At 44.3% G+C, this 144,179-nt stretch overlaps 3 protein-coding genes across 5 annotated transcripts in view; 1 reads left to right on the top strand and 2 right to left on the bottom strand.

Moving 5' to 3' along the window:
* The window catches only part of UBTD1 (ubiquitin domain containing 1), a 53,144-nt gene extending 10,070 nt beyond the window's left edge, over nt 1-43,074 (bottom strand). The window contains exon 1 of one of the 2 annotated variants that reach the window (XM_075842357.1): nt 42,933-43,074. In XM_075842357.1, the coding sequence (XP_075698472.1) occupies nt 42,933-42,951 (19 nt within the window). In that variant the 5' untranslated portion in view covers nt 42,952-43,074. Of the gene's footprint in view, nt 1-34,423; nt 35,064-42,932 lie in introns of those variants that run through there. The other variant, XM_075842356.1, reaches the window with a different exon arrangement.
* Nucleotides 43,075-62,244: 19,170 nt separating this feature from the next.
* On the top strand, nt 62,245-111,846 carry MMS19 (MMS19 cytosolic iron-sulfur assembly component). Of its 2 annotated transcripts, none has more exons than XM_075843046.1 (31): nt 62,245-62,419; nt 71,675-71,723; nt 80,266-80,366; nt 82,163-82,248; nt 82,804-82,878; nt 83,018-83,087; nt 84,922-85,050; nt 87,563-87,624; nt 87,702-87,788; nt 89,131-89,205; nt 89,650-89,727; nt 90,863-91,001; nt 91,097-91,251; nt 91,885-91,960; nt 92,478-92,603; nt 93,379-93,460; nt 94,835-94,932; nt 95,452-95,598; nt 98,873-99,022; nt 101,727-101,826; nt 101,925-102,027; nt 102,226-102,300; nt 103,524-103,650; nt 106,061-106,161; nt 106,448-106,504; nt 107,424-107,610; nt 107,758-107,840; nt 108,618-108,782; nt 109,993-110,052; nt 110,173-110,273; nt 111,097-111,846. In XM_075843046.1, the coding sequence occupies exons 1-31, from the start codon at nt 62,332-62,334 to the stop codon at nt 111,122-111,124; spliced, it is 3,060 nt and encodes a 1,019-aa protein (XP_075699161.1). In that variant the 5' UTR covers nt 62,245-62,331; the 3' UTR covers nt 111,125-111,846. The 2 variants fall into 2 exon arrangements, with proteins under 2 accessions (XP_075699161.1, XP_075699162.1); XM_075843047.1 differs by lacking the exon at nt 62,245-62,419 and adding an exon at nt 71,201-71,267.
* Nucleotides 111,847-113,628: 1,782 nt separating this feature from the next.
* Nucleotides 113,629-139,830, bottom strand: ZDHHC16 (zDHHC palmitoyltransferase 16). The gene is made up of 11 exons (XM_075843045.1): nt 139,672-139,830; nt 135,576-135,872; nt 135,242-135,436; nt 133,293-133,381; nt 131,799-131,827; nt 130,636-130,769; nt 127,770-127,817; nt 126,823-126,908; nt 126,028-126,151; nt 119,843-119,913; nt 113,629-117,292 (listed from the first exon to the last, which is right to left on the bottom strand). The coding sequence occupies exons 2-11, from the start codon at nt 135,789-135,791 to the stop codon at nt 117,178-117,180; spliced, it is 1,107 nt and encodes a 368-aa protein (XP_075699160.1). The 5' UTR covers nt 135,792-135,872; nt 139,672-139,830; the 3' UTR covers nt 113,629-117,177.
* Between the last annotated feature and the right edge of the window lie 4,349 nt (nt 139,831-144,179).

The following is a 144,179-nucleotide window of genomic DNA, read 5'->3' as shown; positions in this document are numbered from 1 at the left end:
CGTGTCCCTCCACAGTCTGGTACGATCAGCACTGATTGAAGATGGTTAGTCTGTGTAGGCATCACCCAGTTGTCACTTTATTCATAGGATTGTTAGGCTGGATTCACACGAGCATGTTCGGTCCGTAAAGGACGGAACGTATTTCGGCCGCAAGTCGGGGACCAAACACAGTGCAGGGAGCCGGGCTCCTAGCATCATAGTTATCTACCACGCTAGGAGTCCCTGCCTCTCCGTGAAACTACTGTCCCGTACTGAAAACATGATTACAGTATGGGACAGTTGTCCCGCAGCGAGGCAGGGACTCCTAGCGTCGTACATAACTATGATGCTTGGAGCCCGGCTCCCTGCAGTGTGTTCGGTCCAAGACTTGCGGCCGAAATACGTTCCGTCCTTTACGGACCGAACATGCTCGTGTGAATCCAGCCATAGGAGGAATAATAGAGGAATAGCACAGAGTAGACTTCGTAGAAAAAGATTCTCCAGAATTGTTGTTATTTCATGGGGAAGTATTTATTAAAAAACTGGAGCAGTGTAGTAGCTGCTTCAATTATTCACTTGGAGTGGTGTTGCAGTTCCCTGAACAGTGGATAAGCGGCAGGGAGGGGCGCTATGCATGGAAAAGCCTAAAGGGATCTTGGTACCGTCATTCTCCGAATCAGGGGGGGAACCCAGGGGTCAGACCCTGATCAATCATTATGGCAAATCCTAGTGACGGAGCATGATTGATCCCAGATTGGGTTACAATGGGGTCTGTCATGGTGTCCTCTTATTTATTACAGCAAGAACAGTACCTCAAGTGACAGATTTTACTTTACTGCATACGTTTTTTTTTTTATAAATATGAAAGCAATCTGATTTCCGCACTCAATGTTTAGCCATAAATGAAAAAAAATTAAACACCACAATGTTTATTACCCTGGAACAGCCCACATCTAGCCAGTCGGTCACCTTTAGTGTCCTATGACCAGACACATCCGCCTGCCAATGCTCTGCACAGAAGCCACGAGGGTTTTTCCATACAGAGTTCATCAGACAGTGAATATTGTATGTACAAGGACTGAAAATGAATGCCAGGGAATTGCCAGTCTGAGTAAAGAAGGCCTCGGCGCCGGGATCCGTCTAGCTATAAAATTAATGGCTTTCAAAGTATTTAAAAATAACCTGATATATTTCGGATCTAGTCACACGACAGTAGCGACAATCTAGTCGCCTGTTCAGTGCCCCATGCTGGACGGTAACCATGTATCAAGACAAATGTCAGATCTAATTCACCACATATGTACTTCAAGTGTCTGGAACTTCATAGATACGGAAAGGACTAAGCAACGTGCAAATAAATAGCACACATTATAGAAGAACTAAATAAATAAAATTTTATATATATATATATATATATATATATATATATATATATATAATTTCCATATATTTAAAATAATAAAGTCGATATATTTATAAAATAAAATATACATATATCCCTGCAGGGCACATAATCTGTCGCTTTATTCTAGCGCAGAACGACAATAAAGACTGCAGAACTCAAAAGTCTGAAAGCAGAAGACCAATTAAGAAATAATTTCATTAACAAATAATCCAGAATACTGATAATGCAGCACCTATCGGGTCCCATTGATGCCGGCTTAAAGGAATTTAAGGGTATGTGCACACACACTAATTACGTCCGTAATTGACGGACGTATTTCGGCCGCAAGTACCGGACCGAACACGGTGCAGGGAGCCGGGCTCCTAGCATCATACTTATGTACGACGCTAGGAGTCCCTGCCTCGCTGCAGGACAACTGTCCCGTACTGTAATCATGTTTTCAGTACAGGACAGTAGTTCCACGGAGAGGCAGGGACTCCTAGCATTGTACATAAGTATGATGCTAGGAGCCCGGCTCCCTGCACTGTGTTCGGTCCGGTACTTGCGGCCGAAATACGTCCGTCAATTACGGACGTAATTAGTGTGTGTGTGCACATACCCTTACTGTGTGCATGCGTGTATTTCTAAACACAGAATAACAAAAGGGAAACTCCGCTACAAATCAGTATCCATTGTCATTATTCACCTGTAAAACCCTAGGGTTTGATGGTACCTAATCAGGGGTTACCCAAAACACATGTGAGCTTTCCCCTTTAAGTAGGGATGGAGTAGTTGTAGTGGTTTCAAAGTAGGGGAAAATTTCCCTCCGTGGTAAAAATGTTGAGAATTTCTGGACTAAGGAATTCTTCATCTGCGCCATATAATCTGTTATAGTAATCCCTACTGTAATACTAGAACTACTAGACTGATCAAGTTAGGGTTGTAGAAGATTAGAAAAAAACATGGCTACTTTCTTCATAGGTTTCTGGTATTGCAGCCCAGCCCTATTCAAGCGAATAAGGTTCAGTTGCAATACTAGACTTTGACAAAAGTGGCGCTGTTACTAGAAGAAAGCAGCCATGTTTTTCAATGCTACGCGTTTCGACGTCTTCATCAGGCATGTCATAGAGATAAATAACACATGTATATATACACACTAGCACAGCTCTCCTGTAGCATCCCCTGTATTTATTTATTAAACCGTTATTCTATACAAGCCGCGCCTTTTTTTCCCGTTTTTTGCCATTTTATTTCTATCACATTGGCATCTCCATGGGAGTTTGCGTTGGGATTGGCAGCAGCTCTTTTCATACAAATTACATGCTGGTAATTTGCAACCTTGCAGGTGAGCATTTATGTACCGTTTTTGCTCCCTTATCTATCTGCTCTCTCTTTTTTTAGTATGGGTGATATATGTAACTGTATGCCTTTAGATTGCATATGTCATAGCCTTCCATCAGAGGTATACGTTGGGAAATTCTCCCAAAGTATACCTCCGACGGAAGGCTCGAACGCTACGTAAACAGAGCTGGAGGCCTAACATACATTACAAGTCAATATATACAAGTCAGTGAATATAGATGAAAAAACACAAATATGGCAACGTGTACGGAGCAACGTTTGTTTCTAGAAAACAGAACAGTTTAGACAAGGAAGGGCAAAGCAAGAATATTCTTAAGGTTGTCACCTCTTAAAATAAATTTCTTTGATATACAACTCACTGACATCTCTGTCATCAGGAGTGACATGTGGGCAATGAGAACGGAGAACAAGCAATTAAAATGTGACAGTCTGGAAAACATCAATGACAACACCTTCAAATCAAGCGACCGCTCCACATGGTAGAAAGACGTCTGCAGATCGGAGGGAAAATAATTCTGGAAGAGGACATTTTGCTGCTCATTTTAGAAAAATTAAATTAGTAATTTATTTCACATTTGCCCTTTTGTTCGAGGCAGAAGGGAAAGTCCGCAGGCCATTATGGAAAAACGCTTATTCAGGAGATTGGATTTGGGGATATTCTGGAGGTCAGAGGAGAGAATGAATGTGGACAGAAGAGAATAAAAGGTTGCTCTGCATGAACAAATTTTTTAGATTTAAATGGGAACTCCACCCCATGGTTTTGAATATGGTGTATGGACCAGTTTTAAACACTTTGTCAATCTTGTAAAAACATAGTTGAGATATAAGTTTACTTCAGATTTTAAGCATGCATGAGATAGAAATAAATCCATCAAAGCATGAAGATAAAACCCCAAAAAATAAATAAAAAAAAAAAAAGTAAAAAAAATAAATAAATCATAACATACATATAATAGATATCTCCTCTTATAGTAATTTACCCAGGCATCTGTAATGGGTGCTATAAGTGGCCTTTCACCCTTAGGCCTCATGAACACAATCGTACGTCCTCTGTACGGATGCGTAAACTGCGCTCTTGAAATTCTGTATTGCACCGTATATTTCCGACACATTTTCTTCTTTACAACCAGTCCTCATTACCAGCAGTGTACAGGGGGGAAAAAAATAGCTACTGGTTCAGAGTTTTTACCCAGCTCTGTATGCAAGGATGAGATTTTACAGTTTCCATTGAATTTTATGGAGAAAAATGGTGCCCATACGGATCGCAGTGGAGCATGGCAAATTTTTATATGGTGGCGCATAAAGGGCGTACAAAAAGAACAACTGGACAAATTTACAGCGACACAAGCGGGACGGAAATCCCCATAGGATAAAATGAGAGCAAAAAGCAAATGAAATTTAGGGCTATATAGTGGTACATTTATTATGGTCTGACAATGTGCAGCAATTTGGGCAATAGGTGGTCACTGCCTGAAGGGGTCACTGTTGCCACAGAGTATCTGAAGGTTACCAATAACTTCTATCCATGCTAGCTGTTATTCTGGGTCATCTACTAGCGCACAACCCTAAAGCTGGATTCACACAGGACGGAAAGGAAGCATATTTTCCGTGCAGAAAATCGCAGCCAGTCCCAGCCATGTGGATGAGATTTAAAAACAAAATTAGTTGTTCACCCTTCTCAATGTAGAAGGGGTGAAATCTGCACCAAAATCCACGCATCACTCTTGCAGATTTTGCTGCAAAAACGTTGCAGAAAGTCTAAGGCATTTTCATCCCATGTGAATCCGGCCATAAAAGTGGGCCCTAGTCCTAAAATAAAAAGGTAGGCTAAATAGCTATCCTACCGGACAACCCAAGGAGCGCGCACGATTGGATTGACTAAAATGCAAGCATTTACAATAGTATGTTAATACTAAGGGTATGTTCACACGCTTAACAAAAAACTTCTGAAAATACGGAGCTGTTTTCAAGAGAAAACACCTCCTGATTTTCAGAAGTTTTGTGCCACTCGCGATTTTCGCTGCGTTTTTTACGGCCGTTTTTGGAGCTTTTTTCAATAGAGTCTATGGAAAACGGCTCCAAAAGCATCCCAAGTCGTCCCCCGGCAAATTAGATGGCATTGGGCCTAGCGGGGTCCCAGATAAATGACAGCAGTGCCGCACTCCTCAGTCCCCATGATGACACGGTATCCCCGGCCGGCCAATTATTAAGGCTCATCTCCCAACAAAGGCCATTTGTCCCTGGAATAGTCGTCACCACTTACACATACCACAGTAGGGGGGCATATAGTCCAGTTGCTGACAGACCCAACTGAAGCAGACCTAGCACTGGGCTATATAAAACTTTTTAAAGTTATTTAACTAATGGCTTAATGATAGCAGTACAAGAGAACATGCAACCAAAAGTGGACAAGAACCAGCTGTGTAAAGCGGGAGGGTGGGCCCTTAGAATAAATTCCAGAGACACCCATGCAGTGGGCCATCCAGACGACATGATTTTGGGGTCCACCCTTCAACTATACACACAACATGTACACGTCCACTTTTAATTGAATTATCTTTGTTTGATCATGTTACACGCAGGACATCGGTATTGTCGAATAGGTTATTTGTGAATCATCCCATAAGAAATAGACCTGAGTGGCAAGTCATTGGCTCCAAGACAAATGAAGGGGGTCTTCTGCCGGACCTTTGGTTTCCAGTCCAACACTGGATGCAAACAAAATATTTAAAAAGTATATAAAGAAAATCCACAACTACTGATATAAAGTCCATGCTTTAAAGGTTAATAAAAAATGTTTCCAACATTTAGAGTAACTTAGGGATTTTGCCGCCTGATCAATGGCATGTCATGTGTTGATGGGAACAGTCTAGAAAGTAGCATTGATGTCATTTTACAGAATTTGAATATAAAAACAAAAAAGTATTCTAAATATTACATTCCCAACTAAGATTCCCATGAGACAGGACTAGATTTAAGAAATGGTTTAATGACATACTACACAAAAATAAGCTTATTTAAAAGGGGTTGTCTGGTTAAAAAAAAAAATATCTATTTTCAAATACCTTATTAGGGAACTCGGAGTTAAAATATGGGGGCCAAAACCCCTATGAGGCAAAAGCAAATTTTTGTCACCTTAGGGAAAAAAAACCTTCCCGACTCCAATATGGCAAACAGAATAAATCCCTGGATCAACGGTCCATCTACAGTAATCTAGTAAACATAAAACTTATAATATTATTACACTTTAGAAAAGGCATCCAGGCCTCTTGATTTTTTTTTTTTCAGTAAATTCACAATAACTTTCTCTGGCAGAGAGTTCCATAGTGTCACTGCTCTTACAGTAAAGAATCCTCTTCTATGTAGGTGTAGAAACCTACTTTACTCTAATAAGGGGCATCCTCTATGTCTATAGTTACAATCATGGGTATAAATAGATAGAGTTATCTGTATTGACCTTTGATGTATTCAGACATAGTTATTAAATCACCCCTCAGCCATCTTTTTTTCCAAACTAAATAACCCCAATTTTGATCATCTTTCTGGATACTTTAGTCCACACCTTCCATTTATTACTTTAGTTGCCCGGTAGAAGAATTATAGTAGTTATATGCTTGTATATAGGGGCAGTATTATAGTAGTTATATTCTTGTATATAGGGGCAGTATTATAGTAGTTATATGCTTGTATATAGGGGCAGTATTATAGTAGTTATATGCTTGTATATAGGGGCAGTATTATAGTAGTTATATTCTTGTATATAGGGGCAGTATTATAGTAGTTATATTCTTGCATATAGGGGGCAGTATTATAGTAGTTATATTCTTGTATATAGGAGTAATATTATAGTAGTTATATTCTTGTATATAGGGGCAGTATTATAGTAGTTCTATTCTTGTATATGGAGCAGTATTATAGTAGTTCTATTCTTGTATATAGAGCAGTATTATAGTAGTTCTATTCTTGTATATGGAGCAGTATTATAGTAGTTCTATTCTTGTATATAGGAGCAGTATTATAGTAGTTTTATTCTTGTATATAGGGGCAATATTATAGTAGTTATATTCTTGTATATAGGGGGCAGTATTATAGCAGTTTTATTTTGTACATGTGCTTGCTTGCTTGCTTTGCAGCTCTGCTCCATGAGGGCAGAGCTGTGATCTGTGACTTCAGTTTAGCTATAGTGTTTACAGGGAATCTGAGGTGGTCCGAGACACACCTCCTGTCTCATCATTGGCTCAGGCTGCTCCCCACTTCAGCTCTGCCTCTTTATATTTTTTGTGTCTATACACAGCAGACAATCACAGGCTCACCGGGAAGTCAGTGCATGGAGAGACAATCTCTATAAGAGTAGATTCACACATTGTACTGTTTTGCGGAACTTCGGTGTGGATTCTGCAATGTTAGTGAATGGCATTTTAACAAAACTTCATTTAATAAAGTTTAGAAAAATCCGCCGCGGATGCCCTAGCGGATTTCTTTCATTGTAAGAAGTAAAATTCATGCTTAAATACCGCACCAAAAGCAACAACAAAATCCCCATTTATTGCACGTTTTGGCACAGATTTTTAGGCCGGTTCCATAGTGCAATTTCTACGTGGTGAGACAAGCCTAACAGCAAGGGCAGAATTATTATAAAGTACTTATTACTGAACTACCAGTGGGAAAAAGCAAGAACATCAGGTAAATGCCACACATACTTAAAGAGGCTCTGTCACCACATTATAAGTGCCCTGTCTTCTACATAAGGAGATGGGCGCTATAATGTAGGTGACAGTAATGCTTTTTATTTAAAAAAAACGATCTTTTTTCACAACGTTAGGAGCGATTTTGGTTTATGCTAATGAGTTTCTTAATGCCCAAGTGGGCGTATTTTTACTTTCGACAAAGTGGGCGTTGTACAGAGGAGTGTATGACGCTGACCAATCGGCATCATGCACTCCTCTCCATTCATTTAGACAGCAGAATCGCGTTCTTACTAGAACATGATCTGCAGCCACATACACAGCGATTCTGCTTGATTAACGTTACTGCAGTGTCCTGATAATGAATACACATGACCATCCAGCCTGGACGTCATGTGTACTCAGAATCCTGACACTTCTGAATCTTTTCTCTGAGATTTACAGCAACGGAAACGAAATCTCGTTTACCTCCGTAATCTCGCGAGATTTCGTTTCCGTTGCTGAAATCTCAGAGAAAAGAGTCAGAAGTGTCAGGATTCTGAATACACATGACGTCCAGGCTGGATGGTCATGTGTATTCATTATCAGGACACTGCAGTAACGTTAATCAAGCAGAATCGCTGTGTATGTGGCTGCAGATCATGTTCTAGTAAGAACGCGATTCTGCTGTCTAAATGAATGGAGAGGAGTGCATGATGCCGATTGGTCAGCGTCATACACTCCTCTGTACAACGCCCACTTGGCCGAAAGTAAAAATACGCCCACTTGGGCATTAAGAAACTCATTAGCATAAACCAAAATCGCTCCTAACGTTGTGAAAATAGATCGTTTTTTTAAATAAAAAGCATTAGGCTATGTTCACACGGAGTATTTTGGGGGAGGAATATCTGCCTCAAAATTCTGTTTGGAACTTTGAGGCAGATATTCCTCTCCCTGCACGCCGATTTTCGCGGCAATTATCGCGCCGTTTTTCGCCCGCGGCCATTGAGCGCCGCGGGCATAAAACAGCGAGATATACGCTTTCTCCTGCCTCCCATTGAAGTCAATGGGAGGTCAGAGGCGGAAGCGCCCGAAGATAGGGCATGTCGCTTCTTTTTCCCGCGAGGCAGTTTTACTGCTCGCGGGAAAAAGACGCAGACGCCTCCCATTGAAATCAATGGGAGGCGCTCGGGCCGTTTCTGCCGAGTTTTGCGACGCGGTTTCCGCGTCAAAAAACTCGGCAAAAGACCCCGTGTGAACATAGCCTTACTGTCACCTACATTACAGCGCCGATCTCCTTATGTAGGAGACAGGGCACTTATAATGTGGTGACAGAGTCTCTTTAAGGTTTTCTGAGCTCTAATGTTTTCCTTTCCCCGGTTGCTTTTTTTTTGCCCATAAATAATCCCCCCCCCCCGAATACATTTTTTTATTTTTCTTTGTATTTCCAGTCCCGCTCTTTTTCTTCAGCACCATCTTCCAGTCATATACCGCTCATGCAGAGTCTTTCATTAGCTTTAAAAGCCAATAGGAGGGCTGCGCAGGCGCAACGCATGATCATTGTACAGAGGATGTGTGGTTCAAAGAGGGATTCTTTGAACCGCGCATGTGCAAGCTTGATGCCTCTTCGACTGGGGCAATCCACTGAAGACGCACCGTCCGGGGAACTTTCAGAAGAGAGATAGATGGACGGGACGTAAATCGGGAATTCTGATGGGGGCAGCTTAACGTCACCCAACTTGCGATTAGAAGAAATAAAGATCTTTCAAAATATACATTACAAAGTAAGTTTAATAGAGGTTTATTATGTCTCAGTAAATCGTTTTTTAAAAGTGAAAAACCCCTTTAAGAAAACAAGCCCTTTTAGAGGGTGGAGCCTGGAGGGTCGCTTTAACATTAATGGAATTTTCCTTTTAAAAAAAAAAAAGTAGTGCAAATATTAGCACATAGATTTTATATCAGGGAGTTACCCCGGAAATGACCAACACAAGCCATATTTGACAATAAATCAGACATTTCTGCAGTGTAGACTAGTAAAAAAATAAATAAATAATAATAATAATAATAATAATAATAATAATAATAATAATAATAATAATAATAATAATAATAATAATAATGCTCAGCTATATAGGAACATAACCAGCAGCTGCGAGATTAGGTGCAGCGCTGTCCTGAGAGAAAGGCAGAAATATCTGATCAGGGTGATTCTTCTCAAACAGCGGAGATCACATTACTTTGCACTCACATGCATTATTTATATCACGGGGGGGGGGGGGGGCGGGGGGGGTGCGAATGACGCCAAGAATTGTATTATCACCCACTGCATTAGCAGCACCTGCAGTCTGGACCTTACAATCTATGAAAGATGCTGGTTTGTAATGAGGCACGCACGCACACGCCGGGGAGTGTAGATTGTGCAGTAGGATATACGATCACATCCTTGATGTGTAAGAATAAAACCCGTATAGCACAATAAAGTAGGTGCAATGGTTTATACTACATACGACTGACTTTGAGAAACCTGGGTTATATGGGCAGATCTGCAGGACCCAGTATCAAGGCTTTTTAAAGGTGTCCATAGGTACTAGAAAGAATTAACCGATCTAATGTGTATGGTGGCCACCCAACTGTCCCCTGACGGCAGGTGCCAGGGGAAATATTTGGATAGATTAGATTTCAACCTGCCCAATCTTTTGTTCGTGTCTGGCAGTGGATTACTCCCCCCTCCTCATTGGGTAGCATTTTGCCTATATATGTATGGTCACAGCAGAATTTCACGCCAGTTAGATCACTCCATGAGCCAATTTCCCTTCTTTTTAGTTACCCGGAAATAAAAAATAAAAAAAGTTACATCCTCAATGTAAAGCAACCAATAAAGTTTGGTGTCAGTAGCACATTGGTGGCCCGTAGGACACTAACATTTTGTACTACCATGGAAACTGGCACAATTTATATACAGTATCTTTACATCCTGAAAGAATACTAGACCAGTAGGTAATTGCACCATATGTGGAACAACAAAAGTCGGTACCCTTGAATTATGTTACACAAAAGTTCCTTCTATCATCACGTTCCCTATGTACATTCCCACATTCCCTATTAAACTGGCCATACATACGAAAAAGCCACCGGACGACATTCTGTCAACAACTATTTCACCCAACTACGTGCACAGCCGAGCAGAGGATTGCACATGTTGATATCCAATATGCCGGATCATTCTCCTCCTCCCCCTTAGGGTATGTTCACACGCCCTATTTACGGACGTAATTCAGGCGTTTTACGCCTCGAATTACGGCCAAAAAAACGTCTCCAAACATCTGCCCATTGAATTCAATGGGTCTTACGGTGTTCTGTGCAGACGAGCTTTTTTTTTTTACGCGTCGCTGTCAAAAGATAGAGCGTAAAAAGACGCCCGCCTCGAAGTGCATGTCACTTCTTGGGACGTAATTGGAGCAGTTTTTCATTGACCCCCAATGAAAACCAGCTCCAATTACGTCCGTAAAAGACACCGCGAAAAACATCTGAAATTCAGGAGCGGTTTTCGCCTGAAAACAGCTCCGTAGTTTGACATAATTGGCGTTGCAGTGCGAACATACCCTTAGAGTTTAGCTGCGCTTTTAATACAGTAGTGCCGTCTAATTTACTACATAATCTGATGGTTTATTTACCTTTGTCTACAATTGGTAGCCCACAACTAGTTAGGTCAAAAGTGATAAAGTAAAATGTAGGTATAGAAATCAAGGGTAGTGTTTGAGCCCTAGGCATTTTTCTACTGCGGATGGTAGTACAAGGTTTGACTACAATCTGATTTTAAAAAACATTCACATGACCGCGATGGGGCAAATTACAAATCGTGACGAGAGTGTATATCGTAATGAAATCACTAACTTATTAAAGTAGTTTCACTATTATTGCAAATATTGCTCAACGAGGAACGGATTACTAGATACTGTAAATTAGTGCCAATTTCTAGACTTGAAAATTTTGGTAAATTTAAGCTAGTCGTCTATATTACAGGTTGTATTATACCAGGAGCATCAGGGATTTATACTTTGTGTTTTGGCATGGACATGCTTGGAACCTTTTATCGGACGTTGTGCCAGCGGTCGCGGACTGCCGGCATTTTATACTCGCCGGCAGCCGCAACAGCAGGACACTTGGAGTTTGCCGGCGTCTCCCTCCCTGCACTGCTTCCCCTGTAAAATGGTCCCTACCCAAACCGCTCTGCTCTATAAAAAGGTCTTTGCTCTATTCCTCCTTGGTTGAGCGTTGTTGCGTCTTCCCATGTTAGTTTGCAAATGGTCCCTTAGTTGTATCCAGTATCCCGTAATTATGATTGTTCCAGTGTGAAGTCTAGTGTTGGAGTAGAGTTCACCATCCATGTCAAGTGTCTGCCAAATCTTCTATCCAAGTACTCGTCCTAAAGACCATCACTGACTATTGTTTGGCCAGCGGTTACTCCGCTACGGCGGAGCCGCCTAGTGGGACCACATACCCCATAGCCGTGACATGGGTAAGGTATAAAATCTGTGCTGATGTTTAGGATAACTATGGCGTGAAATTAATAAGTGCAGCGAGTTGCCAGAAATGTAGAAGACATTGTTGGCTGTCCCTTGCTGAATTCACCTAATCTATATGATCGGTGTATGTCGAGATAAAAGTATTATTGATGATCCTCATACCCTGGCTACAAATATATTGTGTCATGTTATCAGATAGACAAGCGTATATGTACCATAAAGGAGGACCATGCGGGTACTATAAAGAGCCTTTTACACGGGCCAATTATCGTCATTTGATCGCTGGCTCCTGATCATTGCTCTGTGTCAATAGGGCAATGATCAGCCGATAAACGAAAATTGTTTATTTCGGCCAATTAAATTGTCGCTAGTCGGCCGCAAATCTCCCTGCCGACATGACGGAAATGCATGGGGACGAACAATCGTAGGAATGATCGCTTGTCCCCATAGATAACCAATCACTGCTACTTAAGAACGTAGCAAGAGAGCGCAGATCAATGAGTTGTCTTGTTGATCGGTGATCCTTTTCACATTCCATATTGGGCCGTGTGAAAGGACCTTAAACCAGGGCGCCCACTCTTCATAGGCTCTGCAACACTAGCAAGAAAGGGAAAAGGAGGGGGGGCTTCATAAACACACTCTTACATAGATTGAGTAGTCGGGTGGGTGAACAAGCATTTGGCAGTCTTGACCCAAATGAGAGGTCTGGGGTTGTATGAGCCAACTCATGGTAGAGGCTGCATTGTGATTTGTGCCCAGTCTTCTCGAAGTACACTGCTGCAGGTAGAAGGTGATTAAAGAGTAACTAAACATTCAAAAAACGTTTAACATGTCAGTGAAGTTTTGATCGGTGGTCGTCCAAGCACTGAGACACCCACCGATCCCTAAAACAAAGAAAAAATCGGGGGAAGGGATCGGGTGAGCACTGGGCCTCATTGTTTCTGATCAGCTTTTCTCTGAACAGACTTATAGGCTTTCTATTGAGTCCATACACCACTCCGAGGAAAGCCGATGAGAAACAAAGCGGCACAGCGCTCATCCAAGCGTTTTTTAGCGATCAGTGGGGACCCCTACCAATCAAGACTTCTGACATGTCAAAAGTGTTTAGAAAGTTTAATTACATTTTGAATTTAGAACGGTGTCTGGTGGGAGGTTTGTATTACCATTTTCAATTTTAACAAGCAATTTTTTGGGGTATTTTATAAGTGACAATAAATTTATCTGCATCCATATCTCTAGATTTATAGTTTGTTTCCTTCTAAACATAAAAAAATATTTCTTCTCTTGGTATCCAATCCCATAATTGCTAGCAGACACTGAGCTGAACCCAGGGCAACAGTCTATTTTGAAAGCTGCATTTTAAACAAGATACTGTACCAGTATAATTTACAGCCGACATGTGAGCATTGTAGAAGTGCCCAGAACAAAACAATATAATTATAGGATCGCTAAATTAGTCACCTGGGTATCAACTTGGAAAATAGTGTAATGCTTTATTAAACATATTTTAATTTCGATGAGATGGCGTGTTTTATTTATAGAAAATATTACAATTTAAGCTTATATTGTTTTAGAATAGTTATATTTTTGTACATAGGGGCAGTATTAGGCTGGGTTCACACACCCTATTTTCGGATGTAATTCGGGCGTTTTAGCCCCGAATTACGTCCGAAAATACGGCTCCAAAGCGTTGTCAAACATCTGCCCATTCATTTGAATGGGTTTTACGATGTTCTGTGCCGTCGGTCATTTTTTTTACGCGCCGCTGTCAAAAGACGTAAAAAAGACGCCCGCGTAAAAGAAGTGCCTGTCACTTCTTAAGACGTAATGGGAGCAGTTTTCCATTGACTCCATGGAAAAACAGCTCCAATTACGTCCGTAATGGACGCAGCAAAAAGCGCCTGCACATGCCATTACGGCTGAAACGCTGGAGCAGTTTTCTCCTGAAACCAGCCCCGTAATTTCAGCCGTAACTGACGTGCACGTGTGAACATACCCTTATAGTAATTATATCATTGTGTATAGGGCAGTATTATAGTAGTTACTATAATACTGCCCCCTATATACAAGGATGTAATTATATTCTTGTATATAGGGGCAGTATTATAGTAGTTATATTCTTGTATATAGGAGCAATATTATAGTAGTTATATTCTTGTATATAGGAGCAGTATTATAGTAGTTATATTCTTGTATATAGGGGGCAGTATTATAGTAGTTATATTCTTGTATATAGGAGCAGTATTATAGTAGTTATATTCTTGTATATAGGAGGCAGTATTATAGTAGTTATATTCTTGTATATAGGTGGCAGTATTATAGTAGTTATATTCTTGTATATAGGAGGCAGTATTATAGTAGTTATATTCTTGTATATAGGAGCAATATTATAGTAGTTATATTCTTGTATATAGGAGCAGTATTATAGTAGTTATATTCTTGTATATAGGGGGCAGTATTATAGTAGTTATATTCTTGTATATAGGAGCAGTATTATAGTAGTTATATTCTTGTATATAGGAGGCAGTATTATAGTAGTTATATTCTTGTATATAGGAGCAATATTATAGTAGTTATATTCTTGTATATAGGAGCAGTATTATAGTAGTTATATTCTTGTATATAGGGGGCAGTATTATAGTAGTTATATTCTTGTATATAGGAGCAGTATTATAGTAGTTATATTCTTGTATATAGGGGGCAGTATTATAGTAGTTATATTCTTGTATATAGGAGCAGTATTATAGTAGTTATATTCTTGTATATAGGAGGCAGTATTATAGTAGTTATATTCTTGTATATAGGTGGCAGTATTATAGTAGTTATATTCTTGTATATAGGGGGCAGTATTATAGCAGTTATATTCTTGTATATAGGGGCAGTATTATAGTAGTTATATTCTTGTATATAAGGGGCAGTATTATAGTAGTTATATTCTTGTATATAGGGGCAGTATTATAGTAGTTATATTCTTGTATATAGGTGGCAGTATTATTCTTGTATATAGGGGGCAGTATTATAGTAGTTATATTCTTGTATATAGGGGCAGTATTATAGTAGTTATATTCTTGTATATAAGGGGCAGTATTATAGTAGTTATATTCTTGTATATAGGGGCAGTATTATAGTAGTTATATTCTTGTATATAGGGGCAGTATTATAGTAGTTATATTCTTGTATATAGGGGGCAGTATTATAGTAGTTATATTCTTGTATATAAGGGGCAGTATTATAGTAGTTATATTCTTGTATATAGGGGGCAGTATTATAGTAGTTATATTCTTGTATATAGGGGCAGTATTATAGTAGTTATATTCTTGTATATAGGGGCAGTATTATAGTAGTTATATTCTTGTATATAGGGGCAGTATTATAGTAGCTATATTCTTGTATATAGGGGCAGTATTATAGTAGTTATATTCTTGTATATAGGGGGCAGTATTATAGTAGTTATATTCTTGTATATAAAGGGGCAGTATTATAGTAGTTATATTCTTGTAGGGCAGTATTATAGTAGTTCTATTCTTGTACATCTCCCAAATGATAAAATATACTTTTGATGCAAAAATAAATAAACAAATCCTTTCCTACCAGTTCTTGGTTGCGTTAGGACATTCAATTTCTTCAAACGTTATGTAGGATTTACAGTAGCTCCGGCAGAAAAATTACCCTTACATTGCGCACGGTTTAAACCACGAGGCTTAATTCACACGAGCGTGGCGCATCTCAGACGTGAAAAACAGAAGTTTTACACGTCCGAGGTGCAACCGTGCTCAGCGCTGCGGGACGTGATGTCTCGCATCCCCCATAGATGAGAGTCTATGGAGGGATGCATGATGCCTGAAAAGATCGGACAAGTACTATTTTCCTACGGACCCATCACACGGTCCGTTGAAACAATCCCATGGTCGTTTAACACGTTCGTGTGAATTAGGCCTTATGAACACATACCCTGTATGATGCGCTGTCAGATGCTGTATGTTGGTATTCTCACTTCGAAACAATGCCTCTTGGGGAGGACACCCCTGTAATATGGCATGCGATATCCAGGACATACTTAAATCCTTGTTTCAAAAAAATAATCCTCTGTATTCGTCCATATGAAATTGGAGGCAAACTAAAAAGGTATATTAAGGCCCCATGCACCTCTGAGGAGAACCTATTGTAGCTCTGTACAACAAAGCCATAATATGATCGGGTGCATAAGGCCTTAAAAAGGAAAAATAAACTATATAAAAATAAAAAACACGCACTTTTATTACCTTGCGTGGACCACTATATTACTTGGCTTTATTTCAACATGAAAGAAATGTAAAATAAGAACCATCGAAAGATATGAAGATGTGCAGTACATGAGATAACCGTATCTGGACTCTGTTCTTACACACGTTTCATGTACTGCAGAAGGTAAGAGCAGTGCGTACCTGTGCATACCTGTCTGCTGAAGGCCACAAGATCAAGGTTATCACAAAACAATAAGAAAAAAACACCCATGACAATGACAGAACTTCCATTGCTCATTTTAGCCTGAACTGAACACTGATAATAACATATTCTTTACATGTAAAAGTTCAGACGTATAAAATAAAAAAGGGCAATTTGCAAAAACTTTAATGTCTTTAAAAACATAAATAAAAAGGATTTTTTAATAAAACATGAGGAGTTGAGACTTGAACTATAAAATACCTGTTCTTCTAATATGGTGGATCTACAGAATAAAAAAAAAATAAAAAAATACCACACTCAAAAAGTGGCACTTTGCTGGGACTGCTGATGTTTCCCCCTCATTCCCATCGGTCACAACAGCCCTGTTCTCCCACAGCGGATTCCTAATCCACACCACCGTCCCGGATTTCTCTTGTAGCAAAGTATTGGGACAGGTCGTGTCAATCGCAGACAGCGTGAGCTGGAACTCAAGATTTCTCGCTGTCTGTAAGCAGACATTAGATGTTTTATGACAGCCTGTGGCTAACGCCCTATTCACAGACTGTAGGTTGTTATAAACAAAGGTAACCCCAAGCTCTCTTAAAAGAACATTTAGCTGGTTTTATTAACATGTATTAGGACAGGGCAGAGAAAATCCTTGAACGTAAATCCACCTTCAAATTTCCATACATAGAATTATTCTACATTTGTATACATTTAACTTTGTAAACATTACATTATTTACCATGTATTGATTCCGAGTGAGGCCTCATGCACACGACTGTAAAAAAAAAATCTCCGTAATTACAGACCCATTCAGTTCTATTGGCCGTGGACACTATTCCGTACCGCTATGGATAGGTGTCCGTGCCGTAGAACCGTACCGCAATAGATAGAACATGTTCTAGCTTTTGCCTTTTACGGGCCATGCTCCCATACATTGTATGGAGAACAGGCCGAAAATACGGGCTGCGACAGTCGGCCGGGCCTGCAATCGCGGGCCGCGACAGTCGGCCGGGCCTGCAATCGCGGGCCGTGATTACGGGCACGGCCGTGTGCATGAGGCCTTACATATAATTTCATAGTCCAGATCTACATTCAAATTCTCCGTGGTTGCTGTTGGAAACAGTCAACAAGCTTTGTAGTCAGACACACCCCTAACAACTTAGCTAAGCTGCCAGAAGGCTGTATTCACACATGTAATTTTGATGGTGTTGAGGCTAACTCAGAAGGAGAATCAGTCTTTCCTCTACACACTTTTTCCTTCTTTTGTATCCAGTCTTGGCTTTGGTTAACAAAAACGACACCAAAAATTGCATGTGTGAATACAGCCTAATGCAGTGGAACAGCGAGGTTTTTTTTCTACATGAGATTATTGTACTCGGGTACCATACACTTCCCAGAACGCACAACACCCAAGTAAACTCTATGCAGACATTGAGCAAGTAGTGCATGATCGGACATTTCAGCTCTGAAGCCTGTAGAATTGTGAAAGCAGCTCTGCACTATAATACAGGCTGTAACTTAGGAACTGCACATGATAAATAATGCAATGTATTTACAAACGTACTCAATACCTACACGAAAACTGATGTTTAAAAGGTTGGCTTATGCCATTATACATTATTGTTAGTGGTCCAGCAATGGAACATAACCCATAAAGTAAAGGTCCCAATATGGGTCATGAAAACGAGCGCCAAACAACGAGACCGCTTTCACAAAGAGCAATGGTTGGTTATGTATGGGGAAGAGCGATCGTTACTCTGATCGCTCGTCCCCACACATTTCCACCATGTTTACACAGGGAGATGTGCTCCCGACAATGATGAGATTTTGTGCTCCATAAACGATACGATAATGAGCGTTTGATCGTTCATCAGCTAATCGCTTCCCTGTTAACACAGGGCAATGAACGTTTGCCCGATGATTGGGCCGGGCCGTGTAAAAAGGCTTTGAGACCATCAGTAAAACCTAGTCAAAAAATTAGAAGAGAAGAAAAGAGCAAAACATGCCATTATATTTATCCCGTCATCTATGTAATGAAGGCGGACGGGGCTGTAGGGCGCTTAGCCCCTATCCAGAGGCGTCTGCTCATGAACAATTGAAACTGAGAAGTGCTTATTACTGCAGCTACTGTAACAAGCGAATCCACCGCGCTCCAAGAGAAAGAGGACACCGCTAATAGCAGGATTTCCATGAATTAAACACAAGACTCCACTTCATGGCATTGCAGTCTGGCTTTACCTCATGTATCTGCAGGGGAGGCCCCATTCACATCGCGTTTGTGCTGTCCGCCGAGCGTATACTTTTTTAAATAAAAACGTGGACCATTGAAAACTATACCATTTTCCGTCTGTGTTTTCATAGTGTGAACGTTTAGCGTATACTCATATGCCGGTATACACTTTTTATTTTTTGGGTGGTAAAAAAAACGGACAGAAGTAGATAGATTTACTGTACGTAAAAATACAAATGTACAGCATTACGTTTGCATACGTCGTCCATTGAGATCAATGCTTAAAAAAAAATGTTACGTCGCGTAAACCCTTTTTTTGAAGCGCAGACTCCGCTTTTCAGTACTTTAAAAAAAACAGTATCTCAACGTAAACCATGACAAACATGGACCAAACGGATGCAATTGTGGTCTACGTTTCACCCATTATAGTCTATGTATACGCCGAGCTATAGGTTTCAATACTTTTTTTTTTAGTGTTTATAAACATATACGCCCGGCGGATAGCAGAAACTCAATGTGAATGGGGCCCAACAGTTTAATTTCAAACTTTCACAAAGTTAAATATAAATCCTTGAGTCGTCCTCTCCAATGCCTTTCCTTGATACACAGCAATATATTCCCGACTCCAATACTGCTGAACTACTAGTTCAATTTGCTTTATAGTAGCCCAGGAAAGCTGGGTGACTATTCTTGTGGGATCTATACTGGCAGACAAAATGACTGTCACCTGGCATTTGTAAGAACACAAGTAACTCTCCTGGGAAAACGGATACGGTGTTATGCCTAGTGCAGTGGCCTCAGGGGGTGGAGCATGACACCGATTCCGGTATGCAAAATCTTTCTCATCCAGAAGGAAGAAAACGGTCTCTCTGGTGCCACCTATAGGTGACTACCCTGTAAGTCAATGTCCCACCCTTCATAGAGCCTTGAGATATGACTCGGGTTAATAGCCAAACCAGACACCCATCTGTAGACAGCAGTGTTTCAGAGTTGTTGCTCCTCATCAGTTGACTTCCAGGATTGTCAGCGATAGGTGGCACTAGACAGACCGTTTCCTTCCTTCTGGAGCAGAGCTATTTTGCATGCTTTTTTCGCAAAAAGCATTGCCTTTATAACTCCCTACCACCTGAAAGTCCGCAAGCAGAAACCGTGTCATGCACTGCCCTCAGGAATAATACGAAGTATCACTAAACCTAAAAATAAAGGAGGGAAAAAACAAAAACAAAAAACACAACGCTAGTTTATATGGTGGCCAAATCTTTCCGTCTATTACCAGCTAGCTGTATGCACGTTTCCCAAACCTATGGTTTGCATACTATAAGCCAGTGATACTCAAGCTCTAGGCCAGCACTATTTACATTTCTTTGCCTAAGAAGGGATTGTTAAGAAAAGGGGTTGTCTTCATAGAAGACATCCACCCCGCCGATCACTGCAGGTCCAACTCGCATCAATAAACTTATCCCAGGGAGAAGCTCCGGCTGGCCATACATTTTGTATGTAGTATTACAACAAATAAATGGCATACCACAAAAGACCTGGATGGACAAGGGCCGTCATCTGTATCTGGTCAGGTAATGTCCTGAAGAGGTGGCTGGAGTTCAGCGTTGACCCCTAGACTGGTACCAACTGAAAATACAGCAGATGCCATGTTCGAAAAAGATTTTACATATTAGCAGGGCCGGTGTCAGCACCCAGCAAACCATGGGCCTGCTGCCCTTGGGGGGGGGCCCACTCGGCCACCTGGCGCTTTACGCTGCCGCTTTATATAGCGGCCTGCACGGTGGGTCTGGTGGGTTAAGCCGCCGAACTGCATCAGTAAGCTTTGATTACTAAAGCAGAGCAGACACTCTGCCCCGCTGCTCACGCAAGGCTCATCAGCGCCCTGGCGCAGGTGACGTAATCATGTCAGCGTGGGGTGATTGTGTCACTGCGGCCGGTCACAGAAGACCGGAGTGGCAGGACCCATCAGATTGTCGTGGGAATGGGTAAGGGGAGTTTTTTGTTTTTTTATTTGTGCAAAAGGGGCTTAGCTTCTATATGGGGGCATAAACAAGGCCTAATTTCTATATAGGGGAACAAACTGACATTATCTGCCGCTGTGAGTTCCCCACAAAGAAGCCCACTAAGTCTGTCACCCAAGGGCCCATATAAACCTGGAGCTGGCCCTGCATATTTGGCTCCATCGGAGATCATGTTGAACAGAGGCTTTACATTTTTTCAGGAGGGAACGTTCTGTACATCGTGGGAGCAGCTGCAGTACTCCGTACAGATGTAGAGGAGACGGGTAATTATTGCCTGTCATGTGGAATGTAACAAGACAGCTGCAGAAGTACTTGTCTAGCCCAATTCTTGTCACTTTTCAGACTTCTTATTTATGAATTTTTACATACAGAAGACATACAAAATATCAGATTTCCAAAATATTGTTTTGCTCAAGATTGTGTGAACAAAGGTGATTATTCTTGGAAGTCATTTACGGCAGCTTAGGAAAAGTCACTTATTTTATAAGGTTTGAGACTGCTAAACAGCCACTTTAACTGCACATTGAAAAGGTTTTTTTCAGCAAGGGAAACAAAATCTCGTTTACCTCGTAATCTCGCAAGATTACGCGTGGCTTGCTGGAATCTCACAGAAAAGATTCAGAAGGGTCAGGATTCTGAATACACATGACGTCCAGGCTGGAGCTCATGTGTATTCATTATCAGGACACTTGTGTATGTGGCTGCACATAGTGTTCTAGTAAGAACGTGATGCTGCTGTGTAAATGAAATGGAGAGGTGTGCATGATGCTGACTGGCCACTGATTGGTCAGCATCATACACTTCTATTCAGAACGCCCAGTTAGTAAAACAAGTAAACACGCCCAGTTAAAAACACAATACACGCCCAGTTGGACATACGAAAAAAAAACATGCCCAATTGTCCATTTCAAAGCTCATTTGCATATATATATATATATATATATATATATATATATATATATAAAATAGCTCATAATTTGGCCAAAAATGTTTTTAAAAAAAAAACAAAAAAAACTTTACTGTTATCTACATTGCAGCCCCGATCACATGCAATAGGAGATAGGGATTTGAAAATCTGGTGAGAGACTCTTTAAAGAGGCTCGGGCACCACATTATAAGTGGCCTATATTGTACATAATGTGATTGGCGCTGTAATGTAGATTACAGCAGTGTTTTTTATTTAGAACAAAAAAATCATTTTTCACCAAGTAATGACCTATTTTAGATTTATGCTAATGACTTTCTTAATGGACAACTGGGCGTGTTTTACTTTTTGACCAAGTGGGCGTTTGAGAGAAGTGTCATACACTTCTCTCCATTCATATACTCAACACATAGTGATCTTACTAGATCACTATGTGCAGTCACATACACCCACTAACGTTACTGAAGTGTCGGGAGTGGAAATAGACATCGCGTCCTATCTGGAAGTGATGTCTATTGACTCAAGACACTTCAGTAACATTAGTGTGTGTGTGTATGTGACTGCACATAGTGATCTAGTAAGATCACTATGTGCTGAGTATATGAATGGAGAGAAGTGTATGACGCTGATTGGTCAGCGTCATACACTTCTCTCCACAACGCCCACTTGGTCAAAAAGTAAAACACGCCCAGTTGTCTATTAAGAAACTCATTAGCATAAATCTAAACTAGGTCAAAACTCCGTCAAAAATAATCGTTTTTCTAAATAAAAATCACTGCTGTAATCTACATTACAGCGGCGATCACATTATGTAGAGGATAGGCCACTTATGTGGTGACATAGCCGCTAAGGTGGCTAAATCTGTGAGACCCTGTGGGAGAAATGGAAGAGGGAATAATATGCTCTTGAAGCACCACACCATGCATTAGGTGGATCCATTGTGAGGGAGACCGAAGACTAACTTGGGCCAATGAAATTAACGGCCACATGTTTGCATGTTATTGCCTATGAATGGGACCGGTTCATTTAATATAAGTGTAACTATATCCCACGCAACGACTGGCTACAGTACCACCTGTACTGCCCTGATGGTGGGCCTGGTCAAACACCTACTTACAACACTTTACCCACAAAATATGTGTGGGGAGTCCCGTATTCAGCTTTCTAGGATTTACAAAGTAAGTTTATACTGCTGGTGGTTATTTGTGATTCACTGTTTGCACCCCAAAACTACAGATTGGTCATAGACATTTACTTTGGAAGCACAAAGGTAGTTTGACCATTATGAATCATATTTTTATTGTAAAAAAATTGGAATAGGAGGCTAGCTTTATGATTCATTGACAGCTACATACATACATACATACACAAACTTCTAATACCAGCACTAAGTTTCTGTAACTGCTATAGTTTGTATGGAAGGCTAGTGAGCATGCTAAACTCCCCCCTGTGGTCACACGGGGGATTTTGAACCCCTGTTCTAATGATCGATGGGGTTCCATTGATTAAACATTATCCACAGGATATGTGGTATGACGATAAATGGTTCTAGTGGTAAACCCTGTTGACAATATTAAAATCGGTTACGTCATTCGCTAAACTAATTGGAGATATTTGGAGGTCCCTGCAGATGGTTTTAGTTAAACCAAGTGATGGCTAAAATAACGTAGACTTCATGATACAGTTAGCCAACTCCCGGAGCCAATTGCACTTTTTTGTGGCCCAAAAGTCCCACAACCCCATGTACATCAGTAGTAAACATCTTAAACAGTTTTTTCTGAACCAGGGTTCCGTTGTACCCAGTCAGGGCTTTCCTGGCAAAAAAGAGCGAAGTCAAAAACATCTGAAAATACAGAGCTGTTTTCAAGGGAAAATAGCTCCTGATTTTCAGACGTTTTTTTAAGCCACTCGATTTTCGCAGCGTTTTTTTACGGCCGTTTTTGGAGCTTTTTTTAATAGAGTCTATGAAAAACAGCTCCAAAAAGTCCCAAGAAATGTCCTGATCTTTTTCGCTGCCATTTTTTTATGAGGCTGTTTTTCAAAACTGCCGCGTAAAGAAACGGCCCATCGGAACAGAATGCCGTTTTTCCCATGGATTTCAATAGGCAGATGTTTGGAGGCGTTCTGCTTCTGATTTTTAAGCCGTTTTTTGGGCGTTTACGGCCTGAAAAATGGACGAAAATAGGCCGTGTGAACATACCCTTAAAGATGGTGCACATTGCGGTATATTGGGCCCACAATAAGATAGGACATAAAACAGGAGGATGTATAATTACGTAATGAAGTCATGTTGATAGGAGTGACCGATCCATATTATTTGGAGTTCCGGAAAAGGTTTTCCAAGGTTTCCATAATGGTAAGAAGGTTTGGGAATCCCTGGCCTAAGTAAATATCTCAGAAAAATGTGTCTTACTGGGTATTTGCGCTACCAATAATCTGAAGAGAGGTCTGGTCTTGAATCATTATTGATAAACTAACAACCCTACCACTATTTTCCACATAAAAAGACTTTCCTACTGCCATTTTACCCTACTGCATCAAAGGATAACCATTGATTTTGGTAGGCACCTTTTAGGTTAAAACCTTCATTCGAAACGAGCAAACGCTGGATCATCTTCTGGTCGTATCGTTTTAAAGAATTAAAAGATTATCTTTGTCGGTAGCGCATCTCCCTGTGTCCGCGTGTCGGACGATGTAAAAGGGCCTTTAGAGTGGCAATATCGTCAACGTTGGCTAATGATGCTTGGCCATATTGGATAGGCGATCGAATAAAGCTTCTAGATCGGCGCTCGCTTGCTCCTGTCACACGGAGTTATGGATGGGGACGAGCGGTCGTTACTCCAATCGCTCGTCCCCATCCATCATTATCAGGTCGGCAGTGCGTCTCCTTGTTTACGCAGGGTGATGTGCTGCCAACGATAATCTTTCACTTTTTTTTTTTTTTTAAACGATTCGACCAGCAGATGATCGAGCAGTTGCCAGTTCATCTGCTGATTGCGGTCCTTTTTACACAGGGCAATTATTGGCAACGAGCGTTATATGGACACTCGTCTGCCCGATAATCGTCCCGTGTAAGATTCCCTTAATCTGTACTCTGCGGGAAACGAAGGGTCAGCCTCGTGAGGGTAGCATGTACGGATTCAACAAAGCCGAGCTGGTTTAAACGGTCAACAATGGACCATACAGCTACAAACCAAGAGTACAGTCATGTCGTAGAAGGTGCCAATATTCCATTTGTGTTGCATTAATAACTTGGGATATCCTTGATGCCAATATCGTTAACCACTGCAGGATTTATATTGCTGGTTGCGCAAGGATTTCTGGGGTACAACATTCCGGGGCACTCTCTACTAGCGGCATAGTACAAGAGTAAAACGGCATGTGCGGTACAAGTACAATCTCCATTAAACTTCTACATTGTGACAAATCTTTCAAGGCTACACATTACGTATGCCTTGCTATGAATAACTCAATTTATGATCTTTCTGCTCTCTGGATTACTGATTGAGAACACATTTATGTTGCTTGTGCCCCATAAACTATTGATGACTGTGTACATTGTACTTATAATCTATATATGATGATGACGGAGTGCACGGATGCATGATCTTACTGCTTTGCTGATCCATCAAACGTTAAAGGATCAGCAGGGCAGAAAGACCATGATCTTTGTCATTTATAATAAATTGCAAATACAACAGAACATGCGAGCAGAGATTAATTTACCTAGGTTAGAAGGGAGAGCAGCTGCTGCTATGGGGCTCAGTAGGGAAGGGGGCACATCTACCTTGTAAAAGGTGTACTGAAGGTGAGGGGTAGTGACCCGTTGCTTGATGATATGAACCATTGAATGTGCAGGAGAAGGGAAAGGTACGTACAGCACTGATAGACTACGGGGAAGAAGCAAAAAAGTGTGAGGAAATGAGATGGTACAAAGGAGCCACAGAAGAAAAAAATAAAATAAAATTATGACGACATGCATGTTAAAATATCAGTCTGAAACCCCCGACTATGGTGGGTGCCCATAACCAAGTCGGGTACTATTGCAAAGGTTTGTTTTGCTGGGGGTTTTAAGATTTACTCCCCTCTAACGCACTGCTATATCTGCCATTACGTCTACCTGGGCACCGCTATACCTGCCATTACGTCCACCTGGGCACCGCTATATCTGCCACTACCTCCACCTGGGCACTGCTATACCTGCCATTACCTCCACCTGGGCACTGCTATACCTGCCACTACCTCCACCTGGGCACTGCTATACCAGTCACTGTTGTATGCAGGCACTGCCAAGGCTTTATAATGTCGTATGGAAATGCTATGGCTGATACAGCTACGTCGATTTTTCGGTGTCATTGATGTTAATTGCAGTTGTGACATTTACATTAAAAAACGTTTTCCCGACAGACCTGTCATAATTCAGATAAATTGGTATCGGACAGCTCGCTCACTCCCATTAATTTTAAGGGTATGTTCACACGCAGTGTTTTATGGAGTTTTTCGGGGCATAAAAGCCTCGAAGAACACCTGGAAAAAACGGAAGCTGAACTCCTCCAAACATCTGCCCATTGATTTCAATGGGAAAAAAAAAAAAAAAAAAAAAAAAAAAAAAAAAAAGGTGTTTCATTCAGACTGGGGTGTTTTGTATTTTTACGCGGTAGTTTGAAAAAGCGGCCCGTAAAAAGAAGTGCATGTCACTTCTTGAGCCCTTTTTCATTTTGTCAATAAAAAAACAGCTCCAAAAAAACGCATCAAGAAACGTTTGAGGCTTTAAAAACGGCCGAAAATCAGAGGCTTTTCCCTTGAAAACAGCTCCGTATTTTACAGCAATTTTTTACTTTAGCGTGTGAACATACCCGAAGGCCTGATTTACACGAGCGTGTGCGTTTTGCGCGCGCAAAAAACGCTGCGTTTTGCACGCGCAAAAGGCATTTGACAGCTCCGTGTGTCATCCGTGTATGATGCGCGGCTGTGTGATTTTCGCGCAGCCGCCATCATAGAGATGAGGCTAGTCGACGCCCGTCACTGTCCAAGGTGCTGAAAGAGCTAACTGATCGGCAGTAACTCTTTCAGCACCCTCGACAGTGAATGCCGATCACAATATACACCAACCTGTGAATAAAAAAAGACGTTCAAACTTACCATGAACTTCCTGCTTCCTTCAGTCCGGTCTCCCGGCCGTTGCCTTGGTGACGCGTCCCTCTCTTGTCATCCGGCCCCACCTCCCAGGATGACGCGGCAGGCCATGAGACCGCTGCAGCCTGTGATTGGCTGCAGCCTGTGCTTGGCCTGTGATTGGCTGCAGCTGTCACTTGGCCTGAATTGTCATCCCGGGAGGTCGGACTGGAGGAAGGAGCCGGGACTTATCGGTAAGTCCGAACTTCTGTTTTTTTTTTACACGTATATGTATATTGTGATCGAAAGTCACTGTCCATGGTGCTGAAACAGTTTAAGTCTTTCAGCACCGTGGGCAGTGACTGTCTCCTGACGTCGCGTACCCGAACATTTTTTGCCGGGTTCGGTCAAAACGAGTTCGGCCGAACCCGGTGAAGTTCGGTGCACTCATCTCTAATTTGACACTCAGTTTGGATGTTTGTAAACAGAAAAGCACGTGGTGCTTTTCTGTTTACATTCATCCTTTTGACAGCTCTTGCGTGATTTTCGCGCATGCAACGCAGTAGCGTCCGTGTGGCATGCGTTGTTTTCACGCACCCATTTGACTTCAATGGGTGCGTGTTGCGTGAAAAACGCACGATTATAGAACATGTCGTGAGTTTTACGCAACGCACTCACGCTGCGCAAAATTCACGCATCGTCTAAACTGCCCCATAGAGTAATATAGGTGCGTACGACACGCGTGAAAAGCACGCGCGTATATTACGCTCGTGTAAATGAGGCCTAAGGCTTTATTCAGACGAACGTAAAATACGCGCGTGCAACGCGCGTGATTTTTCACGCGCGTTGCCCGGACCTATATTAGTCTATGGGGCCGTGCAGACATGTGCGTGGTTTTTGCGCAGCGTTGCTCCGTTGCCAAAAAGGCACGACATGTCCGTTGATTCAGCGTTTTCAACGCATCACGCACCCATTGAAGTCAACGCAGGGCACACGGAAGCACCTCCGTACGCACAGCGTTTTTCATGCAACACTTGTTAAGTCTATGCAAAGGAGTTGAGCAGACTAGACAAAACAACTACAAACCAGGAAGTGGCTTTTCACTTTCTGAGCACATGCGCACAGTTTAAACTGACATCTGCAGCAATAGTAGTTTTTTAACCTGTAAAACCACCCAAAAACATCAAACACGGGCCAAAGTGTGAGGTAACGTGAAATCTTGATGCGAACATGTGCTCACAGCAAGCAGGTGTTGGAGAAGGTGTCTTTTTGTAGGCTGCCCTCTCCATTGCTCCATCCTCCGTTGTTTTGACGCGCGTAAAAAACGCATGCCATACGCGCGTTAAATACGCTATCACGCTGCCCAAACGGATACCACACGCAACTCCAACGCAACGGCGCGTTTTTCACGCGTGCAAAAACGCAACGTTTGTCTGAATAAAGCCTAATGCTGAGTGACCGAGCATGCCAAGTACAAGTTAGGGAACCACTCTGATATGCTTTGTTCCAGGCTGGGATGAAGCTTGCTGCCGCAGAAACTGTCCCCCCTACTGCTCAGACTGCAATTAAGGCCACGCAAGACTCCATTAAGCCGAAATGGATGGGGCCAAGGACCCTTGTTGGACTTGTGGTTTGTCAAGTCTTACAGAAAAAAAAAAAAAATTACCTATTTTTTAAAGCCTGCCTTATTTTTAATCAGTTATTTTAAAATTTACTGGCTAATTAATAAAGTTTTGGGTGGTTATCGATAGATATCTATGATTTGTATTGCCGGTCTTAAAAAAAAAAAAAAAAAAAAAGATTAAAATCCTCTTTAGGAGCCAGCCAGTTTGATCATCCCATAGGCCGACAGTCTACGGTAAGCTGCCCCTTTGATGTCTTTGGTTATGTTCACACGGGAAACGCTAATGTATATGATGACTTTAACCATAGACCGGATATATGCCAAAAGATTGTCCTTTGGTGTTGTCTGACGGATAGGTTTTTTTTTTTTACAATGGGAATCAATGGCAGATGTACTAAATTATATGGCATACAGTCACATATGTCCAGTTCATATGTTCAGCGTATACATCGGGAGGTTGTCCTGGCAGTGCGAACAGAGCCCTAGGCCTGATGCACACAGCCGGATTCAGGTTCCATAATCACACGGATCCCAAATAGGATACCTATAGAACGCTATGGGCACATAGTATATATTTCATAGAGCGCGAGAATAAAAATTGTGGTATGTTCCAGCATATGCCATATTACATGGGGGAGAATGCCAGCAACAAGTAGACGGCCCACAAATACGAGAACCAAGTACAACAAACCAGCCGTTCTATTGAAAACTATAGTTTAATACAGTTGGACAAAAAAATAAAAAATGCATGCCAGTGGCTCACATGCAGCATTTCAATATTCAAAAAACCCCCAAATCTATGAAAGGTCCAAGTTCACAATAAGGGTATGTTCACACGCAGTGTTTTCAGACGTAATTCGGGCGTTTTACGCCCCTAATACGCCTACAAACATCTGCCCATTGCTTTCAATGGGAATTACGATGTTCTGTTCCCAAGAGCCTTTATTTTACGCGTCGCTTTCAAAATACGGCGCGTAAAATGACGGCTCGTCAAAAGAAGTGCATGTCACTTCTTGGGATGTTTTTGGAGGCGTTTTTCATTGACTCCATTGAAAAACTGCTCCAAAAATGGCCGTAAAATACGCCGTGAAAAACGCGTGTTGCTACAAAAAAAGTCTGAAAATCAGGAGCTGTTTTCGCCTGAATACAGCTCTGTATTTTCAGACGTTTTTAGTCACTATGTGTGAACATACCCTTCGGGTTAATGGGCCGGCAAAAATCAGTGCTACAAAAAGTGGTTTAGTTGAGTTTTGCAGCGGCTGTAGGTTCCAATAAATAAAAAATAGTAAATCTAGAATAGCCAAAACAGGAAACGGTCATTGTAATTTTTACTTGCCGTTTTCCACCAATTGACGTCAACGAGGAAAATACAGCCACAAACCCCAGGGATAGGGTATGCCATGGTTAGAAAACCCCCATAGGAGTGCTTATGGTGGTGCTATATGTGGTCAGCCAGCTTCCCCTAAACCAACATGGCACCAGCTAACATTTTAGGGATACACTTTTTTGGGAACGATGTTACCAGAAGTTTTGGATTGGTCGGTTAACTACAGGATTGACAGCACTATGTACTTCTACTAAACTCAACACGGCTGCCAACAGGTTGCTAAGTGACGGCGCACAACATTAGATATGACATACTATTAACCATTGTATCACCAGAAGTAAAGGGCGAAACCACACGACCTGAACAAGTAATGCTCCCGAGCCAAAGTCTACCCATCAATCGTTCATTGGCTGGATAGCAATGGAGGTTATATAATAATAATCTTCATCATCTAGAAACCTATTGTCACCTTGAAGCCGCTATCTACAGTCACATATCAAGTTCCGGGAATGATATGTAAACAATCTCGCACACGTACACAAAATCATAGACGTTAGATACAAATCCAGACCTCAGCTAATTCAACTTCAGTTCTCTTCTAGAACACGAGGACAGCACACATACTCAAGAGCGGTCATACAAGTGATCCCTTGTGGGGCTGTGAGGGCATGCAGAATATATGGGCCTAGCTATAGAGAAAAAAGGGTCTCCTGCAATGTGCAAAACTCAATGCCCCAGTTCTAAGGAAAGACCGCAATCTTAGGCTGGGTACACACCTGCATTGGTGTGTTCCGTTGTTCTGCTCCGACAGAGGAGCAGAACAAGGGAATGACAACCAACGATTCCGTTGCACACCGGTTGCCGACAGAACCCATTGGACTTTAATGGGTTCCGTCGGGGTGTCTGTGATTTCACCGGACACAATAGCGCAGCATGCTGCGCTATGGTCTCCCCTAAACTCCCGCAAAACCTGCTGGATCCGCCACCGAGGCACCTAACTGAGCCCCCGACCCAGCTGTGAACATAGCCTTAAAGGGTAACTAAACTTTCAAAAACACTGAGTGACATGTCATACGTTTTGATCGGTGGGGGTCCGAGCACTGAGACCCCCCCACTGATTGCTAAAACGAGCAGCAGAAGCGCTCAGGTCAGCACCGTGCTGTGCTGTTTTTTTTCTCTGATCAGCTTTTCCTCGGAAAGCCAAGCAAGCGGTGTACAGGCTCAAAGACTTTCTATTCAACCCATACACTGCCCCGAGGAAAACTCATCAGAAACTAAGTGGCACAGCCCTCACTCGAGCGCTCCTGCCGTTTCATTTTAGCAATTGGTGGGGGTCTCAGTGCCCAGACCACCACCGATCAAGACTTCTGACATGTCAAAACTTTTTGGGAAAGTTTAAGTACACAATTTAAGGCTTTTACACACATGTATTATGGGAACAATAACGCACCTGTATTACGCTCGTGTGAAACCGGCCTGAGGCTCTACTCACATCACATTCCTGGTCTATAGTAAAAGTTTATATTTTTGCCTACAATGTACGGCTACATTCACATACGCCAGTGTCTCTTGGCATACTTTGGAGGACCCAGCTAGGTTTGCCCTTTGCTCTAGTTAATACAATCCAGTTAGGCCCCATGAACACGACCATAGATTTTGTCCGTAATTACGGACCCATTCATTTCTATTGCCCACGGACACCTTCCCATATATTTAGAAAGGCTCCGCAAAAGATAGAACATATCCTATTTTTCGCTTTTTACAGACCGTGCTCCCATACTTTGTGGGCCGTGCTCTCATATAAATGCGGGTGGCTGTCCGCAGCCATCAGAGTGCCAGTAATCACGGGCCTTGATTAAGGGAACGGTCGTGTGCAGGGGGCCTTAGCCGGGACTCTCTATTAGCCAGAGCAGAAGACATGGTTAGTCATTGAAGGCAGCCCACTAATTTCGATAGCGCTAGCGCTGTGTTAAGGTATGTTCACACGCGCTATTTTCGGACGTTTTTAAAGCCGAAAAAAAAATTGGAAGCAGAACGCCTCCAAACATCTGCCCATTGATTGCAATGGGAAAAACTGCGTTCTTTTTTCCGACGGGCCGTTTTGTAAAACGCAGCGTAAAAAAACGGCCACGAAAAAGTGCAGGTCACTTCTTAGGACGTTTTTGGAGCCTTGTTTCATTAGCTATTGAAAACAGCTCTAAAAACGGCCATAAAAAACGCAGCGCAAATCCCTGAAACAGCTCTGTATTTTCTGACGTTTTTGGTTAAGCGTGTGAACATACCCTAAGGGTATGTTCACTCGCCCTATTTACGGACGTAATTCAGGCGTTTTTCGCTTGGAATTACGGCCTTAAAAACGGCTCCAAACATCTGCCCATTGAAATCAATGGGTCTTACGATGTTCTGTGCAGACGGGCCTTTTTTTTTTTTTTTTTACGTGCCGCTGTCAAAAGACGGCGCGTAAAAAGACGGCCACCTCAAAGAAGTGCATGTCACTTCTTGGGACGTAATTGGAGCAGTTTTTCATTGAAAAACAGCTCCAATTACGTCCGTAATGGACGCCGCGAAAAACTCGTGCACTTGTCAAAACGTCTGAAAATCAGGAGCCGTTTTTGCCTGAAAACAGCTCCGTAATTTCAGATGTATTTTACGTTTGCGTGTGAAGATACCCTAAGAGTTCATTTTTTCTCAGGGGGAAAGGAGGAGTTGCTAGTGGCTTCCATAGCCATAATTTTTTTACGTCAATCCATCCTTTATAACCTATGTTATCTCCGAACAGCCCTTGGGTGAAAGTCACTCAGTTAGGTAAGCGGTCATTAGATCCCACTAGCATATATTGAATGTCTACTAGGTGGCGAGAGACGTCATCAAATGGACATTTACTGGTTGAGAATTTCAGTTCTCAGACATACTTATCTTACACAACTCGCCTGGAGGCATACATGGGTCCTTGAGCAACACTCACTTTTGGCCGCCTGTCTATCCCACAAGCGTAGAGAAGGTTTATCTGTATTTTCCCCCGAGCTTAGCGGGCCCTGTCATTTGCCTGCTGCAGACACCGGCCCAGACCCAATCCCTTGCGGAGCATATCATGAAGCGTGTTTGACCACTTAAATGTATAAGCCGAATTTGCCTCCAAGGTTGTGTTACACCATCTTCGGCTTCGTTCACATATCCGTTCCGTCTGAAGAGAGCCCTGACTGAGGCTTCGTTCACATCTGCGCTAGGGTCCCGTTCCTTCTGAGCTTTGTCGGAACGACAGGAACCCTTGCACAACTGAGACAACCCGAAACCATTGGGACTGGATCAGTCACCATTGAAATCAATGGTGATGGAAACGGGAACCTATGGTTTCCATTTGGCTCAGGCAGGGCTCTATTCTAATGGAAACCTCCGACGGAACGTCAGAATAGAGCCCGAACGGATATGTGAACGAAGCCTTACCTGGGCAGAGAAAGAACAGTGGATTTTTTTTCAACAGGGTCCACAATCATTGATAGTACACAGACAGGTTTTGTATGGTTGGCTAAGTGGAAATCAATGGCTCCATGGGGGGCCCTGCTAAACTTCAGGATGGCTGTACCTTTAATGGGGTTTTCCCACAAATAACTTCTATGGCAAATCAGACATGTCAGTGGGAATCTCTCGCTTGTAGGTTTCGGAAGCTCCATTTTTATACATGGTGTGTACTGACCGTCTCCATGTAACTTATACAACTTAGGGCCTGTTCACATGGAGATTTTTGCAGGCCGATAATTCTGCATGGAAAAATCAGCTCCAGTTTTTTAAATGGTTTTGCACCACACCCATTTTTTGCCGCGATTTTTTTTCAATTTCTTTGAGACAAAATTGAATAACCGCGCGCGTTTTTTTAGCCAAAACGCGTGCATCTCCGTTTCCCATTAATTTCAATGGAGTTTGAGGCGGAAAACGCCTCAAGAGAGAAGAGACATGCCCTTTTTCCCCACGAGCGTTTTTTTTGCTCGCTGGAAAAAAATAAAAAAATAAAAACATCAATGGGAGTCAATTTCGGCGTTTTTTTGCAGCAAAAAAACTAAGTGTGAACAGGGCCAAAGTACGTTTCACGAAGCTACCGACACACATGGAGGTTCTCAGAACAATTGATACACGAGATAAAGTAGTAATCATGCGGGAAGAGGTTTTTCTAGACTGTCAAAAACCCCATTGAAGAACACTACGTCAGTCTTTCCCCAGCCAACGATGGCTGATAAGGAGTAGTAGCAGGCTTCAACTGCAGTTAAAATATACTTTAGATTTGGTGTTACTTTAACAGCAAAGAATTACGTCCAATGGAAAAACAGCAAAATGGTAAGGAGAGTTGTAATATAATAAATTCTCAGCTGCATTTTTAATTCTTATAAGGCCAGGATCACACAAAGTTTTGGTGCAGTTTTTTTGAGCCAAACACAGAAGTGGACACAAAAGAAATAAGATGTATCAGTCTTTTCTTTATACCTTTCCTTCCTTTTGGATCCACTTATGGATTTAGCTAAAGAAAACTGCCCCAAAAACGTGTGTGTGTGAGATCTTGGCCTTATTTTAGAAGACCAACTATTGATCGCTTTATTAATACACTTTGGAACAAAAATGATGACAGCTCCACAGAACTAAAACCATAGTACAGTATACACCGCTCATGTCCCTGAGAGTTATTACATAAAAACATGTTGCAATTCGTTTCATAAAACCTGAACTTCCTGATACAATGTAGCAAAAAAGCTTTCAGGAAAGGGGCAACTATAACCTCTCCCTAGCACATCGCCCCCCAGTGGACGCTGGTATGAATTGCAGGCACATGGTGAAATACTACATACCTGCTCTCTTGCGAGTGTTTGTAGAGGCCCTGGACTGGGATCTCTGGTTCTCAGCCCTCGGTCTCCCCATGCAGCCTCCCATGGCCGGACTGTGGTCAGTAAATCCCCATGCACAGGTCACTCCAGTCGTATTCCAATGCTTTCAGCACGATCAATCACAATTAACCTTGGGAGCAGCTCCAGACAGGCAGCTATTTACTTCCAGCACACAGAATCTCCCCAAACTTTTCCCTTCTCCATGTCACTTCTGCATGCAATTTCCTGCCTTACCCTCTGCCAGCATGCAGGAAGTGCAGCACCTTGGGCAGAGCCTGGCAGCAGCACTAGGCATTGAGGAGGGCACCACCAAGTCTTTATAATCTTGCAAACATGTCCTGAGAACCTTCAGCAAAGTGGCTTGCAGCTTCCTTGCTTCACTAGTCATAGGGGAGGGGTGGTCACCCAGTCCAGATCAGCACAGACCAGTCCCTTCCTGCATACCACAGCCTTCTGCTTGTTTGCAAATAAAGAGCTTGTGTTATTTGTTTGTTGGGAAATATTTTTTTTTTTTAAAAGAAGGATCCACCTCCCACTCCTCCCCATTCAGGTGAGCATGTGACACAGCCACTCAGCTTTTCCTGCCCTCTCCTCCACTTTGCATTCAGGTTAACCCCTGCAGCACTGGCCCCATGCTGCTGCCTGATAAGATCTCCTGCTGTGCTCTGAGAATTTTTATTTTATCTCCCTGCAGCAACCAACCCACCCACCCTCCCCCCCTCCCCTGTCCTCCTGCTGTGTTTACTCCTATTCATCTAATCCTCTGGCTAAGGAATCTTCTGCAGTAATCTAGGGTCAGCGATCCCCTGCCCCCTACACATAATACCAGGCCAAGGGGGCACAGGGTCCTGCTGGGGAAGTCTTGTGTTTTAATTAGATTAAAAGAAAGCTCATGTATTCTCCCTGGAACACAGGGCGACTTGTATTGTGGTTTCAGCAGATTGCAATCTCTGCTGGGCTGACTGTTAAATAAAAGTTATTTTCGGGATAAGCATCTGCAGAGGTAGCCTGGTGCTGACGCAGGAGGTTTCATTGGGTTGTTATCAGTACATGCCCATATAGTGTGAGGTCATTTTATATTGGTTTTTGTGGTGTAACTGGCCTCACCCTATGCAACCACCGCCTCGGCTGAGGAGGTATTTTTAGGTTGACGTGCCGCTTGCAGCCTTTTCCGTGTTCCAGATTTATAATCTCAAGTGAAACTTTGTATATCCGCCTTGTGACTGACGCTATAGGGGCACAGTATTGTAATAAAAAAAAAAATGCTATAATATTTGCTATTTTTGGGGTCCAAAAACAATAAAAATATATAAAAATAAAAAAATCACAAAAAAAACCTAGCTCATGCCACAGTGCAGGTTTAGAGGGGGAATCCCACTAATAATGATTTATTAGGCCTCATTCACACTTGCATATTTTGATCAGTATTTTGCAACAGTATTTGTAAGGCCCCATGCACACGACCGTGCCCGTAATCACAGGCTACGATTGCGGGCACGGCCGGTAAAATACGAAAAATAAAACATGCTCCATAATTCCCAGCACGGTTCTTCGGCACGGACACCCATCCGTAGCGCTACGGAAAGTGTACGCAATGAATAGAACCAAATGGGCCCATAAAACCGCGGACCGTGGTACGGTCTGCGGTTTTACAGTCGTGTGCATGGGGCCAGAAAGTGTAATGGAAATATTTGAACCTCTTTCATGTTTTGGACCCACTCCTGATTTCAGTTTACAAATTCTGATGCAAAATACTGACCAAAATACGCAAATGTAAATTAGGCCTAGGGACGGTTTCACGTGGCTGTAATTTATAAACTGTATTACGCCTGCAACACCCAGACCCTCTGCAGTTCTACTAAACCAAATTTAGCTCACCCGAGGGTCTAGGTGTTTGTCAGATTACAGACATGCTCTTAGTACTACTCTATACCATACACTGTCCAGCCATAACATTAAAATCACCTTCCTAATATTGTGTAGATTCTCCTCGTGTATACAGAACAAGTGTGTGGAATTGTAGTAAATGGGGCAGAGCTGCAATACCAGACACAGCCCATGGACAAGAGTGGCACTGTTTCTGGAGAAGAAAATCCCAGACAACTCCTTTTTTAAAGAGGACCTGTCACCTCTCCTGACACATCTATTTTAGTAAATAATTGTATTCCATGAAATAACTATTATGGATAATATTTTCTTAGAATTATGCGGTGTGCTATTCCTCTTCTATTCCTCCTAGAAATATATGAATAAATTGACAAGTGGGTGTTACCAGTTTGGGGGGGGGGTGTCTCTACACAGACTGACACTGTCGAATCAGTGCTGGTAGAGTGAGACAGTGTAGGGACACGCCCCTTTGACAAGGAGAAAGTGTTACACCAGTTGTCAATTTATTCATAAATTTCTAGGAGGAATAACAGGGGAATGGTACAATACAGAGTTGTAAGAAAATGTGTTCCAGAATTGTTATATTATATGAAATACAAGTATGTAATACACTAGACATGTCAGGAAAGGTGACTGGTCCTCTTTAAAGGGGTTGTCCTGGTTCAGAGCTGTTTTTATACTGATGACCTATCCACAGGATAGGTCATCAGTATATGATCGGTGGGGGTCTGACACCCAGGCCCCGCACCGATCAGCTTTTCCGGGTACCAGAAATTATGCAGTGGTCGGTGAATAGGAGCAGAGCTGCTGCAACCCAATACGGCCGCTATACAGTGGTTGGAGCCTTCTTCTTCCAGCACTGACCACTGCCTGGAGGCACCCGGAACAGCTTATCGGTGCGGGATCCAGGTGTCGGGCCCCCACCGATCATATACTGATGACCTGTCATGTGGATAGGTCATCAGTATGAAAAACAGCCCCCTGCCTGAACAACTGTTTTAAGTAATAAATCTTTAGATACACTAATTTCACTGTTTGATAAACATTAAAACAAAACAAGTTTATAGATAAATAACATAGTCTCCTATGGCATGTAATACACAGCGGGATCATGCAGGGTATTCTCCTGGCAGATCTCTCTCATGGGTCCAGCAAAACAACAAGACTTGAAAATCCAGAGATGTAAAATAAAGAAAAAGATCTCCCCAATCACAACCACATGAAATAACACGGGCTACAGAAATATATTATACTAATAAATGCAACCAGGATCTACCCACAATCTTATGTCTATGGGTCCATTCCAAGTGGTGGCATTGAAAGAAACAAGGATCCAACATGATGAATTTCTTCTGCCTAATCGTTTGGTCCCCCTGTGATAAGTAGTGCCAGAGGTGTCTGGCGGTCGCTTATCTTCCCCTGCCCTATTGAGATATCATTAACACAATGGCCCACATGAGCCGGGTTAACGCCATGGCGCACACTTAGTAAGTAGTATATGCCAGAGATTGCCGTACGCTGTGCCGCTAAAATGCCACAAGTGATGAGGTGCCACATTTTAGCAGTAAAATTTACGACTTTTCTAGTTGTTGGTCAAATTTGGCAGGTGACAAAAGATGGAGATGAAATTTAGGCCGTATTAATCGTGGTATAGGAGAAAATGTCGCAAATTTTGGCACAAAGATTTAATTTTCTCACTGTCGGAACGCTAAAAATGTGCCAAATATAGTACGATTGTTATAACCTTCAATGCTAAACTTCTAGCCCTGTTTTAAATGCTGACATAGTATCCGCTATTACTATCTCTTTGGGCATTCCATAGTTTGACTACTCTAACTGTAAAGAACCCTTAATTTTATTGATTGTTCAAACGTCTTTTTATGCTTTAGTATTAACATTACCCTTCACTGGAAATAAGCGGCCAATCTCTGAAAAACTGCCCCATTACCCTTCCTCCACCTAATGTTACAGTAGTCAAAAGAAGCAAGAGAGACTTTGATCCAGCGCTGATGGTATGTAAAAGGAATCGGAGTTCCAATTTTATTTTATTTAAAACTTTCACATTTTCAATATGCAAGAAAGGGGTGAATCGCATTGATCGTTTGCCTACGTGTTTCAGACACCTCCTGAGTCCTTAATCATGCCATGATTTCATTCCACACTTGGGCAGAAATATCAGATCACCTAATATTTTAAATGTGTCCTAATTTGTTAAGAAAAGAATCATAAATGTGTGACACTTGTGATTATAAGTAGTCCTGACGTTGAGCTGGCCATAGCAACCATTGCAATTAAAAAACCTATTAGGCCGTATTCACACAGTGCAGTTTTGATGCAGTTTTGCAGTCCTTTTTCCCCCAAAAAAAGAATAGGATTATGTATTTTGTATTTGTCTACTCTCCCAGATTGTCTAGGGGACAGCTCTCACACTACTAACTGGGGGGATCTTACTGATTTTGGATTTATATTGACTTAAATGGCGGTTGTATAAATGTGTACGTAGTGAGCTCCCCCTGATGGCGGCTGCGTTAGGCAGGATTTTAGCGTTTTATTTTGTGGTTGTGTTTATGGAAACAGTCTGCTGGTACTATTTATCCGTCAACACTTCTCGCACTGTTTATAGAGGGGCACTGGCGCTGAGGAAGACACTTGGGCTGCCATTTTTGGGCCTAGTCTGTACATGTGGGTGCGGTTACATAGAAAAAAATAATTCTGCATCTCGCATTGATAGTCTCCCCCAAAATAATTCTTCAAAGTATGCTCGGTTTAAGATCCACTTCAGTTTTCGATTAAATAAAAAACCCAAAAACTGCATTGTGTGAACCAGGACATATTAGGTGCAATGGGGACTATTTTACTCATAGAACGTTGTTCCATTGCAGAAAAATGGCAGCAACCTTTTAAGGCCTTATTCACACGAACGTGTATTATGTCCGTGCTACCCTCGTGGAAATCACGCACGTCGCACGGACTTATGTAAGTCAATGGGGCCGTTCAGACAGTCAGTGATTTTCACGCAGTGTATGTCCGCTGCGTAAAACTCACGACATGTCCTATACTTGCCCATGTTTCACGCAGCACACACCACTTGAAGTCAACGGGTACGTGCAAATAGCGCGCGGCACACGGAAGCACTTCCGGGTGACGCGCGTGATTCGCGCTACAGTTGTTAAAGAAGTGAAGGGAAACATAAAAGCCCCTCCTTCTTTACTATTTCGTAACATAAAAACAGAGTGTCATAATGATGCCGGCTGCGCGAAAATCACGCAGCCGCGCACCATAAACAGATGCCACACTGAACTTTTGCGAGCGCAAAACGCAGCGTTTTTTGCGCGCGCAAAACTGACACGTTAGTGTGAATAAGGCCTAATAATCACCTCAATCTGTGTCTCTCCAGCTGATGCAAAACTCCAACTCCCATCATGCCCCTCCCCGCAAGTTGTCAGTGCATGATGGAAGTTGGAGTTTTGCAACAGCTGGAGAGACACAGTCTGGGGGACGCTGTCCGACATGGTGAATGCAGCCACAATACCTTAAATAATGATGATTTTTATTACAGTTCATAATAGGATGAAGGTGTGAGGGGATAACATTTGTGTTAGGCCGAATTCAGACGAGCGTATATCTCGTCCGTGTGATGGCCGTTAAAACAACGGCCGCCACACAGACGCGTGTAATTCACTAGGGCCATTCACATGACCGTTGTTTCAATGGACCGTGTGAGGGGTTCGCGGAGAAATAGGACATATCCTATTTTCTTCCGTTTTCACGGATCTCGCGATAGACTCAAGTCTATGGGGATCTGTGAAAACGGGACCCGCACGGGTGCAATTCGAACGTGTGAATCTGGCCAGTCCTGGAGTTATTTAAAGGACGATTAGGCTGGGTTAACACAACCTATTTTCAGACGTAAACGAGGCGTATTATGCCTCGTTTTACGTCTGAAAATACGGCTACAATACGTCGGCAAACATCTGCCCATTCATTTGAATGGGTTTGCCGACGTACTGTGCCGACAACCTGTAATTTACGCGTCGTCGTTTGACAGCTGTCAAACGACGACGCGTAAAATGACTGCCTCGGCAAAGAAGTGCAGGACACTTATATACATTATATGCGGGACACTTATATACATTATATGCGGGACACTTATATACATTATATGCAGGACACTTATATACATTATATGCAGGACACTTATATACATTATATGCAGGACACTTATATACATTATATGCAGGACACTTATATACATTATATGCAGGACACTTCTATACATTATATGCGGGACACTTATATACATTCCATGCGGGACACTTATATACATTATATGCAGGACACTTCTTTGCAACGTAATTTGAGCCGTTCTTCATTGAAGTCAATGAAGAACAGCTCAAGATTACGAGCGTCACAGACGCCTCGCATAATACGAGGAGGAGCTTTTACGTCTGAAACGAGGCAGCTGTTTTCTCCTGAAAACAGTCTGTCTTTTCAGACGTAAAAGAAAGTTCTCGTGTGCACATACCCTTAAACAAAGGAGGTGAATGATCCACAAATGAAAGAGATGTCTCTGAGGCTTCAACGCATCATTTGCGAAGCCACACGTCCTCCCTGTTTCGCTTGTATGGCTTTCTGTGAGCAAAATGAATAACAAATGGTGAAATTAATCACTAGTTATCCACGTGAAGGGAATCAGTCACTTCCAGCTCCAAGGTTTGCATTTGCTATAGACTGCGATTTCTCATCCATTACCGGGATTAGTCGTCCATAATAAGTGCAATATAGTCTAATAAGGGGTTAATTAAAGTTGTTTATTTAAAGATTTGGGCGTATTTGTGGTGGGACAATACGTCGGAAATTTCTGAAACGGACCTCAAAGGGGTGCGTGGCTTATGCAAATATGTTCAAAAATGGGAGTTCTTGGGAGGTTTTGTGGGCAATCTTGAGTGGATCGGGGATGGGCTTAAAAATTTCTCAACAATATGGATTCATATATTAAGAAGTATGTGATAAATTGCCCCTATTCATCCCAGGTAGAGTGCGTATATTGATGTATATGGTAATTAGAATCCACACCAGGTCTCCATAATCTGCTCCAGGCAGTGGAGGCGTATCATGAATCTCCTGGGCCCCAAAGTAAAATCTATAACAGAGCGCCAACCTACCATGTGTCACGTATAATACTACTGAGTACTGTCATCTTATGTGGCAGAGGCACCACAGCCTAGATGCGACTGGCCCCCTTTAACTATGCCCCTGCCTGAGGAGCGTATATGTGTTGCCATCAGAATCTCTCAGAAATGCAGCCTCAGGCTTCGAGCCAATAAATTCTAGAAATTCTACCTCAGAATAGAAAAAAAAGTGTGTCTTAGTGACATGTCAGAAGTTTTGATCGGTGGGGGTCTGAGCACTGAGACCCCCACGGATTGCTAAAATGAAGCGGCAGCAGTGCTCGGGTGAGCGCTGAGCCGCTTCGTTTCTGAACAGCTGTTCTTGGAAAGCCAAGGTAACGGTGTACGGGTTTATAGACTTTCTATTGAGTCCATACACCGTTACATCGGCTTTCTGAGAGAAGTCGATCAGAAATCACCCGATCGCTTCTGCTGCTTCATTTTAGCGATCGGTCTGGGTTTCAGTGCTCGGACCCCCACCGATCAAAACTTCTGACATGTCACTATGACATGTCAGAAGTTTTTTGAAAGCTTAGTTACCCTTTAAAAATGTTTTTCACATTTACACTACAGGGGCTTTCTTCCATTTTCATCCGGTAGGTAAAGGGAAGCTCTGGTAAAAATTGATTATAAGTAATTTTTTTGAATATATTTATAGATACATTTATGTTTATACATTATTTTAATACAGTGTATATGGAAGAATTGCAGTGAGGAACAATGTCTGAGCGTCTTTTTAAGGCCAGGTTCGCAACACTTTTGGTAATTTGAAATGTCGGCCAGCAACTCCCATTTAGGAAATGTACACTTTCAGGTTTTTTTGCATCCAGTTGTATTAAAAAAAAAAAATGGTGGACTATGCTTTTTAATACAGTTGAAGTAAAGTGTAGCGTGCGAGCGAGCGGGTGACCGGAGGAGCGATGGGAAAGAGGAAAGGCGTTGGCCCACAATTTTATCAGCCGGCTCTCAGTGTGGATCACGATGGCCAACAGGCCTTCCCTTTCTCTCAGGGCCCGCTCACAGCTAGTGATGAGGGGGTTTGCACTGGTTACTGGCAGTCTCTTGATTATCCCCCGTGTTTGCTCCTGTCCTGATGGTGTTTTGGGGTATCCTAGGTGTTATGGGTGCAAAATAAGACCGGAGGCTGGAGTGTGGCAGTTTACAGGCTCAGCTCGCGGCACAATTTACTGAAGTTTTCAACATAACATGGCGGTTACTTTCTTCCATATGACATCGAGGCACATTTCTTACTATAGACTCGATCCTTATGATACGATGAAGCGCCAAATGCAGGAGCGAGGGGCCCCTCTCTCTCTGCTCTCCTTGGGGCTTCCTACCCCTGTCAATTCAGGGGGACGATAAGATATCTGTCGATGAATGCATGAATACATGTATAGGTGACGGATGGGACTCACCAACTTGATAAGGTGACATTGCTCACTGTCCACAGGGCTTGACTATGGCCTGATGATGTAGGCAGCCGGTCTCTGGATCCTAGATGGGGTACGACTCTCCCCCTCTACCAACCGACTAACTGCCACTGGACCCCCTCTATATCCTAAGCTCCTCCCACCTTCTGGAAACTTCCCAGTCTAAGCCCCTCCTGCATAGGTTGTAACTTCACATTTGTTATTTTAAAGTGACAGTACCTAAAAGTGCAAAAATGTCATAAAATACATTTACAACACATTATCTCACAAGTAATGTTTTGGGGGACATTACAAAAGGTATACCAATGTATACCGTTCAAATATATACCAAAAGAACACTGTTTTGGCATACGTCCGGCTAATTAAAGTTTATGGGCACGTTAAGCGTATATGTCGGGAATTTTTACACAAAACATTGACCCCAAATGTGGTGTAAACCTAGCCTAAAATGTTTTTTTACTGCCATAGAAAATCTGCGATCAGCCGACAAACGTGCGTTCTGTTCTCCCAATCATCGGTCCGTGTAAAAGGTCCTATAGGGCCAATGCACACAATGCGTATTAAGTGTGGATTTGCCGCGTGTATTTTCATGTGGCAAATCCGCAGCGTAATACAGTACCAGCAAAGTAAATGAGATTTCATGAAATCTCATCTACACGGTGCATATATTTTTCTGCACGTATTTTAAAATCCGCAGCGTCAATTTATCCTGCATTTCCGCTTGCGAATTGTATCTGACTAGTTGTAAAAAAAACCGCACCAAAATGCTGCAGCATAAAACCTGCACCTATTTCCGCTTCAAAATATAAAAACCGCACCTAAAAAGGCACCATTAGGGTTTACGCAACGTGTGAACTCAGCCTTAGGGCAGATACACACGAACGTTGCGTTTTTGCGCGCGCAAACAACGCTGCGTTTTGCGCGCGCAAAAACCATTTGACAGCTGCGTGTGTCATCCGTGTCTGATGCGCGGCTGCGTGATTTTCGCGCAGCCGCCATCATAGAGATGAGGCTAGTCGACGCCCGTCACTGTCCAAGGTGCTGAAAGAGCTAACTGATCGGCAGTAACTCTTTCAGCACCCTCGACAGTGAATGCCGAACACAATATCGCAAAACCTGTAGAAAAAAAAGAAAAAGTTCGTACTTACCGAGAACTTCCCGGCCGTTGCCTTGGTGACGCGTCCTTGGTGACGTGTCCTTGGTGACGCGCCTCTCTTGACATCGGGCCCCACCTCCCTGGATGACGCGCCAATCCATGTGACCGCTGCAGCCTGTGCTTGGCCTGTGATTGACTGGAGCTGTCACTTGGACTGAATTGTCATCCCGGGAGGTCAGACTGGAGGAAGAAGCCGGGAGTTAGCGGTAAGTCAGAACTTCGTTTTTTTTCCTACAGGTTCATGTATATTGGGATCGGAAGTCACTGTCCATGGTGCTGAAACAGTTTAACTCTTTCAGCACCATGGACAGTGACTATCTCCTGACGTCGCGTACCGATAATTTTTTTGCCGGGTTCGGCCAAAACGAGTTCGGCCGAACCCGGTGAAGTTCGGTTCGCTTGTCCGGCTTCGCTCATCGCAAAGACACTCCGTTTGGATGTTCGGAAACAGAAAAGCACTTGGTGCTTTTCTGTTTTTAGTCATCCTTTTCACTGCTGCTGCGCGAATCACGCTCGTCCCACGGAAGTGCTTCCGTGTGGTGCGCGTGATTTTCACGCACCCATTGACTTCAATGGGTGCGTGATGCGCGAAATACGCAGAGTTATTGAACCTGTCGCGCTTTTTGCGCAGCAAACGCTGCGCAAAAAGCACGGACTGTCTGTACTGCCCCATAGACTTGTATTGGTCCATGCGTGCCGCGTGAAAACCACGCGGCCCGCACGGACCGAATACACACGCTCGTGTGAATCCCCCCTTAGTCTCTTAGACATTATAAATATTGCAAAAAAAAAACACTAATGCAATTTTATTTGGTCCATTAATATAAGGAGGATAAAAAGGACAGCGTAGTAGGTTGGACACTCGGCGTATCTAAGCCATTAAGATTTTTTTATCTATCTATCTATCTATCTATCTATCTATCTATCTATCTATCTATCTATCTATCTATCTATCTATCTATCTATCTATCTATCTATCCAATCTAGACATTTTTGATACAGGTGTCTGTTTGTATCTATCGATCTATCTAAAAGTTTGAACACCACATTCCAACAAAATGAAACAAAACGTGTATACGGGTGCAAGAACGCCTGTGACTGCAAATTTATACAGCACACATGAAAATGGCGACAACACACTGCGAACACTAATGCCACCTAAGCCACTAAATATAAATAAATATGCATTACTGCTGAACCTAATTACAATAGGGAGGTCCTTAGTGCACATTTTAATCAAATTGTGTGAGCACACCTGCCAGGACAAGGCATCCTCTATGAGGTGGGAACCTACGCTGCACATACACCCAGAACTGGGACTAAACCTACATATTCTTGGGGATGGTAGGAACCAGCATTAAACTAATTAAAATCACCCAGGGCAGAATGGGAGGAGTGCAAGATCAAAAAATGGAGGCAGTCACTAACCCTACATATATGAATCACATAAACACAAAAGTTTAAACAGCACATTCCAAGAAAATGAAACAAAACATGTATGCAGGTGCAAGAACGTCTGTGACTGCAAATTTATACAGCACACAAGAAAATGGCGACAGCACACTGCGAACACGTGGCAGGTGGGCTCACACAATTTGATCAAAATGTGCACTAAGAACCTATTGTAAGTAGATTTAGCAGTAATGCATATTTATTTATCTTTAGTGGCTTAGGTGGCATTAGTGTTCACAGTGTGTGGTCACCATTTTCTTGTGTGTAGTATAAATCTATCTATCTATCTATCTATCTATCTATCTATCTATCTATCTATCTATCTATCTATCTATCTATCTATCTATCTATCTATCTATCTATCTATCTATCTATCTATCTATCTATCTTATCTATCTGTTAAGGATCTGCCAGGCACAGCTTCTGTGTCTACGCCCATAGGTAATCAGTCTGCACCTGCTTCTATGTCTGTGAGACTGACTCCATCTTCCACCACTCAGGATGGCAGGCTTAGGAGTGGGAGAGCCTATCACAGCCTGGCCAGACGGAGCTAGCTCCCGCCCTCTGTCTATTTATACCTGCCTTTCCTGTTCCTCCTTGCTTGTGATTCTTCTCGTTTGGTTTCCTGGCCCTGCTGCAGCTTCTGAACTATTTGACCCAGCTTCATATTGACCCTGGCTTACTGACTACTCTCCTGATCTGCGTTTGGTACCTCGTACACTCCTGGTTTGACTCGGCTTGTTCACTACTCTTCTGCTCTGCGTTTGGTACCTCCTACACTCCTGGTTTGACTCGGCTCGTTCACCACTCTTGTTGCTCACGGTGTTGCCGTGGGCAACTGCCCCTTTCCCTTGCTTCTGTGTACCCTTGTCTGTTTTTCTGTCGTGCACTTATTGAGCGTAGGGACCGTCGCCCAGTTGTACCCCGTCGCCTAGGGCGGGTCGTTGCAAGTAGGCAGGGACTGAGTGGCGGGTAGATTAGGGCTCACTTGTCTGTTTCCCTACCCCCATCATTACATAATCACAAGCCAATTTACCTAGTCTACCCTGGTCCCTCACACTACTATGGACCCCCTTGAGACCCTGGCTCAGCAAATGCAGGGTCTCTCCCTACAGGTCCAGGCCCTGGCTCAGAGGGTCAACCAGCCTGATGCTACCATGGTAGTGCCCCTCACCTCACCTCTTGAACCCCACCTCAAGTTGCCTGACCGGTTCTCAGGGGACCGGAAGACTTTTCTCTCCTTTCGGGAGAGTTGTAGGCTCTATTTTCGCTTAAAGCCCCACTCCTCAGGTTCTGAGAGCCAGCGGGTGGGTATAATTATGTCCCGGCTCCAGGAAGGGCCCCAAGAATGGGCCTTCTCCTTTGCTCCTGATGCCCCTGAACTTTCCTCCGTTGATCTTTTCTTTTCTGCTCTCGGACTCATTTATGACGAGACTGACAGGACTGCCTTTGCCGAGAGTCAGCTGGTGACCTTACGTCAGGGTAAGAGACCTGTTGAGGAGTATTGCTCTGACTTTAGGAAGTGGTGCGTAGCTTCTCGGTGGAATGACCCTGCCTTAAGGTGCCAGTTTAGGTTGGGTCTGTTGAACGGCCCTGAAAGACCTGCTAGTTAGCTATCCCTCTTCTGACTCCCTAGACCAGGTTATGGCTTTAGCGGTACAACTTGACCGACGCCTCAGGGAACGACAACTTGAACATTTTTGTGTTTTCTCCTCTGACTCCCCCATGATGCCTCCCGAGGTTCCGTTGCTTCGTTCTTCCACGGAAGACTCGGAGGTACCTATGCAACTCGGGGCCTCCGTGTCCCCCCAACAACGTAGAGAGTTCCGCAGGAAGAATGGTCTCTGCTTCTATTGTGGGGATGACAAGCATCAAGTGAACACCTGTTCTAGGCGTAACAATAAGCAGCCGGAAAACTTCCGCGCCTAAGTAATCATCGGGGAGGTCACTTGGGCGCACAGGTATTTCCCGTAAATATGAAACGTAATAAAATCTTGCTTCCCTTTCAGGTCTCTTTTGGTGCCTTTGTGGATTCAGTGTCTTCTGCTAATATCATGTCTGTGGAATTTGCTATGTCTCTAGCTATGCCTTTGATTGATTTGCCTAAACCTGTCCCGGTAGTGGGTATCGACTCCACTCCTCTTGCTAATGGTTATTTTACACAGCATACCCCTGTTTTTGAACTCCTTGTTGGCTCCATGCATTTGGAGCAGTGCTCTGTACTCTTGATGCAGGGATTATCGTCCGATTTGGTTTTAGGCCTTCCCTGGTTGCAGTTGCATAATTCCACGTTTGACTGGAATACTGGGGATCTTACCAAATGGGGTAATGAATGCTTGACGTCATGTTTTTCTGTTAATTCTATTTCTCCCCCTGAGGAGGTGAACACGCTACCTGAGTTTGTTCAGGACTTCGCTGATGTTTTCTCTAAGGAGGCCTCCGAAGTGTTACCTCCTCATAGAGAATACGATTGCGCTATCGATTTGGTACCATGAGCTAAGCTCCCTAAGGGTAGGATATTTAATCTCTCTTGTCCCGAACGTGAAGCCATGAGAGAGTATATCCAGGAATGCCTGGCCAAGGGTTACATTCGCCCCTCTACTTCTCCGGTAGGTGCTTGCTTCTTCTTCGTAGGGAAGAAGGATGGTGGTCTTAGGCCATGCATTGACTACCGTAACTTGAATAAGGTCACTGTAAGGAACCAGTATCCCCTTCCTTTGATTCCTGATCTCTTTAATCAGGTTCAGGGGGCCCAATGGTTCTCTAAGTTTGATCTACGTGGGGCATATAACCTTATCCGCATCAAAGAGGGGGATGAGTTGAAGACTGCGTTTAACACGCCCGAAGGGCATTTCGAATACCTCGTCATGCCCTTTGGGTTGTGTAATGCTCCTGCGGTCTTCCAGAATTTCATAAATGTGATTTTAAGAGATTACCTGGGGGTATTTCTTGTAGTGTACCTTGATGACATACTTGTGTTTACCAAGGACTGGTCCTCCCACATTGAGCATGTCAGGAAGGTGCTCCAGGTCCTTCGGGAAAATAAACTGTTTGCGAAGACCGAAAAATGTGTGTTTGGGGGGCAGGAGATACCATTTTTGGGTCAAATCCTCACTCCTCATGAATTCCACATGGACCCCGCCAAGGTCCAGGCTGTGGCGGAATGGGTCCAACCTGCCTCACTGAAGGCGTTACAGTGCTTCTTGGGGTTCGCTAATTATTACAGGAGATTTATTGCTAATTTCTCGGTCATCGCTAAGCCTCTTAGGGATCTCACTCGCAAGGGTGCTGATCTCCTCCGCTGGCCTCCTGAGGCTGTCCAGGCTTTTGAGGTCCTTAAGAAGTGCTTTATCTCGGCCCCGCTGCTGGTTCAGTGCAACCAAATGGAGCCATTTATCGTGGAGGTTGACGCGTCCGAGGTGGGAGTGGGGTCTGTCTTGTCCCAGGGTACCAGGTCCCTCACCCATCTCCGTCCCTGTGCCTACTTCTCCAGGAAGTTTTCGCCCACTGAGAGTAACTATGATATTGGCAACCGCGAACTCTTAGCCATTAAATGGGCATTTGAAGAGTGGCGCCACTTCCTGGAGGGGGCTAGGCACCAGGTAACGGTCCTTACCGACCACAAGAATCTGGTTTTCTTAGAATCTGCCCGGAGGCTAAACCCGAGACAAGCTCGATGGGCGTTATTTTTTACCAGATTCAACTTTTTGGTTACCTATAGGGCTGGGTCTAAAAATATTAAGGCTGATGCACTGTCGCGTAGCTTCATGGCCAGCCCTCCTTCGGAGGAAGATCCTGCTTGTATTTTGCCTCCAGGTATAATCATTTCCTCTATTGATTCTGATTTAGTCTCTGAAATTGCTGCTGATCAAGGTTCAGCTCCCGGGAACCTTCCTGAGAACAAGCTGTTTGTTCCCCTGCAATTCAAGCTAAGGGTACTCAGGGAAAATCATGACTCCGCACTATCTGGTCATCCAGGCATCCTGGGTACCAAGCACCTCATTGCCAGAAACTATTGGTGGCCTGGCTTGCCTAAAGACGTTAAGGCCTACGTCGCCGCTTGTGAGGTTTGTGCTAGGTCCAAGACTCCCAAGTCCCGACCAGCGGGCTTACTACGTTCTTTGCCCATTCCCCAGAGACCTTGGACCCATATCTCCATGGATTTTATCACCGATTTGCCTCCATCTCAAGGCAAGTCGGTGGTGTGGGTTGTAGTAGACCGCTTCAGTAAGATGTGCCCCTTTGTGCCCCTCAAGAAACTACCCAATGCTAAGACGTTAGCTACCTTGTTTGTCAAACACATCCTGCGTCTCCATGGGGTCCCTGTCAATATTGTTTCTGACAGAGGGGTACAATTTGTTTCTTTGTTTTGGAGAGCCTTCTGTAAAAAGTTGGAGATTGATCTGTCCTTCTCCTCTGCCTTCCATCCTGAAACTAATGGCCAAACTGAGAGGACTAATCAGTCTCTAGAACAATATTTAAGGTGTTTTATCTCTGACTGTAAATATGATTGGGTCTCATTCATTCCTCTCGCCGAATTTTCCCTTAATAACCGGGTCAGTAACCCGTCAGGGGTCTCCCCCTTTTTCTGTAATTTTGGGTTTAATCCACGGTTCACCTCCGTTTCACCTGGTAGTTCCAACAATCCCGAGGTAGAGGTCGTTCATCGGGAACTGTGCACAGTCTGGGCCCAGGTTCAGAAGAACCTAGAGGCGTCCCAGAGCATACAAAAAACTCAGGCAGATAGAAGACGTTCTGATAACCCCTTGTTTATGGTCGGGGATCTGGTGTGGCTATCGTCTAAGAACTTGCGCCTTAAAGTCCCGTCCAAGAAGTTTGCTCCCCGGTTTATAGGGCCGTACAAGGTCATTGAAGTCCTCAATCCTGTCTCCTTCCGACTGGAGTTGCCCCCATCTTTTCGAGTTCACGACGTCTTTCATGCCTCCCTCCTTAAACGCTGCTCCCCGTCCTTGGCTCCCTCGAGGAAACCTCCTGTCCCCGTTCTCACCCCTGAGGGGGTAGAATTCGAGGTGGCCAAGATTGTGGACAGCAAGATAGTCCAAGGCTCCCTCCAGTACCTGGTCCATTGGAGAGGATACGGGCCTGAGGAGAGGACTTGGGTACCCGCCCGGGATGTTCACGCTGGGGTATTGGTCAGCAGGTTCCACCTTCGTTTCCCCAATAAACCAGGTCCATCTAGAAAGGGTCCGGTGGCCCCTCATAAAAGGGGGGGTACTGTTAAGGATCTGCCAGGCACAGCTTCTGTGTCTACGCCCATAGGTAATCAGTCTGCACCTGCTTCTATGTCTGTGAGACTGACTCCATCTTCCACCACTCAGGATGGCAGGCTTAGGAGTGGGAGAGCCTATCACAGCCTGGCCAGACGGAGCTAGCTCCCGCCCTCTGTCTATTTATGCCTGCCTTTGCTGTTCCTCCTTGCTTGTGATTCTTCTCGTTTGGTTTCCTGGCCCTGCTGCAGCTTCTTGAACTATTTGACCCTGCTTCATATTGACCCTGGCTTACTGACTACTCTCCTGATCTGCGTTTGGTACCTCGTACACTCCTGGTTTGACTCGGCTTGTTCACTACTCTTCTGCTCTGCGTTTGGTACCTCGTACATTCCTGGTTTGACTCGGCTCGTTCACCACTCTTGTTGCTCACGGTGTTGCCGTGGGCAACTGCCCCTTTTCCCTTGCTTCTGTGTACCCTTGTCTGTTTGTCTGTCGTGCACTTATTGAGCGTAGGGACCGTCGCCCAGTTGTACCCCGTCGCCTAGGGCGGGTCGTTGCAAGTAGGCAGGGACTGAGTGGCGGGTAGATTAGGGCTCACTTGTCTGTTTCCCTACCCCCATCATTACACTATCTATCTATCTATCTATCTATCTATCTATCTATCTATCTATCTATCTATCTATCTATCTATCTATCTATCTATCTATCTCTATCTCATATCTAGTGCAGGGGCATTGGAGCTTCAAGGTTTCTCTTTGACATATAAAAGATAGAATATAAAATACATATAATAAAATGTCCTCACCTATTCACAAAACAAATACATATAATTTATAGAGCATTTCAAACAATGTTTGCCACCGAGCTGTACAAGACTCCTGAATAAAAAAATTTGGAACACGTGGCAGGTGGGCTCACACAATTTGATCAAAATGTGCACTAAGAACCTATTGTAAGTAGATTTAGCAGTAATGCATATTTATTTATATTTAGTGGCTTAGGTGGCATTAGTGTTCACAGTGTGTGGTCACCATTTTCTTGTGTGCTGTATAAATCTATCTCTCTAATATCTATCTATCTATCTATCTATCTATCTATCTATCTATCTATCTATCTATCTATCTATCTATCTATCTATCTATCTATCTATCTTTCTCATATCTAGTGCAGGGGCATTGGAGCTTCAAGGTTTCACTTTGACATATAAAAGATAGAATATAAAATACATATAATAAAATGTCCTCACCTATTCACAAAACAAATACATATAATTTATAGAGCATTTCAAACAATGTTTGCCACCGAGCTATACAAGACTCCTGAATAAAAAAAATTCCGTCTGGTTATAATCATCCATTCCTGGATGCTGAATAGTTTGGCTAAGTTCTTTTTCAGGAATCTGTAAAACTGGGGTGACAACCCTTGTGTAATTACCCAGGCTTCCCAGGTAACTACAGCTCCCACCAAGGTAGTCACCCAGCTTTTTAAGAATTCAGAGTGGCAAATCTGGGTATTTATTCAGCGTTGTATGCGTAGTCATGTAGTTGTCATTCAATTTTTCCAGAAACAGAAATAACTAAGGCAGTGTTCACACTGCGCATGCAGTATATGTTCGGCCCATGGATTGGGAAAGCTACCGGCGCATACTCTGAACATATCCATTTTTATTTAAAATTTTTTGGCTTTTTTTTGACGGGTGTCACTGCATGGCATAGAGATATGTCAGGGCTTTACGTTTGGCGTGTACGCGAGGAGACACTACTTAAAGCTTAAACGTGATGTGAACAGAGCCTTAAAAATGGCTGAATACATTCTTTCTAGAACAGAACTGGTAAGATGGATCTGAATAAATCTGGGGTCAGTCCAGCCATGTAAAGTGCTGATCTGCCAGCAAAGCAGACCTGTAAGCCTATCCAGTTACCATTAAGCTGAGTGCATTGTCTATTTTTATCAGCTCCTTAGTGCCTGGATCAGTGGCTTTTAATTATACACTACCTGCTCATGCCGTCAGCTTCTCGTAAAAGCAGTGAACAGTTTTATATAAATGTAAAATGTCATCGCTATAACTATCTGTACTATGTAAAGCAAACACAAGAATTACACTTTATGATGAAAATTCAGATTATGCGTCGGGTTTTAGGTCTTTATAACATCCCAACATTTAACTCTAAAGATTTCCCATCCAAACTACCCAGCCAGGCTACTGTTATAGGGGGCGCTACAGACTACACAACCAGATTACTAATATAGGGGGGCGGTCCAGACTACGCAGCTAGACTACTGTTACAGGGGGTGGTCCAGATTACACAGCCAGACTGCTGTTACAGGGGGAGGTCTACACTACACAACCAGACTCCTGTTATAGGGGGCGCTCCAGACTTTACAACCAGACTGCTGTTACAGGGGGAGGTCTACACTACACAACCAGACTCCTGTTATAGGGGGCGCTCCAGACTTTACAACCAGACTGCTGTTACAGGGGGATGTCCAGACTACACAACCGGTCTGCTGTTATAGGGAGAACTCCAGGTTACACAGCCAGATTGCTGATATAGGGGGCGGTCCAGACTACACAGCTAGACTACTGTTACAGGGGAGGTCTACACTACACAACTAGACTGCTGTTATTGGGAAAACTCTAGATTACACAGCCAGACTGCTGATATAGGGGTAGGCCTAGAATACACAACCAGACTGGTGTTATAGTGGACACTCCAGACTTTGCAGCCAGACCGGTGTTATTGGGGACGCTCCAGACTACACAGCCAGACTACTGTTTTAGGGGGTGCTCCAAACTACACAACCAGACTGCTGTTATAGGGGGTGCTGCAGACCACACAGCTAGACTGTTGTTATAGGGGGCGCTCTAGACTACAGAGCAGACTGCTGTTATAGGAGGAGGTCCAGACTACACAGCCAGACTACTGTTATAGGGGGCGCTCTAATCTACACAGCCAGACTGTTGTTATAGGGGGCGCTCTAGACTACTCATCCAGAATACTGTTATAGGAGGTGCTTCAGACTACACAACCAGACTGCTGTTATAGGAGTAGATCCAGACTACACAGCCAGACACCTGCTATAGGGGGAGCTCAAGACCACATTGCCAAACTGTTGTTATAGGGGGTGCTCCAGACTACACAGCCAGACTGCTGTTTATAGGGGGGAGGTCTAGACTACACAGTCAGACTGCTGTTATAGGGGGGAGGTCTAGACTACACAGCCAGACTGCTTCTAACACTGATGAAGATATATTTACATAGTTAGTACAGTTGAAAAAATACATATGTCCATCAAGTTTAACCAAGAAGTGGTGGAGGGTGTAGATAAAGAGAAGGGCAAGGGGTAAACTTTAGCACTTTGTTTACGTTTATTGATCCATAAGAAGGTAAAAAAAACAAAAACCCAACAACATAAGGTATTAACCAACCAGCCCTAAAAAGGTAAAATTTCCTTCCTGCCTGAAGTGTTGATCAGACTTGATCAATATTCAAACAATCATTCTATACATTGACATAGGCGCTTATATTTTTTTTGTTCTAAAAAATGATCTAAACCGTTTTTGGAGCCATGTACTGTTCCTGCTGTGACCTCCTGCGGTCGGCTATTCCATAGATTCACAGTTCTTATGGTAAAGCTGGAGATTGAACCCTTTTTTCTCCAGACGGAGGGCGTGCCCCCTTGCCTTTTGAGGGGATTTTACATGGAACAGGATTTCACCATATTTGTTGTACGGGCCATTTCTATATTTATGTAAGTTAATCATGTCCCCCCTTAGTCGTCTCTTTTCAAGACTAAATAAATGCAATTCTTTTAATCTTTCCTCATATCTCCATGCCCTTAATTATTTTCGTTGCTGTTCGTTGTATTTTTTTTAAATTTCAGGGCATCCTTTCTCTAAAATGGTGCCCAGAACTGAACTGCATATTCTAGATGAGGCTCCGCTAAGGCTTTATAAAGTGGTAATATTATTATATCCCTGTTCTGGGAGTCCATGCCTCTTTTAATACACGACAGTATTCTGCCGGCCTTAGAAGCAGCAGATTAACATTGTGCTGTTATTTAGTCTATTATCTACAAGTACACCCAGATCCTTCTCAAAAAGTGACTCTCCCAGTTTTACTCCCCCTCGGACATATGATGCATGCAGATCATTAGTACCCAGAAGCTTAAAGGGACAACTGATAACAGGATAGGTCATCAGTATATGATCGGTGGGAGTCCGACACACGCAGTGAACCCTGGGGTCACCACTACCAGGGACCCAGGGGCGTAGCCAGTGGCGTAACTACCGCGGTAGCAGCAGTAGCGGCTGCTACGGGGCCCGGGGCTTGAGGGGGCCCGGTGGCGCCGCTAGCAGCCGTTATGGCTACTACAGCGGTAGCGTCGCTACTGTGGGGCCCGCGACGCCGAGCCTTACACAGGCCCTCTCATGCCTGTAGGTGTCGCTAGCACAGGAGGGGGCCCCAGTGCTAGCGGCAGCCAAATACATGTATTCGCACTGAATGGCCGGGCATGTTCCGTGCCTGACCATCCAGTGCCTTACAATGACACTGATTGGCTAGCGGCGCGATGACATCATCGCGCCGCTTCCATGCTTAGAAGGTGCTGATTGGCGGGGCAAGTCATTCTGCCCCGCCAATCAGCGTCATTGGAGGACGCTCGTTTAGCTCCTGCAGACATGCTCAGAAGAGAGCATGTCTGCATCGCCAGTGAACAGCGTGGGAACCGGAGAATGTGAGTATGTCAAGTTTTTGTTTTTTTCCCCTCATAAAAATGTGAATGGCATTATCTATAGTGGGGGGGGGGGGGGTCATCTTTATGTGGGCTATTATATATAGGGTTCTATATGTGGGGCAGTAGCTACAGGGGGGTCTATATGTGGGGCAGTAGCTACAGGGGGGGTCTATATGTGGGGGTGTGGGCCACTATATACAGGGGGCTCTATATGTGGGCCATTATATACAGGGGGCTCTATATGTGGGCCACTATATACAGGGGGGGTCTATATGTGGGCCACTATATACAGGGGGGTCTATATGTGGGCCACTATATACAGGGGTGGGTTACCTGTGGGGCACTAGCAACAGGGTGGCTATATGTAGTGCACAGTCTACAGGGGTGGGCTATATGTGGGACACTATATACAGGGGGAGCTATATGTGAGACACTATGTACAGAGGTGGGCTATACGTGGAGCAAGAACTATAGGGGAAGCTATATGTAGGGCAGCACCGTGGCTCAGTGGTTAGCACTATTGCCTTGCAGCTCTGGAGTCCATATGTGGGCACTATCTATAGGGGCTTCTATGTAGGTCACTATCTACAGGGGCCACGTTGTGTGTTTGTGACAGTTATATTTAGATGTGTTGAGAATTTTAACTTTGTTTACAGGTGCAGAAATGTTTTAAAAGTGAGAAGCTGAAGACATCTGAACGGAAAACTGCAGAAATGGGTCATGCCCGGGAGAAATCCATCATAGATGTCTGAACCGGAGGGAGAAGAAAAGAACTAGAATCTGAGACGTCACCGGTGAGTCACTTAATGTAAATGTTTATTCTACCTCTAATCAGTAATGTAGTCACTGTATGATCTGCAGCGAGATGATGGTGATAGGATTTTTTTTGTGAAACCGCATCTCCCAGCATATCCTTATCATTGTTCAGGCCATGCTGGGAGCTGTAGTTTTACGCCGTACAAACCTATACGCAGTGGCGTAACTACCGCTATAGCAGCCGTAGCGACTTCTACAGGGCCTGCAGCATGAGGGGGCCCGTGCCACCCGCCGGCACGGCCCCCTCCCATGGCAGCAGGCTCCGCTAGCAGCCGCTATGGCTGCTACAGCACGACGCCACTGAAGGGGTTGTTCCTACATAAGACATGTATCCCCTAATCACAGGATAGGGGATACATGTGTGATCGCTGGCAGCGATGAGGAGAACGGGGGACCGAAAGTCCCCCCTAAGTTCTCCATGACAAACCTCGGACTTCCGGGGTCTGTGTCGGCAGCTCCGTAGAAATGAATGGAGCGCCGGTCGCGCTTGTGCGCATGCGTGACTAGCGCTCCTTTCATTTTTATTGAACTGCGCAGACGCCGGAAGTCCGAGGTTAGTCATGGAGAACTTCGGGGGACTTTCGGTCCCCCATTCTCCTTATCGCTGCCAGCGATCACACATGTATCCCCTATCCTGTGGATAGGGGATGCATGTCTTTTGTAGGACAAACTATAGGCCGTTTTTTTTTGGGGGGGGGGGGGGGGGGTACATTGCGTTATCTACAGAGGGGTTTTGTATGGCATTTTCTAAAGGGGGGGCTGTATGGCATTCTCTATAGGGGGGACTGTATGGCGTTATCTACAGGGGGGCTGTATGGCGTTATCTACAGAGGGGGTCTGTATGGCGTTATCTACAGGGGGGCTGTATGGCGTTATCTGCAGGGGGCTGTGTATGGTGCTATCTATAGGGGGGCGCTGTGTGGTGGAATCTATAGGGAGGCACTATCTACAAAGGGGGGGGGGTTGCGTGATACCCAGCAGAGGGGGGGCCCTAGTCAAAAGTTTGCTATGGGGCCCAGTCTTTCCTAGTTACGCCCCTGGGCGTAGCTAAAGGCTCATGGGCCCCGATGCAAAAATTCTTACTGGGCCCCCCACCCCCGCAAACTTCTCATGGCCGACGGTCCGCAGCTTTCAGCTGCATCGCTGGGTCTCCTAAGTGACCCAACAATGCAGCACTAGCAGCCGGGGGGCGTCACTAAGGCAGGGTTCACACACCCTATTTACGGACGTAATTCTGGCGTTTTAGCATTGAATTACGTCCGAAAATGCGGCTCAAAAGTGTTGGTAAACATCTGCCCATTCATTTGAATGGGTCTTACGATGTTCTGTGCCGACGGTCATTTTTTTTTACGCGCCGCTGTCAAAAGGCGGCGCGTAAAAAAGACGCCCACGTCAAAGAAGTGCCTGTCACTTCTTCAGACGTAAATGGAGCCGTTTTCCATGGACTCCATCGAAAAACAGCTCTGAATACGTCCGTAAACAGCACCGTAATTTCAGCCGTAACAGACGCTGCCGTGTGAACATACCCTCAGGGCTTAAAATGTCAGGGGAAATAGCCCCAATACATATGTGTCCGCCCCCAAAAAAATGTGTGTATAGGAGACAGCATAGCATATCTATAGCACTACAACCCTATAAACTATGGATGGGATTAGATACATTGGCTCAGCAGACAGTATCACACATAATAGGATTAGATACAGTGGCTCAGAAGGCAGTATCACACATGATAGGATTAGATACAGTGGCTGAGCAGACAGTATCACACATGATAGGATTAGATACAGTGGCCCAGCAGACAGTATCACACATGATAGGATTAGATACAGTGGCTCAGCAGACAGTACCATACATGATAGGATTAGATACAGTGGCTCAGAAGGCAGTATCACACATGATAGGATTAGATACAGTGGCTCAGCAGACAGTATCACACATGATCGGATTAGATATAGGGCCCAGCAGACAGTATCACACAAGATACGATTAGATACAGGGCCCAGCAGACAGTATTACACATGATTGGATTAGATACACAGCTCAGCAGACAGTATCACACATGATTGGATTAGATACAGGGCCCAGCAGACAGTATCACACATGATTGGATTAGATACACAGCTCAGCAGACAGTATCACACATGATTGGATTAGATACAGGGCCCAGCTCGCTGACATTGCGTCTCCAGCGCTGGACCCAGGATAGGTAAGAATAATAATTTAGCTTCTTTATGTGTTACTGATTATTTTTGTGTGTTTGTGTTTTTTTTACAGGTTCGGTTGTTGGACTTCGGATTCGAGGACTTCAATGACGGCGTTTTTTTTATTCTCAATAAAATGGTTAATGAGGGTTGTGTTTTTTTATTTCAATAAAATATTTTTTCTATGTGCTTGTATCTTTTTAAACTTTATTATCACCGCCTTAGTAATGGCTGCCGGCTGATTGACAACCTCCATTACTAAGGCGGGGCTTAATGTTAGCCGGTGCAGAGGCTACACTAACCCCCATTATTAGCACCGGTACCCACCGCCACCAGGGATCCTGGGAAGAGCAGGCTGGTAGTATTAGGCTGGGGAAGGCCAAAAACAGTGGCCCTTCCCACCCTTGTAATGCTGCCTGCTGCTGCTGTGTTGTATCTGGCTGGTTATGAAAATTGGGGGGGACCCAACATCGTTCTTTCCAATTATTTTTTATTTATTTTTTAAAGCAGCAGCAGCCTAGCATCACCAGGGTAGGAAGGGCCACTGTTTTTGGCCTTTCCCCTCCTGATAATACCAGCCTGCGGCCACCCCAGTGGCCGACCATCACTACAGATGGTCAGGTACTGGATGGTACCCGGCTCTTCCCAGCACCCAGTGGGTACCGGGGTAATAAAGGGGGTTAGTGTTAGCCCCTGCATCGGCTAACACTAAGCCCCGCCTTAGCAATGGATGCTGTCAATCAGCCGGCGGCCATTACTAAGGCGGTAGTAATATAGTTTAAAAAAAACCACAAAGAGATAGAAAAAATATTTTATTGAAATAAAAAAAAAAACACACAACCCTCATTAACCATTTTATTGATAATAAAAAAAAAAGCCGTCATCGAAGTAGTCCTGGAATCCGACGTAGTCCAACGACCGAACCTGTAAGAAAACACACAAAAAAATGATTAGTAACACGTGTGTTAGGCTTAGATACAGGGCCCATGTGTGATACTGTCTGTGGGACCCTGTATCTAAGCCTACCACAACGTAGGCTTAGATTCAGGATCCAGCAGACAGTAATCTTATACAGTATAAGATTACTGTGTGCTGGGGCCCTGTATCTAAACCTACAGTGTGGTAGGCTTATATACAGGGCCCATCAGACAGGATCACACATGGGCCATGTATCTAAGCCTACCATGTGATTGGCTTAAATACAGGGTCCAGCAGACAGGATCACGCATGGGCCATGTATCTAAGCCTACCATGTGATTGGCTTAGATACAGGGCCCAGCAGACAGGATCACGCATTGGCCATGTATCTAAGCCTACAATGTGATTGGCTTAGATACAGGGCTCAGTAGACAGGATCACACAATCTGTGATCCTGTCTCATGGGCCCCCTAAGCCTCCTACATCGTAGGCTTAGGGGTTGTGCAGTCCCTAAACATTGATGGCCTATCCTCAGGATAGGCCATCAATAGCTTATGTGTCTCTCGGGACCCGCAAATCAGCTGTTTTGAAGGGGCCGCAGCACTCCTACGAGAGCTGCTCCCCCTTCATTTCACTACTGGCTCACACTGTGAATCGCGACACGGATTCACAGTGTGACCGGAATGAAGGGGAGCAGCTCTCGTACGAGTGCTGCGGCCCCTTCAAAACAGCTGATTGGCGGGTCCCGGGAGTCGGACCCCGCCAGTCAGGGCTAACCTTACCTTCCTCTGCGGCCGGAGTTCTGTCATCTCGATGCTGTGCGCGGCGCATAGCGTGGTGACGTCATGCGCTGCGCACAGCGCTTGACGTCAGGACCTCCGCTGCCATCCGGAACCAGGAAGATAAGTAAAGTATGTTACTATAGTAACAGGGGCCCGCGGCCCGAGTTACTATAGTAACTTTTTATTGATGTGGTGAGGGGGGCTGTGGGCCCCCCTGGCTTCGGAGCCCGGTCGCAATTGCGACCGCTACGACCCCTATAGCTACGCCAGTGCAGGGATCATTCAGTGTAGGAATCATTGCCCACAACCATCTGGATACGATCATTGAGCCAATTTTCAACCCATTTACAAACTAAACTTTCAATACCTATAGATCTTATTTTACCCACTAAGTGTCTATAAGGGACAGTGGGAAACGTCTTTGCAATGTCCAAAAACACTATATCCACAGCCGCCCCTCTGTCCAGGCTTCTAGTCACCTCTTCATATGTAGTACATATTCATATATATTCAACACTATAACTACCGGCACAACTAGAGACTGACAGCTAGCGGAGCCAGAGGGACATTACATCATTATACTTTCCCTTCTCTGTAATTGTCCAGAACAGCAATAAAATACAGGATGAGTTTATGGTGCAAATGTAGCTCAGCGGGTTATTTTCTAAATTTCTAAATTCATGGCAACCTTTAGAGTAAATGTGCTGTTGTACAAAACAAGATAATGCATATGGAAATTGTGATCTTTGAATCTACATACCGCATGCAACCACTGATAACATAGATACATATACAGTATACAGATGTAGCAGAGCTGGATGTGTTATTCACTATATTATGAAAATGTAATACTATGAAATATTAAAACATTTTGAAGGTGGATTTCCCGGCGGATTTTGTGCGGCGGGTCCCGCCGCAAAGACAGCTGCGGAATTATTCCTGCCTTTGGCATTAAGATTCCACCTCCCATTGACTTCAGTGGGAGGTTCAGGCAGAATCCGCCCGAAGATTGGGCAGGGCGCTTCTTTTTCCCGCTAGCTGGTTTTACTCCCATTGAAATGAGTGGGAGGCAGAATTTTACGGCGGAACTCGCAGTGGGTTCCGCCGCACAAATCCTGTCAGGGCCTTAGGCATCTCCAGTGCCGTCTACCCTGCAAAGATCTATATGTTTGCAGAGTATAAATGTGTGTGTATATATATATATATATATATATATATATATATATATATATATATATATATATACACAGCAACTTGTGAACATGAATTCTTTTTTAAATTCGGACCTTTATAATTTATATCTGTTTCTGGGAGAGCTGGGTGACAGCATTATAGTTCCCATAGGAATTGCAGCCTTGCTTTTCCAGGGTCCTGAAGAAACAAATCAGCCTGTTTATGAAGTCATATTTGCAAGCGTCTGTATAGCTGGATAATTTGGCAGATTTTTCAGGAGCCTTGGAAAGCTGGATAAGACAGCAGTACGTCAATGATAGGTGCGTACTATAATTTCCATCTGCTTCCGACAACTCTGTCATTTTTTTTTTAAATGCGTTCCCAATTTGTCTGCAAAGACTACATGACCCAAAATAACTCCCAGTTACAAATTGACAACCACAAATTAGGACTTCTTGTAATATTAAAGAAAAACATTTTTTTTCAACATTGCTAGAATAAAAAAAATTACAAATATATATTAATGACCATACAAATTAACAAATGTAACCAGTAGCAAAAACTTTCTGGTCAATAGGGGGTTAATAAACGAACAATAAATAAAGTTTACCTTTTTGAACATTACATCACGTGAAAAAAACAACTTTATTTACAAGAACTTTCAATAGTACTTTATTATACGTCTGCAATTGCGTCTGATAAAATACTCATGGGCGGCCATATTTCTGTAGCCTGTCGTAGTACCATTGTGCTGGAGGCCGGAGTTGCTAGAATAGAGACAGAAAGCTGACGTTCCATTTCATTCTCTAGTAAAATATATCGCGGCGTATTCTATCACGTGATGCGTGGCGAAGTGTGGGTTTTGCGCAGGCGCAGTTTTGCGGCTGCCTTCTGCCCCCGGTATCTGGCAGCAGTGTGATGGCTGAGGCGCAGGACTCGCTATGGGGGCTGGTGGAAGAGTTCGTGTCAGGACAGCAGGACAGTAAGACAGCGGAGGTGGCGGCAGGTAGGATAGGAAGCACATTGTACAGTCCTCATGGGTGAGGTGGGAGGAGGGGAGGTGTGACATGAGCCTGCAGGTCTGTGCATGGATGAAGACATGTGACTGCCTCATTATTTACATGCACATTGTCCTGAGGAAACTCCATAGCCCTCGTATGCCCTCATTACAGCTGGTGAGCATGCCCGCTGCAAACTTTATGCTGTTTATTTACGACTTAAAGGGCATGTCCATTTTGAACATCGTTATACAGAGGTTTTATGTCAATAAAGTGTAACCTTTGGTGAAGCAAAAAGTTCTGCAACTTTCTAATATACTTTGTGTCAATTCTTAATCATGTTCAAGTTTTCTGCTTGCTGTCAGCGAATGGAAACATTGATTTCTGGGACCCCCCCCCCCTTTAAAGCAAATACAAAATTTATTTCCTGCGCTATAGACAGCTAGTTGACCATATTCCTATAAAAAAATAAATGTCTGGCGGGCGGGTGACGTGTTTGTTTACCTCGCTTCCTGCTCAGACTACGTTTCCCAGGATTCCTTGGACACTATGCATCATGCATTAGGCTCCTCCCTGTCATACCTGTGTATCTCCCCACAAGAGCAAGCGCTGCTGCATCAACTACGTACATAGAGAGAACAGCGTGGACCGCGCAACATCACTAGTGACGCGCCATATACTAGGCTAGGACTATCGGCTCCTAGCTGTTGCGACTGGTATACGGCACGTCCCTAGAAGCTAAAGGAAATTGTCAGGCGTCGCATGACGAGAAACGGGACATTTTGGAAAGAGTAAACCACTTATAAAGTTAGTGTGGGGGAGAAATAAAAGTTTAAAGGCTATGTAAACCTTTGTAGACTTTTTTTTTTTTTAACATAATGTATTATGGTGTTTAATGCAACCTTGGAACTGGTTTTTATTGAAAAAAAAAAAAAAGCTTTTACTTTTTGAGATACAGCTTCTATGTATCCTGGATACATAGAAGCTGTATATTTTGCTGAAACCAAAATCTGAGGTCAGAGGCACTGACGACTTCGGTGACAGCGGGTCAGACACGCAGGATCCAACTGTTATCGATCACATCTAAGTTATAAACTGTCAGAGACGCGCAGGACCCCCTGTCACCGAAGCCATCAGTCCCCCTGACCTCACAGATTTTGGTTTCAGCGCAAGATACGGCTTCTATATATCCAGGATACATAGAAACTGTGTCTCCAAAAAGGAAATTATTTTTAAAAAAAATAAAAACCAATTACAAAATTGCATTAAACATCATAATAAATTGTATTAGTAAAAAAAAATAAGGTGATGGGTATTCGGGTCCATGAACGTAAATGTGACCAGTATTGGTGTACATGAACTTGGATGTGATCGGTATAAGGCTATGTTCACACGCTTAACAAAAAACGTCTAACAATATGGAGCTGTTTTCTTTGGAGTCTATGAGAAAACGGCTCCAAAAACGTCCCAAGAAGTGTCCTGCACTTCTTGTGACGAGCCGTCGTTTCACGCGCCGTGTTTTGACAGCGACGCGTAAAATGGCAGCTCGTCTGCACAGAACATCGTAAGACCCATTGCAGGCAATGGGCAGATGTTTGCCGACGTATTGGAGCCGTCTTTTCAGGCGTAATTCAAGGCGTAAAACCCCTCCATTCCGCCTGAAAATAGTTTGTGTGCACATACACTTAGGGTTCATGTAACTGTAAATGAGGATTTTTTTTTTTCTTTCACTGATAGCAAGCAGAGATATTTAAAGCTGTGATTAGATAATGGGAAGGGGCATTATGCGCTTGGTCCCATTTTATGGCAGTCACGGTATACAGAAGTCCCTGAGATCAGATCAGTGATCGCTGCAGTGTATTTACTCTGTGTGGTGGTCTTGGGTTTCCTGCGTGACTACGCTGTGTAATTCACTTGCACAAGTGACAATCTACTTCCTGCACAACTGAAATAACAATAGTCTGTAATTAGGAACACAAAGCACTGACTTCTAGGTTCAGGCTTTGCTCCATTGGACGCCTATCACAGAGGTATTCCCTCTTCAGGGGGCTTTACAAGGGCAGATTTACAGCTGGTGACGAGTGCTGATCGATGATGATGATGACGTGTCAATCGGCGCTCGTTTGCTCCCTTTAGCCTGAGCAATGGTCGGTATGTAAGGAGACAAACGTTTGTTAATGATAGTAGAACACTCCTGTAATATGGTATTGTATGATGGCGCCATACACGGCACAGAGTTACTACCGTACAATCTGGGTCATTGGATCTCTCCAATTTCTTTGGGATCTGCCGACAATCTGTGTACAGGGACAGCCTGAATGTGTGATTCTAACTTGTCCGATACGGTTTCCTCCAGAGATAAGTGGCGCCTTCTATTGGACTAACGTGTGTTTAGCGGCTTTGCTTGCATTCTTATGGTTCAGTCTTTTGTGTGGCTGAATGAAAGTGTCCTGCTCGCCCTCCACTGTATAACAGCCTATGTGAAAATAAATGTGCTTTAGTTAGAGTTCTCCTTTAAGCTGAAGACATATGCCAAGTTTACAGTGCAAGCCCCAGCCCAGAGGCCTCTGATCGTTGGGGTTCAACCATTGGGACCACACTGATCCCGAGAACTATTGTCTGGTCCCCCATTATTAGATGTTTCCATAACCGTCAGATCCACTAAACATAATAGATTGACATGCCATACATAGTTATGGTGGGGAAGACTCCTTTAATTTTTCTTAGTATAAGGCGGAGTTCACACGGGGTGCACTGTGGTGCAGTTTTTCGCCCGGAATGTCTTCTGCAGAAAACTGCAGCATAACCGGCCTGAAGCCGGCCTTCTGGGATGACGTTCCATCTCATGTGACTGCTGCTACAGCCCGTGATTGGCTGCAGCGGCGGTCACATGGGATGAAACGTCATCCTAGAAGGCCGGCCTTCTGACGTCATCCAGGCCGGCCTCCTGGGATGATGTTTCATCTCATCTGACCGCCACTACAGCCTGAGATATAAGAATTTTTTTTTTCAGGGTTGCGTTTTTTGCGGAGAAATCGCTGCGAATCCGCCGCAAAAAAAATCAATAATAAAAAAATTAAAAAAGCAACAGCTGCTATTTGTTGCGGGTTTTACCTCCCCATTGAATTCAATGGAGAAAACCTGCCATAAACAGCGTATACTCAATTATAATTGACCTGCTGCGGATTAAAATTCTGCACCGCATGTCCATTTCTGAGCGTTTTTTTCCGTATATACGAAGCGTGTAGACGAGATTTGCTCTGCTGCTACTGTATTTGCTGGGGATTTTCCGCAACGAATTCCGTTGCGGAAAATCTGCAGTATTTACGCAACGTGTGAACTGTCCCTACGTAAAATTGCTGTGTACGTACTGGGCTGCATTGTCCCATTTACGGACTATATCTGAAGTCTTCCAGTCCAGTAATCGCAATCTGAGATGATTGCAGCGACGCGTGAACCAGTTACTTTGATAAAATGTGCGCAGGCCGGTTATGCCGTTTTTTAATACGGGTTTATCTACGGCTACAAAGTAAAGATACAAGTCACATCTGGCTCCGCGAGAAGTAATCCGCTGGTCATAGTGTCACGTGTCGGCTCCGTGCGTGTGGGAAGTCATACAATCTGCTATTTGAGGATCATATCACAAGTATGTAATTACCATATTTATAAGGCAGTTTGACTAGAAGGGGATTAATTTTTTATTTTATTCCAGCGTTTCAGAACATCGATAAAATATGTCCCTGCTAAATGATGTCATCGCAGAAGAGCTTTGTTTTGCAGATTGCAATGTTTGCTTAGGTTCTGGATTTAACCCCTTAGTGACCAGCCCATTTTAGGCCTTAATGACCAAGCTATTTTATTCGTTTTTCTATAGTCGCATTCAAAGAGCTATAACGTTTTTATTTTTTCGTCTACATAGCTGTATGAGGACTTGTTTTTTGCGGGATTAGTTGTGCTTTTTAATGGCACCATTTTTGGGTACATATAATTTTTATATTAACTTTTATTAACCTTTGTGGGGGGGATTATAACAAAAAAACTGAAATTCCACCATTGTTCTATGCGTTTTTAAATTGACGCCGTTCACTATGCGACGTAAATAACACGTTACCTTTATTCTATGGGTCGGTACGATCACGGCGATACCACATATGTGGAGGTTTTTTTATGTTTTACGACTTTTGCACAATAAAAACACTTTTGAACTAAAATTATTTGTTTTTGCATCGTCGCTTTCCAAGAGCCGTAATTTTTTTATTTTTCCATCAATGTAGTGATTTTTTGGGCTTGTTTTCTGAGGGACAAGACGTAGTTTTGAATTGTACTGTTTTGGGGTGCATGGGACTTATTGATTCATTTTTATTATGACTTTTTTGGGGGGCAATGGAAAAAAATTGCAATTTCGCCATGGTTTTTTGCGTTTTTTTTTTTACGGTGTTCACTTTGCGGTTTAAATTACATATTAACTTTATTAATGGAGTCATTACGGTCGCGGCGATACCACATATGTGTACTTTTTTTTTTTTTTTTACACTTTTACTAAATAAAACCACTTTTTATGGAAAAAAATGTTTTTTTTTTTTTTTTTACTGTACTTTTTATTCATAATCTTTCACTTTGATGACTTATTTTATTAGTCCCACTAGGGGACTTTACTGTGCGATGTTCCGATCGCTGCTATAATGCTCTGGTATACTTCGTATACCAGAGCATTATTGCCTGTCAGTGTAAATCTGACAGGCAATCTGTTAGGACGTGCCTCCGGCGCGTCCTAACAGGAATATGTTCAGGGCAGACCTGGGGGCTTTTATCAAGCCCCCGGCTGCCATGACACCCCATCGGAGACCCGCGATTTCATTCGCGGGCCGCCGATGGGTGACAGAGGGAGCGCACTCCCTCTGTAAACAAAGTTAAATGCCGCGGTCGCTATTGACGGCGGCATTTAACGGGTTAAACGGCCGCGATTGAAGTAAACTTCGATCCCGGGCGTTGGAGCAGGAGCTCAGCTGTCATCAGACGTGAAAAGGCGTCAGCCTAGCCTAAAGCCCATTAGTGACCGACGTAAAAAGGTGTATTAGTGGTCACTAAAGGGTTAAAGATTGTGGATCATGAGAATATTATGGAATTGCTAGTTGCGCAATTCCCTAACAAGGCCTACAACCTGTAACTCTCCAACAGTCTGGAAATTACAACTCCCAACATGCCCTGACAAACACATGTTGATTTGACATGGAACGAGGCCTTAATCCGCACAGGACGGAAATGCTGCTGATTTTTACGTGTGGATTTGCGCAGGTAAAATTTACAGCGGATTACAGTAGCAGAGACTTAACACATCTCATCCACATGCTACGAAAATTTTAGACACAAAATTTTTTAAGTCTGCGCAATGTCAATTCGATTGCGGCATGAGCATGAATTTGTTGCGGATTTTCCCCATTGCATCTAAACTGCAGGTAATTTAGTGTTGCGAATTTGCGCATCTCCCCGTGTAAACACAATGTGCTACTGACAACATGCACAGTGTATGAATGAACATATAAATGATCGCAACGGCAGTCGATATTTTCATTTTCACACCAGATGTAAAAAAACAAACCTGCGGCAAGAAAGTTCTCACATCACTTCTATCTTTACACTGCCTAATTTTGCACTATTCTTTATGAATCACACCGATTTGAGTTAATTTACCCCAATTTTGAACCACATTTATCATAAGTTTAACAGAAAAACTGTCCTTGTTCTCTAAAGCAACCATGACGAATCCGTCATAGATCCTGTAAAAACAAAAACCATGACGCCAGTGTGAACAGAACCAAAGAAATGAAAGTTGAGCTCTGATTGGTTGCTAAGAGCAACAGGGCCAGACAGGTTTAGTAAATAAGACCAACGATTCTTAGCAACGTGGCCCTGTTGCCCATAGCAACCAATCACTGCTCGGCTTTAATTATTAAACTACTCTGGAAAAAATGAAAGATGTGAGTGGTTGCTGTTGGCAACAATGTCCGTTTTTTTGGGGTTTTTCTTTTGTGTGTGTGGTTTTGACACCATTTGGAAAATCGGGGCAAAAAAGTGACAAAACCCCCCAAAAAATAAGTAAACGCTGAATAATATATATAATGTATATGACGAGTTTATCAAAATGTAAAAACTCATTCAAAAAACGCAATTTTAAGTGCGGATTTTATCTGCAGAATGACCTGGATTTTCTGCATCAAATTACGCAACGTGTGCGGGTAGCCTTATTGTCGTATCATTGAGAATGCAGCCTATGAAAATGGCGATCTCGCTGGTTCCTTATAAATTGTACTATTGTCAACGTGTATTGAATAAGGTCACAAAATGGCGCCTGTTTGTAATTGGCTCCTATAGACGTATTTATTGGCCTGTGTCTCACGCGTGACATCCCAGGTGGATGAGACATAATGGAGCCGGTATCCTCCATCTGTCTGGCTCCTTTGTGCAAACAGCTAATGTGCTAGTACAAAAGGTAACCCACACCGCGGCGGTCTATGAGCGGCGGCGCGCTGAGCGCAGGAACACAATCTGCTAATTGTTAATGAAAAGGCGGCTGCACGTTGCTCTCACGATTTGCATTTCCAGCCTAACCTACGTAATAGAGCTAATTACTGTACATTGCTTATAGGGGTACAAGATGTAATTTATAAAGTAAAAAAAAAAACAATGGGGGAGATATATCAAAACTGGTGCAAAGCAGTAGAGTAGTTACCCATGGCAACCAATCAGATTCCACCTTTTATTTTTCAGGAGCCTTCTGAAAAATGAAAACAAAAACCTGATTGGTTGATGAAAGCAGTAACCGGATTGGTTGCCATGGGCAACTACTCCACTTTTCCTTTGTACCTTTTTTGACAAATGTCCTCCGTTGTTGTTTTTTTTTTTTTTTAAGAAAATAAAGTTTTTGGTTTACTGTTTTATAATTGCGGTGAAGGGCCTGGATAGAGGTTGTCAACCAGAATGGAAAAGGCATCCTCCCTCCATGCCACCGACCGTAATGTATAGGACAATGGGCTCCATCCTGTAGGACTCCACAACTACAACTGCCAGCATGTCTTAAGGGCATGTTCACACGCAGTGACCAAGAACGTCTGAAAATACGGAGCTGTTTTCAGGCGAAAACCGCTCCTGATTTTCAGACGTTTTTGTAGCAACTCACGTATTTTACGGCCGTTATTGGAGTTGTTTTTCAATGGAGTCAATGAAAAACGGCTCCAAAAACGTCCCAAGAAGTGATATGTACTTCTTTTCGACAGGCGTCTTTTTACGCGCCGTATTTTGACAGTGATGCGTAAAATTACAACTCGTGGGAACAGAACACCGTAAAAGCCATTGCAAGCAATAGGCAGATGTTTGTAGGCGTAATGGAGCCGTTTTTTCAGGCGTAATTCCAGGCGTAAAACGCCCAAATTACGTCTGAAAACAGTGCGTGTGAACATACCCTAACAGACATGTCCGCTATCGGGGTATGTTAGGAGTTGTAGTTTTGCAATAATTGGTGCACCGCAGGTCTGAGACGGTGACTCCCCCCCCCCCCCCCCCTCTGACACCTATATGACCTAAAAGGACATATATGGACCGGGGTTGTCTTCATGAGACAAACCAGAAAGTCTGATAGTCCGGCATAAGTTTCCAGTATGTGGAAGGGGCAATGAGGAGGTTTCTCTGACTGAAATATAACATTATAGTTGCGGATTTTGTTGTGTGTGAGAATGAGATTGTCTTTGCTCTGACCATCTGATAATCCGGCACCTTTTAGGTCCTGGTAATGCCGGTTTAAAGGAATTTTACTGTAATATGATATTGATGTGTACAATATCTGTTCTATATATTGGAAAGGGGTTTGTATTTTCTTGAATAGACTTTCAGGCACTGTTGCCTTTGAGACGAGCAGCTGTAGTGTATTGCGTTTGACATCTACACGTTAAGGGTATGTTCACATGGCTTATTTTCGGCCGTTTTTCGGGCCGAAAACGGGCGAAAAATTGGAAGCAGAACGCCCCCAAAACATCTGCCCATTGATTTCAATGGGAAAAACGACGTTTTGTTCCCACACAAACGGCCGCGTAAAAAAAACGTCCGCGAAAAAGAAGTGCAGGTCCCTTCTTGGGACGTTTTTGGAGCCGTTTTTCGTAGACTCTATATTGAAAACAGCCGTAAAAAAGCCGCGAAAATCGCAAGTGGCTTAAAAAACATCTGAAAATCAGGAGCGGTTTATCTTTGAAAACCGCTCCATATTTTCAGACGCTTTTGGTTAAGCGTGTGAACATAGCCTAAGACTGGCCCTAGACATTGGATGTATGTCAGCCGAACCCGCCGATTTAAGTGAGACCAGACGACCATCTAACTTGTATGGCGGCCTCCCGACACTCACCTGACGGCAGATGTCTGACGAGAGGAGGGTCGGTAATGTTGAATTTCAACATGCCGATCCTTTTGTCTGTTATTAGTTAAGCTGGTAGGATCTTGCGAGTTGAGCGTGCGTACGTATGGGGCTGTCGTGAGGAATAGCTGTCAGCCGAACGAGCGTTACGTCGACCGCTATCTAAAATGTCTGGCCAGCTTAAGATTGCAATCGTGGCTGCATTTTTAGTCCGTTTTTTGGCAAAAACAGGAGCGTAAAACCTTCTATAGGCCTCGTGCACATGGCGAGGTTTGAACGGCAGCCCTCGGAGAGCCATATGTGCCTACGTATAACTTTGTAATAGTGCATGTGGTGGAACGTCCCACAATTTTGGCATCTGGAAGTCCAGGACTGGCCCATACATTGCTACAGGTGACATATTATGGATCTGTATTCATGCACCGCTACTCTGATTGGGTCCACTTCTGTATTTGGTGAGTAACCTATGGCTGGCCATTAAAGGGTAAATTTACCCAGATCCCATCTGCATGCTGATCTTCATTTAGGGGATACTGGTTGTTAAAGGAACACTCCAGGCAATGCTATAATGCTGTGTCTGGTGCGGAGACTGAGGGGGCGGAGCATGACACAGAGGTTTATACAACACCTGGTCAAATCACTAAAGGCGTTATTAAAACGAGTGTCTTGCAGATTTTTTAGCAAACTAGATCTTGAAAAGGTAACGGAATATATCAGAAAAATGCAGAACTTTCCGTTATATAATGTATTACAACCTCTATATGTTACTTGTATCACACTGGGAGTAGTAGTCCAGGGCTTAGTTATATGATTGTTTCTTTACGCGCTGGAGTCCTGACTTTGCTGTCTGTTTTTCTTGCAGGTGTGAAGGATGGGGTGTTCACGGTCTTGCAGGTGGTGGAAGCTCTGGGGTAAGGCATGCTATGGGTATGATTTTATATCTTTTGTGATAATGGTTTATGGGGGCAGATATGAAGTATTGGTCATTAAATCTGTAAATTCCGCTTAAAATCCCTGTGTTGTCTTTTATTTTTCTGCCTCCGTGTTACATTGGTGTAATAGATGCTGTATAGTGGTGTCAACCTATAATGACCGCCATTACAGAGCCCATATAGGTCAATACCAATCTTTTCACAGACTGAACTAGGGCTGGGCAATTCATCGAAAAATAACCAAAACGGAAATTCAGTGCAATTAATCGATGTCACTTTGTGCATTTAGTTTTTTTCAATTATGTTTATTTATTTTAAATTTCTTTGGGCATTATACTGTGGGGAGGGAAGCTATAGGGGGCATTATACTGTGTGGAGGGCAGATATAGGGGGCATTATACTGTGCAGAGGCAGCTATCAGGGGCATTATACTATGGGAAGGGAAGCTATAGGGTGCATTATACTGTGCAGAGGCAGCTATTAGGGGCATTATACTGTGGGGAGGGCAGATATAGGGGGCATTATACTGTGTGGAGGGCAGATATAGGGGGCATTCTACTATGGGAAGGGAAGCTATAGGGTGCATTATACTGTGCAGAGGCAGCTATTAGGGGCATTATACTGTGGGGAGGGCAGCCATAGGGGGCATTATACTGTGTGGAGGGCAGATATAGGGGGCATTATACTGTGCAGAGGCAGCTATCAGGGGCATTATACTATGGGAAGGGAAGCTATAGGGGGCATTATACGGTGTGGAGAGCAGATATAGGGGGCATTATACTGTGTGGAGGGCAGATATAGGGGGCATTATACTGTGCAGAGGCAGCTATCAGGGGCATTATACTATGGGAAGGGAAGCTATAGGGGGCATTATACTGTGGGGAGGGCAGATATAGGGGGCATTATACTGTGCAGAGGCAGCTATCAGGGGCATTATACTATGGGAAGGGAAGCTATAGGGGGCATTATACTGTGCAGAGGCAGCTATTAGGGGCATTATACTGTGGGGAGGGCAGCTATAGGGGGCATTATACTGTGTGGAGGGCAGATATAGGGGGCATTATACTGTGCAGAGGCAGCTATCAGGGGCATTATACTATTGGAAGGGAAGCTATAGGGGGCATTATACGGTGTGGAGAGCAGATATAGGGGGCATTATACTGTGTGGAGGGCAGATATAGGGGGCATTATACTGTGCAGAGGCAGCTATCAGGGGCATTATACTATGGGAAGGGAAGCTATAGGGGGCATTATACTGTGCAGAGGCAGCTATCAGGGGCATTATACTATGGGAAGGGAAGCTATAGGGGGCATTATACTGTGCAGAGGCAGCTATTAGGGGCATTATACTGTGGGGAGGGCAGCTATAGGGGGCATTATACTGTGTGGAGGGCAGATATAGGGGGCATTATACTGTGCAGAGGCAGCTATCAGGGGCATTATACTGTGGGGAGGGCAGCTATAGGGGGCATTATACTGTGGGGAGGGCAGCTATAGGGGGCATTATACTGTGTGGAGGGCAGATATAGGGGGCATTATACTGTGCAGAGGCAGCTATCAGGGGCATTATACTATGGGAAGGGAAGCTATAGGGTGCATTATACTGTGCAGAGGCAGCTATTAGGGGCATTATACTGTGGGGAGGGCAGCTATAGGGGGCATTATACTGTGTGGAGGGCAGATATAGGGGGCATTATACTGTGCAGAGGCAGCTATCAGGGGCATTATACTATGGGAAGGGAAGCTATAGGGTGCATTATACTGTGCAGAGGCAGCTATTAGGGGCATTATACTGTGGGGAGGGCAGCTATAGGGGGCATTATACTGTGTGGAGGGCAGATATAGGGGGCATTATACTGTGCAGAGGCAGCTATCAGGGGCATTATACTATTGGAAGGGAAGCTATAGGGGGCATTATACGGTGTGGAGAGCAGATATAGGGGGCATTATACTGTGTGGAGGGCAGATATAGGGGGCATTATACTGTGCAGAGGCAGCTATCAGGGGCATTATACTATGGGAAGGGAAGCTATAGGGTGCATTATACTGTGCAGAGGCAGCTATTAGGGGCATTATACTGTGGGGAGGGCAGATATAGGGGGCATTATACTGTGTGGAGGGCAGATATAGGGGGCATTCTACTATGGGAAGGGAAGCTATAGGGTGCATTATACTGTGCAGAGGCAGCTATTAGGGGCATTATACTGTGGGGAGGGCAGCCATAGGGGGCATTATACTGTGTGGAGGGCAGATATAGGGGGCATTATACTGTGCAGAGGCAGCTATCAGGGGCATTATACTATGGGAAGGGAAGCTATAGGGGGCATTATACGGTGTGGAGAGCAGATATAGGGGGCATTATACTGTGTGGAGGGCAGATATAGGGGGCATTATACTGTGCAGAGGCAGCTATCAGGGGCATTATACTATGGGAAGGGAAGCTATAGGGGGCATTATACTGTGCAGAGGCAGCTATTAGGGGCATTATACTGTGGGGAGGGCAGCTATAGGGGGCATTATACTGTGTGGAGGGCAGATATAGGGGGCATTATACTGTGCAGAGGCAGCTATCAGGGGCATTATACTATTGGAAGGGAAGCTATAGGGGGCATTATACGGTGTGGAGAGCAGATATAGGGGGCATTATACTGTGTGGAGGGCAGATATAGGGGGCATTATACTGTGCAGAGGCAGCTATCAGGGGCATTATACTATGGGAAGGGAAGCTATAGGGGGCATTATACTGTGCAGAGGCAGCTATCAGGGGCATTATACTATGGGAAGGGAAGCTATAGGGGGCATTATACTGTGCAGAGGCAGCTATTAGGGGCATTATACTGTGGGGAGGGCAGCTATAGGGGGCATTATACTGTGTGGAGGGCAGATATAGGGGGCATTATACTGTGCAGAGGCAGCTATCAGGGGCATTATACTGTGGGGAGGGCAGCTATAGGGGGCATTATACTGTGGGGAGGGCAGCTATAGGGGGCATTATACTGTGTGGAGGGCAGATATAGGGGGCATTATACTGTGCAGAGGCAGCTATCAGGGGCATTATACTATGGGAAGGGAAGCTATAGGGTGCATTATACTGTGCAGAGGCAGCTATTAGGGGCATTATACTGTGGGGAGGGCAGCTATAGGGGGCATTATACTGTGTGGAGGGCAGATATAGGGGGCATTATACTGTGCAGAGGCAGCTATCAGGGGCATTATACTATGGGAAGGGAAGCTATAGGGTGCATTATACTGTGCAGAGGCAGCTATTAGTTGCATTATACTGTGGGGAGGGCAGCTATAGGGGGCATTATACTGTGTGGAGGGCAGATATAGGGGGCATTATACTGTGCAGAGGCAGCTATCAGGGGCATTATACTATTGGAAGGGAAGCTATAGGGGGCATTATACGGTGTGGAGAGCAGATATAGGGGGCATTATACTGTGTGGAGGGCAGATATAGGGGGCATTATACTGTGCAGAGGCAGCTATCAGGGGCATTATACTATGGGAAGGGAAGCTATAGGGGGCATTATACTGTGCAGAGGCAGCTATCAGGGGCATTATACTATGGGAAGGGAAGCTATAGGGGGCATTATACTGTGCAGAGGCAGCTATTAGGGGCATTATACTGTGGGGAGGGCAGCTATAGGGGGCATTATACTGTGTGGAGGGCAGATATAGGGGGCATTATACTGTGCAGAGGCAGCTATCAGGGGCATTATACTGTGGGGAGGGCAGCTATAGGGGGCATTATACTGTGGGGAGGGCAGCTATAGGGGGCATTATACTGTGTGGAGGGCAGATATAGGGGGCATTATACTGTGCAGAGGCAGCTATCAGGGGCATTATACTATGGGAAGGGAAGCTATAGGGTGCATTATACTGTGCAGAGGCAGCTATTAGGGGCATTATACTGTGGGGAGGGCAGCTATAGGGGGCATTATACTGTGTGGAGGGCAGATATAGGGGGCATTATACTGTGCAGAGGCAGCTATCAGGGGCATTATACTATGGGAAGGGAAGCTATAGGGTGCATTATACTGTGCAGAGGCAGCTATTAGGGGCATTATACTGTGGGGAGGGCAGCTATAGGGGGCATTATACTGTGTGGAGGGCAGATATAGGGGGCATTATACTGTGCAGAGGCAGCTATCAGGGGCATTATACTATTGGAAGGGAAGCTATAGGGGGCATTATACGGTGTGGAGAGCAGATATAGGGGGCATTATACTGTGTGGAGGGCAGATATAGGGGGCATTATACTGTGCAGAGGCAGCTATCAGGGGCATTATACTATGGGAAGGGAAGCTATAGGGGGCATTATACTGTGCAGAGGCAGCTATCAGGGGCATTATACTATGGGAAGGGAAGCTATAGGGGGCATTATACTGTGCAGAGGCAGCTATTAGGGGCATTATACTGTGGGGAGGGCAGCTATAGGGGGCATTATACTGTGTGGAGGGCAGATATAGGGGGCATTATACTGTGCAGAGGCAGCTATCAGGGGCATTATACTGTGGGGAGGGCAGCTATAGGGGGCATTATACTGTGGGGAGGGCAGCTATAGGGGGCATTATACTGTGTGGAGGGCAGATATAGGGGGCATTATACTGTGCAGAGGCAGCTATCAGGGGCATTATACTATGGGAAGGGAAGCTATAGGGTGCATTATACTGTGCAGAGGCAGCTATTAGGGGCATTATACTGTGGGGAGGGCAGCTATAGGGGGCATTATACTGTGTGGAGGGCAGATATAGGGGGCATTATACTGTGCAGAGGCAGCTATCAGGGGCATTATACTATGGGAAGGGAAGCTATAGGGTGCATTATACTGTGCAGAGGCAGCTATCAGGGGCATTATACTGTGGGGAGGGCAGCTATAGGGGGCATTATACTGTGTGGAGGGCAGATATAGGGGGCATTATACTGTGCAGAGGCAGCTATCAGGGGCATTATACTATTGGAAGGGAAGCTATAGGGGGCATTATACGGTGTGGAGAGCAGATATAGGGGGCATTATACTGTGTGGAGGGCAGATATAGGGGGCATTATACTGTGCAGAGGCAGCTATTAGGGGCATTATACTGTGGGGAGGGCAGCTATAGGGGGCATTATACTGTGTGGAGGGCAGATATAGGGGGCATTATACTGTGCAGAGGCAGCTATCAGGGGCATTATACTATTGGAAGGGAAGCTATAGGGGGCATTATACGGTGTGGAGAGCAGATATAGGGGGCATTATACTGTGTGGAGGGCAGATATAGGGGGCATTATACTGTGCAGAGGCAGCTATTAGGGGCATTATACTGTGGGGAGGGCAGCTATAGGGGGCATTATACTGTGTGGAGGGCAGATATAGGGGGCATTATACTGTGCAGAGGCAGCTATCAGGGGCATTATACTATTGGAAGGGAAGCTATAGGGGGCATTATACGGTGTGGAGAGCAGATATAGGGGGCATTATACTGTGTGGAGGGCAGATATAGGGGGCATTATACTGTGCAGAGGCAGCTATCAGGGGCATTATACTATGGGAAGGGAAGCTATAGGGGGCATTATACTGTGCAGAGGCAGCTATCAGGGGCATTATACTATGGGAAGGGAAGCTATAGGGGGCATTATACTGTGCAGAGGCAGCTATTAGGGGCATTATACTGTGGGGAGGGCAGCTATAGGGGGCATTATACTGTGTGGAGGGCAGATATAGGGAGCATTATACTGTGCAGAGGCAGCTATCAGGGGCATTATACTGTGGGGAGGGCAGCTATAGGGGGCATTATACTGTGGGGAGGGCAGCTATAGGGGGCATTATACTGTGTGGAGGGCAGATATAGGGGGCATTATACTGTGCAGAGGCAGCTATCAGGGGCATTATACTATGGGAAGGGAAGCTATAGGGGGCATTATACTGTGTGGAGAGCAGATATAGGGGGCATTATACTGTGTGGAGGGCAGATATAGGGGGCATTATACTGTGCAGAGGCAGCTATCGGGCATTATACTGTGTGGAGGGCAGATATAGGGGGCATTATACTGTGTGGAGGGAAGATATAGGGGGCATTATACTGTGTAGAGGGCAGATATAGGGGGAATTATACTGTGTGGAGGGAAGATATAGGGGGCATTATACTGTGTGGAGGGCAGATATAGGGGGCGTTATACTGTGTGGAGGGCAGCTATAGGGGGCATTATACTGTGCAGAGGTAGCTATCATGGGCATTATACTGTGTGGAGGGCAGATATAGGAGGCATTATACTATATGGGGGCATTATACTGTGTGGAGGGCAGATATAGGGGGCATTATACTGTGTGGAGGGCAGATATAGGGGGCATTATACTATATTGGGGCAGTATACTGTGGGGGCGTTATACTGTGTGGAGGGAAGCTATATGGGGCATTATACTGTGGAGGGCAGATATAGGGGGCATTATACTGTGTGGAGGGCAGCTATAGGGGGCATTATACTGTGTGGAGGGCAGCTATAGGGGGCATTATACTGTGTGGAGGGCAGCTATAGGGGGCATTATACTGTGGAGGGCAGCTATAGGGGGCATTATACTGTGGGGGGAAGCTATAGGGGGCATTATACTGTGTGGAGGGCAGATATAGGAGGCATTATACTGTTCAGAGGCAGCTATAGGGGGCATTATACGGTGTGGAGGGCAGATATAGGGGGCATTATACTGTGCAGAGGCAGCTATAGGGGGCATTATACTGTGTGGAGGGCAGATATAGGGGGCATTATACTGTGCAGAGGCAGCTATCAGGGGCATTATACTGTGGGGAGGGAAGCTATAGGGGGCATTATACTGTGTGGATGGCAGCTATTAGGGGCATTATACTGTGGGGAGGGCAGATATAGGGGGCATTATACTATATTGGGGCAGTATACTGTGGGGGCATTATACTGTGTGGAGGGAAGCTATATGGGGCATTATACTGTGAGGAGGGAATATATAGGGGGCATTATACTGTGTGGAGGGCAGATATAGGGGGCATTATACTGTGTGGAGAGCAGCTATAGGGGGCATTATACTGTGTGGAGGGAAGCTATAGGGGGCATTATACTGTGCAGAGGTAGCTATCATGGGCATTATACTGTGTGGAGGGCAGATATAGGGGCATTATACTATATTGGGGCAGTATACTGTGGGGGCATTATACTGTGGGGAGGGAAGATATAGGGGGCATTATACTGTGTGGAGGGCAGCTATAGGAGCATTATTATGTGTAGAGGGCAGTTATGGGAGGCATTTTACTATGGAGGGCAGTTATGGGCGCATTATACTGTGTGGAGGCATCTATGGACGCAGTGTCAGGGAGTATATTGTATACAGCAGGCTCAGGAGATAAATATTAATTCAATGGCATAGCATGCAAATAAGGGGTGTGGTATGCAAATTTGGGGTGTGGCCTAAATAATCATTTATTAATCGTAATCGAGGTGATTTTGATTTAGGTGATCGCCCAGCCCTACCGTGAGCGGCATATAAAACTGCATTGTTTTGCAGCGTGATCTCGTCCTGCTCCCTCTCCTACTGTTCTGTGTACGCGTCACAGTATTTCTCGCATTATATTTATGAACCGGGTCGCTCATGACGCACTGAACTATCGTTTTTTTGCGGTACTGCGGTCCAGTAAATGTTGACTTTTAAAAGGAATTCTCCAATTAGTACTATTTCAAAGGAAAACCTTTAGTACATTTTAGCATTGCAGCTCCGCTCTGTGAGCAGGGCGTGCTCTGACTCCTCCGATGGTCAGGTAGAGGGGTTGTCGTGCGCCTGGAGTGACATGTAGGCGGCTGGATGTGATCTTGATGTGACAAACAGGCTGCAAGACTAGCAAATGTTTTTGTAAACCAATATCATGGAAATTGGGTTTTCCGGGCACATCTTTTTGACTGGCGATCCTTTTTATAAGGGTTGTCCATGTGCCCTAATAGTCTTAGGACCCCTTTCTATTAGCAAGCATTGGAGGGCTGCTACAAGGAGCTGTAGTGGACTTGTACAACCGTATATCACACGGTCACGTAATAACTTCCAGCGGTTTGTGTTGCTACTTTGTGCAGGAGCTGCATGAGATAAAAGCTGATCGCTGGTGGTTTTAGCAGCCTAAGTTCCCGTTCACATCTGCCTTGGAGACATCCTTTAGGGACCTCTGTTGCAGATCCAGCCGAAAATGCCAGAAGCACGCTGCGCTATTGTTTCTGCTAAAACCATTGACACCCAGATGGAAACCCAATGGAAACCTTTAAAAGCAATGGATTCCATTGGCTTTGGGTGGTGGTCGTCGTACAACGGAATCGGCGCTACCAGTATTTTCTTTGTTCCGCTCTTCTGACAGAGCAGAATGGGAATACCAATGCAGATGTGAACAGGTTCTTACCCCGGGCAACAACTCGTCGTTGTAGGGAAGTAGCTCATAGTTGGACCCTCTTAGGTTACCACTGACATTCGCTGCTTTTGGAAACGCAGAGCTCATTGCTTACGTTGTTTTTATTTTTTTCAATTTACACTCAGGTCCTGTCTGGCAAACCCTGAACCCAGAACCAGAGGGCGAGGAGTACAGCTCCTTTCACAGGTCTTGTTGCAGTGTTATGCCAACCTGAAAGAAAAAGAAGGTACGGTGAGACCTCTTCATCCCACAGGAGCCCTCCAGAGCATCTCTCTCGTTCTAGACCTCCATCAGGACACATTGTAATTTGCTGGGATGATTCCTCTGCGTTACAACAGATGTTTGGATTGATTTAAAAGCCATTATGTTCCTTTGTAATTGTCTGTTAATGGGCACGTCCAGATGTTTTTAATCGGTGTACTGGTCCTGCTGGTATGAATTCTGCTCATTGTGCGTTGGCATCAGAACAATAGCACATGAAGCCCTAAGCGAGCGCAGCAAAAATGTGTAAAAAAAAAAGCTGAATATGAAATGAATAAACTTAAACGCAGCAGTAGTCTTAAAGAGGCTCTGTCACCACATTATAAGTGCCCTGTCTCCTACATAAGGAGATGGGCGCTATAATGTAGGGGACAGCAGTGCTTTTTATTTAGAAAAACAATCTATTTTTACCACGTTAGGAGCGATTTTAGCTTTATGCTAATGAGTTTCTTAATGCCCAAGTGGGCGTATTTTTACTTTAGACCAAGTGGGCGTTGTACAGAGGAGTGTATGACGCTGACCAATCAGTGACCAATCAGCGTCATGCACTTCTCTCCATTCATTTAGACTGCTAGATCACTATGTGCTGTCTTATACTGACATATTAACATTACTGAAGTGTTTAGACAGTGAATAGACATTCCTTCCAGCCAGGATACGATGTCTATTCACAATCCCGATACTTTGGTTACGTTTCTGTGGGACTTACAGCAGAGTAAGTGTAATCTCGCGAGATCTCGCTGTAAATGACAGGTTACAGCGAGATTACGCTTTGCTCTGCTGTAAGTACCAAACAAACGTTAACGAAGTGCAGGGATTGTGACTAGACATCACGTCCTGGCTGGAAGGAATGTCTATTCACTGTCTAAACACTTCAGTAACGTTAATATGTCAGTATATGACAGCACATAGTGAATAACGCAGTGTCATTATGCGCTGACTAAATGAATGGGGAGAAGTGCTGATTGATTTAACAGTTGCTAAAACAGCCGTCACCCGCCATGTATGGTGCCGGCTCAGCAGGGGTAGCTTATCTTGAAGTAGCGCACATCTGACGTAACTGTACGTCGGGTGTCGCCAATAGGTTAAAGTGAGTGGCACCTCCATGCAATATTGTAGATATACCACCCCCAGACGAAGGCATTAGCGCAGAAACGCGCGTTGGGGCGGACGTTTGCTGTGCTCTCTACTCCTGAATCTATCATGGGAATGTTGCATCCCTGTAGTTTACTTTAATACTTTTTTGTGTGTTATCACCTTACCTTTTCTTGTTGTTTATATGCACTTCATAAACTTACCTTATTACCACCTTACATTACATATACGTCCATTGATAGGTGTGCCATCGGCACAAATTTTTCATTATTTACTTGTGAGACGCATGGCCAATCGTCGGTCTATGGATTCTTTTATTTATTGTATGTCATTATGTTATTTCAATAAAGTATTTTTCTATTTTTGCATACTTTCTCGTTTCTCGGCATCTTTTTCTTCTAGGTTATATAGAATATTGTAGATATAACACATCCTAAAATATAAAATGGTCTGAAGATGTTCTTAACATCTGTAGTTGTTAATAAACTTCTCCCACAAGGGTTCTCATCTGTTTTTCTAGACTTGAACGGTAGATCTGCCTCATCTTCCCCTGCTTTTATTTTGCGGCCTGATTTGGAATATTTGCCGTTCAAGATTATTATGGGAGCTGTAATGCTTGAGTACGACTCAATTATTGATGATTTTTATATATTATCTTTTTATTAGTGAAGGTCCTAGTTGTGTTTTATGAAAACAGATTGAAGGACCACCACGTCATTACCCCACATGTCCTCCACGGACTCAAGGCACTGGTAAGTCTGCTTGTATGCCATCTTCTTTCTATGCCAGCAAAGCAATTAGCCCTTTAAATGTAATGATTGTTAGACATCAGTATCCCTTCACCTGCATATAGAAATCTCTATTAATCGATCTGAACCATCAGGGTAACAGCCAGGGGGAGCTGGAGATATGACGGCCACTGCTCTGAGTCAGATAAGATCTGAGAGGTTGCTGCTTCCCTGCCTCCCCCACACGCAGCAATTACCTCTGTCCCCAAAACATAATCACATTGATGGCCTATCCTTAGGTACAATTTAACGGACTGAGCCGCAGAACCAGGTATAGCTGCACGTATGCATGCACAGCTTTGCCTGGAAAAACATTGAACGGGCCTGGTGCTCCAGTGTTGTGATCGGTGGTGATCAGACCCGCACCGATCACATAGCCTAAGGATATGCCATCAATGTGTATTCGCAGAAAATCCCATTGATCCCACCTGAGGTTGTCCTGATGGTTTAATTAACAACACTCACATTCTTTATGCTAAAACTGATATATGCCACCTAATCACGTGTTTTGTTTGGTAGAGTATGTCCGTGGTCTTCCCTCCTGGCCTAGCAGTGTCCATGCTAAAATCCATATTCCAAGAGGTTCACGTTCAGGTAAATAAAATAAATTTTAAAAAAAATAAAATAAAAAAAAAAAATAAAAATTATATATATATATTGCTCTTCCATTATTAAGTTGTGCGATGTTTTACTTGAGAGCGATCGGCTTCTTGTTTCTTTTCTTGTTTTTCAGTCTCTAATGCAGCTTGACCGTTATACCGTCTATATGATCATCACCAATTTTATGAACAACCGTGAACAAGGTATTAACATAGAAATCCATACGTTATTTAACCTGCAGACCAGTTACAAATTTATTTGTGTCAAAGTTATTCTATGACAGTGATTGATTTCTCAAGAAAAAATACTGATACTCTTGTATTACAAATACAATGGAAGGCTGTGCACACATTATTTACTTGGTTGCAGCTCCAACTAAAGCCTCACTGGTGGGCCAGGCTGCCTTTTCTTGGGCTTTTTTTCTTGCAAATGTGCAGTCTACTGCAGAGTCATGACCACACGATGTCACACTTAATGGCAAACATGTAGATCCATGCACTGTAGTACTGACTACAACACCGTCCATGTGTATGGCTGAGTCTGATACTACAGCTGTGCCCTATTCACTTAAAGAGGCTCTGTCACCACATTATAAGTGCCCTGTCTCCTACATAAGGAGATGGGCGCTGTAATGTAGGTGACTAATGCTTTTTATTTAAAAAACCGATCTTTTTTCACAACGTTAGGAGCGATTTTGGTTTATGCTAATTAGCTTTCTTAATGCCCAAGTGGACGTACTTTTACTTTCGACCAAGTGGGCGTTGTACAGAGGAGTGCATGACGCTGACCAATCGGCATCATGCACTCCTTTCCATTCATTTACACTGCACTAGCGATATAGTTATATCACTATGTGCAGCCTCATACACAAGCCCTAACATTACTACAGTGTCCTGATAATGAATACACATGAAATCCAGCCTGGACGTCATGTGTACTCAGAATCCTGACACTTCTGAATCTTTTTTGTGAGATTCCAGCAACGGATACGAAATCTCGCGAGATTACGAGGTAAACGAGATTTCGTATCCGTTGCTGTAAATCTCACGGAAAAGATTCAGAAGTGTCAGGATTCTGAGTACACATGACGTCTAGGCTGGATGATCATGTGTATTCATTATCAGGACACTAGTAATGTTAGGGTTTGTGTATGTAGCTGCACATAGTGATATAACTATATCGCTAGTGCAGTGTAAATGAATGGAGAGGAGTGCATGATGCCGATTGGTCAGCGTCATGCACTCCTCTGTACAACGCCCACTTGGTCGAAAGTAAAAGTACGCCCACTTGGGCATTAAGAAAGCTCATTAGCATAAACCAAAATCGCTCCTAACGTTGTGAAAAAAGATAGTTTTTTTTAAATAAAAAGCATTACTGTCACCTACATTACAGCGCCCATCTCCTTATGTAGGAGACAGGGCACTTATAATGTGGTGACAGAGCCTCTTTAAATGGTGCTGACCTGCAACACCAGACACTTTCATGGATGACCATGTCTGTGACGGTGCTGCAATAAAGCATTGTGGCTCCCTCCTTTCTGTTGATCAGTGGGGATGAGACCCCCAAAGATCACACATTGATGACCTATCCTGAGGAAAAGCTGGAAAACCCCTTTAACTGGCCTTTGAAGTGAGATTGCAACCTGCCATCAAATGCATCAGTTTTAGGACGGTATTTTAGCGCAATAGCAGAACACACCTAGACAGCCATGCAAATATCAGATGCAAAATTGAAATGCCTTCGTGGGTGCTATTTTGAAATATATAATTGGTTGCAAATCTGCAGTTTGTAACAAACTTCAGATTAGAATCTACTACTGTTTTTTTCAACAGATTGTTCTTCCGTCTAATAGACCGAATTGCGAATCAGCAAAATGTTATACTGTCCCTGGCAGCTAGCTCAGATTTATGGTCATCTCGAGTCAAGAGCTACATAGATTGTTGTCACTCTATGTTGACATTGCATCCCATTATACCTGTTTATATATATATATATATATATTATAACAATCTAAACCATTTAAATATCTCACCGTAGAGCTAAAGAGTCTTGGAGCAGATTTCACATTTGGGTTTATTCAAGTCATGGATGGAGAAAAGGATCCAAGGAACCTTCTGGTGGCCTTCCAGATTGTGCAGAACATCATTACAAAGAGCTATACTCTTGGTAAGATAACCTCTAGTATGGTTATGGGACTTTCCATGAAGATGATACAACGCACCACTTTATTCCGTTTGGAAGTTTGAGGCAGATTTTCCTCTCCCTGCACGCCGATTTTCGCAGAGTGCCATTGAGCGCCGCGGGCATAAAACACCACGAAATATGCTTTCTCTGCCTCCCATTGAAGTCAATGGGAGGTCAGAGGCGGAAACGCCCGAAGATAGGGCATGTCGCCTCTTTTTCCCGCGAGGCAGTTTTACTGCTCGCGGGAAAAAGACGCCGACGCCTCCAATTGAAATCAATGGGAGGCATTTTCGGGCCGTTTTTGACGAGTTTTGTGACGCGGTTTCCGCGTCAAAAAACCTCGGCAAAATACTCCGTGTGAACATAGCCTAAAGGGAATGTGTCACTAGAAAGTTGTTCTTTTTTTTTTCAGTTAAACAATTAGTATTTAAGTGATTACACATTGTTTAAATTTTTTAAATTTTTTCACAAGTCAGAAATGTTATAAATTAGAATCTAATTTATAATATTTCCTATGTGCTGGCCACTAGAGGGAGCAGTTCCCAAAATTGCAGCATGGTCACTGTGGTAAAGCAACCTCATTGATTTATGCTGCAAATTTGGTGTGGACACACTTTCCTCTAGTGTCCTCACACAATCCCCCCTCCCTTCTTCTGGCTAGTACCAGCAGAAGGAAGGGTTTGAATGTCTTCAAACCTCCTACACTGTGTGCCGCCATCTTATGAGCGACTGCACAGTGTAGGAGGATTAGATACAGTGCTCAGCAGACAGTATAACACGAACATATTAAAACACATCACATACACAAACATAAATTACCTTCTCCTGCCGCCGCCTCCGCTCCTATTCCTTGTGCCTTCGCTTTCTTGAACATATGGCCAGAAGCCGCGGCCGGAAGTCGTCATTTTACTGTCCGGCAGCGGCTTCCGGTCCACAAGAAAATGTAGCCGGATTTCGCTCTGCGAATGAGCTTCGTTTTGGTCTGTGTGGGAGCGGCGCATGCGCCGTTCCCACACAGACGGCGTACGCTTCAGAGAATGGAACGGCTCCCGTTCGCATTCTCTATGGGGTTGTATGTGCCGTATTGCATCTCTCTATGTGTCGTTAATCGACACATACAGACATGAAAAAAAAAAATGGCAGCCCCCATAGAGAAGTAAAAGTAAGAACAAAGTAAAAAGTAGAACATGAGAACACAAATAAATAAAATTTGTTAATATCATATTAAAAGCAATATGATAAAAAGGGGGTTTGAAATGCTGTATTGGAGTTAATGGATGGGATGTACTCCATTCAGGACTCTCCTCTATGAGCCAGAGCAAATATTAGCTACATAGAATCTCTCCCTCTCTCTGGAGGACCCAGCACGTTTATTCGATACATTGAATTAAATAAGAATTATGTAATGCTTCATTCCTCCTGTGGTGGTGCTGTAGAGGAATTTAACCTTTGCTGCCGGCGACCCGACCATACTGATTGCAGCTGATCACTGTGCGCACAAGCAGCGGGATAATCTTCTCATCAGGGTACTTTCCAAACCTGATCACCTATTTAAGCTGACCATACACATCAGATAATTGTTAGCGGATCCCACAAATTCCAGCGGGATCCACTGACATGGTTCACGCTAGCCAATCATTCTTAAGAAGAACAGATTTGTCAATAACCAGGTTTTGTGTGCCTTTATTTAATGGGCAAAGCACCTGTGAAATACACACTTCCAATCTCATCTCCTTAATCCACTAACGACCAGGCCTATTATGGTCTTAACCCCTTAAAGACCAGGCCAATTTTGGTATTTTTACTCTTTGCATCCAGGCAGTCATAACTTTTATGTTTTGTATGACATAACTGTATGAGTCTTTGTTTCTTGCGGCATGAGTTGTACTTGATGTAGGTAAAACATTTTGGTAAGTATACACTGTTTCATTTCTATAAATTTTTATTTTGGCAAAAATGCTGGGAAAAAAAAAGCAGTTCCGCTTCATTTTTTAAATTTTTTTTTTTTTTTTTTACATTATACACCGATCATCATAATGAGGCTATACATTTTTTTGTGCAGGTTGTATTTTTTATTTAATTGTAATGTATATATATATATATATATATATCTATCTTAGTATGTCCTAACTGCAGGAAATATGGCCAGGCAGCCCTGGGGTCCTTTAATGGACTTTGGGCTGTCTAGATCCCTGTGACGTTCTCAAAGGGGGGATCTCACTTTTTTTCTTTTAAGGGGTTAATGGCAGAAATTAAAGGTACCTCTGATCTTCGCTGTTAGAGTTTATTTCAGCTGTTATTTTGATCGCACGGGCACACTTGTTGTACCCACGTGATCAGCAGGACGAATATGCTCGTCCTGATGCGGCAGCGTCCAGCCGCTCATGGTTCGCATACTCGTTCTTAGTCGGCAATCGGTTAAAGGCTCTGGTATAAGTGATTTTTCCTTTCTTATATTAGTTCCTTATAAAAATTATGTTTTTCCTTTCTCTAGGTCCATTTGTGGAAGAATTATTTGAAGTGACGTCCTGTTATTTCCCCATTGATTTCACCCCTGTAAGTTTCCACTGCTCTGATTTATTTAGTCACCATTTTGCTTTTGGAATCTGGTCACATATTTGGTTCTTTTGTAGCCACCGAACGATCCACATGGGATTACGAGGGAAGATTTGACATTGGGCCTTCGTGCTGTGCTGTCGTCTACTCCTCGATTTGCCGAGGTATTTCCTTTTAGTCTTGGTATGAATGTGAGGCCACTCATAGTGAGCGACTTGCACTGGTTTTGCCATGCGGCACGGTTTTATCAGCTTTAACATGTCTTTGCTGTAAATACTGGCGCAAGCAAAGAATGCAAAACTGGCGATTTGTCGTAAAATCAAAATCGGTTAAGTTTTTTTTTTTTTACTGCAGCACATCCGCACATTGGCCATTTCATGTGGCCTCGTCCTTGCATAGCAGATTAATGCATTTTGTGAAACCACAGCCCACCAGCCTTAGTGCAGTCTTAATTTACCAGCATGGGCCAGATTTAATAATGTATTTATGCCCGGTGCAACTCCTTTATCAAGACCGACATAGATGAACAGGGCATCACGCTGCACGGGGGAGACTGGCACTACATATGTACAGTGCGTTAGAACTAATAAATCTCCACCTTTAGTGTATATGCCTAGGATAATAATCTCAAAGGAAGGTTGTTGTCAATAGGCGCATAGCCTTATGTTACATACATACATACATACATACATACATACATATATATGTATGTATGTATAAAATAAGAGAGTTTGATCTGTACATTCCAGCAAAATTAAAAAAACGAGTATACATGTGCAACAACGCGCGTGACTGCAGATCAATAGAAAAGATGGCGACCGCACACTAGGAGACACTAATGCCACCTAAACACTATATATAAATAAATATACATTGCTATTGAAGTGAGGTTCTTAGCGCACATTTTGATCAAATTGTGTAAGCCCGCCTGCCACGACACGGGGGTAGTGACTGCCACCATTGTTGATCTTTCACTCCTCCTGTTCTGGCCTGGGGGGGATTATAAATAGTCTAATGCTGGTAACTACCATCCCCAGGTATATGCAGGCTTCGTCCCAGAACTAGGTGTATAAGCAGAGTAGGAACCCACCTTATAAGTGAGGACGCGTTGTCGTGGCAGGTGGGCTCACACAACTTGATCAAAACGTGCCCTAAGAACCTCACTATTGTAAGTAGATTCAGCAGCAGTGCATGTTTATTTATGTATAGTGTTTAGGTGGCATTGGTGTTCGCAGAGTGCTGTCAACATTTCCTTGTCATGTGAAATATGTATATATATATAGATAGAGGATGTATACTTTGCTCATTACTTGAATAGGTTTTCTTACTTTTGCTTTCATGTGATCCATTCTTGTTTTGCCAAGAAATATGGCGTCTAGCAACATCATCCCTGACCTGATACAGCGGTGTCCGGTCATCTGTCCCCAGCCTAAATAACTCTGATACCCTCTAAATATAGCTATTTTAATAGAGGAATACTAATGGATGGATGTCCGTGTTTTACAGTTTCTGCTTCCACTGCTGATTGAGAAAATGGATTCTGACATACAAAGTGCCAAATTGGACGCATTGCAAACATTGGTGAGCAAACATTAGCGGAAAGTTTAAAGTCTAAACTATACAACTTGTCAATGTTTTACATTAGTGTAGAGGTAAAGATAGGAGAGAATACTACAAACATTACACACATATCCAAACCCCAAAATGGTGTACATGGTCAAAAATATCTGTGATCCTTTGGTGGGTTCCTGATTGGCATGTTAATTGTTGTTGCTATCAGTTACTTTCTTATTGCTTTAGTTGTACATGTGTCAGTCTTCACTGACGATCTGGCATTCTGTTCGTCTGCCAGGAAGCTCAGGATAAAAAGTGCTATCGGTCTGCAGCTTGCGAATATAAATGATGGCTAAAAAATAATTATGAATAAGCAGTGCGTGCAATTCATATGTGGGTGCAATCATGTATATGGAAATGTATATAAACTATTCTTAACTTTTGTTTTTACAAATTTGCTTCTGATATCAGACTGCTGCATGTGCGGTGTATGAACAGAAAGAGCTAAAAGAGTTTCTGTCGGGTCTTTGGTCCTCCATCCGTAGAGAGGTTTGTTATTTGTTTCTGTTTTGTCTTTTTTGTTTTCTTTAGGTCTTATTCACATGACAGTGAAAAATGGCCGTGTGACGGACCTTCTTTTAACGGCCGTCACATGGCCGTTTTCAGAACAATGATGTTCTATGAGTGTATTCACACGGCCGTTTTTTTTAGGACATGTCTTATTTTTGGCCGTTTTAACGGCCTGATGGCCCCCATAGAAGTCAATGGATCAGTTTTTAACGGCTGTCAATACTTTTAACCACCGTTAAAAACGAGTCTGTGACATGGGGATTTGCAAGGGAACTACTAGTACCTTGCTGGCTATCGGCGGCGTGTTGACATACTCACCGATGCAGCGCTGTCTTCTTCTGGTGTGGTCGCTAGTCTCACGGGTTCTGCAAAGGCGACGTGATGATGTCATCGTGCCACCTTCGCAGAACCCGTGAGACTAGCGACCACACCAGAAGAAGACAGATCTGCATCGTTGAATGTCATCTCGTCGCCTTCACAGATCTCGTGAAGACGAGAGACCTTACCTGAAGAAGACAGCGCTGCATCGGTGAGTATGTAGGGCATTCATGTCGGGCTGTGTGGCATTATATACATAGGGGCTGTGGGGCGGCGTCTACAGGGGGGTTGTGGGGTGGCGTCTACAGGGGGGTTGTGGGGCGGCGTCTACAGGGGGGTTGTGGGGCGGCATCTACAGGGGGGTTGTGGGGCAGCATCTACAGGGGGGTTGTGGGGCGGCATCTACAGGGGGGTTGTGGGGCGGCATCTACAGGGGGGCTGCGGCGTGGCGGCGTCTACAGGAAGGCTGTAAATAGTGTCTAGGTGAATATGTGACCTTCCTTTGGGTGTTTTCAGGGGGCTGGGACAAAGAAACCCTGACCAATGAAATTCATCAGGGTTTTTTTAACAGCCATGAAGAACCGATGCAAAACGGATGTCAAACGGACAGACGGACTGGAGTTGGCCGTTTTGCATCAGTGTCTCCAAATTTTCATCCATGACAAACTGAACGTTGATCGGTTTTTAATGGACATTTTTTTTCACTGTCATGTGAATAGTCTTATATGCCTTTTTACCAATGTATGTTTTATTGTTGATTCGGCTGGGTCATTGTTTGCATCTTGTTTCCTCTTAGGTATTTCTAACAGCGAGTGACAAGGTTGAGGCTGAAGGTCTGGCCGCTCTCCATGCTCTGTCCGCCTGCCTGTCCCGCTCTGTCCTCAGTCCTGACTCTGAAGACTTATTAGACACTTTCTTAACCAATATCTTGCAGGGTAAGGACACTGGATGCTGATATGGATTGTATAATAATAACCATTTATAATGTGTATAGTACAGACAATTTCACCATAAAGTTCTGTCTCCTCAGACTGCAAGCATCATTTATGTGAACCGGATATGAAGTTGGTTTGGCCCAGCGCTAAACTACTACAAGCTGCGTCTGGTGCCTCCTCCCGGGCGTGTCTGAAGGTGACCGCCAATGTCCTACCACTGCTTCTGGAACAGTATAACCAGCATGCACAGGTACGGGACCTCTTTTGCCTGTTTTGTACCTCCTGTAGGGTTATATGGAGTGGCAGTGATCATGCTTTTCCACCGCTCCATACAACTTCTCACTGAAGTGCTAGTGGAGAGGGATGGGGGGCTGGTACCCACGCCGATCTAACATTTATAACTATCCTGTGGATAGGAGCAGTTATCCAAAGGCTGCTTTAATTTTGAAAATTGTGGTTAGAAAAAAATCAAAAGTTGGAATTCAATTGGGTGCCGTTGTCAACAACTCCTTTTCACAATGTAATCCCCCAAATTGTGTTCTAGATTTGCACCGGTCTGTATTTCTAGACTGTGATCCCAAAACTTATTTTCTACCCTGCTGTACCTTAATGAGCAATGGCAGGCCAGGCAGCACTCCCTGGCTGCACAATCCAGCATTGCTGCTCACATGTAACTTCTCCTACAGCAATCTCCTTCAAAGATGGCTGCAGCCGGAGAAAAGGCTGCGCAGCTGCAGCGATCAGCATACGATCACACCTACCACCACAGCTGCACCTCCCCAACAACCAGGGGGCACCTTAGCGTATTGAAGTGCAGCGAGTAAAAGTAACCATAGCACCGAGCAAAATCATTCTGACTCTCTTTTTTGTGCTCTACTTTCAGAGTAGCCATCGTAGAACAATTCTGGAGATGACACTGGGATTCCTGAAGCTGCAGAGCAAGTGGCTTCAAGAAGAAGGTAGCATTTCCATCCTACATTGCTTGGCACGGATGTAGATGTCATTCGTTTATGAATAACGAGCTAAGAAGCCAACGTCACTTTTTCTTTCTAGAAAAAAAAAATAATCCAGCTTCTTGCTAAAGCTTTAAGAAAGTGTAAAGTCATTGAGTTGTCCTCAAGTTTTCTAACTTTCTGTGCAGTTGTTTCTTGGTTATATCTTTTGTCAAAAAGGACAACCAAATATGGCTGCCGCTACATCATCCACAGGGGTCATTTCCCAACGTTTCTCTACCTACTGAATGACAACTCTGCCTAGCTGAATAGATTCGATATTAAGATCTCAGAAATCTGGGTGATGATCTCTGTGCAATTTTGTAGCGGCAGCCGTGTTCGTCATCCCCATGCTTTCCAAATAAACGATGAAATGGATAGCCGCCATGGCTGAGCCTTCTTGCTGAAAGAGAAACTATGATTCGTCTTATAGCCGTTCTAGATTTGCAATAAAATGATCTTATCGTTATTGTTTTCTTTGCAGATGGGAATGGTCTAGCTGGTTTTAAAGATGCCTTGTGCAGTATGGTGTTCTCCGCAGTAACTGATCCCAGTACACAGCTCCACCAGGTAGCAGTAAAGGCCCTCACAGTGTTGGGAACACACCAAGGTATCTAGTTTACAGTCTCGTTATGTGTCAAACAAAACCCTCTTCACAGTAACATTAAAAAGTTATTGTATTTTAAGGCCAATTGTTCCATCGTCCATAGACATAATCGCTTCTAGGGGTTTTAAAGAGAAGAGGAGTGCAGCGTGTCGAGAACCTTCTTTATTAAAAATCACAGTTTAAAAAAAAATAAAAAATAAATAAAAGATGTGAACCGGCATCCAGATGTAAGAATAAATGTTTCTATTCACTGATACACATCAGAGCTTATTAAAATGGGGACGAGTTGAAACACAAATGTAATAAGTTTCATAACTTTACATCATATAATGAATAAGCTTCATACACATAAGACAACACAAACCCTTTAACCCAAGTAGACTCTTAAAGGGAAACTAAATGTTCAACAAACTTCTGACGTGCCATAGTGACAAGTCAGAAGTTTTGATTGGCCGAGGTCCGAGCACTGAGACCTCCACCAATCGCTAAAACGAAGCTGCAGAAGCGCCATTTTATTGGTCGCATAAAGGAGATCAGCAGATTAACGAGCGTTTGCTCATTTATTGGCTGATTGTTGTCCTGATTACACAGGGCAATGATTGGGAAGGAGTGCTCATATGAACGAGCGTTCGCCAAATCGTTGTCCCGTGTAAAAGGGCCTTTAGTCGTCCACCTTGTAATAGTTTTCTTTCTAATCTCGATTTACAGTGCAATGCTCTTGATCGTCTCTAATACCAGTGTTTGCTTCCTTACTTTTATTTGTGCTTCTTTGTGAAAGGTTTCTTGTCGACTAGTGACATTGATCTGGTTGTTGACCACTTGACCCGGCTTATCATGGAGGAAACGGACTCTCAGAGCTGGTATTTCTATCTTTACCATTCATGTAAAGGAGGGGCGGCAGGGATATATTTTTTTTACTTAACCCCTATTCATTTTCCCCATTATGAAAAATAGAAGAAATAGGGGGTCCAGACCTGTCACAAAGGAAGAGATTGTGCAAACTAGACCACTCCTTAAAAGGGGTATTCCCATCCCAGACATTTATGACATATCCACAGGATATCTTACCTTTAGGACCTGCACCTATGAGGCTAACAGGGGTCCCCGTATTCAGCCGGAGAATCAATGGAGGGGCAGCCATACATAATGGCTCTCTCCATTCACTTCTATGGGAGTCACGGAAACAGCCAAGCAAGCGCTCGGTGCCATAGACTTAAAATGGAGCTGCAGGCACATGTTTGACCAGTGCTACAATCAAATTATAGCTGTTGTCTTACGACTGGGAGGAGCAGGGGACATGGGACCCCTGTTATGGTGATCAGTGGGGGTCCCAGCGTTTGGATCCTCACTGGTCTAGCAGCTATTGGTAAAGATGAGCGAATTTCCCAAAACTCGATTTAGTCCAAATAAATGACTTGCAAAACGCAAGTGCCTTGGTTGCCCTGTCTGACTCTCTGATGTCTTCCAGGACTGCAACGAAGTTGGATACAGTCCTAGAAGACGTTGGACAGTCACGCAGGACAATCGGAGTACTTGCGATTCCACCCTTAAAATAAAAAATACCATACTCTCCCTCCCCTGGTATTTCATAGCGACGGCCTCCTGAGATGACACCGTTTTTCCCCATGTGACCTGTGATTGGCTGCAGCGGTCACATGGGACAAAACTACATCCTCTCAGGAGTCGGGCAGGGACGCGTCGCTACAGAAGACCAGGGAGGTGGTGAGTATGGTATTTTTTAAAATTTAATCTTCTCCCCTCTACTTTGGCTTGCCAGCAGTCATCATTTTTTGACGATTTGTGTTTTGCGAACCCCTAAAGTTTCTGATTTCGATTTGTGCCGAATCGGTTCACTCATCTCAAGCAATTACCTATCCGGTGGATTGTTAATATCTTGTTCTAACCGGAATACCCCTATAAGCTGGCTATACAGATTTAGATAAATGTTGGCGGATACCACCAATAATTTAATGTGCATAGGGGCAATCTGACTGTCCTCCAAAGTCCTTCCGTTAGGGGAAACCAGAATGTTGCATTTCAATATGCCCAATCCTTTGTTCCCCTGGAGATAAGCGTTACCAGATGTGTCTTGTAGCCACTTACCCTAATTTTTGCTCACTCTGCTGATCTCATAGTGTTAACGGGGGAGTCATGGGGATAACTGTTGGCCATAACTAAAGTGTCTGGCAGTTTTATGTTCTGTATTTTGTGTTATTCACTCTTGTCTGTTGCAGCCAGGCTGCCATTGAATCTTCAGGATCATTAGCCAGAGTTCATCCTGCAGTATTTATCAGTAGAATGGTGCCGCAACTCTGTGCAAGGCTACAGACCGGTAAGTGAACGATTGAACGGAGTATGTCAACTGTAGGGTCATCTATCAGTACCTGAACCATTTGTGCTGATAAGATTCAATTGATCCCGGCTCTTGTATTCTTGGTGGGAAATCGCATGTGGCCTACCAACAATTGTGGTGTTTCTTTGGTAGAACCTGAGACTATTAAAGGGGTTGTCTAGGATTAGAAAAATGGGTATGATTTTTATCCAAATACAGCGCCACTCTTGTTTATGGGCTGTTTCTGGCATTGCAATATTCAGGTGAATGATACCAAGCTGCAATACCAGACCCAGCCACTGGACAAGCGTGGCACTATTTCTGGATAAAAGTCAGACCCTTTTGTCTAATCCTGGACAACCCCTTTAAGGCAAAGAAGTTTTATATTTTGGCCTTGGGATTGGTTGATAAACAATAGTGGTCCCGAACGGATAAAGCAAGGTGCTTCCTAGGTTTTTCCCTCTTCAGTGGTTGACCTAGAGGATACATGGTCATTTAAACCGTTTTATTTTTTTATAGTGCCTACGGATAACCCGGGCAGCGTTATACCCCAGCACACTGTGTGGCAGCGTTGTCTTGAAGCTTTAGCTGCTGTGTCTACACATCACAGTATTGTTCAAGAGACTGTGCCAATACTACTGGATTACGTCCGACAAACGCAAAAAGGTATATACTATTTACATGAAAGTACTGACTGTATACTACCGCCATATGTCATATTTATTATTATTATAGCCTCTTCACAGAACCTTCAGGAACACTTCTATGGCTGAGATTCCACAGGGCGTTTTGATCACGTTTTTCATGTGCTTCTTAATTGCTGTGAAAAACGCGTGGTAACAACCGCATGCGTTTTACCACAAATCGCTGCGGTTTTGCATTGTATTTTTTCCTACAATGTGATTCATCTGTAATAACTGCGCTTACGTTTTTCACTGCAATTAAGTAGCATATGAAAATCGCTTCAAAATTGCAATAATAACGCGATTAAAACACTGTGTTTTACAGCCGACAACCGGAACGAACGGCCAGGAACGGCGATCGCGCTGCTCCTGGCTTCTTAACCCCTCAAAAACCACGGTCAATCGCGACTGCAGCATCTGAGGCGTTATAGAGGGGGCGCCCCCCTCCAACAGCTCATCGGCGGCCCCATAGCACGATAGAGGGTCGCCAATGGTTGTCATGGCAGCCCAGGGGCCTAATGAAGACCCCCAGGTCTGCCTTCACTGCCTCTGTTAAGCCCTGCCTGTAAAAATGACAAAATACTGCAATACGTTAGTATTGTACCAACGATCCAACAATCGCTGGTTCAAGTCCCCTAGGGGTACTAATAAAATGTGTAGAAAAAAAAAAGTTAAATAAAGTTTTAGTAGTGAGATTTTTGTTAAAAAAAAAACAAAAACCCACTTCTCCCATTTTTCCATTTAAGTAATGTAAAAATTAAAAAAAATAAACAAAATTGGTACGGTAAAAAGAAAAATATATAAAATGCCAGAATCGCAGTTTTTTTGTCAACTTAGCGGTGAATATTTTTTTAATAAAATGATCAAAAAGTCGTACGTACCAAAAAATGGTACCAATAAAAAAACCACAGCTTGTGCCGCAAAAAAATAAGCCCTCACACCGCTCAATCCACGGAAAAATAAAAAAGTTATGGCTTATAGAATATGGGGGGGAAAAAACTTTTTTTTTTTAACATAGTTTTTTCTTTTTAAAAGGAGTCAAACATAAAAAAAACCTATATATATATATATATATATATATATATATATATATATATATGGTATCGCCGTAATCGTATTGACCAGCAGAATAAAATAAATCTGTCGTTTTTACTGCTCGGTGAAAGACGTAAAAACTAAACCCAAAAAGAAAATGGAGGAATCAGTTTTTTCCAATTCAAAAACGACTTAGATTTTTTTTTTTTCAGTTTCCCTGTACATTATATGGTACTTTAAACGGTGCCAGTAGAACTTGAACTCCTCCCGCAAAAAACAAGCCCTCGCACCATTCCATTGACGGAAAAATAAAAAAGTTATAGCTCATAGAAGGTGGGGAGTGTAAAACAGAAATTAAAAAAAATTTAAAAATGGCTTGGACACTAAGGGTTTAAAGGGGGTTGTCCTCTTTTTAAAACATTTTTTTTTTGTTGAAATAGTACCCTACAATAAACTGATCACAGGAGATCCTGCTGCCAGAACATCTAGCAATCAGTTGTAATCGTGGAGGAATCTGGCAGAAAGTGTTCAGTTAACCTGCAGCACCACCACTGGTGAAACAAAGCATTACACAGTGTCTATTGATATAAACGGTCTGCTTGTGTAATGTCTGCTCCTTGAAAGTGCTTTGTACCTGTTCTCTGCTCTGGTTAATAGAGGAGGGTCCTAAATGCAGGAAATAGAATTTTCTAATAGGGTTTTATTAGACAAACCAGATAACACCTTAAAGTGCATTCGTCACCAAAATGGCTGCTGATAAATACTCATGAGCGTTTCCTCCCCTGTCCGGGCCTGTTAGAATAGGACAATTGGTCGAACATGTAACTTCACACACTCTGAGCTTCACTGAATCTGATTGGTCAGAGCTTTCACTTCAGCTCCAGCCTTTAGACTCATTCAGACTCAAGCCAACCTTTCAGACTCATTCACTTCAAAGTGAAAGTTACAAAAAAAATAGAATAATATAGCACTAAAATATTATAAAACATAAAAAAAAATAGTTACACTAAAAAATAAGAGCTAATTTAAATGGATGTCCACGAGGAATAGATCATAAACGAATACGGATTACAATAAAAAAAAGTGGTGATGGATAGACTTTAAATATTATCCTATGTGCTTATATTATGGAGACCTCTGTTGTACTATTCAGTTAGATTTAATTCGTCTATGTCCTAATTATAGAGGAGCGAACTTATGATAAGTTCGGTTTGGCTGGTTCGCCGAATTTCATAAAAAAGATCGATTTGGACCGAACTAGTTCGGACCGAACCTGTAATTCAAGAAAGCCCATAAAAATCGTGGCCGTGATAACGACACGGGCAGCCCATAGAAGTCTAAGGAGCTCCCGTAATGACGGGTGGCTACAGGTGTGCACCCGGCATTACGGCAGCGTTGCTAGGCGACGTCAGTAAATAGTCACTGTCCAGGGTGCTAAAAGAGTTAACTGATCGGCAGTAACTCTTCCAGCACCCTGGACAGTGAATTCCGATCACAATATAGAGCAACCTGTAAAAAAAAAAAAAGACGTTTGTACTTACCGAGAACTTCCTGCTTCTTCCTCCAGTCAGGCCGTTGCCTTGGTGACGCGTCCCTCTCGACATCCGGCCCGAAATCCCTGGATGACGTTTCAGCCAATTTGACCGCTGCAGCCAATCACAGGCTGCAGCGGTCAAATGGAGAGGGGCGCGTTGCCTTGGTGACGCGTCCCTCTCTTGACATCCGGCCCGACATCCCTGGATGACGTTTCAGCCCATGACTGGCTGACATGACTGGCTGACATGACTGGCTGACATGACTGGCTGACATGACTGGCCTGTGATTGGCTGCAGCGGTCACTTGGACTGAATCGTCATCCCGGGAGGTCGGACTGGAGGAAGAAGCAGGGAGTTCTTGGTAAGTAGGAACTTCTATTTTTTTTTACACGTTGATCGGAAGTCACTGTCCGGCAGTAACTGTTTCAGCACCCTGATCGCTTAACTCTCAGCACCCTGGACAGTGACTATCTCCTGACGTCGCGTACCGGAAAATCAGTGACTTATAAGCCGGGTTCAGTCAAAACGTGTTCAGCCAAACTTGGTGAAGTTCGGATTCGCTGCAAACCGAACTTTTCACGATGTTAGGACCGAAACCGGGTTCGGTTGTCCCGGTTCGCTCGTCCCGGTTCGCTCATCTCTAGTCCTAATATTTTTTTATTTTTTTTATTTTTTCCAACATTCAAGGACAAACAAGTGCGGACGATGTCGTTGCTGTGTGCAAGAGCCTTCATCATGTCGCAGTACTGTGCCAAGACAATGCAGAGTCTCTCAGTTTCTATCACCAGAAAGTGGTGCCCTGTCTGCTGTCCCTAACAATACAGGCTGCGATGCAAGGTAATGTTAGAGGGAAAGGAGTGTGTAGTGTAGTCTCACCTTCCATAGTCAGTAAATGTTAAGAACTGGCTGGCTCTCGCTCTCTCTCACGGTCGCGCTGGCTCTCGCTCTCTCACGGTCGCGCTGGCTCTCGCTCTCTCACGGTCGCGCTGGCTCTCGCTCTCTCTCTCTCGCGGTCGCGCTGGCTCTCGCTCTCTCTCTCTCGCGGTCGCGCTGGCTCTCGCTCTCTCTCGCGGTCGCGCTGGCTCTCGCTCTCTCTCGCGGTCGCGCTGGCTCTCGCTCTCTCTCGCGGTCGCGCTGGCTCTCGCTCTCTCTCGCGGTCGCGCTGGCTCTCGCTCTCTCTCGCGGTCGCGCTGGCTCTCGCTCTCTCTCGCGGTCGCGCTGGCTCTCGCTCTCTCTCGCGGTCGCGCTGGCTCTCGCTCTCTCTCGCGGTCGCGCTGGCTCTCGCTCTCTCTCGCGGTCGCGCTGGCTCTCGCTCTCTCTCGCGGTCGCGCTGGCTCTCGCTCTCTCTCGCGGTCGCGCTGGCTCTCGCTCTCTCTCGCGGTCGCGCTGGCTCTCGCTCTCTCTCGCGGTCGCGCTGGCTCTCGCTCTCTCTCGCGGTCGCGCTGGCTGTCGCTCTCTCTCGCGGTCGCGCTGGCTGTCGCTCTCTCTCGCGGTCGCGCTGGCTCTCGCTCTCTCTCGCGGTCGCGCTGGCTCTCGCTCTCTCTCGCGGTCGCGCTGGCTCTCGCTCTCTCTCGCGGTCGCGCTGGCTCTCGCTCTCGCGGTCGCGCTGGCTCTCGCTCTCGCGGTCGCGCTGGCTCTCGCTCTCGCGGTCGCGCTGGCTCTCGCTCTCTCTCGCGGTCGCGCTGGCTCTCGCTCTCTCTCGCGGTCGCGCTGGCTCTCGCTCTCTCTCGCGGTCGCGCTGGCTCTCGCTCTCTCTCGCGGTCGCGCTGGCTCTCGCTCTCTCTCGCGGTCGCGCTGGCTCTCGCTCTCTCTCGCGGTCGCGCTGGCTCTCGCTCTCTCTCGCGGTCGCGCTGGCTCTCGCTCTCTCTCGCGGTCGCGCTGGCTCTCGCTCTCTCTCGCGGTCGCGCTGGCTCTCGCTCTCTCTCGCGGTCGCGCTGGCTCTCGCTCTCTCTCGCGGTCGCGCTGGCTCTCGCTCTCTCTCGCGGTCGCGCTGGCTCTCGCTCTCTCTCGCGGTCGCGCTGGCTCTCGCTCTCTCTCGCGGTCGCGCTGGCTCTCGCTCTCTCTCGCGGTCGCGCTGGCTCTCGCTCTCTCTCGCGGTCGCGCTGGCTCTCGCTCTCTCTCGCGGTCGCGCTGGCTCTCGCTCTCTCTCGCGGTCGCGCTGGCTCTCGCTCTCTCTCGCGGTCGCGCTGGCTCTCGCTCTCTCTCGCGGTCGCGCTGGCTCTCGCTCTCTCTCGCGGTCGCGCTGGCTCTCGCTCTCTCTCGCGGTCGCGCTGGCTCTCGCTCTCTCTCGCGGTCGCGCTGGCTCTCGCTCTCTCTCGCGGTCGCGCTGGCTCTCGCTCTCTCTCGCGGTCGCGCTGGCTCTCGCTCTCTCTCGCGGTCGCGCTGGCTCTCGCTCTCTCTCGCGGTCGCGCTGGCTCTCGCTCTCTCTCGCGGTCGCGCTGGCTCTCGCTCTCTCTCGCGGTCGCGCTGGCTCTCGCTCTCTCTCGCGGTCGCGCTGGCTCTCGCTCTCTCTCGCGGTCGCGCTGGCTCTCGCTCTCTCTCGCGGTCGCGCTGGCTCTCGCTCTCTCTCGCGGTCGCGCTGGCTCTCGCTCTCTCTCGCGGTCGCGCTGGCTCTCGCTCTCTCTCGCGGTCGCGCTGGCTCTCGCTCTCTCTCGCGGTCGCGCTGGCTCTCGCTCTCTCTCGCGGTCGCGCTGGCTCTCGCTCTCTCTCGCGGTCGCGCTGGCTCTCGCTCTCTCTCGCGGTCGCGCTGGCTCTCGCTCTCTCTCGCGGTCGCGCTGGCTCTCGCTCTCTCTCGCGGTCGCGCTGGCTCTCGCTCTCTCTCGCGGTCGCGCTGGCTCTCGCTCTCTCTCGCGGTCGCGCTGGCTCTCGCTCTCTCTCGCGGTCGCGCTGGCTCTCGCTCTCTCTCGCGGTCGCGCTGGCTCTCGCTCTCTCTCGCGGTCGCGCTGGCTCTCGCTCTCTCTCGCGGTCGCGCTGGCTCTCGCTCTCTCTCGCGGTCGCGCTGGCTCTCGCTCTCTCTCGCGGTCGCGCTGGCTCTCGCTCGCTCTCGCGGTCGCGCTGGCTCTCGCTCGCTCTCGCGGTCGCGCTGGCTCTCGCTCGCTCTCGCGGTCGCGCTGGCTCTCTCGCGGTGGCGCTGGCTCTCTCTCGCGGTGGCGCTGGCTCTCGCTCTCTCTCGCGGTCGCGCTGGCTCTCGCTCGCTCTCGCGGTCGCGCTGGCTCTCTCGCGGTGGCGCTGGCTCTCGCGCTCTCGCGGTGGCGCTGGCTCTCTCGCGGTGGCGCTGGCTCTCTCGCGGTGGCGCTGGCTCTCTCGCGGTGGCGCTGGCTCTCTCGCGGTCGCGCTGGCTCTCGCTCTCTCTCACGGTCGCGCTGGCTCTCGCTCTCTCTCACGGTCGCGCTGGCTCTCGCTCACGGTCGCGCTCTCTCTCGCTGTTGCGCTCTCACGGTGGCGCTGGCTCTCGCGGTGGCGCTGGCTCTCGCTCGCTCTCTGGGCGTTCACATTGCTACACTATTTGAATTGCTTTGAGAGTAAATGTCTCCTTTCTCAGACAGGGGGAATGCAGCAGATCTTCACGTCCTCCTCAATGACCGCGTCCTCACAGCTATGGTTTCATTAATCACTGCGTCCACCACACATCTCCGTCCTGAGTGAGTATTTCGAACATATAAAATGAACCGAGAATAAAGTCTTTGTTGATTCTCCTTGTACTGACCTGTTACTCCTCTTCTGATCTGCACTCTCGTAGGTTTTTATCTTCAAGTGTTTCCCAGATTGTAAACTTATTTCTGAATGGAGATGTTTCAATTCTTACTGAAAATAGCTTCACCTCCAAGTTCCTTCCATTCCAGGTAATAGAACTTGCTGCGTCCAATTTTACATTTTGCAAGTTCTCAGCAGCGGAATTCACTTTGTATTCTCTGTTTAAAACGTGTTGAATTTGAATGTATATTGTTATGAACAGAAAAAAATTCTGTCTCCTGGAAAATGGTGTTCATTTTTAGAATGTATTTATTAAACATTAAATTAAACTCCTTTTCTGATTGCAGATTGATGGACCTACAACCCCTCAGAGCCGCCTAGTTGCACTCCTCATGGCTTTTGTCTGTTCATTGCCAAGAAATGTGAGTAGAACAGCAACAGGCAGAACTTGAAGCTCCAGGGCCCTACTGCAAAATCTGTAATCGTTCTACATTAAAGGACCCATGGCATTCTTGTAGATACCAGTATTATAAATGACACATGGTAAGTGGGCTACCATGTGTCATTTATAATACTGGTATCTTTTTATGTGGCAGAGGGGCCTTTAGGCACCAGAACCCAATGTGATTTCTATAGCTACTCCGCAGTATACATCCCTTGGTACAACACTATAGGCTTCTCATAACCGCAGATATTGCACAACTTATGTCTCTGATCATTGTATTTTGTATGCTGACATTTAATTAACAAGCATGAAAATCCAGAAGCCGGATCTATTTGACATAGGGCCATAAAGCTGCTTTAACATATGCAAGAGATAGTCGAGAAATGTGATGGAAGGCACTCCTAGAGTGAAATTTCGGTGCTGTGGATGTTTGGGTTGGATATCGCAGAATACAACGTAAAGATAATCTCAGCACTCAGGATTAAGTAAGACGTAGAGATTCATGATAAAAAGTGGGTTTTATTCATACATGACATGAAAAAAATTTAATAAAGTGAATATAAGTGACTTTATATGGGACGTTTCGGCCAAACCTTGGCCTTTGTCAAGGTCGCTGTTCAGAGTAAAGGTGTCGGACCTGGTTGGCATGCTCAGGCATATGCAAGACCGGAAGTGGATCCAAAAGTATAATGTGTCGGATATGTCGCGTCTGTTTTATTTGTACCTGTGTTTGGCTTTAAAAAAAAAAGACTGCACCAAAAACTGCATATGTGAAGTCGGGTACCAAACTCAATGTTAATCCATAATTACTTGATAATCGGAAATGTGTGCGTAGAACTGCTAGAAACTCCTCTATGGTGAGATCACATAACCCTGGGGTTGGGTTATATGTTAGAGATCAAGTATTTTGTTTTTAGGGCTATTCCAGGTTGAAATCGAGTTTCTAGAGCAGGTAGAATTTCAGGATTGCAGAACTAAATGAGTTGTATGGTATTGAAATGAATGCACCGGTTTATAATGGTACTTGATGCGTCACATGCAAAACAGCGACTTATATTACAATTGCAAACCGCTTAGATTTACGTGCTGTAATGGATATTTTAATAGGTATTCATAGGGAACGTACTGTGTACTAGTATTTTGCTTATGTGCTCAATCTGAGCTGATGATTCTTATTCTTAGACTTTGTTTGAATTGCAGGTGGAGATTCCACATTCGAGCCGCTTGTTGCAGGATTTGCTGTCGCTGAGCCTCGCAGGATGCTGTGCATTTGCCTTCACGTCTGCTGCTAAATGCTTTTCTGGTCTGATAAACAAATGTCCTGCAGGTCAGTGATTTATTTATTTTTATTTTTTTAAATCAGTAGACTCTCATAATTAGGAGTTCGGGACCCTCGTTCACGTGATTGGTGGGTCTCCAGTGATCAGAAAATTATTACCTATACAGTGGATAAGTAGTAATTGTCAATTCTGGTACAGCCCCTTTTAAGGTTGTGATTTAGATATCAGTTCCCCTGCAGCGCCCCCACAGTGGAAATGAAGCATTACACAGTGTTCATTCATATCAATAGGTTGTCTGTGTAATACAGAATAGGACAGGTCCTCCAGAGCGAGAGACGCTCTTTGTAATCGCTCTACACTGTGGCCAAGGGATCAAGATCCTGAACGGAGGACCCCCCTCTATTATCTCACAATTCACCTATAGGGTATATGACCATGGGTTTTCTAAACTGGACGATCACTTTAAGGCTTTATTCAGACGAACGGGAAAAACGTCCGTGCAACGCGCGTGATTTGCACGCGCGTTGCATGGACCTATATGTGTCTATGGGGCCGTGCTGACATGTCCGTGATTTTTCCTCAGCGTGAGTCCGCTGAAAAAAAGTCACGACATGTCCGTTCTTTCGGCGTTTTTCGCGCATCGCGCACCCATTGAAGTCATCGGGTGCGTGAAAACCACGCATGCCGCACGGAAGTACTTCCGTGCGAACTGCGTGATTCGCGCAAGAGCTGTCAAAAGGATGAATGAAAACAGGAAAGCACCACGTGCTTTTCTGTTTACAAACATCCAAACGGAGTGTCTTTGAGATGAGCGAACCCGGACAACCGAACCGAACTTCACCGGCTTCGGCCGAACTCGTTTTGACCAAACCCGGCAAAAAAAATTCCGGTACGCGACGTCAGGAGATAGTCACTGTCCAGGGTGCTGAAAGAGTTAAACAGTTTCAGCACCCTGGACAGTGACTGCCGATGCCAATAAACATGAACGTGTAAAAAAAAAAAAGAAGTTCTGACTTACCGAGAACTACCGGCTTCTTCCTCCAGTCTGACCTCCCGGGATGACAATTTAGTCCAAGTGACCGCTCCAGGCAATCACAGGCCAAGCACAGGCTGCAGCAGTCACATGGACTGCCGCGTCATCCAGGGAGGTGGGGCCAGATGTCAAGAGAGGCGCGTCACCAAGGATGCGTCACCAAGGCAACGGCTGGGAGGGAAGTTCTCGGTAAGTACGAACGTCTTTTTTTTTTTTTTAACAGGTTGCTCGATATTGTGATCGGAATTCACTGTCGATGGTGCTGAAAGAGTAAGGCCTCATTCACACGGCAGGGTTTCCCGGCCGGGTGCCGGCCGTTCATAAATCGGCCGGCACCCGGCTGCATTAGGAATGATAGACCCCTAATGGGGCTATTCACACGACCGATTATTTGACGGTCGGGAAATCCGGCCGTCAAAAAATAGGACATGCTCTATCTTTGCCCGGGCACCCGGCCGTCCGGCTCCCATAGAAGTCTATGGGGCCGGGTATTACACGGCCATCACCGGAATGTGTTCCGAGTGATGGCCGGGTTTCCCGGCGCTTGCGCTCTATCTCCTCCTCCTCACAGCGCAGAGTGCATGTGAGGAGGAGGAGTTGATGCCATTCTGACGAATGGCATCGTTGTACACTGTGTTGCAGGGCCGGGGTGTACAGCAGGTGGAGGGAGCGCTGCGCTGGCTCCCTTCCCCTGCTTGTTAAAAGCACCCTGGCTCGGCGACACCTTCGATGGCGCCACTAGTAGCAGCAGCTGCTGCTGCTGCGGCTGCTACTACTGCAGCGACGCCACTATAGCAGAGCAGGGAGGTATCTCCCCGCTCTGCTATGTGCTAGTCGCACTTTAGCTCCTTGAAGGAGCGGAATCCCCGTGTTTTCGGGGATTCCGCTCCTGGACAGAGCGCTTGATGTCTCTGTCCATATCTGGGCAGTGACATCAGGGGAAACTCCTGAAGCGGAATCCCCGAACACATGGGGATTCCCCTTCAGGAGCTGCCGCTGATGTCACTGTCCGGATCTGCCCGGCCCGGCACGGATGCATAACTTTATGCAAACCGGCCGGGCAAAATGGCCGATTTTACCGGCCGACACTCGGGCTCGGGAACGACCCGGTCGTGTGAATCCCGCCTTACTGCCGATCAGTTAACTCTTTCAGCACCCTGGACAGTGACTGACGTCGACTAGCCTCATCTCTATGATGGCGGCTGCGCGAAAATCACGCAGCCGCGCATCATACACGGATGACACACGGAGCTGTCAAATGGTTTTTGCGCGCGCAAAACGCCGCGTTTTTGCGTCCACAAAAACGCCACTCGCGTGAATCCAGCCTAAAGGTTGAGCAGACAGAACTCGTGACCGTTATCAGCTTGACAATAAAGTTGTATGCGGTGAAAATGTTTCAAACCTTTGTGAGTCTTGCACTTTAGGTGAGCAGCTTGATGATATTCTTCAGAGTGCGTCGCACAAGATGGAGTCAGGACTGGAAGACGAAAGCAGAAGAACTCAAGCTGTGACTCTACTTGCTTGGGTAAGACTGAATATTAAAGCTGTCTTATGAAATGTTATTATCTGATGATCTGGACACCTCCAGCCATTGCTTATACGACTGTCTTCATCCTGGTGTTTGCCTCTAACTACTCCATGATTTTTTTTTGTTTTATGAAGTTGAATGTGGGTTTCCTCCTATTACACGCCTGTGGTTATTATACATAGGATAGAGAAAGTTCTTCTAAAGAACCCCCCGCCACCATATGAAACCTGAAAATCTATAAGGATTTTGTTTTTAAACTGAACACCGATCTTGTTTTATTCAGGTAACCAAAGCTTTGATACTACGGTACCATCCCATGAACGGGCAACTTACTAACAAGGTAATTATTGCGCCGGAACCTGTCATGTGATTCTGTTTCTTAATATGTTTTGGCCGTTTTTTTACGGACTGTGACCTACCAGAAATTGTCATAGTTGAGGGTCTATGTGCTGGGACCCCCATCGACTGTAAAACCTGAAAGGGCCTACAGTGCTCTACTGAGTGAGAGCTTTAGGCTACATGCACACGTTGCGCAAAATACGCACCAAAACCGCAGGAAATTCGCAGGTAAAAACTTTACTTTTTGAAGCGTTTTTCTGCATTTTCATGCTGCGGGTTTTAGTGCGGTTTTTCTCAGCACTAGGCAGATATAATTCGCAAACTGAAACAATTGACATGCTGCAGATTTTAAAATCCATACCGGAGGTCAATTTACGTGCAGAAAAAATACTGCAGCGTGTACATGAGATTTCCTGGAATCTCATTGACTCTGCTGGTCCTGTATTACGCTACGGATTTGCCGCACGCAAATACGCACAGCCAAACTGCACGTAATACGCATCGTGTGCATTGACCCGTATATTTCTTACTGTTGTCCTGAGTTTTCCCCCATACTCATTGGAGCTCCATTAATTATAACCTGCCGATCTGCAAACCAAATGTTAAAGGTGGATGGTGGGTCCATTAATGTAGAAATGGTGGGGCAGAGGGGGATTATTATGGGGATTCTAAGGCTAGACTAGAATGACGTATTTTCTAATGGACCCTATGAGGGTGAAAACCTGCATGAAATTTTGCAATTACGGAAAATCCACACCGGTTGGGGATTTCTGTGATGACCACTAGTTGCATGCAATGTTTTCCCCCACTGGGAATACATAAATCGTATATCTGTTTGTTTAAATTAAGAATAAAATGTTCAGCCACATTGTAGACCTGTTACCTTTTATTGAGGTTCCTTGTTTTGTTTTTTTATGCAGATGATCGGTTTGTTGTCTGACAGAGATCTTGGACCCCTGGCTGCAGACATGTTCTCCCTTCTGGTCTCCGATTCCCCGGATATCCTTAACAAATCATGTCACGCCGACATCCGCATCATGTTCCGCCAGAGATTCTTCACAGAGAATGTTCCCAAACTGGTGCAAGGTTTCAATGCTGCTAATGGAGGTAACGTGTTTACTGTTTGGCTTCGGATTCACCGTATCAATAGGTCTCGGTAGATCACGCACGAAAGCCCGTGCCACTGAACTGCAGATTATTTCGCATTACAAAGCATAAATGTATTAGTCTCCTGGTTTTATTCTTTTCCTACAGACAACAAGTCCAATTATCTAAAAGCCTTGTCCCATGTGCTGAACTGTCTGCCAAAACAGGTTCTTGTAACAGAACTCCCATCGGTGAGTGCATGCGGTGCCGTTATCAAGATAGCCATGTACAATTCAGTGTAATATGGGGTTTTCCTGGACTTTAGATTAATGGCCTATCGACCATGGATATATAATCGGTGTGAGCCCCAATAATCAGCAGATTAAAATGGGCAATCCCTTTCTGTGCCGTAGCCAACATAGCGACATCCATACTCGTGTGGCTGTGTCTGGCACTACAGCTCAGCCCTGGTCACTTTAATGGGCCCCCTCACATGTATACATTTCTGTGTCAGATGCTGCCGCGGCCCCTTTATTCTGGTCAGTGGGGCCCACGCCAATCAAAGGGATAGGCCATCAATTTAAAATATCAAAACTACTGTTTATGGCACTCTAAGGCCCTGTTCACACAGTTTTTTTGCCGCGGCAAAAAACGGTCTCCCATTGTTTTCAATGGGAGGTGGAGGATTTTTTTTCCCGCAAGCAGAAGAAAACTCTCGCGGGAAAAAGAACCGACATGCCCTATCTTGAGGCGTTTTCCGTCTCACAAACCCCATTAAAATCAATGGGAGATGGAAAAAGCGCTGCGAACGGCCGACACGTTTTGACGCGTTTTTATGTCAAAAAACGCTCGCGGCTTTTCACTTTGCCTGTTGAAGAAATGGGTAATAAACGTGTCAAACGCCTATGGTGCAAAACCACTTAAAAAAAAAAAATGGAGATGATTTTTCCAGGCAGAATTTTCTGCCTGCCAAAAACGGTGTGAACATAGCCTAATAATAATATTGCTCTTTACTTGCTCCTGTGTAGCTGATCTCCCTCCTTCTAGAGGCTTTATCCTGCCCTGATGACATTGTGCAGCTGTCCACACTGACCTGTCTGGAGCCGCTACTTCTAGATGCTGCTGAAATCCTGAGCATTCATATAGATACTCTCATCTCAAAGCTCCTGCGCTTGACATCCAACCCCAGCATGGTAGGATCAATACATTCATGTCCTATATTATTTTACTTCGTGTTTAGAGGAGTTCCAAAAGGGTTTTGTATATATTTATAATGTATGGATTTATTAAATAATGTGACCTGGTGATCTTCATGAATATTCAATATATTCTGGTACTAAACTTATACAACACAGTGTAGGAGTTGGCTGCCATGGCAGTAATACAAGTTGCCGCCAGTGGAGGCACCGCCTTTTGGGGTTACTTTAATTTATAATGGCATTGTCTAATAAACAACTTCCTAGTATACACCTCTTACCTGAATCACTCCCTTTTCCAAGAGGGAGTAAATACAGCCCCTAAAATGGAGACTATTGAAAGTTGCGGACAGCCGATCCTCCAGACGTAAAACAGTGTCTGTATTAAGCTACATTCAGACGAGCATAGCTAACCTTGCACGTGGAAAACTGCAGTTTTTCACGTCCGATGTGCAAAACGCGTTGTCACGCATCCCCCATAGACTAGAGTGTATGGAGGGATGCGTGACATGCAAGAAAATAAGACGTCTTCATTTTTTTCACGGACCCTTCACATTCTTCGCTGAAACAACGTTCGTGTGAACGGCTCCATTGAAATAAATGAGCCCGTGTGATGGCCATTGTTTTAACGGCAGTGACATGGACGAGTTACGCACTAGTCTGAATGAGCCCTTATACTGATGACACGGGTACAGTAGCCGCGAGGGATTTGGAAGATAGAAATTCAGGTAAGGCTATATGAATGGTAAGAGAGCCCCTTTTAAGCATACAGCTTTCTCACCTAATTGAGTCATGCCTGGGGGTTGAACCACTGGAACCTCCGATCGCTAAAACGAAGCGGCAGCCGCTTGTAAAGCACAGCTCCATTCCCGACCTGGCGGCGTGCAGATACTGCAAAGTAACCCTATTGAATGGAGCAGTTCCTTAATGCAGGGGGATCCGTTTAATTCCCCAACTAATCAGTAAGTTATGCCATATTATTCTAACCATCCCATAACTTGGTAATACTTTGCATGCTAATGCCCTTTTTTTTCAGAAATGCCATGTTTCCTAATGTCCTACACATGCAGTATATAAAAACCAAGGATCGTTATTGCTGGTCTTCCTTCTATGACTTCATGGACATGTTTGATCGATCCTGCATAGGTTTATATAGCCATTTGAAGAACCTCTTTAATCCAACGTGTAATTCTATTTGTGTTTTCAGGCGGTGAGGATTACAGCTCTGAAGTGTATGCTGGCCCTTACAAAGCTCCCTTTGCCTATGGTAATTTTTCTTGTATCGTTTTATTATATCCGACATATTTTACCAAAAACATTGCAGATATAGCAGATAACCCTGTCCAGACACGACGCATAGTAAGGTCTTCGTAACGTCTCTTCTCAGCTCCTGCCTTACAAGCAACAAGTGATCCGTGCCTTAGCTAAACCGCTTGATGATAAGAAGAGATTCGTTAGGAAAGAGGCTGTTGAGGCCCGATGCCAGTGGTAAGTTGCGTTTTTAGGTATTTTACATTTATTATTTTTTTTAGAAAGATTTTCATTTTAAATAAAACCCCTTCTAATCACTATTTTACCAATTTACTTTCGTATAATCCATATTTGTCAGGTGACTTTGTAAGTACATTAAGCTGCCGCTATAGTAGGGATTTTAAACCACCGTTTTCTGAATGACTTGTTGGTCTGTAAAGGCTGTCGTTCTGGATGTCACTGCCATAAGTTAAAATGACAAATCGCCGATCGATCTGTGGCCTGGCTTTCCTTTAGAAGCAAATATGTTGTTTGGCATGGACAACTTTACCAGACTGCATCCGACGACGACAGAAAAAAAATCCAACACTTTTTCATAGATCTCGGTCTTCGGTCGGCGTCTGTCCTGTTCCTTTGTTACATAAAAGGGCGTCAGCAAAACTTGGTATAAATTTGGCCTTTTCGGCTATCCAAAATCTCTATTGTATGGGCATTTTTGAGTGACCGCCTGTATTAAAGTAACAGGATGCCCTGGATACATTTTTGCCAAGTGCAGGTGTTTTTCTTGCGCTTCTGTCCTTTGCGGTTACGGATACACTTAGAGTTCATCTGCTAGATATCAGGTCTACTTTATCCAGTAAGCGGTCACTAGTCAGCAATGTCTGACCTATAACCAATGCATCATTCACTCATTGGGTAGGGAGTTTTCCCAGTCACAGCAGTAGACCATATGCAGCTTTTAGACTCGCTCTAGTTACGTGGGGTTTTTTTTTTTTTGGGGGAAGAATTTAATGCTTTCTACAATGTATGAAGAGATTTACCATCTTTTTCTGTCCCGTAGGTTCCTGCTTGGGACCCCCGGAAGCTGAGCGTTCATCTGAAAATACCGATCTTTTTGCATGGAGACAATCTAACCAGGATGCCACTTACTTACTGACCTATAGATCATCAATGTCATAACTCCAGTGCCATCTTGTCTAGCCACCTCAACCATGAGTGACTGCCAAATTACTTTATTTTTCCGGCATTCCAGATTATCTAAACTCCCAGTACCTGGCAGAATTGTATTGCACTAGACTAATATTAGCACAAGTTTACAGTAGGAAAGATCCTGGCATAAGTAGACGTAAGTACCAGTCTATAAAATCTATACATAAAGTACACGAAGTTAATGCCAGTCTTTAAAGGTGAAACCGCAAGAGATTTTGGTTTAATACATGTGGTTGGGTTTCCTCCTGGTTATAAGTAATCGGGTGTAGTATCTCAAGCTTGGCTGTAGCCTTAGAAATTGGAGTCAGTCGTGGTGATATCACTAGGAATTATTGATGACATCACTCAGTTCTAGTTCAATACACCATGACACGACAACTTGCTCATAAATTATTTTGCACATATGTAATTTTGTTTTTTGCAATTTAACATAGAGTATATTATTAGCTGTTACGTGTTCCTATTTAGGAGACAAATATATATAAAATATATATGTGAACTTTTGCATATGTCCCCAAAAAAAAATTCTGGTAGGTGAAGACTGATCTTTTCAAATATTAGCCTATTACGTTTACATTAAAAATAAAGCCGCTATGTTCAATCTACTTGTCCAGTGGTTTTTACGGTTTCCTGCAGTTCTTCATAGGAGACATCAGAAAATGAGAACATGACTGGATAGATCCCCCCCCACCATATACATTCATGGCATAGTCACAGGATTCGGTTTCCCAGCTGAGACGGCTCGCTCCGTTTAAGATTTACCAAAACACTGCAGTTTCTATGACTCCCATAGACTGGACTGGAGAGCCTCGCACGTGTAGGACCACATTTCCATCCCACGCATGGATGTGGTGGCTCCCTCCCTCAGGACGCCTATTCTCCCAGGGGGTTCCACCTTTGAGACCCCATCTCTGACATTTATGGCTTATTTAGGGAATATGCCACAAATGTCCATTGGGGAGATAAAATACACTTCATTGACTGAGGACTACCCAACGTTAAACACCACTATTTAGAGTACTGTACCCCCCCCCCCCCCTTTTCACTGTTCTAGCCCTCTAGGCACATCTGCATATTTGTACGTGCTGCTGTGTCTAGCCCAACATTGAAAGGCCGTGGCATAAGTGTGTAGTCAGACAGTGTGGTTTTGAGTTTCAGGAGTGCTGGCTAGACACCCACAGCAATTTGTATGTGGTTTTTGGCCACGTAGCAAGAACCGCACCTGGACTGCTACATCTGAATTTACCCAAAAGGTATAGTCACACGCAGCAGTTGAAAACAATTAAAATGCGTGGGTTTTTAGCATGATCTGTTGCATTTTTAGCTGCAACCACATCAAAAGGAGCAGAGCTGTCCACACAGGCCTCCCCTCCTGTAGAATGGTTAGATCTCTGGCACAGTTCACAGCTCCCCCCTCCCCCTCCTGTAGAATGGTTAGATCTCTGGCACAGTTCCCAGCTCCCCCCTCCCCCTCCTGTAGAATGGTTAGATCTCTGGCACAGTTCACAGCTCCCCCCTCCCCCTCCTGTAGAATGGTTATATCTCTGGCACAGTTCACAGCTCCTCCCCCTCCTGTAGAATGTTTAGATCTCTGGCACAGTTCACAGCTCCCCCCCTCCCCCTCCTGTAGAATGGTTAGATCTCTGGCACAGTTCACAGCTCCCCCCTCCCCCTCCTGTAGAATGGTTAGATGTCTGGCACAGTTCACAGCTCCCCCCCTCCCCCTCCTGTAGAATGGTTAGATGTCTGGCACAGTTCACAGCTCCCCCCCTCCCCCTCCTGTAGAATGGTTAGATCTCTGGCACAGTTCACAGCTCCTCCCCCTCCTGTAGAATGTTTAGATCTCTGGCACAGTTCACAGCTCCCCCCTCCCCCTCCTGTAGAATGGTTAGATGTCTGGCACAGTTCACAGCTCCCCCCTCCCCCTCCTGTAGAATGGTTAGATCTCTGGCACAGTTCACAGCTCCCCCCTCCTGTAGAATGGTTAGATCTCTGGCACAGTTCACAGATCCACCCTCCCCCTCCTGTAGAATGGTTAGATCTCTGGCACAGTTCACAGCTCCCCCCCCCCTCCCCCTCCTGTAGAATGGTTAGATCTCTGGCACAGTTCACAGCTCCCCCCTCCCCCTCCTGTAGAATGGTTAGATCTCTGGCACAGTTCACAGCTCCCCCACCATGTCAACCTGCAGAAGCTCAGCTTAGGCTTACAGAATATAAGTGTCTGATTAACATGTAAACTTCTATTGGAAAGGATTTACTGGTGTAGTGACTTCTGTATCTGGAGTGGACTTTGCTTTTATCCACTGCAGTTTTAGTAAAGCAAGATGATAAACCAACAGATAAAATCTTCTACCTCATGGAACTTAATAATGAAAGCTGAAACTGTTATTAGAAAGAAGTTTATATAGAAGAACATCCTTAATAAATAAAATCACAGCAACGTTACACAAATGGGTCATGACGATCAGCACCCCGGAGCTTCATACACAACAACGGTAGACAATGAAAGAATTTACCTAAGTCTACCCGTGAGCGACAAGATACAAATCAGAAGGGATACCTGTGGGCTGGAAGTATTAGGGTATGTGCACACGACAGCGGAAAATACATCTGAAATTACGGAGCTGTTTTCAGGAGAAAACAGCTCCTGAATTTCAGATGTAATTGCATGTACTCGCGTTTTGCGGGGCGTCTTTTACGGATGTAATTGGAGCTGTTCTTCATTGGAGTCAATGAAAAACGGCTCCAAATACGTCTCAAGAAGTGACATGCACTTTGACGCGGGCGTAATTTTACATGCCGTCTTTGGACAGCGACACGATATTCTGTGCAGACGGTGTAATTTTACGCAAGACCCATCGCAAGCAATGATCAGATGTTTGCCAACGTATTGGAGCCGTCTTTTCAGGCGTAATTCGAGGCGTAAAACGCCTCCATTACGTCTGAAAATAGGTCGTGTGAACATACCCTTATTTGTCGTAGTACTGCAAGTTTCTGTCTGAGCCTGGTCTTACTAGTCCCAGCACGTTCTGATAACCTGCAATGAGTGGGAAACTGCAGATTTCCAATACTTCTCCTGGGACCTGAGTAGTGAAGCCTCTTATCACAGTGGCATGTAACCGACAGCTGCTGGGAAACGACCTCTCCTAGAATGCCCATCAACTACGAGACCATGCGGGGAGAGGCGTTTCACAACATCTGGGAGGCCACAAGTTACATGCGGCCTGTACCACATTAAAGGGATGTGTCGTTAGAAACGTTAACATCTGGAGATATATATATATATATATATTTGTTGTTTTTTAATGCTGTAAAAAAATATTCTGAAATTGTTAGTTCTTACGCTGTTCAGTGGAGTGCACACACAAACAATAGGCTTACATATGCTATAGCTCACTTGTTAGCTGACCCTGTCACAGTCTACACGGCAAAGCTGAGTCATCTCATCATTAGAGGGTTGGCAAGTTAGACGGGGGTTTTGGACGAAAGAAAAGGTTATTTATTGTTTTGCAAATGTAAATTACTAAAATACTTTGATTTGATTTTTTTTTTAAACTGGATTTCAGTCCCGGTGAGCCTGGTCCCAGAAGTTTTGTGCTTCTGCTGCCGCTGTACAGGCTACATAGGCAGGGAGCTTCCTTACTTTCACGGTGTGACACTGATATAAGTGAAGATACTGCTTGCCTGGCTTAATGGATATGGCAGCAGCACACTAGCATCATGTATTCAGGTAACTCAGGCCACACATTCCCTTGATCGGTGGAGGTTCACAGGATAGGTGATAAATTGTTGTGGTAGGAAAAACCCCTTTAACTATCATTCATTGCAGCCGCCATAAAGCACACACTGTCTCTACAGACACCGCAGGAAAGGAATTCCTCCACTATTTCCACTTCCAGGCAATTTTTAAAAAAATGAATATCTACAACACTTTAAAAAAAAAATAGAACAAGCACAATATTTTTCCTTTAAAGATTTACAATGTGGTTCATTTTTAGTTTATTTCGTGAGACGTTCCCTTTAGTAAGACACAGGCCGCTATAAACAGCTCTGCAGCCTCTTCAATCATCTGATCGGGGAGGGTGCCAGAAGTCAGACCCCCACGATCAGATATTGATGAGCAATCGTAAGGATAGATCATCAATAGTAAAGTCCTGGAAGACTCTAACATTGTGATAAAATTAAAATACATCATTTGCTTGTCCATCAGAACATTTCTCTCCGTCCTGCTGCCGTTTACCGAGCAGTAACTCCAGGAAAATAAGGGGAGGGACAGAAATGTTAATCTACAGCATACAATAAAGTTCTAGTAATCCGGCATGGACAGGTGGTGGATGATCAGATATTTACAGTAACTGAGGATTAGGCTATAGGTCCACTGTGACATTTCGTCGCCTGTGAGTTGCAGTAAAATCGTGGCGGCACCGCCAGTCTAAATTCTTGCAATTGTCATGTGACTTTTTACCCCCATAAAGCAGCATAGAGGTAACCCTGCAACTGATGGAGTGACCAGATGTCACCATAGAGCGCCTAGCCTTAAAATCTTCAGCAACGTGTCCCAAAATAAACTATTATCACTGCTCAGTGTCCAGATATTCCAGATTCATTTTGCAGTTCTGTGCTCAATACCTAGTTCTATTTATTAGAAACGCTGGATTAAATGGGAAGAGAATTAATGTCATTTTTCAGCTCGAGTCAAGTAGAATTGTTCTCCCCGGACACGGGTCCAGTAGAAAAGATGTGCAGATGGAGAAGATCTATTGTTTTGTCTCTCTAAAATGCAAATTGCTAATAAAAGAGATGGTGAACATATTATATTGTGCCCCTATACGTTTCAGAGAAGTGCCTGATTCTTCACTTTGCAGTCAAATCCCAGTCTCTATAGACAACCACTCACTGGAATGATAGCGTTAACTTCAATGTAAAACAATTCGCTTTTAGTCGATATTTCTCATTATTTTAGTTCTAAAACACATTTATATATTTCATAGAAACAGCGCTACTCTTGTCCATCGGCAGTGTCAGGTACTGCAGATGCACAACTTCATTCCCTTGAATGCTGCAATACCAGACACAGCCCCTTGATAAGAGTGGCGCTGTTTCTTGAACAATGCCCAAGACTAATGTCTGTTGTGTAAATGCTGCAGATTTTCACTACGAATCCGCGGCTACATCCACAACAGCACAATATTTACACGATGTGTGAAACTGGCCCAACACCTGGATACGTTTTTGTGTTTAAATAGAAAAATCATCAGAGCAGCGGGACACCCTATTATCAGCAAGGGACCCTTCTATCAAGGATTGTCCAACCCCTTTAATTTAAAAAAAGAAGAAAAAAAAAAAGGATCCTACAGCACTAGATACGTTTACAAATAGCTTCTTCCAAAATCTGCTGCTTTAAAACGTCCACCCCCTTAGATGTAGGAGCAGGTCCTCCCCGGTTCAATAAAACGTTTTACCTATAATTTTCCCTTAAGGTCAATGGGATTTTCTGCAGACTCAAATACAAACCTCAGTATTCGAGTGGTATCCCATCACATATGAGATTAGAAAAACATAGCTACTTTCTTCCAAAAACAGCGCCACAGTTCTACATAGGCCACGTCTGGTATTACAGTTCAGTCCCATTTACTTGAATGCTGCAGTACTAGGCACAGCCTATAAACAAGAGTGGTGCTGTTTCTCACAACTCCTTGGAGGAATCCAGCAGAACTATCTGTTGAGGCCCCTCTATGCACGATGGGGCTGTCAATCAAGCAGGAAGGTCTCTAGTATCTCCTTTTTTTTTTGTTCTAATATTATAGTATGGTACTTTTTGTTTCTTTGCTGGTATTCCACAAATCGTTCAATAAAATTGTATCCACATTACAAAGAACAGTCTGGCGATACATTGTACCATCTCTTGGAGGAAAGGTTTCTTTTTTTTTTTTTATATTGCAAGGACCGAAGTCTGTTTCACAGGGATCCAATGTGGAGCCTTCCATGTCAAACCATCTCCGTAAGCAGGATGGGAAGACGGCAGGAGAACGCGAGTGATCCATTGCCTAAGGCCAAAAAACAAAAACGATGTAATAGACACAAGTACAAGGTTTACAAATAACAGACATTGCTGCTGCACCAACAATAAGCTACAAAAGAGAGGCAGCTTTATTTTACAGAGTGCAATTTTTTAGTGTTGTATCTGCCAGTATCAACACTCTTAGGTGAGCACCGTCTATGTCCAACTACTATTTCATATCTTTTAGGTAATATGCACCAAGTGGCGCCGTGTTTCTTTTTCTCTCTTTTAGCTAACAATAAGCTACGGCACAAAGAAATGTTCAACTCTGTCTAAGAAAGGAAGGGGTATGTCATGAGTCACGCAAGGGATTCTCCCACCATTAAATATTCCATTTCTCTTTTAGAATGTGCAAAACATCACTTAATTGGAATCATATTGCTGCACCATACTGGTTATAGCGCCCCCTGGTGTTTTGATGCCCTCTTCGGCTACATTCAGACGAGCGTGTTCGACATGCGTACGTAACAAACGCAGCATTTTCCTACATTTCATGTCTGTTGCGTATTAGCATCAGTGTGATTTGCATGTGGCATGCGTTTATCACGTCTGTGCAAGCACTCCCATTTTTTTTTCACATTTATTTCTATGCGTGAAACACGGACAGCACACGGATGCCGTCCACGTGCTGTCCGTGGTTTTCAAACACCCATAGACTTCAATGGGCGGCTAGGTGCATGAAAACGCACCAACATCGGACATGCTGTGAGTCTCACGCAACGGACACACGCGTCAAAACTCGCGCATGTCTGAATAGTCCCAAGTAAATGAACGGGTCCGTGTGCTGTCAGTTATTTCAACGCACCACACGGATGAGGAAACCGCTCATCTGAATGAGCCCTTAGAATGTCCTCACCTAGACGCATTAGGAGAAGGCAGCTCTAGTGCGTCACTTCTTGCTGGCTGGCCTGCACAGATATCACTGCCGCCCGTGTAAATGAGGATCCGGCTGGTGAGACACGGCTACTGAGCTTGGTGGTCACACATGCTCAGCCAGTGCCACCGCCTTGTGCAGGGGGGTGGAGTCATTCCTGCTATTGTGCGGCCAGCCAATAAGAATCTGCACTAGAAGCGGCTTCGTCACACAAGCACTGGACATATTAGGACGTTCTGAGATGGCATCAAAAGAACACAAAGGGTAAAGCAATATCTACACACAAGTTTTCAATGAAAGAATTATTAGGTTTTGCGCAATCTAATAGAGACATGTTATATTAAATCTTGGGAGAACCCCTTAAAGGGGTTGTCCACTATCGGACAACTGATAAAATCTGTCCACCGGATAGATCATCAGTACATGATCTGTGTGGGTCCGACACCCAGACCCCGCACCAATCAGCCGCTCCGGTTGTCATTTTTATTTAACAAATTCAATTATGTTTTAATTTCATTTTAAGTGTTGTAATGAGTAAGGGAATATATATAAATTTTTTATGACTTATTAACAATATTAGCGTTTATTCTTTGTTTCTATCGCCAGGACTGAAGATAAGAGGTCAAAGGGAGGTGTCCCCCCTTGTGATGCTTGCGATTGATCACAGCATTAAGCGAAATTCACACGAACATGTGCGTTTTGCAGTTTCGTGTGTCATCAGTGAATGGTGCGTGGCTGCGTGATTTTCACGCATATGCCATCCTTATGACACGCGGTTTCGATGCTTAGAAACTGCAATGAATGTGGTTCTTTTTTTTCCCCTTCATTTAACAACTGAATTGCGAATCACGCGAGACACACGGAAGTGCTTCCATGTGCTGTGCGTGATGCGCGAAAAACGCCAAAGTATAGGACATGTGAGTTTTACGCAGCGGACACACGCTGCGTGAAAAATCACAGAATCTCTTAACGGCCCCATTGACTAACATAGGTCCATGAACTACGCTCGTGTAAATAAGGCCTTACAAGGATAAATGGCTGGGATCAGAGTTCTCTCCGATCATGGTCGTTGCAACACAGTGGTGGCCGTCAATCACAGTTACATTCTCCCACCACCCACAGGTGATAGCGGTTGTGCCCGCGCGATGACCGCTCTATGGGCCATGTTTACACCCCCCCCCCCCCATCACTGCTTACATCCTCTGAAATGTTACGAACATCTTAGCAGATCATTTTAAGATGGATTTCCCTTTTTTGTACTACAGTGGAGTGTTTTTTTTTAAAATGTATATGTCCATATGGACATAATTTATTAAGACTGGCGTTTCAGAGAAAACTGCAGTAAGATGAGCCTCTTAATATATTTGGCACATTTTTGGGCGTCCATGTGCCAGAAAGCTGGCATTTATTTTCGCCATAATTTGCGCCAGGCAAATCGAAGTTCATCTAAGTTCCACCCACTTTCTTGGAGTGATGTGAGCGGCGGAAACGGCACTAAAGCTGGAAATTTCGGCTCTTGTGCTGATTGCAACTGGTCCAAGCAAGAAAAAAAAAATCCCAACCCATTGTCTCACTCGATTTTCTACATGCATCACAGCTTGTACGAGGTTTTCTATAGAAATGCTTTTAGTAGCAGTTATTACATCTCATGGTCTCACTTACAATTTTGTTTCTACTCCAAAGAAAAGTCTCCAGTTGCTGTATCGACCATAACTGTAAGGATTATGAAATATCTGCAAAAGTGAGAGACAACACATTGAGAACGCAGCAAAACCGCATGAGGGTATTGTGGATTAGATGCAGATGGCAATAAAAATGATAGAATCTCTGTATAGATAAACGCCAGCAGAAACCTGAAATTATTCCCATCATCTAGCCCACACTATAAGGGTAAGGCCACACGGAGCGGCCCTAACACAGCCGAAAACAGCGCTGGCACTACGTTACGCGCGGCTGTCAAATACCTTGTTAATGGGTATTCCGGTTACAACAAGTTACCCCCTATCTGTAGGGTAAGGGTTAACTTGCTGATCGGCGGGTGTCCGACAGCTCGGACCCCCACCATGTAGGATAACGGGGAGCCCGAACCCCAAGTTTGAACCGAGCGGCAGGTCGCTCATGCGCATTGTCACTTCATTCATTCTCTATGGGAGCGCCGGAGATAGCCGAGTGCAGCGTTTGGCTTTTTCCGGCGCTGCCATAGAGAATGAATAGGGGGTAACTTGTATCTTGCAAAATCGTGCGTCCATAAAGTGAGTATTAATTCATGGCCGCACGATTAAAGGGACGGTTTACCCGCTGCACCGAACATGGTGCCGGTGCGGTTGTTGGTCGCGTTGCGATCGTGTCAGGGCCGCTCCGTGTGGCCTTACCCTAACAGTGTTCTTGATGCAGTTAGGAGGTTACTTAGGGTAAAATAGAGAACAATTCAGCTTCTGTCCTCCATCTCGACTGTAGTAATCACGGTCTGCAGGTCGTATCTATGATAACTATATGTCCCACGATACCTTGCCTGATAATATCCATTAGATCATTTCGGATTGTGAGCAGGATGCTGGAGAGCCAGTGTAAAGCACAGGAGAGGCCGCAGACTGCCCTGTGCAGCAGCATGCATGACACAGGCAGTGTGCAAACTCCAGCCCACTGACGGGAGAGGCAAAGATGATTAGATGGCAATAGCCTTACATCACCTACATGAAGGAGCTTGGGGTAGATTCAATAACAAGCACAGAACACACAGGGCTATGGTGATTTGCAAGTGGAGAGCCACAAGTTGGGGGACACTGCTCTACATAATTAAGAGACGGTAATGTCCACTATAAAGCCTGCGATGACTTGTGATGCTGATTAATCCGCAACCTCCCATCCAGGAGACCTTTGACTTTTTTTTGCTGTCAGCCACTTCAGGTCCTATAGTGACAGAGACCAGAAAAATGAAGACATTCCTGTACATGTGTATATTAGTGAACACCTTCACGGCTTTTAATTTTTCCATCATGTGAAATAAAAAAATGAAACTACTATAGTCTTGATTAAAAATATCCTAGCATTTTAAGTATACAGCTTCCATGCAGACCAATGCATCTCTATGGTTATAGACTACAAACAAACCCTGTGTAGTCTGATTGTGAAGTCATCCTCCCTTACATCTGTCCTCTACTTTTTGCTAACATATTTTTAGTTGGTTAGCAAGGGGCAGTAGGGGGAAATGGATGTCAATATGACCAGATCAGACTACGCAGAGTTGATTTGTAGTTTGTAACCATGGAGATATATAGGTCTGCATAAGAACTGCAGACAAACAGAGGGACATTTTTAATAAAGACTAATTTGCAAAGCTACTTCATTTTCCATTTTAGATGCTTTGGAAAAAATCAAGGTAATGTAGACGTGGCCTCTAGTACATCTGCCATAGTGTAAAGCAAACAAATTCTACTTCCATTAACCCCTTCCCTCTTTGGGCACTTTTGACCTTCCTGACAGAGCCTCATTTTTCAAATCTGACATGTGTCACTTTATGTGGTAATAACTCCGGAATGCTTTCACCTATCCAAGCGATTCTGAGACTATTTTCTCGTGACACATTGGACTTTAAGTTACTGGTAAAATTTGCTCGATACGTTCAGTATTTAATTGTGAAAAACACCAAAATTTAGCGAAAAATTGCAAAAATTTGCATTTTTCGCAATTTAAATGTATCTGCTTGTAAGACAGGCAGTTATACCACACATAATAGTTGCTAATTAACATCCCCCATATGTCTACTTTAGATTGGCATTGTTTTTTGAACATCCTTTTATTTTTCTATGACGTCACAAGGCTTAGAACTTTAGCAGCAATTTCTCACATTTTCAAGAAAAATGTCAAAAGGCCATTTTTACAGGGGGCAGTTCAGTTGTGAAGTGGCTTTGAGGGCCTTATATATTAGAAACCCCTAAAAAGTCACCCCATTTTAAAAACTTCACCCCTCAAAGTATTCAAAACAGCATTTATAAAATGTCTTAACCCTTTACACATTTCACAGGAATTAAAGTAAAGTAGAGGTGAAATTTACAAATTTCATATTTTTTTTGCAGAAATACATTTTTAATACAATTTTTTTTATAACACAGAAAGTTTTACCAGAGAAATGCAACTCAATATTTGTTGCCCAGTTTCTGCAGTTTTAGGAAATATCCCACATGTGGCCGTAGCGTGCTACTGGAATGAAGCACCGGCCTCAGAAGCAAAGGAGCACCTAGTGGATTTTGGGGCCTTATTTTTGTTAGAATAAATTATAGGCACCATGTCAAGTTTGAAGGGCTCTTGCAGTGCCAAAACAGTCAAAATCCCCCAAAAGTGACCCCATCTGGGAAACTACATACCTCAAGGAAATTATCTAGGGGTATAGTGAGCATTTTGACCGCACAGGTTTTTTACAGAAATTATTGGAAGTAGGCCATGAAAATTAAAATCGAAATTTTTTCAAAGAAAATGTAGGATTAGCGATTTTTTTTCTCATTTCCACAAGGACTAAAGAGAAAAAGCACCGCAAAATTTGTAAAGCAATTTCTCCCGAGTAAAACAATACCCCACATGTGGTAATAAACGGCTGTTTGGAGACACGGCAGGGCTTAGAAGGGAAAGAGCGCTATTTGGCTTTTTGAGATCACATTTAGCAGGAATGATTTGCGGAGGCCAGGTCACATTTGCAAAGCCCCTGAGGGGACAAAACAATGAAACACCCAAAAAGTGACACCATTTAGGAAACTACACCTCTTGAGGAATTCATCTAGGGGTGTAGTGAGCATTTTGACCCCACAGGTGTTTCATAGAATTTATTAGAATTGGGCAGTGAAAATAAAAACAATCCTTTTTCTTCAATAAGACGAAGCTTTAGCGCAAATTTTTTCATTTTCGCAACAAATAAAAGGAAAAAAAAAAAAGAAACCAACATTTGTAAAGCAATTTCTCCCGAGTACGTCAATACCCTATATGTGGTCATAAACTGCTGTTTGAGCACACGGCAGGGCTCAGAAGGGAAGGACCGCCATTTGGAGTGCAGATGTTGCTGGATTGGTTTCTGGGCGCCTGTGGGACCAAAACAGTGGAAACCCCCCAGAAGTGACCACATTTTGGAAACTACACCCCTCAATGCATTTACCAAGGGGTGTAGTAAGCATTTTAACCCTGCAGGTGTTTTGTATAAATTAGTGTGCACTCGATGTTGCAGAGTGAAAATGGGATTTTTTTCCATAGATATGCCAATATGTGGTGCCCAGCTTGTGCCACCATAACAAGACAGCTCTCTAATTATTATGCTGGGTTTCCTGGTTTTAGAAACACCCTACATGTGGCCCTAATCTCTTGCCTGGACATTCGACCAGGCTCAGGAGTGAAAGAGTACCATGTTAAATTGAGGCCTAATTTGGCGATTTACAAAGTATTGGCTCACAATTACAGAGGCTCAGATGTGAAATAATAAAAAGAAACCCTTGAGGAGTGACCCCATTTGGAAACTGCACCCCTCAAGGCATTTATTAAGGGGCATAGTGAGCATTTTCACCCCACAGGTCTTTTCCATAAATGAATGCGCTGCGGATGGTGCAAATTAAAAATTTATATTTTTCCCTAGATACGCCATTTCAGTGGCAAATATGTCGTGCCCAGCTTATGCCACTGGAGAGACACACCCCAAAAATTGCTAAAAGGGTTCTCCCGGGTATGACGGTGCCATATATGTGGAAGGAAACTGCTGTTTGGGCACACTGTAGGGTTCAGATGGGAGGAAACGCCATTTGGCTTTTGGAGCGTGGATTTTGCTTGGTAGTAGATTTGAGTATTGCTGGTGTTTCCGTTTATAATGTGGGGCATATGTGAGCTGGGCAGAGTACCTGAGGGGCATAGTCAGGGGTATAATAACGGGGTAAAAAAACAATAAGATGATCCATAGATGTGTGTTACGCAATCCTTTCTGCACAGGCCGGTGTCGCACTGATATATGGCATCCCTTCTTATCCCCCTTTTGGTCCACACTCCGCACCTTTGCAGTTTGGGGAATTTTGTTGGGAAGTGTTGTCCTGGTATAATACGTGCGCCCTCGCTTCCAGCGGATATGTTTGGGCCCTCCCCTTCCTGGTTCCCTAATTTTAGGTCCTTGATAAATCACCTCTTCAAACACAAGAAATGTTCCCCTCGGGCCGGCACAACTGTATATTTTTTATTTTCTGACTTACTGGAGCCATAACTAATTTTATTTTTTCATAGATGTAGTGATATGAGGGCTGTTTTTTGCGGGACGAGCTGTAGTTATTATTGGTACCATTTTGGGGTACAAGTGACTTTTTGATCACCTTTTATCCTATTTTTTGGGAGGCCAGGTAAACAAAAAAAAACGCAATTCTGGCATAGTTTTATTTCGTTTTTTTTATACAGCGTTCACCATGCGTTATAAATTACATGTTACCTTCATTCTGCAGGTCAGTCCGATTCCGGCGATACCCAATTTATGGACTTTATGTTTTACAACGTTTTGCACAATAAAATTACTTTTGTAAAAATAATGTATTTTTTCTGTCGCCAAGTTGTGAGAACCATAACTTTTTATTTTTTTTGTCGACGGAGCTGTATGAGGGCTTGTTTTTTGCGGGACGAGCTATAGTTTTTATAGGTACCATTTTTGGAATACGTGCGACTTTTTGATCACTTTTTATTCCTATATTTGTAGGGCAAAGTGACCAAAAAACAGAAACTCTGGTATAGTTTTTTACGTTTTTTTTACGCTGTTCACCGCGTGCAATAAATAATATAATATGTTGATACCTCAGGTCGTTACAGTCGCGGCGATACCAAATACGTATGGTTTATTATTTTTTTTTTAATAAAGAACTTGATAAGAGTAAAAGGGGGATTGTGTTTATTTTATTACTTGAAACTTTTATTGTTTTTAAACTTATTTTTTTCACTTTTTTTTTTACACTTTTTCTCAAGTCCCATTAGGGGACTTGAAGGTCCAACTGTCAGATTTATGTAGTGCAATGTATTAGATCTGTCAGTTATTCACTGACAGCAAGCCGATTAGGCTTCACCTCCCGGCGGAGCCTAATCGGCTTCCGTAATGGCAGAGCAGGAGACCATTGTGTCTCCTGTTGCCATAGCAGCAGTCGCCAGTCCCGATTGCCTGTCAGGACTGGCGGTCTGCTAGTAACCGCTACGATGCAGCAATCGCTTTCGATTGCTGCACCGAAGGGGTTAATGGCAGGGATCGGAGCTAGCTCCGGTTCCTGCCGTTACAGGTGGATGTCAGCTGTAACATACAGCTGACTTCCACCGCTGATGACGCCGGATCAGCTCCTGACCCGGCGCCATCTTGCCGGCAGCTACGGAAGCCGATCAGACTCCGCCGCCGGGCGGATCTTGACCGGTTTCCGTGCTAGGCAGACCGGGAGGCCAGTATTAGGCCTCCGGTTGCCATTGCAGCCACCGGAACCCCGGCAATTTCATTACTGGGGTTCCGATGAGCTGCAAACACCTTAAGTGCAGCGATCGCGTTTGAGCGCTGCACTTAAGGGGTTAATGGCGGGGATCGAAGCTAATTTCGGTCCCCGCCGTTACAGCCGGATGTCAGCGGTAAGATACAGCTGAGATCCGGTGATGATGGCACCGGCTCAGCTTCTGAGCCGGTGCCAAACATTCGGCGTATGGGTACGTCAAAATGCGGGAAGTCAATGCTTTCCATGACGTACCCATACGGCAAATGTCGGGAAGGGGTTAAAGTGCGTTCACCTGAAGGTTACTCTGTTAATACTGCGTTATTCAATTCACATAGGGGAAGTATGGAAAACAATGTTCGCTAGCAAGCCACTTACCTTCCCTTTATCCTGCAGTCTCTTCCGCTCCTTCTTGTAGATATGTCTCTCTATGCTGGACTCTCCGCGGGTGATCAGCATGGCGTGCCACAATGTGAGGGCACCAAGAGCCACCGCAACAGAGCTGCAAAATAATGTTATTCCATGCCGACAATTTAATTACAGTTGTAAAATCAGAGTCTTTTAGTACATACTTGCATATGCCAGTCTGGAGCATCTTTTCTTAAGACTCTGCATTGACACGTCCCTCTGTTATTCCTCCTGGGAATTTCTGAATACACTGATAAATGTGCGATACCATTTCCCTTGTCAACAGGTTTGTCTCTACACAGTCGGGCACTGTCAAATCAGTACAGACCGTGTCAGAACCCACTCTAATGACAAGACGAATGGTAATACCCAGATGTCAAACAGACATGTCAGAAGAGCTGATTGGTCCTTTTTAAGGTTACTCGTATTGTATATTGGAGTTTGAGGTAGTCGGAGACCCACTTCCGGTCTCAGAGGCTAGAATGCTGCTGTTTTTATCCTTATGCTCTACACTGCAGCTCTGCACACTCACAATTGGCTATTTAGTATAGGCACAAACCCCCTACATGCTCATCAAGTCAGTGCAAAAAGTGCGGATTTCATATACACTACAAAATAACCAAACCATAAATACTAAAGGTAAATAATCTGTTCCTTTAAGGGGGAAAAAAATATATATATATATAAAAAAAAAAAAAAAATAATAAAAAAAAAAAAAAAAAAAAAAGAACGCAAGAAAGAACAAGATGTAAACAGATACCGTACCTGCAAAGAACCCAGAGGTATATGATGCACTTGTGAAACATTCTCTCCTGGAAGGAGAAGGCAAGAGGTGGCGCCTGGCTGTATGTCTAAAGGAAATAAATCATAAAAAATAAATATATATATATATAATTACTCCACATTTTTACTGCAGTTATTGATGGGCTGGAAACAAATGTCGAGAAATATACACAAAGGACAACAATGATCTTATGTATAAGTATATGTGTGGTCAATACGGAGAACTAGCACATGATCTGTTCCTTCCAAGGACCAAGGGACACCCATTGCGTGTGGAAAAAATAAGTTTCAGACTTGAATATAGGAAAGGGTTCTTTACAGTTAGAGCAGTGAAACTATGGAATTCTTTCCCCAAGAGGTAGTCATGGCAGATACTAAAAAAAGGCGAGATGATTATTTATTTACGAATGGCACTGAGGGTTATAGTTCATCAAGCAATGAATGATGGGTAATTTATTGAGAAAGGTTGAACCTAATGGACCGGTGTCTTTTTTTCAACCTATGCAACAACTGACAGTAACATCAGGATATCGAGTGAGGGAATGGCCTCTCATAACATCAATCTTCACCTTTGGTACTCAACTCAACTGTTTAGGTTACTTACAGCGCCATCGCAGGGGAAATCAAGCATTGCATTGTGAAATTAAAATCAATGTATTGTCAGTGTAATGCGGGACATGACAGGCCATTCAGAACGAGAGACACTCTTTATAAACAGAGGACCCCCTTCCAATCTATTAACTCAGGATTCCCTTACAGTATATAACAATAGGTTTCCCAAGCTGGACAGTCCCTTTAAGACGAACATGGGATGTTTCTATAAGCAACTTCTTTGAATTACAAGCAGTGAAGAGCTGAGTGATGCGTTGTAAGAAGGGCATAAGGCTGTGTTAGTCTGGGTCACACACATAGGTAGCTAGATTGCCCACCTCATTGCCTGCAAACTGGAGCCGCTCCGCCTCATGGTGCTTCATTTTCTAATAAGAGGGAAATATGACCACAATTACCTTCTAGTGGAACTGAGCAATGCTCTGCAGACTCCACAACAATAGGGAACAGTAGAAATATAAATAAGGAGAAAGTACTGAATAATTGTTATTATTTCAAGTGGGAAAGTTCGGTATATTGGTTGTGTAACGGAGAGGAACAGAGCGGGCACCTCACAAAGGAAACCTATGCATGTGCAGAAAGCCGTGCCACTACCACACTGAACTGGTTGTGGCTCCATTAAAGAAACAGTTGGATCCTGTGAGTCCTGCTTCCCCTGCCCACTCAGAGAGCCTGCAAGTCCTGCTTCCTCTACCTATTCATAGAGAAGTCCTGCTTCTCCTGCCCACTCATAGAAAAAGCCTGTGAGTCCTGCTTCCCCATCCACTCAGAAAAAGCCTATGAGTCCTGCTTCGAGCACCTATTTATAGAGAAAGCATGCGAGTCCTGGTTCCACCACCCATTTATAGAAAAAGCCTGCGAGTCCTGCTTCCACCACATTTATAGAAAAAGCCTGCGAGTCCTGCTTCCACCACATTTATAGAAAAAGCCTGCGAGTCCTGCTTCCACCACATTTATAGAAAAAGCCTGCGAGTCCTGCTTCCACCACATTTATAGAAAAAGCCTGCGAGTCCTGCTTCCACCACATTTATAGAAAAAGCCTGCGAGTCCTGCTTCCACCACATTTATAAAAGCCTGCCAGTCCTGCTTCCACCACATTTATAAAAGCCTGCCAGTCCTGCTTCCACTACATTTATAAAAGCCTGCCAGTCCTGCTTCCACTACATTTATAAAGGCCTGCCAGTCCTGCTTCCACCACATTTATAGAGAAAGCCTGTGAGTCCTTCCACCACATTTATAGAGAAAGCCTGTGAGTCCTTCCACCACATTTATAGAGAAAGCCTGTGAGTCTTTTTCCACCACATTTATAGAGAAAGCCTGTGAGTCCTGCTTCCACCACCCATTTATAGAGAAAGCCTGTGAGTCCTGCTTCCACCACCCATTTATAGAGAAAGCCTGTGAGTCCTGCTTCCACCACCCATTTATAGAGAAAGCCTGAGTCCTGCTTCCACCACCCATTTATAGAGAAAGCCTGTGAGTCCTGCTTCCACCACACATTTATAGAGAAAGCCTGTGAGTCCTGCTTCCACCACATTTATAGAGAAAGCCTGTGAGTCCTTCTTCCACCACATTTATAGAGAAAGCCTGTGAGTCCTTCTTCCACCACATTTATAGAGAAAGCCTGCGAGTCCTTGCACCACATTTATACAGAAAGCCTGTGAGTCCTTGCACCACATTTATAGAGAAAGCCTGTGAGTCCTTGCACCACATTTATAGAGAAAGCCTGTGAGTCCTTCTTCCACCACATTTATAGAGAAAGCCTGTGAGTCCTTCTTCCACCACATTTATAGAGAAAGCCTGTGAGTCCTTGCACCACATTTATAGAGAAAGCCTGTGAGTCCTGCTTCCTCTCCCAATCATAGAGAAATCCTGCAAAACCTGTTTCCACCTCCCATTTCAAGAGAAAGCCTGTGAGTCCTGATTCCCCAGCACAGAGCTACCGGGGCACAGTGGTAATAGATGCAGCCATGTAAAGAGATCTGCCGAGCAACAATTCATCTTTTTAAATGTCTATAAAAGGTTGAGTAATTATGTAAATACATTACATCCCTCATCTTGTACCGACCTCAAGCATGTAATACAGGTTATTCTCACCTTGAACTACATTTATAATTAGGCTGACTGGAGCTCATATCCCCCAGCACCCCCTGCTTTTTCAGTGTCTGTGCCTAGGTTGTATTGGTTATTTGCATTCTGGGAAGTCCAGCATCTTTTACATTAGACACTAAATTAAAATGTAGATAAAAAACTCTGCTGTTAAAAGATGAGCATACACTACAATCATTTGGTTTGCCTTTAGAAACCAGTCAGCACTTATTAATATTTGATAGGTGGGGGTCCCACTTTTGGAGAGGACGGGCGTCCCTTGACCGCTGTTATGCCAAGCAAAGCGTTCGCCACATTCACTTGGAAATTAAATGGAAAAATGCTCATGCATGTGCTCAACCCATTAATGTCTATGGGACTTACAAAAACTACCAAGCAAGGGGTTCAGGGGAGCAGCATTCTCCTGACAGGTGGGGGCCGCAGAGGTTGTACCCCCATCCGTCAGACATTTGTGTCACATTGTAGGCTCTCCATTTTTTTTTTTCTATGACTTATCTAGTGTTAATATTACACCCCATACAATGCACCATAGCAGAGCATGGTCTATACCCCAGGTTTGCAACCTGTGGTACATGTACCCGGGGTATATGCATTGCCCTAATGCGGTGCTTTTAATGTACAGCAAAGTGCATGGTCATAGCATGGGGGTACTTTGAAGTAATTTGAGTTAGGGGGGGGGGGGTCCTTGGCTTAGAAACACTGGTCTAAACAATGAACCAGCAGGGAAATGTGAGCTTAGGCATCCTGAGAGCTAACAGGAAACCAGTAGAACTCTGAAAGCAATTTTGAATATAAATGGACTATAGGGCAGGACGTAAATCAATGTAGATAAATTAACGCCTCGTACACCACTAGAACTACTGATCTAGGGCAAAGTTTGCATTTTAGATGCCACAATACAATACGGGCTATATCAAGACGAGAAATACTTTCCCTAGTTTATCTGTTTTTAGGCAATTACGGAATTTGAAGCCGCCTTATCTTTACATTATGGAATTGCTTCTATGAGCCAGTAAATGAAGCATTTATATTCTGTCATGTGAAATAAAAAGCTGCAGAATCCCGGTCACTTGATCTCACCTCTATGGCTGCATAGGCTTCCCGGAACATGACACGGCTGCTGATGCTACAGTAGATACAACCCAAGGTCATGAAGAGGCAGAAGGAGAAGAAGTAGCGATGGTTGTAATGCCCCACACAGTTATTAAGCCAGGCTTCAAGGGGAACATGTTAAAGAATAACGTAACAAGAGAACAAAAATTATCGTCCGATATCCTTTTAACGTCATCAATGGGAAATCATACAGCGGAAAACAGAGCCTTATAGTCACAGAATCTCCTCGTAGGCTGAAAACCCGTACAGACTTAATACTTCTCACAGCTGAGGGTTTGCTACAATTGTCTAAACTAAATTACTAATCACTGTCCTTATAGTTCCCTGCAATGTTTTAGTGCAGGTAAAATGTATCATCCTGGAGTTTAGGCTGTTTAGCTCACAGAGGATTGTCTAGGCTGGATACAATTGTAGCAAACTCTCAGCTGTGAGAAGTATTAGGTCTTTACAGGTTTCCAGCCTTTAGATGTAACAAGTGTTCTGATTCAAATTACAACAAACAGAGATCTTGAAAATGGTGAAGAATTGAAACAAAGTATATAAGAAAATTGTACAACTTTTCATTATCCTCAGGATAGGCCTTCAATAGCTGATGGGTCGGGGTGCGACTCCCGGGACCCCCGCCAGTCAGCTGTTTTGAAGGGGGTGCAGCGCTTGTACGAGCTCTGCTTCCCCTTCATTTCTACTTGCTCACTGTGAATCTTCGATATGCATTTAGCAGCGATTCACAGGTATTGCAGCCTTTGCAGTGAATGGGAGAAGACGGCTGCAATACCTGTGAATCGCCGCTAAATGCATATCGAAGATTCACAGTGAGCAAGTAGAAATGAAAGTGAAGCAGCACTCGTACGAGTGCTGCACCCCCTTCAAAACAGCTGATTGGTGGGGGTCCCAGGAGTCAGACTCTGGCCCATCAGCTATTGCTGGGCTATCCTGAGGATATGCCATCAATTTTTATTGCCTGGAAAACCCCATTAAGATTACCGGTTTCATTCTGATAACGACAGTTTGTTATGGAATTGCTGTATAAGCAATTCCCTTATAGCTTATAAGTGTAGTGTCGCAGTATAGTGGACCGATCACAAAAATAAGCAACTCGGGAGTTGTAAGTCTATTTATAAAAAGGATACGGCAATGGTGATCCATTTTCAAAATGCATCTGTGGAGAGAGGATTATTGTAAAGAATGACTAAGGGCCTGTTCACATCACCGTTCGCTTTCCGTTCCGGGGTTCCATCAGAGGTTTCCGTCGGGTGAACCCCGCAACGGAAAGTGAAACCACAGCTTCCGTTTCAGTCACCATTGATATCAATGGTGACGGAAACATCGCTAATGGTTTCCGTTCGTCACCGTTCCGGCAGGTTTCCGTTTTAACGACGAAATGGTGACTGAAACGGAAGCTGTGGTTTCAGTTTCACTTTCTGTTGCGGGGTTCACCCGATGGAAACCTCTGACGGAACCCCGGAACGGAAAGCGAACGGTGATGTGAACAGGCACTTACAGATAAGCCCTTTTCATACTGTATGTCCCCCATGGGACAAAATAACTGAGGTTTTTGTATTTCGCAGGCAATGCTGAAATAAAACTTCCCTTTGTACGGTCGATCGAGGGTCATAGGACTCACGTTCTGTGGAAGGATTGGGGTTCAGGACGTGGGATCCCCAACTATCAGATATTTACGACTTATTCTACATCAATGTCTATGGTTAGAATATCCTTTTAATGGGGTTGTCCTGGCACGGGGCGGATTTACATACTGATGACCTATCCACAGTATAGGTCATCATCGGTATATGATTGATGGGGGTCCAACACGCGGACCCCACACCGAACACTGCCGTTATGCAGTGTTCAGTGCCGGAATGCGATGGCTCTGTACACTGTATAGCGGCCGTGCAGCAGAACTGCAACTCTGCTCCAATGACCTTGAATAGGAGCAGAGCTGCAGTACTGAAGCACGGCCGCTATACTGTGACCGGACTCATCAGCTTCAGGCACGGACATCCGGTGCCTGGTGGCACCCGATCGGTGCGAGGTCTGGGTGTCAGACCCCCACCGATCATATACTGATGACCAAACCTGTGGATAGGTCATCAGTATGAAAAACCATCCCGTGCCATGACAACCCGTCACCGTTTTTTTTTCCCTTATGAAAGGACAATAGGGGCGTGCACACGTCCTGTATAGCCAATGCTAGGAGTTGTCTCATACTGGATAAATTGCTCTACTGGGGATCTTTCCAGCTTCCAATGCAAACTCTGCTTGCAGGAGGCCCAGGTAGTCCCACTCTACTCACCATGTGACAAGGGAATACCAAATGCATTGGTTGGGCGGATTTACTTCTCTTGGCCAACCAAGAAATGGGAAATCAAGTAATACAAGACCAGAGCGCAAGCAACTCTTACTTAGCGGCTCTACTCTCCGGCTTATAGAGGGGGGGGGGTCCCACTCAACGACACCCATATACCCTGATAGGGCATATGGACAGGGGTTATCTTGAGGAGAAGACTCCTTTTACTATCTATTAAAATGATCCCTACAACGTACAAGTTACAAATATATAAATAAGCTGAAACTGCAAAATAAAACAGAAAAAACAAAATGCAAAAACCAGCAACCAGTACCTATTGCAAATGCTACAGTGATGCGTCCGAGCAGGTTTTGGTGCAATGCATTTCCGGCATACTGATACGGAGGGGATATTCTTCTGTACCTAACAGACACAAAACATCAGGATTATAATAGACGTATGTATGAGTGCGTAAAGGAATAAACTGAGCATTAGGCCCGGAGTTTTTTTACTCCGTTTATGGCGTGGAAACAGCGGCAAAAAACAGCTGAAATTGACTCCCGTTGATTTCAATGGGAGGCGGAGGCGGTTTTTTGCCGCAAACTGAAAAACCGCTCGAGGGAAAAAGCGACATGCCCTATTTTGGAGGCGTTTTCCGCCTCAAAAACCCGATTGAAATCAAAAGGTTAAAAACGCTGCGAATGGCCATGCCATTTTTTGACGCGTTTTATGGCAGAAACCGCGCACTTTTTTCCCTTGCCTGTTGAAGAAAGGAGGTTAAAAAAAACAAAAAACGACAAAAAACGCCTGTGGTGCAAAACCGCTATAAAAATACCGGAGCTGATTTTTCCAGGCAGAATTTTTTGCCTGCAAAAAAACTCAGTGAGAACAGAGCTTTAAATGTCCACACAAAAAATTATTTATAGTATGGAGGGATAGGAAAAACAATTAAAAGATAGATTTTCAATATTTAGTTACAGGGCTTTTCCAGGTTTACGTAGGTAAAGCTTAACCCCTTCATGACTGCCATACGGCTACATAAGTTCCAACTGCCGATGCCCCGTGCAGTTACCACGTGTATAAACGTTTACAGCCTTGAAGGGGTTAATGAGTGCAGTGCTGCTTCAGTGTGAGCAGTGCTGCGCTCTCATGTCTGCCGGGGCTTTAAGAGCCCCGGACTACACCCCCCCACTGTAGATTGCGCTACCTAATCTCCCTCTAGGTGCGGAACTCCCGGCCAGCTCTCTAGCCGGGGATTCCCCTCCTAGAGGGCGCCCCTGATGTAAATAGTGCCCCCCCCCACCCCCCCTGTAGATAGCCCCACCTTACATCCCACTAGGTGTCAGATCACTCAGTGCCGGGGATTCCGCTTCTAGAAATTGCCCCTGACGTCACGGTCCACTGTCAGGGGCTCTCTCTAGGAGCGGAATCCCCTAATCAGCGCTGCCGACGCTGAGGCAGGGGATTCCGCTTTTAGAGTTAGCCCCTAACGTCACTGTCCTACAGGGAGCTACAGTGGCGCTATCTACAGTGGGACACTGTGGCGCTATCTACAGTGGGACACTGTGGCGCTATCTACAGTGGGACACTGTGGCGCTATCTACAGTGGGACACTGTGGCGCTATCTACAGTGGGACACTGTGGCGCTATCTACAGTGGGACACTGTGGCGCTATCTACAGTGGTATTTCGTCACCATCTACATGGCCACTGTGGTGTTTTCAGGCGGCTGCAAAAAACAAAAACAAATAAATTTACGAATAAAATTCATTCTTTTTTTTAACGTCCATGAAAAAAGGTCAGACGGCCGGGAAATGGATTCAAATTTTGAGACACATTGATGCAAAACCACCATGATAAACGGACAGCTGATCCCTTGTTAACTGCCCTTTTTTTCACATCGTGTGAATGGAGCCCTCTTATCCGCTCACAGCAATGCAGGGTGACTAGATTATGAGAGATAGATATAGATATATCACAAAAAAGGGGGGGGGTTTCTTCCACATTTTTTGTGATTTGTCGCTTATCGTTTAAAGACGTGCATATCAAAGATGGAAAACTTGACCTGGACACGGGCATCAATGACCCTTTGTCCTGAAAGGGTTAATCACTGTATACTGAAAAGTTCTGTAATTTCTTAATATACTTTGTGTTTCAAAGTTTCACCATTTTCTGCTTCCTGTCAGGGAATAAAAACCTGGTTTACATACAGAGACCCAAACAAACTTGATAGGTCTTGCAATATCTTTTAAGGGGAGCCTATAGCCGGTTCCACATGAGGTACCTGCGGTGGATATCCGGGGTCTGTGGTGATTGCTTTGTAATAGTGAAAGACAATCAGGATGAGATTCCAATGGCCATAGGTGAGATGCCAACAAACCCAGGGCGTGGAATACGTTTGGAGGATGAGAGGTAGGACACAGATGTACACGATCAATACAATGGAGCTGGTCAGTAAGATCACCAGAGCCACAAACACCTATAAATAAAAAAAACAACATAATAATAAAACAACAACAAGATGTATTAAATATATATATTAGGTTTGCAGATTATATAGCCATTTTTTTATTTATTTTTTACAGGTCGGGCATATCTATTAATAGGGAAATACTCACAATGCCAAACCATCGGGTAACGTGATCCACCAACCAATAAATGGGCTCAAAGAGAGACTCTATGACCACGTCGCTGTTGGTGAAGGAATTATAGGTTAAAGACACGAGGCAGAGGCGACTGTAGCGCAGATAGTCGGTCAGCAGGTTCAGATACGTGAATTTCCTTCTGTGTCCCAGGCGAAGGCACCTCAAGAAAAGGCGCCGGACGTTTCTCATTCCCACGGTTCATCACCTGGAGACCGCAAAGCACACGACGCTCGAGACAGATCTGATCAATGAAGACGACAGCGTCACCCTCTGTGGGTAGAAGACAATCAAAAGGATTTAAAAGAACAAAATGTAAAAAAAAAAAAATGAAAATATTAAAGAAAACGAAAACGTAACACTATGGAAAGTGACTATTAGCAGCTTTTGTTTTTTTAGCAATCATTTTAATAATATCTAAATGAATCAAATCTAAGTGGTCGCTACATACGGAAGTAACGCACACGCTCTGTGTCCCCTTCTGTATATTTTTACCCTGCAGGAGACCAAACAAAGCTCAGAAGCCAAACACAAGTATATTAAGAATCGTCTTATATTTAGGTTTACCAGCTGTTTATTAAATGTCCGACTTAAAGTGAACCTGCAGCGACACGAGCGCGACAGATCTACGCGCGGAAATCTGTCCGTGTGCGTTTTTGCATCAGTGTGCTTTGCGTGTGGCAGGTGTTTTTCACGCATTTGCAAGCACTTTATTATTTTTTTTCCAATGCGTGAAACACAGATGTGCGTCCGTGTGCTGTCCGTGCTTCTCACGCACCCATTGACTTCAATGGGCGATAGGTGCGTGAAAACGCACGAATATAGGACATGCAGTGAGTCTCGCGCAACGGACGCTTGGTGTGCGAAAATTCACGCATGTGTGAACGGCCCTATTGAAATCAATGGGTCCGTGTGCTGTGCGTTCCATCCCACGGAGGAGAATCACGCTCGTCTGAACGATCCCTATGTAAACCTTTGAAAGTGATTTATTTTTTTTATTAAATAAAAATGTCTGTCCGTGTGTTCGGTGCAACTTTATTTTTCTTTCAAAATTATTTTTCCTTTTTGAGATACCGCGGCTGGGTATCCTGTATATAGAGCAGCTGTATCTAGCGCTGAGACCTGAATCCGTCAGGTCAGCGGGACTGACGGGTTTAGAGAAAGCGGGTCCTGCGCGTTCATAACTTAGATGTGATCTATAACAGCTGGATTTCCAGAAAAAGCCGAACACAAATGAAGCGGCTGAGCGCTCACACAAGCACTTCTGCCGCTTCGTTTTAGTGATCGGTGGGGATCTTCGTGCTCGGACCCCCACCAAAACTTCCGACATGTCAGAAGTTTGTTGAACGTTTACCCTTTAAAAGTTTTCCATAGCCTTTAGAAACCAACTTTAATGAAATTGCAATACGTAAACTATGCTAAATACAGTCCCATTAACCTAAAGCAAAACGCAAGATCTATAAGCAGGTATGACGAGGGCTGGACAATTATAACCGAAATCACGATTAATTACCTAACCCAAACCTCACACCACCATTAGATGAGAATCAGTATGACACGGATATAATCTCTCTTAGTGGATCCCGGCTATGGCTCACATGGAGACCCCCCCCCCCCCTCTTATGTCATCCATATGCACTAAGGGTCAAGTCACACAGCGCTGTCAAATCGCTGAAATTCCTGCAAAGTGTTTTGTTGTTTTTTGGTAATCGCGGCAATAAATCGCCGTTTGACCGCACGTGTAAAACAGTTCTTATAGGGCATATGAAAATGTTGCAGTTAGACAAACCCTTTAAAGTTAATAAAACAATTCAATAAGAAATTGACCAGTTATGCATCCGTATGGCAGATTGAGAACCCCTTCGTAGGCCTTGTTCACACAGTGCAGATTTGCTGCCGATTTTGCATCCTTTTTTTTTTAAGCCAGAATTGGATCTAGAAGAGCAAACCTATACGGCTTGATTCCGTTCTCGGTTCTGTTCTTGGCTTAAAATCTACAACAAATCTGCACTGTGTGAACAAGGCCTGAGAATGAAGCCCTCTGTGGCCACTGCAGGAAGAAATGTAGCATTCAAATGTATGGGCAACCGTGTCATACATAGTGGCATGAAGTCAGCAGGAGCTGTTCACTGCAGCAACACTCAGCTCTGGCTCATAGGGGGGAGGGCACAAGCAAGGTTGCCGCCCTCTATGAGGTCCATTTCCCATTTAAAATAGGACAGCCCCTCTATGATGAGATGCTCTGTGAGGGTCTTCTTACATGGCCAGAGATGAGCCGTGTAAACCAGCGTCGATCAACGAGACGGCTCGTGGATCGGCGCTAGTTTGCTCCTTTCATGAGAAGTGATGTGTGGGGACGAGCAAACGCTACTACGATCTCTCGTCCCCATACATTTCCATCATGTCCGCAGCGCGTCTCCCTGTTTACAATTAAAATTGAATGCTGCGTAAACTAAGGTGGAGTTGACACGTAGTTTTTTACGATTTTTTTTTACGCGGAAGCCGCGTTGGAAAACGCGACAAAAAACGCCTCATTGATTTCAATGGGTGGCGGAGGTGTTTTTTTTCCCGCGAGCCTGTTTTTCCGTAAAAAGAAGGGACATGCCCTATATTTAGGCGTTTACGCCTCTGACCTCCCATTGACATCAATGGGAGGCAGAGAAAGCATATTTTGCGGCGTTTTTTTGCGGGCGGCGCTCAACGGCCACCGCGAAAATCGGCGTGCAGGCAGAGCAAAATCTGGCTGAAAGTTCCAAATGGAATTTTGAAGCAGATTTTCTGCCTGCAAAAAACTCAGTGTGAACCCGGCCTTACAGATCAGCCGATAGGCGAGTGTTTGCTCATTCATCGGGTGATTGTTGCCCCGGGCAATGATCGGAAAAGAGCGTTCACACAATAACAGGCCAATATAAGTAGTGCCTTAAAGGGGTTCTCTTGGGACCAAATAGTATTAGCGGTGTAGTCCCTGCAGTATGTGATACACTCGCTAATATACATTCAGGTCCCTGACGCGCTGATTCTGAGAATTTCATAGATTTTTTATGGCGCTGCCAGGGGAGCTGATGTCTAGTTGCACAGTCTTCTTTGATGACAACACGACGCTTCGTCATGTGACCGGCCCCGCTGTACTGTATGTACACGCAGGAGCAGTAGTACAGTGATTACATAGAGTACAACGGGGCCGGTCACATGACAAAGAGTCGTATCACCACGCGGGAAGATTGTGCCACTAGACATCCGCTCCCCCGGCAGCGCTATGAAAACCCAGTGTAACGGGGGACTGGAATGTACATTAGCGAGAGTACTCACATACTGCAGGGACTACACTGCTATTTATTTTTGGTCCCCGCATAACCCCTTTAAGGCTCCATTCACTTTACAGTTCAGCCCTATATTTAGGGCTCAATTCCCCCGATGGGTGTCCTCTTGGCCTCTGTTGGGATGGTATACTTTTTTTTTTTGTTTTTCTGTATGGAAAAGCCTACTCTCTTATAAAAAAAAAAAACAGATGGCGCAGTAGAAGTTTTTTTTTTTTTTTGTTTAACATGGGAGCCTATGACGTATGTCACTATATGACTATACGGCGAGATACGTCCGAGGTATACATCTGGCAATATTAGTATTAGTCTGCCGAAAGGCTCGGACTTTGATGTGAACAGAGTCTAAGAGGGGCTCCCGTTCTGGCAGATGTAAAACATAGCCGACCATTTATTTGAATGTAATACCACAGGGGGCGCTGCAGGGGAAATGTATGGCAGGTTGTGGCTTTTCCCAGAGATTCAGCCCCATTTGACAGCTACTTTTAAAATATTTTTTTTTTATCATTTCAGCAAAAGTTTCGGGGACGGTCGTACAATAAATGACTATTATAACGATTCTCTGTCGATTATCACCAGTATGACATGGCATTACGGTACTAGAGACGTGATGTGCTAGTCATCACGTGGCCTCACATACATAGTGATGCACATTAGTCAGTGACTAATAGGACAATCTGCAAACATTAGAGGACAGCATTACACACAATAACACGACTGCTCCCTGCAGCACAGCGTTGTCTCCAGCTGCTTACCTGCCCGGCACTAGCACTCAGTGCAGCCCGAGTCTCTCCTCACGGCTGCTCTTCCACCCTGCACTCTCCATCCCGACTCCCAGAGACCCGCAATAACCGGATGTCGCTCCACTCAACCTACATCAGCCGGAGCCATACCTACTACTGAGCATGCGCAATGCACACCGGCAGCTCCTGGAACCTAGTGCGCATGCCTAGAAAAAGCCGGCATTCACGTCTATACACGACGCATGCGCAGTATGAACAAGCGTCTGCTCTACAGGATGAGAACGCATGCGCTGAATGAAAACCTATGACAGGCCGGGCTGCTGATACCAGAGAGCAGGAGCTGAATTATTCAATGTAGTTTTATTTGGGGCGGGGGATGCAAATCATTCATTTAGCTATTTTATATATATACAGCTAGATACAATTGTTAGAATAATCCAAAAGTTAGGTAGTAGAGAAATGCTTAGCACATGGAGTACAATAGAAACAAATCATAAGGCCCCATGCACACGGACGGCCCGCGATTACAGGCACGGACAGCCGTCCGCATTTTGTATGGGAGCACGGCCCGTAAAATGCAAAAGAACGGACGTGTTCCATAATTTTTGAAACATTTCTACGGCACGGACACCCATCCGTAGCGATACGGAAAGATGTCTGCGGCCAACAGAACTGAATGGGTCCGTAATTACGGACCGTGTTACGGTCCGCAATTAGACCATTTTTAAGGACCATGTGCATGGGGCCCATGGGCTCGTCCACACGTAACGGAATTGCTGTGTAATTTCCGTCCAGGATTGTCGACGGAAAATACGCAGCAAAATACAGTAGCAGCAAAGTGCGGGAGATTTAACAAATCTCATCCACACGCTGCGTAAAATTTCCATCCCAAAATTCTTCTGCGGTGCCTATTTTTCGTTCTGCAGCACGTCAATTCCTGCTGCGGAAAGTGGACAGAATTGTCACCATCTCACAGCATTGAAAAGAACGCAGCAAAATACGCACCATTTTCTGCAGCAATTCCGTTGTGTGTGGACAAGCCCTAACTTTACCACAATTATATATATATACTGAAATTCGTATAATCTGGCATCCAATGATCTTGTGTTCACACGTCGTGGTCAATTTGCATTTTTTTGGTCGCCACTTTTGGAAAATTGCAGCAAAGAAAAAAATCATTGACCAGGACGTGTAAACACAGATCCCACACAAGACAGAAACACAATAGAAGTAATGAAGATGAATAACATACATGGCATATTGATCTGATCAGCCCTAAATGTCTGATTGACGGAAGGGCGACCGCCGGTGCCTCCGCAGATAGTGACATCAGGACGGTCCGGACCCACGTTCCCAGCAGACATCACACTCTCCATTACAGTAATGATATGGAACCAGTCCCGCACGCTCACTCAAACACTCCCATATCTTCTGTACAGCGATCACGGATACACAGACAACTCTTTGCTGGGACCAGGTGATAGGATTCGCCATAAATGTCATGTAAATCCCCAGATAAAATCACTATTTCTACCCCTGTAAATTGCAGGATAAGGTTTCCGCGCTCCGTGATGTGATTAAGGACCCATTCATTTCTATTCTGTATATTTACGGGAAGGTGTCCGTGCCATAGAAAGTCTCCGCAAAATATAGGACATGTTCCAATTTTAGCTTTTTATGGCCCGTGATCCCATACTTTATACGGCCCGGTCTTGTGCAAGCGGCCTAAGTGATAAATGTCTGATCGCTGGGGGCCCCACCAATTACAAAAACCTGCCGTTCCGCCTCATTGCAAAACCGCAACTTTGAATGGAGCGGCGGTCGAGCCCATGTGATGCTGCCCCATTTAAAGTTGATGGGACTGATGAAGACAGCGAGTACAGCGCTTGCCGGTTTCCATCAGTCACCTAGACATTGAATAGAGCAGCGGGGCGCATGCTCGACCACCGCTCCTTTCAAGCTCCTCCTCATCAGGGGGGGGGGGGAGGCACAGTGAGAAGTAGGAGGCTTGGGACCACCGCTCTAATGATCGTTGGGGTTCCAGCTACCAGACATTTTTTTTACCTACCCTGTGAATAGGTGATAAATGTTGATCTTGGGATAACCACTTTAAGTTCTTCAAATCAATGTACTTCCATGGGGCTGTTCAGACGGACGCATTTTTTTTTTAACGGACTGTGAAAAAACAGAACACGTCCTGTTTTTGCCCATTTTCACGGATCCCTTAGTAGACTCAAGTCTGAGGGATCTGTGAAATCAGGTCCCACACGGGGTGCAAAGTGTTTTTCACGGCCGATTTGACTTCCATTCGTGTGAATAGGATCTAATAACCGTATTTCTCACCCATGTCATGTATCTTACCCCCCTCAGCTTATCTCTATAGCCTCATTCACACAGCCGTAATACGTCCGCATATTCTCATCCATGCGTTGCGCAGTACAGCCATGTGTTTCTAGCGCAAATTACCCTATTTTTTTTAAAAGCAGTTCTGGCTGCGCGTTTTTCTTTATTTTATACCTCTTCCATCTCTCAATAATGATTGACAGCTGCTGATTTATCCGCGTGTACCTCTACCCTGGCGTGAGGAGCGCTGGGCTCATGAATACAGCACACTCAACTATCATTTTGCTTCATCCTTTTTACTGAGCTATTCTCTAAAGTGTGCAATTTTTTTTGTGCCCTTCGGTATAAGGCTATGTTTACACGCTGAGTCAGAAATGGCTGAAAATACAGCTGTTTTCAAAGGGAAAACCGCTCCTAATTTTCAGACGTTTTTTAAGCCACTTGCGATTTTCGTGGCGTTTTTTTACAGCCGTTTTTGGAGCTTTTTTCAAGAGTCTATGGAAAACAGCTCCAGAAACGTCCCAAGAAGTGTCCTGCACTTTTTCGTGGCCATTTTTTTACGCGTAAAAAAAGCTGCGAAAAACGCTCCGTCTAAACAGAACGCTGTGTTCCCATTAAAATCAATGGGCAGATGTTTGGAGGCGTTCTGCTTCCGATTTTTCGGCTGTTTACAGCCCGAAAAAAGGCTGTGTGAACATACCCTAATAGCTAGTCAGCCCTGTAATAACAGAGCAGCCTATTTTAAAGGTAGATTCCCCTTAATCCGCATGCTTGAAGAGTAAAATATAATAAACTATAGAGGGCATCTTCAGACGTGGCAGATATGAAACACGCAGATTTTGTTGCGTATTTAGCAGATTTGCCCCAGATTTCATCCTCTGAATTGCAAAATCCGCTGCTTGTTCGCCTTTCACTGAAGATTTTCTTTTCCGCTACATGCAGATGGGTTTTATAAACTACAACCACTTGTATCGTACTGTAAATTGCTGCCGATGTACAGTGCAGAATCACTTAGAATTCGCCACATCTGAACATTCTGTTCGTTATAGACGATAAGAGCCCGGCTCCCTGCACTGTGCTCAGTCCGAGAAATGCGGCCGACCTGCGGAACGTATATCACCGACTGAACACGCTCGTGTGAAGCCGGCCTTAGTTTGATACAATTTTCCGCAGCTTTAAAGGGTTTGTACCAGAAAAAAAATAAAAAAGTGGTGATCATTTTTTGATTGCTGGGACCCCCACCAAATCGCAAGAATAGGGGGTCACAAACACCCTGTTCCTCCTCACTGCAGTGAGGAGCTTGAATGGAGCGGTGGTCGAGCATGTGCCCACCACTCTATTTACGATCTGAGAGAATGACAGAAATAGCAGTTTCTGTTGTTCCGATAGACATGGAATGGCAGCACGCACGTTCAACCGCCGCTGCAGTTGATGCCCTCCTAAGGACCTGTTCACACGTGAGTTATTTTTTTTATGCGGAAATCGCATAAGACGTCTGAAGACGCCTCCCATTGATTTCAATAGGAGCAGAGGAGTTTTTGACTGCAAGCGGAAAAAACGCTCGCAGGAATTAAAAAGCGACATGGCCCATCATTAAGGGTTTTCCACCTCAAAAACCTCATTGAAATCAATGGAAGATCGGAAAGAATACTGCGAACGGCCGCAGCGTTTTATTTAGGCAAAAAACGCTCGCGGATTTTTCATCTTTGCATGTTGAAGGTAAAAAAAAAAAATAAAAAGCCTCAAAAAGTGTCAGAAAACACGTGTGGTGCAAAACCACGTTAAAAAAAACGGGAGATGATTTTTCCAGGCAGAGTTTTCTAACCGCAAAAAACTCCATGTGAACAAAGCCTTGCTGCGTTTGAGCAGTATCTGGGGGATCGGGACCTCCAGCCATCAGAAAATCATCACCTATCCTATGGACAGATGACAATTTATGATTTAGGGAAAACACTTAAAATTTATTCATGTGAGCGCAAAAAAATAAAATTAAATTATAAAAAGCACATTAAAAAAAAACAAAAAAACACGAGTCCAAAAGTTCATAAAACATTTTACTGTATATTAGGAAAAAAAAACAAAAAAAAAAAAAAAGTATCACTCCAAAGTCACTAACAATCACATATAATCCTGATCTGGATAATGTTCTCCTGTTGCAAATAAGGGCCGGTTCACAT

Source organism: Rhinoderma darwinii, chromosome 11 (assembly GCF_050947455.1).
Source record: "Rhinoderma darwinii isolate aRhiDar2 chromosome 11, aRhiDar2.hap1, whole genome shotgun sequence".
NCBI classification, from domain to species: Eukaryota; Metazoa; Chordata; class Amphibia; order Anura; family Rhinodermatidae; genus Rhinoderma; species Rhinoderma darwinii.
Note: the sequence above shows the minus strand (reverse complement) of the source record. Positions and strands in the feature narration are given on the sequence as shown.

What these genes read in the sequence shown, in the direction of transcription:
- MMS19 (XM_075843046.1), top strand. Translation starts at nt 62,332, where the DNA reads ATGGCTGAGGCGCAGGACTCGCTATGGGGGCTGGTGGAAGAGTTCGTG. An exon ending in CAACCTGAAAGAAAAAGAAG is followed by an intron (nt 80,367 to 82,162) that starts GTACGGTGAGAC and finishes TCTTTTTATTAG; the next exon opens with TGAAGGTCCTAGTTGTGTTT. An exon ending in TATGAACAACCGTGAACAAG is followed by an intron (nt 83,088 to 84,921) that starts GTATTAACATAG and finishes ATCTCACCGTAG; the next exon opens with AGCTAAAGAGTCTTGGAGCA.
- ZDHHC16 (XM_075843045.1), bottom strand. Translation starts at nt 135,791, where the DNA reads ATGAGAAACGTCCGGCGCCTTTTCTTGAGGTGCCTTCGCCTGGGACAC. An exon ending in CACTGTAGCATTTGCAATAG is followed by an intron (nt 131,828 to 133,292) that starts GTACTGGTTGCT and finishes CTCTCTCCACAG; the next exon opens with ATGCATTTTGAAAATGGATC. An exon ending in TACCTCTGGGTTCTTTGCAG is followed by an intron (nt 126,152 to 126,822) that starts GTACGGTATCTG and finishes ATTATTTTGCAG; the next exon opens with CTCTGTTGCGGTGGCTCTTG.